This window comes from Natrix helvetica (assembly GCF_964273705.1).
Source record: "Natrix helvetica genome assembly, chromosome: 1".
Lineage (NCBI taxonomy): Eukaryota > Metazoa > Chordata > Lepidosauria > Squamata > Natricidae > Natrix > Natrix helvetica.
Window position 1 is genome coordinate 291,187,350 of NC_138548.1, and position 144,179 is coordinate 291,331,528.

At 40.8% G+C, this 144,179-nt stretch overlaps 2 protein-coding genes across 2 annotated transcripts; both read right to left on the reverse strand.

The window, feature by feature from the left end:
- Nucleotides 1-3,567: 3,567 nt before the first annotated feature.
- Nucleotides 3,568-5,684, reverse strand: LOC309384660 (ovomucoid-like; the record flags this gene model as incomplete). Its single annotated transcript, XM_081938381.1, has 4 exons — nucleotides 3,568-3,707; nucleotides 4,027-4,136; nucleotides 5,051-5,079; nucleotides 5,630-5,684. The coding sequence occupies 4 exons, from the start codon at nucleotides 5,682-5,684 to the stop codon at nucleotides 3,662-3,664; spliced, it is 240 nt and encodes a 79-aa protein (XP_081794507.1). The 3' UTR covers nucleotides 3,568-3,661.
- A 27,336-nt stretch (nucleotides 5,685-33,020) lies between these two features.
- SPINK5 (serine peptidase inhibitor Kazal type 5) lies at nucleotides 33,021-72,421 on the reverse strand. The gene is made up of 15 exons (XM_081939214.1): nucleotides 72,320-72,421; nucleotides 70,313-70,338; nucleotides 69,203-69,333; nucleotides 63,744-63,807; nucleotides 57,031-57,161; nucleotides 56,880-56,940; nucleotides 54,438-54,574; nucleotides 53,373-53,490; nucleotides 42,969-43,078; nucleotides 39,855-39,939; nucleotides 37,006-37,133; nucleotides 35,466-35,529; nucleotides 34,463-34,584; nucleotides 33,755-33,803; nucleotides 33,021-33,292 (listed from the first exon to the last, which is right to left on the reverse strand). Exons 1-15 carry the CDS (start codon nucleotides 72,369-72,371, stop codon nucleotides 33,281-33,283), a joined length of 1,290 nt encoding a protein of 429 aa, XP_081795340.1. The 5' UTR covers nucleotides 72,372-72,421; the 3' UTR covers nucleotides 33,021-33,280.
- Nucleotides 72,422-144,179: the final 71,758 nt, after the last annotated feature.

Consider the following 144,179-nt stretch of genomic DNA (forward strand, 5'->3'; position numbering starts at 1 on the left):
AGGAGCACGAACTCACTCCTTCCTCAGATATCTCAATCCTGAAGGTGCCGGGCCACTTATCTGTAATTGTTGCAGGCCCGCAGCGAGTTCCGAGCAAACCGGCTTCAGAAATTCCAGCCGCAGCCTGTAAGAAGTTCCAGGTGCTTCCACCAGGCGAAGCTGCAGAGACAACAGGTCCATCTGACCTGACTGAAGAACGACCACCAACTGAACTGTGCAGGTCTGGGCGAGCCATCAGAAAGCCCGCCTACCTGCGTGACTACGTCACAAGTTGGTTGAACCCATCTAAGAGGTGAGGGTTGTTAGATACCAGAAACATTGGTAATGGTTTACACCAAGGTCCTCTGTTCCAGCGGGAACAGAGATTCAATCAGATTGGTCGAAGGGTCTGACAGCTCCCTATAAAAGGGCTACTGTCAGACTGAATCTTTGCTGGATTGTACATAGTTGACTTGTGCTAATAAAGAGCTGTTTGTTACTCTGAAGCCCAGATGTGCCTTCATTCACCTGATCTAACAATCCTCATCTAAGGAAGGAGGTTTTTCCATAAGAAAGGCTCTGTGGCAGAAAAAGCAAGACTCCTCGTCCATTGGTGGGTTCTGGATCCCGTCATTACCGGGACGCTGCAACGGGGCCAGGCGTCCACCACGAGCATGTGTGATGTGCACACATGTGCACCCACCGCCTGCGATGCTCCAGCTCCTCAGCGGAGCATCGCACAGGTGCTATATGCTGTGCATGTGTGCGCAAATAGCCCTGTTGGCTCAAATATAGGTAAGGAACAAGGGCAGGCAGGTGGGCCCTCCAAAGCACCCTTTCAGTACAGTGGCTACTGCTTCCGGCAGGCCCATATCGGGGCATACCACCCGGAACCCACCACTCCCTGGTCCCTGTCAGCTGACATTCTTTGACTGGTGAAACCCAGGGTGCCCATCCTGCTGGACCAGATTAGATAGATAGGAACAGATTATAAAAGATGGTCCATCAGGTAACCCAGTTTCAAACCATGAAGGCTTTGCACTGTCATCATGGAAGCAGGTGCCATTTCAGGGACACCCAATTTTTGGCCTTAGTCTCAAAGATCATGCCTGCTTCCAATGTATGGCCCTGCAGTTTCTACCCTTTAAGGAGGCTGCTCTGACCCTATTTTAAATTTCTCTGGTAGAAAAGAAGGAAGGAAATGAAATGGCTGTTTTGGAAGTTCCTCAGTCTGACTTTGAAGGGAAAAAAGGAAAAGGGAAAAAATATAGTGCAGGTACTAAATAGTGAAATGGAATACTCATAGGAGTTGGTTGTTGGAGCTGTGTTACTTCTTTTCTGGAGTTCCCTTCTGGCCCTCACTTAATGATAGTAACTGTGTCTGTCAGAATTTCCACTACTACACATTCCCCCCCCAAAAAAAAAATAAGACCTGGTCTTATATGAATTTTTGTTCCAAAAGACCCATTAGAGCCCATTAGGCAGTAAACCCTACACCACTTCAGACAAATCCAACATCTTCTTAAAAACTTCCAGTTTTTGAAGAATTCACAACTTCTGGAGGCAAGCTGTTCCATTGATTAATTGTTCTAACTGTCAGGAAATTTCTCCTCAGTTCTAAGTTGCTTCTCTCCTTGAATTAGTTTCCACCCATTGCTTCTTATTCTACCCTCAGGTGCCTTGGAGAATAGTTTGACTCCCTCTTCTTTGTGGCAACCCCTGAGATATTGGAACACTGCTATCATGTTTCCCCTAGTCCTTCTTTTCATGAAGCTAGACATACCCAGTTCCTGCAACCGTTCTTCATATGTTTTAGTCTCCAGTTCCCTAATCATCTTTGTTGCTCTTCTCTGCACTCTTTCTAGAGTCTCCACATCTTTTTTCCATAATCTCCACGTGATTATGGATAAAACATGTAACAGTGATACTTATTGTCATCGGGACACTTGGTACCATGTCCAAGAATTTTATAGACCACTGGTCATTATGTAAAAAATACGAATTACCTGTATCCAAAAAGTCATGGGAACATAGAGTGGAAAAAGTTATTGAAAATGAGAAGGCGAAGAACTTGTGGGACTTTAGAATACAGATGGATTGTCATTTGGAACACAACATGCCAGATATCACAGTTGTTGAAAACCAAAAGGCACAATTGATATTGCGCTGCCAGGAGACCCAGAGTTGAAGAAAAAGAACTGGAAAAATCACAAAATATCACAACCTGGCCTAGAAACTATGTGATTATGGATGAAACATGTAACTGTGTCATTGGAGCACTTGGTACCATGTCGAAGAATTTTATAAAATACATCAAGAATTCACAGCTTCCTGCAATAACATCAGCAGAACTGCAAAAAACTGCAGTACTCGGAACATCCTACATCTTAAGAAGATACTTGGTTGATACCTAGGATGCTGGCAGCAAACCGTATCAACCATTATCATCAGTCAATGGTATTAGTGATGCGTTTTTGAATGTTCAGTTGACTGAGTTTCATGTTTAATGAATAAAGTAAATAATCATCATCATCATATAAAATGGAATTGAAGTGTTTATAGTAACATGGAAAGAGAACTGGAAAGAGAATTTGAAATATTGCCTTCCAATTTCTCCTCCCCCTCCCTTCTAGTTAGAAAGGGCATAGTGGGCACTCTGAAGCTTCACCATTACACAAGGACTTCTAGAGAGATCATGGAAGCAAACCTTCTCTCTAAAATAAATAAAATATTCTGCTTGATAGTTGTACAAAATTCATCTATGGCAGAATATGATAAATTTGTGAGTAAATATTCACAAGAACAAGAATCAATGTAAACATTATTTGTTTGTTCAAGCAGAAGGACAGGGTACCTGTAGTAAAGCTTTCTTCTCTATCTGTACAGAGTAAATCTTATGCTTATAAATACTTCTAGCAGAAAAAGAACATTGCTGTAAGATTTGTCACTGGAGGCACAATGAGATGGGAACTTGTTTTGGCAAATTCTTGTTTTAGGTATTGGAAGTTAGAGTAAAGTTAAAAAGTGAATGGCAAGTTATTCATTTTATAACTATAATCCATCCTTTTTAATGACACAGGAAACCGGATCTATTGCCATAAACTGTGACAGAATTATTGTTATCAATTTGCCAAATAGTAACTCCTTCCTCTGTAAGACAGGAGAGGACAGGACCACGTGGTCCTCATCTCTTCTGGGTATTTCTTCCTTCCCCAACTTAGCCATCTGTCATATGTGATCATTTACTCCTCTAATAGGGAAGCTATTAAGTGAACGATGGTACCTCAAGTTGGACCCCAATCTGCAATAAGAGCCAAAGAAATAATTGCTACCATTCACATAAGATCTGTGAAGGTATTTTTTTTATTAAGTTTTCTAATCCTGCCTTGATAAAGGGTGATCATTTTCTTGAATGTATTATCCCAAATACCTGGCTTTCTTCAAGTACGAACAACCACCTTATCTAAAAAGTCTAGTATGGCAGAAACAGATATCAAAGGAAGATTCGTGGAGAGATAATGCTTTGCTTTGTTTATTGATAAATCCACCAAAGACATTTAATAGAGCAACAGAGCAAAATCAGAGGGAAGAACAGCATTTTTGTGGGGATGTTAATGAGCAAGGCATGAAGATGGTGAGACATTTGTAATCAATGTTCCTTAGTCTTCTGCATTTTAAGATTTCAACATCTTCCTAAGCGTCTCAGCCAAATTCGTCTTCCACTGCGACTGAAGAGAAACAGGGAACGAAAACAGGGATAAAAACTAAATTAAAAACACACAGATATATACCCACTATAGTGGCTCACCCAGCCAAAAGACTGTAATAGTCAGCAAGATTACCTGGTATTTTCTGAAAGTGGCAAGTTCCCTATGCTTCCTCCCCCCCCCCCCTAAAACCACCATGCAACTTATCTTTGACAGAAAATGGTTTTAGCGTGAATACCTGAAAGGAAGATAATACATTCCTTTTTTGAAGCCTAGAAATCCAGGGCTTCCTATCCAAAAGCATTCTTCTCCAGTTGCACAGAGTGAAACATGTACTTACATGTAAGCATTGCAGAAAAAACACTTGTTGCTATAAGTCCTGTCATCAGAGCCACAATGGGGTTGATAAATCCGGTTGCAGATGTTTTTTGGGTACCCATCACAATAACGCTATGGGAAAAAGCAAATGAGATATTTCATAGGGTTCCCTTCCCTTCTATTTAAGGTGCAGTTCTGTGGTGGGTTCCTATCGGTTCGGCCCAGTTTGGACGAACCGATAGTGGTTTGGTGGCTTGGGTCACTGGAACCGGCAGCGGCCCAGGCCTGCCTTGTCCCCGAACCAGTTCGCCTGGCAATACCGTAAGTGCCGCCATCTTGTTTTTTGCTTCTGCGCATGCGCAGAGCAATTTTTATTCCAGTGCTCATGCGCGCACAGTACAGCCATGAATGAACTGGAAGTAGTGACTGCTGGAACCCATCTCTTGTGCAGTTCTGATGATAATTTGGATAAACTGAGATAAACTGAATACGAGGTTCTATCCTATCAGCTTTTAATTCTTTCTTCTGCAAAGTTCCTTCCTATTCCAGGTGGTGCTCCTTCTTGCAATATAGACCATTACACAACATCAATGCTGGAAAATGGATCTGGGTTTTGTTAGGAATTACAATTTACAGTTGTTATATTACTGTTATATTAGATCTGCAAAGTTTGCAATAGTCTGCCTAACTATTAAGGTTCCATATGCAAGATGCGCTAAAAGAAACAGCTCTGTAACATTGTTTATGTTTTTTTATAGTTTACATTGTGCAGTGAAAAAGTTTTCAATTGTAAGCCCTTGAAGGGTTTAGGAGGGTAAGCAGCTTGGGAGAATGGATAAAAACAGAATGGCCTGATAGGGGAAGTTGAGAGGAAACTGCCTGAAAAAATTGCTCAGAGTCATATTGTATATGAGCTTACAACATGTTGTCCACAAAGGTGGTGGTGAGGAGGAGGGACAGGCATGGGGTTATTATGCATCCACACTTCTGGGTCTTATCCAAGAACTTCATTTAATAACTAAAATTTAATAACGAAAAGTACTCACCTTTAAATCGATTCTTTGTGCAGCAATATCTGGGGGGGGGGGAGGGAAATCATGCAAAATGTGAGCATTTGAAACAATTCCATATGATCTACTATTTTTTTTATAACAGGTGAATTTCAATTTGTGCTGTCCCTTGCTCCTCCCTCCCTTCCATTAACATCATGGACCAGCTGAAATAAAAACAAAAGATTAACACAAAACTCTAACACAAAATCCGGTGAAAACCAACCATTACAGGTGATAGGGATGTCAATAGGCAGTTCAATATTCTTGATTTCCACAGGAATTCTGCTTATGTACATGGAAGAACCACTTTATTCCAAGAAATGGGAACGCTGCATCAGACCTCTTAGAAACTATGAGTCACAACTGGAAAACCCTGCTTTGAGGGTCTTCTAGTGAAATAGCCAATGCTGCACACTTTTTATTTGCATTCTGTGCGGATTCCCCGAGCAAGAATTAATTCCCACTGAACCAGCCTTGGGGGTATCCGTGGATTATCGTCTATTTTTCTCTTCAGACAAGGGTGTCCTCAAATCTCCCAGAAAAGGAAAAGTTAGAATAGAAAACAGAACTTACCGGAGTACAAGAAGAAGAGCAGGAGAGTGAGCAGCAAAAAGCTTCCTGGCTTCATGATTCCTCACTGAACTTGGTCGAAGTGGAACAGTTGATGCTGAAAGTGAGGCCTCAAAACTTTCCCCTGCCCTTCCAGGCTTTATATGCCTACCCTGACTACTCTGGTGATGAAATCTGTCCTTTCTCTATGCAATTGGATGTGAAATTGGCTGTTGCTGAAGTGGGTGGCAAGTTTGCCAGTTGTGAGCTTCCTTTTACACGATTCTCACAGGATTCAAGAAGCACCCCTCTCCTGATTAAAATATTTTCAAACTTCTCCATAAAAATGAAGAAACTAAAATGCTCTGGCACTTTCGATTGAAACAAACGAGCATTTGCCACATAACACAACAGACATAATTGTTGATAAGAAGAAGAAAAAAGCCTGGATAGTGCATATGGGAGCAGAAGAGAAGAGAAAGAACTGGAAAAGATAGTAAAATACAAAGACTTGCAAATAGAAATAGAATGTCTGTGGCAAAATAAAGCAAGGGTGCTGCTACTACTACTACTACTACTACTACTACTAGATCTCTTGAGTGAAATCCCAAGACAACCAGAGCATCACTTGAACAACATCAGCATTGATAAAATTGTCATTATTCAATTGCAAAAGGCAGCTTTACCTGGAACAGCTTACATCCCGTGACCTTTAACACCATCAGACATCAATATTTGGTTTTCACAGGTCTGTGAGGAGGACTTCATATGTGGACAAAAATGCCAAATCTAGTCTGAACATCTGGCTGATTGTATGATGAATCTTAGCAATAATAACAGCATCCAAATAAATGGGCCCCAGGACTAGATAGTTAGGACTAGAAGCTTCATGGAGTAGTCCTGAATTATCTACTTATCATAATCCTGCAGCCATGAGTGCCATTCCTAGGCATGACATTTTATATACAGAAAGCCTGAATTCTGTACTTTCATTTTGCTTAGATTCAGCTATTCCGTTCAAACTCTAACCATTCACAGGCAAGTATTTTGAGGAGTCATGCTATGAGTTAAATGATATATTGTGATGAAATAGATTCGTGTGTCATCCAATGATCAGCTCCAAATGAATTGATGGTCTCTTCCTATGTCATTATAGGTTGACACGGCCAAATAAAATGCATGAGTCAATAAATCAACCTTATCTTTCATTTCCCTCCAGCCTTTTCTTCATAATAGGGTTAAAATCTGTACATAGTGACTTGCAGATAGTGTACAGCTACTATGTATGAGTTGGAAGAAAAGTCTCCAATTCCATCTCCTTGCATTCAGGTTCCCCACAGGACTGTATCTCAAGTGCACTACTGTTCACCTTGATGACCCATGACTGATATGCCAAATCTGCCAGAAATCATTTGTGAAGCATGTGGATAACACGGTGGTCAACAGCATTCAGTTACTGGGGGTGCAGATAAGTAACAATCTGAACTAGTCTCTCCACACGTCATCCTTAGCGAAGCGTGCAAAGCAGTGTCTTCATTTCCAGCGTCGGATGAGGAGAGCACATCTTTCTCCTTTTATCATGGCCCCTTTTTACAGAGGTGCAATTGAGAGTGTTTTAACAAACAGCATCACTGTTTAGTTTGGTGGGTGCACTGCCTCAGATAGAGAGTCCATTCAGAGAGTGGTAAGCACAGCCAAGAAGATTATAGGAAGTTTGCTTCCTGTCATTCAGGATACTGGTTATATGTGCTTAGTGCTCAAAGAATTGTTTTTTTTTCCCCAGGATTTATAGACCGCCCCCTCTCCCCGAGGTGGGGAGACACCCCACACACTCACTTCACAGCCTGCTTCTCTGGGAGGAGGTTTCAAAGTATTTCTAGCAGAACTTCCAGATTCGGTAACAGCTTTGTTCCCTATGCCCGCTATCGGGAAAATCACAAGATTTGTTTCTCTTGCCATGTAGACTAGACCGTATTGTTTCTTTGTGTCATATAATAAATGTGGATACATGCATAATTATCTATCTATCTATCTATCTCTCTATCTATCTATCTATCTATCTATCTATCTATCTATCATCTATCTATCTATCTATCTATCTATCTATCTATCTATCTATCTATCTATCTATCTATCTATCTATCTACCTACCTACCTACCCATCCATCCATCCATCCATCCATCCATCAATCCATCCATCTATCTAATTAACTATCTATCTATCTATCTATCTATCTATCTATCTATCTATCTATCTATCTATCTATCTATCTATCTATCATCTATTCATGTTTATATAGTGTATATTAATGGTAGGGACCCTTTGAGAGCTGTCTACAATGAAATTTCAGTATGCCATTTAGTGTACATTCAAAGTGACAATAAAGTTATTCTAAATCCGTGATGGCAAACCTATGGCACCCGTGCCCGAATTGTCATGCGAAGCCATGTAGCCTGGTACATGCAGCATCATCCATTCCTCTTCTAGGTTTCTGGCGCATATGTGCAGACGACAATCAGCTGGCCTTTGTACATGCGGCAGTACTGTAAGCCAGGAGAGCTGGTCTTCCATTTTCTGGTATAAGCATGTGCGATGACCAGCTGATCGGTGCATGTGCATGAGTGGCAGTAACCGGAAGACTTGCTGGCCATTGCGCATGCACATCCTGGTAACCAGAAGTTCATTTTCTGGTGGATGCATGCTCTCTGGGCAGCTCCTCTTCCTTGTTGAGGCCCAGGTGAGTGTGCGCAAAGTGCTCCCTTTTCAGCACTCAGTGCTGAAAAAGTTCGCCATCACTGTTCTAAGTTGTAAGTTGCATGAACCTGCATTCTCCATCCAAATTATGAGAGAAAAAGAAAACAAGTCCAGTTCCTCCTCTCTATGACAACCATCCACCTATATTCTCTATCAGGAAGTCTCCATGTTTCTCCTAACTACAGTATTTCGATTGCCAAATACCATCCCACTCATTAGAGGCCACATCCTATTTGTGGACCATGTAAATTTAGCATTAATTTTCATATAAAGAGAACAGAAAATTTTAAATATGAATTGGAATAGGAACTAGTTTCTCATAGGAAAGAACAATATGTTTTAAAAGTAAATATTACATTAGATTTCTAGCAATGTGCAGGCTTGCCAAGTTTAGTTTCCTACAAAAAATCCAATCTATGCCTGAAGAATAAGGAGGGTAGAGGATGCTAAAATATGGTCAATGCTAGATTCTTTCTTCATCTGTGCTCCTTTAGTTCCATAGATGCTGATACTCAGAGCCTATTTTTCACACTCTATTCCTTCCCCGACTGGAGCATAGCATTGAAACACTCTTCATCAGTCTATGTGTCCACTGGGGCTCAACAGTTATGTTTTTAACTCATGTTCTTTCAATGGACTTTGTGATAAAAGTGAGACCACTACACTTGTGGAAACTAAGAAGAATCTTATTGCAGTAATGAGGCTTTGTGGTTCAAAATATAATGCAATTGTTTCTTCTTACCCCACAAGATAAATTGTTGACAAACCAAATGTTCAGTTAAACCACAATATCAGCCAGGTAAACAGGATTGGATTTCTGCAATATTCAAAATTTCTAATAACACAAAATGGAACCAAGCAAAATCTGACTTTAAAAGTCATGGGAAGTCATGATTTGCTTCATTTTCTTTCAAAACAGAAGACATGAAATGGATTGTCCCCCCCCCCCTATTTTTGCATCTGCCCGCTTCAAGCCAGTGGTTTTGGGCAGCAAAGAAATCATAAAAACAATTAGGACACATTTAAAAAAATAAATTAACTACAAATAGCTACAAAATATGGTGGGAGGGAAAACGTCCATGTTGGGAGTTGAGAAGTCAGCCTTAAAAAGAAAAAAAAAGCCATATCTGAATAGGTACAAGATAGTGAAATGTAATCTAAGGAAGTCAAAGACTCCTGCGGAGCCTTCTGGGGCTTGACTGGTTCGAAGCCCTGGAGCTAGAAGTGACTGGTATCAACGAGAGCACCGACGAACTACTCGCAGACCCTACTCCCGAGACGCCAGTTTTTCTCATTGACTGTTTAGATACTGGTTCCGTCTCGTTTAGTGACTTTGCCAGCCACTCTGCCAGAGACTCCACAATCAAACAGGTTTTCAACTGGGTGTGGAGGGGGTGGCCCAAGGGGCCTGTTGGGTCTGAGGTCGAAATGTATTATCATAAGAGAAATGATCTATCTGTTGTAAATGGCTGTTTACTGTGGGGGGACCAGGACCGGGTCGTTGTTCCACCCAAACTGTGCATTACAGTATTAGAGGCTTTACACGTAGGGCATCCTGGAATTGTCAGGATGAAGTCTTTGGCTAGGAGTTACGTGTGGTGGCCTAACATGGACAGGGAGATTGAAGAATGGGTGTTACCTGCACACCATGCCGGGAGTCCAGACCAGCCTCGTGAAAGCCATGAGCTGGTGTATGCCGCGTGGCCGAAAGGAGGAGGTGAAAGGAGGAGGTGGGCTTTTTTGTGTGTGAAATACTTTGAAATGGTTTCATTTTAAATTATTGTGTGTGGAATCTTTTTTTAAATTGTGTTAGACTATTTTAAAAAAATATTCTATCTACAATAAATTAAAATAAACCATTTAAAAATATTCTACACTCAATACATTTAAACGTATTGTGGATAGAATATTTTAAATGGTTTTATTGTAATTTATTGTGTATAGAATATTTTTAATGGTTTTTAAGGACTTTTTATTACTTTTAGAATATATTTTTAAAATTATTTTAGGGAATTTTTATTTCTTAATTGTTTATAGAATATGTTTATTACAAGAAATGTTATTCCTTTTTGCAAATGGTTTATTTGTGATGCAATATTTTGCTTTTAAATGTGCAGGTTGGTGCATGGTTTATGTGTCGCAAAGTGGCTGCTTTTCTATGGGCAGGCCAGGTTGGTGCAAGGCAGCCTTGCAAGAATTTGTGTGCTTCTCTGTGATACCTGGTTGTTTAGGTAATTGTGAGGTTGTTGCTGGTTCTGTGAGCTTCCTGGCACTGCCCTTTATAATTTCCTACAATGCTTTGATGGTTTTTATTCCAGTGGCTTTGTCTTTCCTATACTTAGGGTTAGGGAAAAAAACTGGTTTCATCTGCAGTCTTTTGGGGGGAAATTGTTATTTTTTGGTATTTTCCTGGCACTGTCATAGTTTGTGGGTGTGTAATGTCCCGCAGTTATCTACACATTAATAATGATCAAGTACTAATAATATTTCCTTATACATTTTTGTAACCTTTCCTGACATAATTGGTGTTTTGTTTCATACTTTTAGATTTCTAATTTCTGTTTCTGTTAGTCAGCAATTGGTAAAACAAATCCCACATGAAAAAGTATTCAAAACCTACTTGATTTTAATTGTCAATTTATTTATTCCTGCACATTCTATTATTTACTCATTTTCATATCTCTGTTTTTCCACTGTTGTGCAAACACAGTTCCAGCAGCTGCTAACATGTGTAAAATTAAATATGTATTGTATTCCCTTTCAAATAGCCAACAAAATATTTCTGGTTTTAAATCCATATCTTGCTTTATCATTGCTTCTAACCACTAACTCTTGGATAACTACTTGGACCAACCTAAGTTCTGAACCTAATTCATATATTTCTATTTTTTTGAACTGAGAACTAAATTTCAGAAAAAGAAATCTGTATTGCTTTGTGAATCTACCTATGACATTCATTCTTGATCTAACTTCTTTGGTGAAAGACTATATCTTTCCTGTTTGTTGTGGGACATCCTTCCTGAAAAGACTGTACGTTTTTGGGTGAAAACAGAGGTCCCTTCTGTTATCTGTAGTGTAGTCCTCAGCTTACAACCACAATTGAATCCAATATTGTTTTATTTCTTCTGCAGTTAGTATTATTTAACAGGATGAAAAGGCAACGGAGTATGATCGCTAGGACAGTCATCTTTCCTATGTAAGTAGCTCTTTTATTGCTTTGTGTGCTTCTTTCATCCTTAATAAAGTAGTGCAAGCAATTAAAGTCTTCCTTTCTTTATCTCTTTGTGCAGGCCATTTATTGGAGCAAGGTGGTCAGTGGGTGACTTCAACACACAAAAGGACAGTAACCTTCCTTTTCTATTATTTTGTGTGCTTGTTTCATCCTAATGCAATGCATGCGATTAAAGTCTTCCTTTCTGTGTCTCTTTTTTGTGCAGGTTATTGGAGCAAGGTGGTGAGGTGGCGGTGCAAAAGACAGAGAAAAGGACAGCAATCTTCCTTTTCTATTATTTTGAATTCAGTGACATCATCTTAGCCACTCCCACCCGGTCACATGAGTGGTAAGCCACTCCCACCCGGTCACATGGGTGGCAAGCCACTCCTACTTGGTCACATGGGCAGTAAGCCACTCCCACCCGGTCACATGGGTGGCAAGCCACTCCCACAAAGCAGGCCACACCTACAGAAGAAGTTCCAAAAATTTTTTGAAACCCACCACTGCCCCCTAGCCCCAGGAGCACTCTATAAGCCTCCTAAAGGCTATCTATGCTCTTTTTTTTGGACAAAAAAACGGGCTCGTTTTTGCAAAAACCGGGTGATTTTTGGGGCGTTTGCAAATTGCAAAAACTTTTTTTTAATTTGCCTCTTCAAAACCTTGGTGCATATTATACTCTGATGCATCTTATACTCAGAAAAATACAGTATTCCCAAGAACAAGAATCAAATTAAACATCAATTCGTTTTTTCAAGCAGAAGAGCTACCTGTTGTGATGTTTTCTTCTTTAGCTGTACAGAGTAAATCTTATACTTATAAATACTTCTAGCAGAAAAAAAACATTGCTGTAATATTTGTCACTGGAGACACAATAGGATGGGAAATTAAGATGGCAAATACTTGTTTTGGGTATTGGAAGGTAGAGTAAAGTTAAAAAGTGAATGGCAAGTTATTCATTTTATAACTATAATCCATCCTTCTTTTTAATGACACAGGAAACAGGATCTATTGCCATAAACTGTAACAAAATTATTGTTATTAATTTGCCAAAGAGTAACTCCTTCCTATATAAGACAGGAGATGACAGGACCAAGTGGTCCTCTTCTCTTCTGTGTAGTCCTTCCTTCTCCAACTTAGACATTCCTCATAGGTGATCATTTACTCCTCTATTAGGGAAGCTATTAAGGGGGAGGGGGCGATGGTACCCCACGTTGGATCCCATCTGCAATAACAGCCAAAGAAATAATTGTTACCATTTACATGAAATCTGTGAAGGTATTTATCTCCTAGACGCTGCTTGGAATGTCCAAGCATGGGTTAACTTCAGCTTGCTGCCCAAGGACTGAGTTCAAGATTCTTCTAGGACGCTTTTTGGGGAGATCTAGTCCTTGTGCAGCAGGCTGGACCCTCTAGATAGTATAGTGTAGCTCCCGTAAATTGAGTTTGTGTAGTTTTAGCTAGCTCCTCTGTAGTTTGGTATTTTCTTTCCTTTCTCCGTTGATTTATTTTGGTTTGAACGCGCGAGGCAGGCTGCCTGGAGCGTAGCTTGCTCTCGCCATAGCGATTGCAGCCGCACCGCGAGGGGTTCGCTTGGCGATCACTGACGAACTTTTGGGGGACAGGTAGGCAGTTAGGGTCCCCACCGCAGAGCATTCGGCTACTCAGGCTACCCCCGGTGTTGCTTTAGGCGCAAGCACGCGCGTGGCCACCATTTTGTTTTCAAAAGTGGCATGCTTTTCTCCCGGGCTTCTGCCTTTGCCGCGCAGCCTGCTCTCACCGCAAATCGCCGCGGTGGGGATCTTGAAATTCGGGCCTTGCTCCGGGCTTCCAGACAGGCTCCTTCCCCTCCGGATCTCCCAAGCGGCTGCAGGGGTTCTTTGGTCATTGTCAGATCATTCACCCTTGCCTTGACACCGCGGATCTGCAGGCGCCCGGCCTCCCTCAGCCGGCGCCATTTTCCAGCCCCACTTGCATTCAGTTCCTGCAGGCCTTGAGTGGCAATGTACCACCACCGAAGGACTTTCCTCAGCCTCCTTTCAACATACTCCTGCCAGCCATCACAGGTTCTGCTCTTCATCCAAGCATATATGGAGAAGCAAGTGGATCATCAGGCTGGTCCCACAGCCAGTAAGTGCAGAAGGCCCAACCGTGCTGCCAAAGGTGATAGGGTGGGGTGCCCAGCGAAGGGTAAACACCCTAAGGTTAGGAAGCCCTCTAAGGCTGCTGAAAAAATGGCTGAAAGACGCCAAAAGGCCCTTGAGAAGCAGTTCCAGAGGGCCCAGTCAGCGCAGCAGCAGCCTATTGCACCCACACTCAGGGAGGAAGGGGCAGGTCCTTCCCTACCCACTACCCAGCAAGAGGAATCCCCTTCTCTGCCAGTTGAGGAGGATTTTGGGTTCTCACCCAACCCATCCAGGGCTTCCCTTGGTTCCCCCAGCCATTCCCTGGCTGAGGACTCCCTTGATGAGGCAGACTCCTTTGCGGGGGAGGGATCTCTGGCCCACTCTGAGGCCGACCCAAACCTCCCTCAGATGCAGGAACCACAATTGTCTAAAGCCATGCAAGATGTGGTGGCGCGTGCTATCTCACAGGGCATTTCAGATGGCATGCAGCAGTTGGCCTCTAAATTGTCTATTGCCACTGCAAATCCCAGCAAGGGTAGACCTGTAAGATCTCAGGAGCCTCCAATTAGGGAGGCCTCCCCGACTCCCACTGGCATCAGTGAGTGTCCGATGGAGAGGAAGCGGAACAGGATGCTCCGGACCTCTCAGAGGATGAAAATCCTGCAACCGAGCCATCCGCTACCACAGACCTCTTTAAGCCCTCCATGTTCAGGGCTATACTTACCAAGGCCCATGTCGCTGCTCGCCAAATGGGCCTACCAGCTCCGGCAGATAAACCCTCCTCTGATCAGGGTGCCAAGGAGGCTTTTTGGCCTCAGAATCCAGGTGCAGGACTATTTAAGGAGGTTCCCCCCCCCCACTGGATCTGGTTCCAGCTCCACAACTGTTCCTGGATATCATTCAATGCCAATGGGCCCAACCGGGCTCCACGGCCAACCCCAGTGGGACAGACAAGAAACTCTACACCATCGAAGGTCCCCTGGAGGAACTATTGAAGCTTCCTCAAGTGGATGACCCCATTGTCTCCCTCACCTCTAACTCGGCCCTCCCAGCTGATTTACTGGAAGGCCTAAAGGCAGAGGACAAGAGGGCTGAGTCAGCTTCCCACAAAACTCACCTGACCACAGCATGGGCCATGAGGGCTTCTTCATCCTATTCATACTTCAGCAGGGCGGCACTCTTCTGGCTCCGCAAGCTGTTGTTCGGCCTCCCAGCAGGGGATACCAGGACGAGGCAGGATGTTAATAAGATAATAGCAGCCGTTGAGTACTCGGCTGATGCCTCATTCAATGCCACTAAATTCTCCTCCAGAGCCCTGGCCTCTAATGTGACTTTGCGCCACCTGCTGTGACGTTAAAGCGAAGTGGAAGCTTGCTTCCACTCCTTTCAAAGGGGGTAAGCTGTTTGGGGAGGCCTTGGACCCTTTTTGATTGAGTCTAAGGATTATTATTTATTATTATTATTTATTCACATTTCTAAACCGCCCACTCTCCCCAAAAGGGATAAACGTAAGGTCTTGCCTGCGGTCACAAAGGAATCGGACCGTAGGAATGAGACCTTTCGTAGGAACTCCTTTTGAAGCACGGAACCCTCTACCTCTTCAGGGGGTGTGCCCACAACCCACACACACAAGGGAACATGGGTGGCATATGCTTGATGTGCGTCAGGCGGTATGTATCTACATGAAACAAGCAGCTCCCTTCCGCAAGTCGGAAGCGTTCTTTGTGTCATTCCAACCCACATCTATGGGCAGGAAGGTCACCTCTTCCACCATAGGGTGCTGGATAAGGGCGTGTATCCAGCTGGCCTACGAACAACAATATAGACTGGTCCCTCCTTCCATTACAGCTCACTCAACGAGTAGCGCCGCAACTTTGGCTGCATGGGCCACACAAGCACCCATTGAAGAGATATGTTGGGCTGCTACGTGGTCGTGCCCATCTCTATTCATAAAAAATTACAGACTTGATGTTTTTGCCTCGGCTGAGGCATCATTTGGAAGAAGAGTTCTACAAAGAGTCATTGTAAACCCTGCGGCATTGGACAATTCTTCCTCCCTCCCTGGGACGGCATAGCTTTGGCATGTCCCGTGCTTGGACACTCCAAGCAGGACCTAGGAGAATGACTGTTGGCTTACCTGAATGGTCGTTCTCTAGACTCTGCGGGAGTGTCCAACCCCACCCTGAAGTTGGCCGCGGGGTCCCTTCCATCATTGGGAACATGGATCATCGCCATACGCAGGTCACTTGGACTTATCTTCACTTTTTAAAACTGAGCCTCTGAGGGGAGCAAGAGGCGGAGCTACAAGAATCTTGAACTCAGTCCTTGGGCAGCAAGCTGAAGTTAACCCGTGCTTGGACACTCCCACAGCGCCTAGAGAACGACCATTCAGGTAAGCCAACGGTCATTTTAATTAAGTTTTCTATCCTGCCTCGATAAAGAATGATTATTATAAACAAAGCAAAGCATTATCTCTCCACGAATCTTCTTTTGATGTCTATTTCTGCCATACATACTAGATTGTTTCAGATAAGGTGGTTGTTCATATTTCAAGAAAGCCAAGTATTTGGGATAATACATTCAAGAAAATAATCATTCTTTATCGAGGCAGGATAGAAAACTTAATTAAAATGACCGTTGGCTTACCTGAATGGTCGTTCTCTAGGCGCTGTGGGAGTGTCCAAGCACGGGTTAACTTCAGCTTTCTGCCCAAGGACTGAGTTCAAGATTCTTGTAGCTCCGCCTCTTGCTCCCATCAGAGGCTCAGTTTTAAAAAATGAAGACAAGTCCAAGTGACCTGCGTATGGCGATGATCCATGTCCCCAATGATGGAAGGGACCCCGCGGCCAACTTAAGGGTGGGGTTGGACACTCGCGCAGAGCCTAGAGAACGACCATTCAGGTAAGCCAACAGTCATTCTCCTAGGTCCTGCTTGGAGTGTCCAAGCACGGGACATGCCAAAGCTATGCCGTCCCAGGGAGGGAGGAAGAATTGTCCAATGCCGTAGGGTTTACAATGACTCTTTGTAGAACTCTTCTTCCAAATGATGCCTCAGCCGAGGCAAAAACATCAAGTCTGTAATTTTTTATGAATAGAGATGGGCACGACCACGTAGCAGCCCGACATATCTCTTCAATGGGTGCTTGTGTGGCCCATGCAGCCAAAGTTGCGGCGCTCCTCGTTGAGTGAGCTGTAATGGAAGGAGGGACCGGTCTATATTGTTGTTCGTAGGCCAGCTGGATACACACCCTTATCCAGCACCCTATGGTGGAAGAGGTGACCTTCCTGCCCATAGATGTGGGTTGGAATGACACAAAGAACGCTTCCGACTTGCAGAAGGGAGCTGTTTGTTTCATGTAGATACAGACCGCCCGACGCACATCAAGCTTATGCCACCCATGTTCCCTTGGGTGTGTGGGGTGTGGGCAAAAGTCCGGGAGAACCAATTCATTGTGATCTGTGGAACACGCTGTTGACCTTCGGCATAAAGGCCGGGTCCAGCCTGAGGACAACTCTGTCGGAGTGTATGATGCAAAGGTCGCCTCTGACCGAGAGGACGGCCATCTCGGAAGTTCTACGTGCTGAGGTGATGGCAATAAGAAAGGCCGTCTTTAGAGTCAGGTGACGCAACCCAACCGTTCGAAGTGGCTTGAAGGGGGCTGCGGACAGAGAGCATAACATAATAGACAAGTCCCAAGTCGAATACCTTCAAAGAAGCCTTTGCCCTCCTGTCCCTAGCCACCCTTTCTATAGCCGCTATCTCTAGCAAATGATCTATTTCCGCCCTCATGAGCTGGAACTTGTGGGCCGATCTGGGAGTGGGGCAACGGACAAAGGTCCTTGGGGGGAAGGAGAGGAAATTCAGGGTCAACCCATGACGGACTGTATACAGAATCCAAGTGTCCATCATGGTCTCCTCCCACAAGGTGGCATAGTGTTGGAGGTGGCCACCTATGGGAGGGTCCCAGGGATGGTCACTTTGGCTTCCAAAATGAGCGGTTGGAGTACCCCCCATGGAATGGTCTATAAGTAAGTAAGTAAGTAAACTTTTATTTATAAACAGCGCCCTTTCCTAAAGAGGACTCGGGGCGGTGTACAGACATATTAAAAACCATATAGATACAAAATATAAATGTGCATAAATATATAAACATATAAACATATAAACGGAGGAGGTAGAATGTGCTGTACCAAATTTAAATTAAAATGTAAATATAATTAAAATTCCCCTTAAAAATTACACAGTAAGATGTTTGCCAGGAGGTTAAAGATGGGACTATACATCAGTCAAGCCAGCTAATTGGAACAGGTGGGTCTTAAGCGTCTGTCGGAAGGAGCGGAGGTCGTTAGTACTTCTAATATCGGGGGGGAAGTCATTCCAGAGGGTTGGGCCCATCACAGAGAAGGCTCTACTCCTAGGCGCCGCCTGCTGGCACTGCTTGGCGGATGACACCTGGAGGAGTCCCTCCCTGTGAGAGCGGATTGGTCGTGAGGATGTGTGAGGTAAGATGGTCTATGGTTGACCTGTTGTCTGTTCTTGTCCCTATAGGAGGATTTATCCTGGGGACGATCTTGGGGTTGGGCATAAGGCCGGTTGGAGCCCCCTGAAGAGGTAGAGGGTTCCGTGCTTCAAAAGGAGTTCCTACGAAAGGTCTCGTTCCTACGGTCCGATTCCTTTGTGACCGCAGGCAAGACCTTACGTTTATCCCTTTTGGGGAGAGTGGGCGGTTTAGAAATGTGAATAAATAATAATAATAAATAATAATCCTTAGACTCAATCAAAAAGGGTCCAAGGCCTCCCCAAACAGCTTACCCCCTTTGAAAGGAGTGGAAGCAAGCTTCCACTTCGCTTTAACGTCACAGCAGGTGGCGCAAAGTCACATTAGAGGCCAGGGCTCTGGAGGAGAATTTAGTGGCATTGAATGAGGCATCAGCCGAGTACTCAACGGCTGCTATTATCTTATTAACATCCTGCCTCGTCCTGGTATCCCCTGCTGGGAGGCCGAACAACAGCTTGCGGAGCCAGAAGAGTGCCGCCCTGCTGAAGTATGAATAGGATGAAGAAGCCCTCATGGCCCATGCTGTGGTAAGGTGAGTTTTGTGGGAAGCTGACTCAGCCCTCTTGTCCTCTGCCTTTAGGCCTTCCAGTAAATCAGCTGGGAGGGCCGAGTTAGAGGTGAGGGAGACAATGGGGTCATCCACTTGAGGAAGCTTCAATAGTTCCTCCAGGGGACCTTCGATGGTGTAGAGTTTCTTGTCTGTCCCACTGGGGTTGGCCGTGGAGCCCGGTTGGGCCCATTGGCATTGAATGATATCCAGGAACAGTTGTGGAGCTGGAACCAGATCCAGTGGGGGGGGGGAACCTCCTTAAATAGTCCTGCACCTGGATTCTGAGGCCAAAAAGCCTCCTTGGCACCCTGATCAGAGGAAGGTTTATCTGCCGGAGCTGGTAGGCCCATTTGGGGAGCAGCGACATGGGCCTTGGTAAGTATAGCCCTGAACATGGAGGGCTTAAAGAGGTCTGTGGTAGCGGATGGCTCGGTTGCAGGATTTTCATCCTCTGAGAGGTCCAGAGCATCCTGTTCCGCTTCCTCTCCATCGGACACTCACTGATACCAGTGGGAGTCGGGGAGGCCTCCCTAATTGGAGGCTCCTGAGATCTTACAGGTCTACCCTTGCTGGGATTTGCAATAGCAATAGACAATTTAGAGGCCAACTGCTGCATGCCATCTGAAATGCCCTGTGAGATAGCACGCGCCACCACATCTTGCATGGCTTTAGACAATTGTGGTTCCTGCATCTGAGGGAGGTTTGGGTCAGCCTCAGAGTGGGCCAGAGATCCCTCCCCCGCAAAGGAGTCTGCCTCATCAAGGGAGTCCTCAGCCAGGGAATGGCTGGGGGAACCAAGGGAAGCCCTGGATGGGTTGGGTGAGAACCCAAAATCCTCCTCAACTGGCAGAGAAGGGAATTCCTCTTGCTGGGGGGTGGGTAGGGAAGGACCTGCCCCTTCCTCCCTGGGTGTGGGTGCAATAGGCTGCTGCTGCGCTGACTGGGCCCTCTGGAACTGCTTCTCAAGGGCCTTTTGGCGTCTTTCAGCCATTTTTTCAGCAGCCTTAGAGGGCTTCCTAACCTTAGGGTGTTTACCCTTCGCCGGGCACCCCACCCTATCACCTTTGGCAGCAGGGTTGGGCCTTCTGCACTTACTGGCTGTGGGACCAGCCTGATGATCCACTTGCTTCTCCATATATGCTTTGTTGAAGAGCAGAACCTGTGATGGTTGGCAGGAGTATGTGCGAAGGAGGCTGAGGAAAGTCCTTCGGTGGTGGTACATTGCCACTCAAGGCCTGCAGGAATTGAATGCAAGTGGGGCTGGAAAATGGCGCCGGCTGAGGGAGGCCGGGCGCCTGCAGATCCGCGGTGTCAAGGCAAGGGTGAATGATCTGACAATGACCAAAGAACCCCTGCAGCCGCTTGTGAGATCCAGAGGGGAAGGAGCCTGCCTGGAAGCCCGGAGCAAGGCCCGAATTTCAAGATCCCCACTGCGGCGATCTGCGGTGAGAGCAGGCTGCACGGCAAAGGCAGAAGCCCGGGAGAAAAGCATGCCACTTTTGAAAACAAAATGGTGGCCACGCACGCGCTTGCGCCTAAAGCAACACCGGGTGTAGCCTGAGTAACCGAATGCTCTGCGGTGGGGACCCTAACTGCCTACCTGTCCCCCAAAAGTTCGTCGGTGATCGCCAAGCGAACCCCCCGCGGTGCAGCTGCAGTCGCTACGGCGAGAGCAAGCTATGCTCCAGGCAGCCTGCCTCGCGTGTTCAAACCAAAATAAATCAACGGAGAAAGGAAAGAAAATACCAAACTACAGAGGAGCTAGCTAAAACTACACAAACTCAATTTACGGGAGCTACACTACACTATCTAGAGGGTCCAGCCTGCTGCACAAGGACTGGATCTCCCCAAAAAGCGTCCTGTAGGGCGACTGAGTTTTTTAAAAGTGAGCCTCTGAGGGGAGCAAGAGGCGGAGCTAGAAGAATCTTGAACTCAGTCCTTGGGCAGCAAGCTGAAGTTAACCCATGCTTGGACACTCCAAGCAGCGCCTAGGAGATAAATACCTTCACAGATTTCATGTGAATGGTAACAATTATTTCTTTGGCTGTTATTGCAGATGGGATCCAACCATCGCCCCTCTCCCTTAATAGCTTCCCTAATAGAGGAGTAAATGATCACCTATGAGTGATGTCTCAGTTGGAGAAGGAAGGACTACACAGAAGAGAAGAGGACCACTTGGTCCTGTCATCTCCTGTCTTATATAGGAAGGAGTTACTCTTTGGCAAATTAATAACAATAATTCTGTTACACTTTATGGCAATAGATCCTGTTTCCTGTGTCATTAAAAAGAAGGATGGATTATAGTTATAAAATGAATAACTTGCCATTAACTTTTTAACTTTACTCTACCTTCCAATACCCAAAACAAGTATTTGCCATCTTAATTTCCCATCCTATTGTGTCTCCAGTGACAAATATTACAGCAATGTTTTTTTTTTTGCTAGAAGTATTTATAAGTATAAGATTTACTCTGTACAGCTAAAGAAGAAAACATCACAACAGGTAGCCCTTCTGCTTGAAAAAACGAATTGATGTTTAATTTGATTCTTGTTCTTGGGAATACTGTATTTTTCGGAGTATAAGATGCATCAGAGTATTATATGCACCAAGGTTTTGAAGAGGCAAATTAAAAAAAAGTTTTTGCAATTTGCAAACGCCCCAAAAATCACCCGGTTTTTGCAAAAACGAGCCCGTTTTTTTGTCCAAAAAAAAGAGCATAGATAGCCTTTAGGAGGCTTATAGAGTGCTCCTGGGGCTAGGGGGCAGTGGTGGGTTTCAAAAATTTTTGGAACTTCTTCTGTAGGTGTGGCCTGCTTTGTGGGAGTGGCTTACTGCCCATGTGACCAAGTAGGAGTGGCTTGCCACCCATGTGACCGGGTGGGAGTGGCTTGCCACCCATGTGACCGGGTGGGAGTGGCTTGCTGTCCATGTGACCGGGTGGGAGTGGCTAAGATGATGTCACTGAATTCAAAATAATAGAAAAGGAAGATTGCTGTCCTTTTCTCTGTCTTTTGCACCGCCACCTCACCACCTTGCTCCAATAACCTGCACAAAAAAGAGACACAGAAAGGAAGACTTTAATCACATGCATTGCATTAGGATGAAACAAGCACACAAAATAATAGAAAAGGAAGGTTACTGTCCTTTTGTGTGTTGAAGTCACCCACTGACCACCTTGCTCCAATAAATGGCCTGCACAAAGAGAAAAAGAAAGGAAGACTTTAATTGCTTGCACTACTTTATTAAGGATGAAACAAGCACACAAAGCAATAAAAGAGCTACTTACATAGGAAAGATGACTGTCCTAGCAATCATACTCCGTTGCCTTTTCATCCTGTTAAATAATACTAACTGCAGAAGAAATAAAACAATATTGGACTCAATTGTGGTTGTAAGCTGAGGACTACACTACAGGTAACAGAAGGGACCTCTGTTTTCACCCAAAAACGTACAGTCTTTTCAGGAAGGATGTCCCTCAACAAACAGGAAAGATATAGTCTTTCACCAAAGAAGTTAGATCAAGAATGAATGTCATAGGTAGATTCACAAAGCAATACAGATTTCTTTTTCTGAAATTTAGTTCTCAGTTCAAAAAAACAGAAATATATGAATTAGGTTCAGTACTTAGGTTGGTCCAAGTAGTTATTCAAGAGTTAGTGGTTAGAAGCAATGATAAAGCAAGATATGGATTTAAAACCAGAAATATTTTGTTGGCTATTTGAAAGGGAATACAATACATATTTAATTTTACACATGTTAGCAGCTGCTGGAACTGTGTTTGCACAACAGTGGAAAAACAGAGATATGAAAATGAATAAATAATAGAATGTGCAGGAATAAATAAATTGACAATTAAAATCAAGTAGGTTTTGAATACTTTTTCATGTGGGATTTGTTTTACCAATTGCTGACTAACAGAAACAGAAATTTGAAATCTAAACGTATGAAACAAAACACCAATTATGTCAGGAAAGGTCACTAAAATGTATAAGGAAATATTATTAGTACTTGATCATTATTAATGTGTAGATAACTGCGGGACATTACACACCCACAAACTATGACTAGTGCAGAATGCAGCCGCGCGGGTTATCATGGGAGGATCAAGATACTCCCACATAACACCATTCCTGCGCGAGCTGCACTGGCTGCCTGTGGTTTTTCGGGTGCGTTTCAAGGTGCTGGTTATTATCTTCAAAGCGCTCCATGGCATGGGACCTAGTTACCTGCGGGACCGCATCTCACCTCATACATCCCTACGACCTATCCGCTCTCACAGGGAGGGACTCCTCCAGGTGCCATCCGCCAAGCAGTGCCAGGGGGTGACGCCTAGGAGTAGAGCCTTCTCTGTGATGGGCCCAACCCTCTGGAATGACCTCCCTCCCGATATTAGAATTGCCAATGACCTCCGCTCCTTCCGACAGAAGCTCAAGACTCACCTGTTCCGACTAGCTGACTTAGCTGATTGACAGTTCCATCTTCCACCTCCTGGCAAACATTTTATTGGGGAATTTTTAAGGGAATTTTAATATTTGTATTTTAACTAAGAATTGTACAGTATATTTTTTACCTCCTCCGTCTACGTCCACGTCTATGTCTATGTCTATGTTCATGTCTATGTATTTGTATATGGTTTTAACATGACTGTACACCATCCCGAGTCCTGCCTAGGAAAGGGTGCGGTCTAGAAATAAAAGTTATTATTATTATTATTATTATGACAGTGCCAGGAAAATACCAAAAAATAACAATTTCCCCCCAAAAGACTGCAGATGAAACCAGTTTTTTTCCCTAACCCTAAGGATAGGAAAGACAAAGCCACTGGAATAAAAACCATCAAAGCATTGTGGGAAATTATAAAGGGCAGTGCCAGGAAGCTCACAGAACCAGCAACAACCTCACAATTACCTAAACAACCAGGTATCACAGAGAAGCACACAAATTCTTGCAACGCTGCCTTGCACCAACCTGGCCTGCCCATAGAAAAGCAGCCACTTTGCGACACATAAACCATGCACCAACCTGCACATTTAAAAGCAACATATTGCATCACAAATAAACCATTTGCAAAAAGGAATAACATTTCTTGTAATAAACATATTCTATAAACAATTAAGAAATAAAAATTCCCTAAAATAATTTTAAAAATATATTCTAAAAGTAATAAAAAGTCCTTAAAAACCATTAAAAATATTCTATACACAATAAATTACAATAAAACCATTTAAAAATATTCTATCCACAATACGTTTAAATGTATTGAGTGTAGAATACTTTTAAATGGTTTATTTTAATTTATTGTAGATAGAATATTTTTTTAAAATAGTCTAACACAATTTAAAAAAAGATTCCACACACAATAATTTAAAATGAAACCATTTCAAAGTATTTCACACACAAAAAAGCCCACCTCCTCCTTTCACCTCCTCCTTTCGGCCACGCGGCATACACCAGCTCATGGCTTTCACGAGGCTGGTCTGGACTCCCGGCATGGTGTGCAGGTAACACCCATTCTTCAATCTCCCTGTCCATGTTAGGCCACCACACGTAACTCCTAGCCAAAGACTTCATCCTGACAATTCCAGGATGCCCTACGTGTAAAGCCTCTAATACTGTAATGCACAGTTTGGGTGGAACAACGACCCGGTCCTGGTCCCCCCACAGTAAACAGCCATTTACAACAGATAGATCATTTCTCTTATGATAATACATTTCGACCTCAGACCCAACAGGCCCCTTGGACCACCCCCTCCACACCCAGTTGAAAACCTGTTTGATTGTGGAGTCTCTGGCAGAGTGGCTGGCAAAGTCACTAAACGAGACGGAACCAGTATCTAAACAGTCAATGCGAAAAACTGGCGTCTCGGGAGTAGGGTCTGCGAGTAGTTCGTCGGTGCTCTCGTTGATACCAGTCACTTCTAGCTCCAGGGCTTCGAACCAGTCAAGCCCCAGAAGGCTCCGCACGAGTCTTTGACTTCCTTAGATTACATTTCACTATCTTGTACCTATTCAGACAGGGACGTGTGGTCAGGGGAGGCAGGGGAGGCAGAGCCTCACCGCTATCATGAAAAGAAAAAAAAGGGAAAAGGGAAAAGACACACGTGGTCCGATTCCTTGCCTTCCTGAGTCAACATGAAGGGGACCGTGCAGCGCGCTCCGCGGTCCCGCGGCTCGCGCTCCGTGGTCCCGCGGCTCGCGCTCCGTGGTCCCCTTCATGTTGACTCAGGAAAGCGGGGAATGGGACCACGTGTGCAGGAGGCTGATGACATCACCAGCCTCACCAGCCATAAACCTCACCGCACGTCACTGTATTCAGATATGGCTTTTTTTTTCTTTTAAAGGCTGACTTCTCAACTCCCAACATGGATGTTTTCCCTCCCACCATATTTTCTAGCTATTTGTAGTTAATTTATTTTTTTAAATGTGTCCTAATTGTTTTTATGATTTCTTTGCTGCCCAAAACCACTGGCTTGAAGCGGGCAGATGCAAAAATGGGGGGGGGGGATCCATTTCATGTCTTCTGTTTTGAAAGAAAATGAAGCAAATCATGACTTCCCATGACTTTTAAAGTCAGATTTTGCTTGGTTCCATTTTGTGTTATTGGAAATTTTGAATATTGCAGAAATCCAATCCTGTTTACCTGGCTGATATTGTGGTTTAACTGAACATTTGGTTTTTCAACAGTTTATCTAGTGGGGTAAGAAGAAACAATTGCATTATATTTTGAACTGCAAAGCCTCATTACTGCAATAAGACTCTTCTTAGTTTCCACAAGTGTAGTGGAAACTAAGAAGAACATTTGTTCCCTATGCCCGCTATCGGGAAAATCACAAGATTTGTTTCTCTCGCCATGTAAAGGTATACATCCAGACTAGACTGTATTGTTTCTTTGTGTCATATAATATATGAGGATGCATGCATAATTATCTATCTATCTATCTATCTATCTATCTATCTATCTATCTATCTATCTATCTATCTATCTATCTATCTATCTATCTATCTATCTAATCTAGCTATCTAGCTATCTAGCTATCTAGCTATCTAGCTATCTAGCTATCTAGCTATCTAGCTATCTAGCTATCTAGCTATCTAGCTATTTTGTCATGTTTATATAGTGTATATTTGTGGTGGGGACCCTTTGATAACTAAGTAAATAAATCCCAATATCTTGTTTCCTAAATCGAATAGGTTCCTGACTACTGACAACTTTGTTGACAACTTTGTTGTCCAAAAGGTAGAGGAGGGAACTAGAGAGGCAGCATACTGGACTTAATACTTACAAATAGAGTAGACGTGATAGAGGGAGTTGAAACTGCTGGAACTTTAGGTGAGAGTAACCATATCACACTGGCACACATAAACACAAGCAATAGAACACAATGATACCAGACTCCTAGATTTTAAAAGTGTTGATTTTAATAAAATCAGAGATAACTTGGGAAAGATTTCTTGGATGAAAATCCTAAAGGGGAAAACAACTCAAGAAGCTTGGGAAAATGAAAAATATGATACAATAATATAATAGCAGAGTTGGAAGGAACCTTGGAGGTCTTCTAGCCCAACCCACTGCCTAGGCAGGAAACCCTATACTGTTCCAGACAAATGGCTATCCAACATCTTCTTAAAGACTTCCAGTGTTGGGGCATTCACAACTTCTGGAGGCAAGCTGTTCCACTGATTAATTGTTCTAACTGTCAGGAAATTTCTCCTCAGTTCTAAGTTGCTTCTCTCCTTGATTAGTTTCCAGCCATTGCTTCTTGTTCTGCCCTCAGGTGCTTTGGAGAATAGCTGGACTCCCTCTTCTTTGTGGCAGCCCCTGAGATATTGGAACACTGCTATCATGTCTCCCCTAGTCCTTCTTTTCATTAAACTAGCCATACCCAGTTCTTGCAACTGTTCCTCATACTGTATGTTTTAGCCTCCAGTCCCCTAATCATCTTTGTTGCAATGTGTGTGTGTAGGCTAGTGAGATGTTTCAACCAAAAACCATGAGTTAAATGCAGTTCATCTTCATGTGATGCTCACCCATTCTTGGTGTTCCTTGCGATTTTCTCCACTATTTCTGCAGTTATTACAAGTTCTTTTATTTCAACTTGGTTTTTATTCTTCTCCACCTCTCTTATCCAAGCCGCATTCTCGTTGTGTTTCTTTGGGTTATCCCAAGGCTGCACCCAGAACTGTCATGTTTCTTCTTCGTGAGATATTGACTGGTTTGCTGCAGCCTCTCCACTGATGGATTAGTAGAAGCATTTCTGATTAAACTGAATTTGGAGATTCTGCAATTTGAGGCACTACCTGCAGATCTTCTGGGATATAGCTGTTATTTGGTGCTTTATTATTTCCAGTGCTTCCTTAATCTTCAATGCTTCTAGGTGATATTTCTTGATCCAGTATTTTTTGGTCTGCTGTTCTTCATCTTTGTTTCTTTTAAGTGTTCAAAATTAATTTTCATAAGAGGTTAGGGAGAGCTTTAAATATCAAATAAAATAGACATTTTTTTACAGTATGTTTTAAAAGTAAATAGTTTTGCCACCATTAAAATTTGAGGGGTTATCACAGAGAAGAGGGGGAGGCAACCTATTCTTCAAAACACCTGAAAGCAAAATGAAAAGCAAACTTATGGAGGAGAGATCCAACTTAGAACTAAGACCTTCCCTGACAGTGAGAATAATTGGTGACTGGAATGGCTTGCCTTCAGAAGTAGTGGGTGCTCCATCAATTGAGGTTTTTAAGAAGAGATTGGACAGCCATTTATCCAGAATAGTATAGGGTCTCCTGCTTGAGCAGGCTGTTCAACTAGAGGGCCCCCAAGGTGCCTTCCAACTCTATTGTTCTGTATTCTATTCTGTATAATAATTTTGATTTTTATAGATACGCAGGCCTGCCAGATTTAATTTCAAACAAAATATTCAATCTATCCTTAAACAATGGAGGGGAGACTGGAATGTGGTTCCATGTTGGAATCTTTCTTTAGCTGCTCTCTTTCCCTCAGAATGCTAGATGTTGACACTCAGATATTTTTCTTCCCACTCTATCCCTTCACCAACTCGAGCCATAGAAGGGGAACACTCTTCATCATTCGGTGTGTTCTGTGTGATTCAATGCCCATGTTTTAACCTATGTGTTCTTTCAGTGGACTTTGTGATGAAAGTGATCCTACAAAATTGGACAGCTACAGTTTAAGAAAAATCATATTGCAATAATGAGGCAGTGTGGTTTAAAAATAGTGCAATTGTCCTCCTTACACCACAATATGCAGTACATTATTGACAAACTTACAGTTCAGTTAAACCACAGCCTCAGCTAAGAAACTGACTGGATGTCTACATTATTCCAAATAATTTTGAGCAAGAAATGGAACGAGAACATTGAATTTAAAAGGTCATGGAAATCATGATCTGCTTCACTTTCTTTTGGTTTGGTTTGGTTTGATTTATTTGGATTTATATGCCGCCCTTCTCCAAAAGGACTCAGGGCGGCGTACAACATTAAAAAACACACATCTCAAAAGTTAAAAAAAGATTAAATCCATTTCCAAAAAAAAAATAAAATCCATTTCTAAGCATTTTAAAATGCTTAGAAGACATGAAAGGGAGCATGTTGTAAAAGCTAGAATTGAAGAATTCTACATTCCAAAATTTATTTTAAGGTGCAGAATGATTCAGTCATTGTTATAGAGAAGATGAACAGCTTACTTTAAACTTGTTACCAGACATTCCTGCATCAAGAATACCTTTGCAAAGTTTCTTGATTCAGATGAGAGGCAGCATGTCAGTAGATTTAATTAATATTTATGGCCAGATGCTACCATCCAGTGTGATTCTACTGAGCATAGGTTCTTCCACTGTTTATGTTTTTGAGAAAGTTCATATACAGTTATATAAAAAGCAACACTTCCTTAATGTCCCTTCCCTGTTCTTTCCTTTATCCTGAATCACAACATGCCAGCAATTCTCTGTCTTATTTCATGGTTTTTTTGTATAGCTATCCATCTCAAACCAGTGACTCTGGGAAACAAACAATCATAAATTACAATTAAAACACATTAAAGAAATTAAATACAAATAACAGCCAAGAGATATTATAATCTGCCAGTGTCAACATAACCAGGAAATAGAGCACACTCAAGACCCCCATCCTAGGCACATAACCCAGTGTTCAAGGCATTCCCAAAGGCCAGCAGGTTCAGATCCATCCTAATCCCTGGGAGAAGGGCTTTCCAGAAACAGAAAAGGGATTCCTCTTGATACCTGCCAACCGTATAGTGACAAGGAGCATGCCCATCCTGCTGGACCAGATTAGAAATAATTGGAAAAAGACACTCCTTCAAGTAACAGAGTTCTACAATATGAAGGGCTTTATACTTTTATTTCACTGGAAAACACACTGAAACAATAGTGTTGCATGTGCGGAATAGCCAACACCATTTACAACCAGGCAGCTGCATTCTGTACTAACTGAATGCTCTTTAGGGACAGCCCAGGGGTGGGTTCCTGCCAGTTCTAACCTCTTCTATAGAAGAAGTTCCACAAATCTACAGTGCCGTTTAGAACCGGTTCCAGCTCCCTCCCCCCACCCGTCCGCACATCATCAAGATGAAGAGCGAGAGGAGGAATTCTGGGAGTTGAAGTCCTCAAGTCTTAAAGCTGTCAAGTTTGAACACCCCTGGGGTTTTTTTCTCTAAAGGGTTAGGGGTGCAAAGGTCTTGTAACTTGACAGCTTTAAGACTTGCACACTTCAGTGCCAGAGTTCCTGAGCCAACATGACTGGAGGAGGAATTCTGGGAGTTGAAGTCCACAAGTCTTAAAGCTGTCAACACCCCTGGTTTTTTTTTTCTAAAGGGTTAGGGGTGCAAGGGTCTTGTAACTTGACAGCTTTAAGATTTGCGTGCTTCAAATGCCAGAGTTTCTGAGCCAACATTTTGGTTGCAAAGCAAGAGCGTTGTTAAGTGAGTTTCACCACATTTTACAAGTTGGCCACTCCCACCCGGTCACATGATTGTCAAGCAACTCCCACTCGGTTACATGGCTGGCAAGCCACTCCCACCCGGTCACATGGCTGGCAAGCCACTCCCACAAAGCAGGCCACACCTATAGAAGAGGTTCTAAAAAAAATTGAAACCCACCACTGGGACAGACCCATGTAGAGCACATTGAATGATCCAAACAAGAGGTCTTTCACCAAGGTCTGCTATATCAATTATATCTAATGTTTTCATTTTTCAGGCAACTACTCTGATTCTGCAATCAAATCTCGGGTGTCAAACTCGATTGCGTCATGTGACATATCTTGATGTATCACGATGTTTCTTTGCTTTTGCGGAGGCAGGATTGGTGTGGCCTGCATGTGACAGATCCAGCCCACGGGCTGCCAGTTTCACAGTCCTGGTTTAGAGATGTTTAATATTGACAGAGAAAGAACATAGCCTGTTCTTTTTCAAATGTGCTTGGTGTGAGACTTTTTGACTCCTAAATGTCAGGTGTATCTATTAAAGAACTTTGAACACTGCAAGATTGAATCTGGGTTGGTCACCAGGACCAGATGTTTACCCTTCCAAGCTTTCAGACTTGTGCTAGAGCCTATATTCTGGGAACTTCTCTCCAGTGGAATATATGCTTTAGCTATTCTATGAGTTGTATTTATATGGTGCCTTCATATTTGTTAATTGGTGCATTGGTGGCCAGCGATTGACTTTAAACATTACCCCATCCCTGAAATGTCTGTAGAGATTCTCAGTCATCAAGCTCGTGGTTATCCCAAAAGTGCTTTTTCAGCAGGCAACTGGATTTTTTTCTTTTGAGTATGTTTCGCTTCTCATCCACAAAGCTTCTTCAGCTCTAACAGGGTAGTGGGGAATGGAAGGATTTATATTGCTTGCAGACAGCTGGTCATTTGTATCCTTTTAGAGGGTCGCTGAAGTACTTGGAGATTAATCTGTGTCCTCAGAGTAGTGCTCCTGGTTCCTGTAGCCTGTTCTTTTCCAAATGTTCAATGGATAAAAACTTACCAAGGACAGATCCATTCTAGAGCTAAGACATTTCCTGACAGTGAAAACACTTGATCAATGGAATGGCTTGCCTCCAGAAGTTGTGGGTGTTCCATCACTCGAGATCTTTCTCAGCTGAGAAAGAGAAAAAACAAGGAAGTCCAGTTGCCTTCTGAAAAAGCACCTTTGGGACAACCACGACCTGGAAGACTGTAGAATCCAGACTCTACAGACTTTTAGCTATGCAATTTGGAATGAATGGTATGGGAGTAGTGAGAAGGAATGGAAAGTTTCCCTTCCCCCTCGATCGAGGTGTGAATCGTCGCCCCTCCTTGTTAGCATATCTCCAGATAAGAAATAAAAAAAGACCCGAGAACATGTTCTAATGAAAACAAACTTTAAATATGAAAATAAAAATAAACAAATCTATCTAATTGTTACATTTTGGCAAGAGCAATTGTCGTCCACCTTCTTGGCAGACGAACAGAAGAATAAAAGTCTCTGGAATGTGTGTGAGCAGGCGCAGTACATCACTTGCTGATAAGTGACCAGTGACCTGCGCAGTAACTCTTCAGCTCAGCTAGCAAACAATTAACGCAGTGACAAGTAGGAATGGATTTCCAGAGAAAAAAAGACAAGACTATAGGAACCAGGAACACTATTCAAGTAACCCTGAGGACATAGATAAATCTTGAAGTGCGTCAACAACCCTCTAAAAGGATACAAACAACCAGCTTTCTGCAAGCAATATAAATCCTTCCATTCCCCACTATCCTGTCAGAGTGGGAAAAGCGAGAAGCAAAACATCGTCAAAGAAAAAAAACAAAAACAAGAAAGTCTAGTTGCCTCCTGAAAAAGCACCTTTGGGTTCCCCATCCCTTGCATTATTTCCACAAATATATGCATGATTCCAACATGGCTGCTGCCCAGCTTTCCCCAAGTTTGGGCTATCAGAGATTTTATTACACCAGTCAGTAAAAAGGAGAAGAAAGAAATAATTATGAAGAGAGCAAATATGAATAATTTGAACATTCTTTTTGGAATTCTCTTTTTTTGAGTCTCGTAGGAATTCATAAGAATTTGCTTTTTATACAGCTTGTTCATTGCTTAATTTAGATTATAAATTAAATACTAAAATATTAGCCACACAATTTAAATTTATTATTATTAAGTTAAGACACGGCTAATAGAGGTGAGAAGGGAGGTTTTTTTTTTTAAATCCCTTCTCACTTCTATGGGTTGTAAGTATCTTCCTCAATTTTTATCAGAGGTCTGGGAGCTTAAGGATTCTGCACAGTATCTAACTGTTCTTAGCATTGCATTCTTCTGGACAGACAGCTCTCTCATATCATTCCAAGACCATCTGTTGAAGCCACTTTCCCAGCCCCAAATCACAGCCCCAAGTGCTCCTACCACCACTGGGACTGCTTTGCCCTTTTCTTTCCATATCTTTTCTCCTTCAGACTCTGGTACTTCTCCAGTTTTTCATGGCTCTCGTTTCTGGTGTTGCTGTGGCCATTATATCAATTGCCATCACTGTCTTCTGGTCCCTGTCTACTTCCAAATGTCTGTATGATTGGCTATATACCTGCCTGCCTGTCTGGATTTGGAAGTTCCACAGGATCTTGGCCCTCTCATTCTCCATGACCTTCTGTGCAATCTCAAGTTCTGAGAGCAGCTTCCTTTTCACTATGTACAAATGCTGAGTAAATGCTGTTTCTCATTTTGTGTGGATCTTATGTACATCCATTGTTTCCTCATACACTTCATATATCCCCTCTCATTAAGTCCACTGTTGTAGTAACACTGTTGTAGCAACACTGCATCAATGCTAGGTTCTCTTGTCTCACCTAGGTATGTGGTTTTGTTCCAGTAGTCCATCTATTGTCAGATTGTACTTGTGATGTGAATCATATTAATCTGAGTGACATCCGACTCAGCATAACTCTCCTAATTTTGTTACTCCCATATTTAAAGTAGGCAGGTGATAACATAATGATTAGAGCACTGCTTCTGACACAAGACTCTGTCTGTGTGTGTGTGTGTGTGTGTGTGTGTGTGTGTGTGTAAATGTTAACTTGGCCTGCCCTCTTAACACCAATATATTTGCACTAAATTAAAATTACATGAACAATTTATTAAAAACTATAATAACTGAGGAAAAAGTAATGACATTTGCCTGGAACATATGGACAAAAATAAAAACAGTAGAGAACTTCCTTGTTTATTTTATTGAATATGAATAGTGAGATTTATTTATGTGAGAAAATACTCAAGCATGTCTATGGTGACCATGATAATGAAATCAATGACTGGATGAGTAGATCTGCTAATTTAAACTAGAACTTTGCATAATGTTGTCTCATTTCCAACCAATGTTATGGTTATTGCCCATTTCCTATAAGCTTGTTATATTCTTTAAAAATAGGATGAAGACCGATTTGATACCACTTGAGATATGACTGTTTTGTTGAATGTCAATTCTTCACAGTTTCCTCTAGAGAAAACAGAAGGAATTTAGCATTAGCAAGTTGTTCACAAAATAATATGTTTCTAAGTTGTTATTTATGAAACTGGTTATGATTACTTGGATTCACAATAGATATGTGCATATAAGGATTTTTTTTTCAAAATAATATTGGGTAACTTACTATATTACTTGCTTGAATAAAAGAGACTGGCTTTCAAAGATATTTTTTTTTGGCTTAATGTACAAAACATTATCTGTTGAAACCTTCTAAAATACATTTTAACATAAATATTTTTCATAAAATGGACAAACTTCATTTTCTTAGAAAATTTTCATTTCATTTTCAATTTTCTTTTCGTTAGCTATATATCATACAATCCCTGATTCTGTTATCTCTAGCATTATGACCATAGTAACTAGAAATATGCTATGTTCTTAATTACTATAAAGTGTTCTGGAATCAATTAATATAGAATGAACAGAACAAACCTTGGGGCATGGTCCTATATTCTGTATGCCAATCTCAGATTTAGTTTTCCTGGAAAAACAAAGTAGAGATAGAAAGACCACACATAAATCCCTAATTTAAAATTGAACAATATTGTGAATATTATGGCTATTTATACAAACATGAATTTGGTTAATCCAGCTTAATTTGGTTCATTAATTAATGAACTATGATCTAAACTTTTCCGAGAAGATATTTAGTATTAAGAGAAACTTCTAATTCACCATCAAAATTTAGAAATGTTCTTTATCCTAATTTCAATTCAAATATTTTTTGCTGATGACTCTTTCTGCCCTGTAACCATGTCTTTTAAAATCATTCTTTCATCTGGAAAATCTGAGTATATTATTGTCCTTATAATTGTGTGAGGATAAAAAGGGAGGCTAGATAATATACGGTAAACATGTATGTTAACTTCTTGAAAGGAAAAGACACCATATGCAGAAATAAATCAAAGTAGCCTGAGAAATTTCAATAATTGGTATATACTTCTTAGCTGCATATGATTGGGGAGGGGATTTGATGCAGTGGTTAAAGGTGCTAGAATAAAAGTTGTGGGGGGGAAATCTTTCTTCAGTGATCATTTGTTCCAATTTGCAAAAACCTTTGTCTTTAAGCTAGACAAAACTGTCCAAGATGACTACAGATAAGGCAAACTGTGGAGAGGAGACATATAAATATATACTCACAGAATTTGATTGCAGAGCAAACATTCATTCTTATATGTCACACCATCAGTGCCACAAACCTCTGGAGGGATTGGTTTGCAAAGAACTTGTCCTCTGGTTTGGGGATATTTGCTGCAATCAACCTAAAGAGAATTATTAGTATGGGCAACTTGCAGAATCCAACTGGACTTGATTCTTCTCTGTGTCTTCCCACATTAAACATATTTTGCAAATTTGGAAAATAAAATGCAACAAGTCTTTGGCAAAACTTAGTGTTTGGGTTATTCCATTTCATTTCACCAGCAAAAAGGTATGCCACTATGGAACTGACCTCACTCTTGGGATCCCTTGAGCTGAATTCAGCACTAACCCCACCCCCATTTCTTCTTATTTAAGAATTCTCTATGATGAGAACCATAGGTAGATATTATTTGAAGTTGAAATGACCCTTGAACATCTTTCTTTTTATATCTATGGTTAAAGCATATTGCTTTAATTGAAATTAATATTTCCTTTAGTGTTCATATTTGAAAACAAGGGCTACTTGTTTCATAAATATTTTCTAATTCCAGGACAGCTGACAACAAAACATTCAAACAAGAATCCTCTCAATGAAAGTTTACAAACCTTAGTACTACCAGGTTAGATGCTATGATTTCTCTTTGCTCAGTTGCACAAGGGTGCTTAGAGAAGAATCATAGGAGTAATTAAGTTTTTCAATTATAGTTCATTCAAGTCTCTTTGAGAGGGGGGCGGTCTAGAAATTGAATAAAGTTAAGTTCTATAAATCTTCAAAGATGACTTTGATATCAGTTTCTCTATTATGGTTCCTCTCTTTATACCATCTCTGAAACTTCCAACATCTTAACACCCAATATACATATTTAACGTGACATATTTTTTGGGAAATAATATCCACTGAACTGATGAATCCAAGTATCAAGTATTTATTTTTAGATTCCAAGCAAGCATGCCAAGCATTATATTCCTAGTCCTGGCACTGTCATTAAAAATATAGTCTTACCGTTTCATGAATGACTTCGGTACATTCACCTTCATGCTTTATTGCAGGGATATATTTGGCATTCCTGTAAACAACATACAAAGTGATATTACATGAGTTTTGATTATCCCACATAATTATTGTGATGATCAATCAAAAAGCTGATGGTTAGATTAGGTTACAGAACAAATAAAACTCACAGACACACTCACATTTACAGAAGACACAAAAATGTCAGTTTAAAAGTGGAAAAATACTCCAAATCTCAGCTGAAGCATTGGGAATTGGGATAATTACACCCTGTTGAGTTAATATATGGCTTAATAACCATTGCAGACCTTGGTTGTTGTGCATAATTTAGCATGACAAACTGGATTCTTGCTTTCCAAATTGCTCCAGTTTTGTAAGTTCATCAAATTTTGGAAGATCCTATGCTAGAATGCTGACATTTCTTGAAAAAACAAGCAACATGTATCACATTTCAGCTATTTTTATATTTAAAATAATGTGAAGTTATCTGAGAGAGCAAGCATATCATGGAAGGAAGATGACCGCTCTAGTAACTGCAGGCCCCATACTGTTGCCTTCTAATTGGTATGATTGTGTTAGGGCAAGATCAAACACACAAAACCTGGTTTTGTGGCAAAAACCTTCTAACTCTAGGAGCTGCAAGGACTTCCCCCTTTTGCTTTAAGTTACTTATTTCATTAGTCTTTTAAATTATGCTTTTCAGCTGTTAACTTCCCACCAACTGATGTGAAAAACAGAATAACTAAAATTTTAATAATAAGAACAATAAAATTACAAGGAAAATCACAAACATTCTTTAGTGCCCAACTATAATATATCTTTAAGGTTTTCAGCAAATAAAGTTGTCAGTTTTGAGGATTTATTCATGAGCAATATTGTTGGAAAGCTTATGCTAAAACAAGGCATTCCCACAGTGCCTATGCAGTCTCTACACCTGAAGCACACCTTTATGCTGCAAAACCAGATAAATTTACCCAACACTTAAAGACTTGGCACACAGACCTTTTAGACTGTCTACCATCATTCAACATCCAGTGGATGATACAATTCATCAAATCAACTTTCACTAGTCACTGTACAGATGCTTGGTATTTTGCATCAAAATTTTAGAATCTGTTCCTGATCCATATACAAGATGTAGTCATGTCTTTATATTTCTACAGTCATTGTTTCTTATCAGCACTATTAAATTTAGATTTTCTTTTGGATCATCTAGTTTATTTGCAATTCTCTGCCTCAAACTAAACACCACATGTACTTCCTCATTATGAGACAAGATTTATCTTAACCAGTCATTAAACAAGCCTGAAGTCTCCAAAAGAACAATGATCAACATAATATTTGTAAGTGCATCACACTTATCCTGCATTGTTTTCATTTTAATTGAGGCTTTTCTGTGTTTGTCATAGCAAATCACCAACCAAATATTAGATAGCTTACTATGGTGTAAACACAATTAATACTCTACTGCAAAGGTGTACATGAGTCAAATTACCTTTACAGTGCAACAGGAAATAATGTTTATACTCACGCAATTGCTAAGCACAGAAAACATGTATTGCTGTATGTTTTTGCATCAGTGCCACAAACAGGAGACCACAAAGCCTGGCAGGAAGTCTTGTTTTTTTTAAGGTTGGCTAGAATTATAATGCAGTTCAGCTAAACAGGAAACAAAAATAAAATAACCTAGGATCATTCCAAGCTTTATTAGGATTTGCTCAAGTAATGAAAGCCAGCTCTAAGGACAGCTATAGCAATGTAGTTCTCGCAACTGGCCTTAGTTGGAAATGGAATTAGTACATACAAATAAGCTGATCTAAATATGTGTATTATAAATCAAGTTTGCAGTCCTATCAAGTGCAGTCTCACACTAATAGCCTTCAATTCCCTGTAGAGAGCTTGAATTCCATAGGTAGAAGCCTCAGTCTACCTACATCTGAAAAGTCCCCAGTAGTATGAAACCAATCACATAGTACCTCCTGGTGGTCAATGTAGGTGACAATACCTCACAGAATACACATTGTGTGAAAGTAGATGTTGGGTTGGGGGAGGAAGTCATGTAAAGCTCAATTCACATAGGGATGACATAGTGTAACAACTTTATTTCTGCTCTGAGTGCTTAAAGAAAAGTGGTCTTTATATAGCATTCTGAAAACATCTAAGATAAAGAGTTCTTAGCATGAACTCACTATCAAACTATTTCCCCCAAATTAGGTTTTTTTTAAAAAACCTAAAATGCTTTATGGCCAACAACTTGTGGACCACCAAATGTTGGCTAGTTTCATCTTCCAATAGTTCCACCTGGCATGGCTAATGGTAAGATATAGTGGGAGTCATTGTTCAACAACTTCTAAATAGCACATGTTACCTATTTAAGGCCATTATTTTTGTTAGAATTTTATTTTAAGTTGTAATTTGGAAGATTGGAAACAGTTAAAAGATTTGAACAGTCACCCCTTTTAAATGATAACTCTGGGCAGCTCAAAACAAAAAAAAAACTACAAAAACATAAAACTGTACTTTTTGTTGTACAGGTAAAGGTTCCCCTCGCACATATGTGCTAGTCTTTCCCAACTCTAGGGGGCAGTGCTCATCCCCATTTCAAAGCTGAAGAGCCAGCTCTGTCCAAAGACATCTCTGTGGTCATGTGGCCACCACGACTAAATGCCAAATACAAGGAACACTGTTACCTTCCCACCAAAGGTGGTTCCTATTTTTCTACTTGCATTTTTACATTCTTTTGAACTGCTAGGTTGGCAGAAGCTGGGAGAAGTAATGGGAACTCACTCCATTATGTGGTGCTAGGGATTCGAACCACCAAACTGCCAACCTTTCTGATCAACAAGCTCAGTGTTTTAGCCACTGAGCCACAGCATCCCTTTCTATTGTACTTATACATAAATATCACACCTATATATCAGGGGTGGGTTCTGGCGGGCTTTACTGCCAGTTTGCTCAATTAACATTGTTCTGCACATGCGCAGAACTCAAAAAAACAAGATGGCAATGGCGGTGACTGGGGGACTGGTTCGGGAGTGTGGCATGCCTGAGTCGCTGCCAGTTTCTGTGACCCAGGCCGCCATACCACTACCGAACCAGGCTGAATCGGTAGGAACCCACCTCTGCTGTACATCCTATCAGTTCACTGTTAGTATTTCTGATCAGTAACTTTTATGGCTTTCCTTCCCCCAGCAGTAATTCTCAGTCCAAACATTATTTGGATAATAATGCAGAATATATATATAGAAATGTTATTACTTTGCTCTGTAAATGGAATGAAGCTTGTTTATATCTTTAAAACAGCTGTTACATTAAGTGAACACAAAATTCCATCTTTTCGGGGGGAACTGTCAAAGTCTTTACTTTCTGATTCCTCAACTAGTCAGCAATATAATTGGAAGAGTTATATTCATCCACACAGTCTGTCAAATATATGTCAGCTTTGTCAATATTTATACACAAGGCTGCATTTCTATCAACTGCCAGTCTCTTAAAAATAACTGTGATTCAACTGTAAAATATATGCAAAATGTAATGTAGCTGTTTGCAAACCCAAAATGCAAATGGGGGAGAGACCATGAAACACATACAAAGTGATCAACTAAAGGGGTAACTGCTAATGTTCATAGACTTGCCTTGATTAAAATGTCTTGAATTAGCTATAAACTCAAAACTTCCACCTGTTGAGCTGACAATAGAATTGAATATTACTACCCCAGAGCATTATATATCAAGTAAGGCCACATGGATTAATAAATCAATCTACCCAACAACACATCTGCATTCTTTGTATCCATCTGATATTCTGTGAAGAGATCACCTTTGACAGAAGATCCAATAATTGAGTAGATGATAGAACTGCATTGATTCCTGCCACTAGAGGGCAACACTTCTGCCCAACAATGACAGTATCAATAAAACTGTTCTATCGTGTTTCCCCAAAAATAAGACAGGGTCTTATTTTCTTTTGACCCCTGAAATAAGCGCTTGGCCTTATTTTGGGGGACATCTTATTATTTTTGAGGTGCAGGAGGCGGCAAGCGTAGTCACCTCATGGCTGCTGCTATGTTGCAATATTTTCAGGGAGGGCTTATTTTCAGGAGAGGGCTTATTTTAGTCCATGTTCTCAAAAGCTCGATTGGGCTTATTATCCAGGAAGATCTTCTTTTCGAGGAAACAGGGTATAATGTATGGAACAGAATTGTGTGTCCATTTTTAAAGGTGTTTTGTGCTTAAGCATAAATGCTACATTTTCTGTAGCAACTCTGGAAACATGAAACACCAATCTTTGCTAATCTTATCAAAATTATATAGTCCAAACACAGGTTCTTGTCCAGTGATAAACATTTATTCCATTTTTATATTAGGAAAGACTTTTACCTTGTTGTCAATGGTAGTGCCACTTTTCTTTCTGTTTCTTAAAAGATCTTTTTGACAATTTTCACTATACGAAGAGTCTCCTGTCCTAGAAGAAATAATATATACATTTGTTTTTAAAATGACTTGGGCCTTGTGGCGAACACATTTCCAATGATGATATCACTGATGCCAAATGCTGATATGATCAAGATAGGTACAAAATTGCATCATGATCAACATAACATGTTCTCACATGACCTGAATAAATTGGCTTCAGATGCTAGAATTAGTAAGATTGCGCTGATGTAAGTAAGTTGCCCTTGCTAGACATACGAGGAAACTATTGCGTAGGCAAAAGGGGCTTTAGGATTTGTTAAAGTCCGAGATAACATTTGGTAGTGGATCAGGAAAACACCTCTCTAATGGTGAAGTATAAGAAAGAGGAGGAACTATAACACTGATGGAGAACCTTTTTTGGCTGCCATGCCAAAAGTGGGGGGAGTACAGGAGGAGGTTGTGTGCCAGTGTGCCACACCCATAATGCTATGTGTGTGACACCCCCCACACATGTATGCATGTGATCAGCAACCCTCCTGCTTTTGCCATGGTTTTTTCGCCCTCCCCAGGCTCCAGAAGGCAAAAACAGCCTCCCCTGCCTCCACCCCCCTGGACACCCTCCAGAGGCCTCAGGAGCTTCCCTAAAGTTTCCAGAGGGCGAAAAATAGACCTAGAGGGAATTCAGAAGTTCAGCAATGGTGACTTCCGGTTTGTCCGTAGGGCTGATTTTCAATCTCTGGAGCCTTCAGGAGGCTTCCCTGAAGGCTCCGGAGGGCAAAAAACAGACCTACAGACAAACCGGAAGTCACTTCCAGTTTGCTCGTAGCGGTGGTTTTTGCCCTCCGCAGCCTTCAGGGAAGCCTCCTGAAGCCTCTGGAGGTCGAAAATCGGCCCTACAGACAAACCGGAAGTCACCATTTCCAAACTTCCGGGTTCCCATTAGGTCCAGGTTTTTTTTTTTTGCTTTCTGGAGCCTTCAGGGGCCTTCAGGAAACTTCCCTGAAGGCTCCGGATAGCAAAAACCACCCCTACAAGCAAACCGGAAGTTGGTTCCTGAACTTCTGGTTTGCCCATAGGGCCAGTTTTTCGCACTCTGGAGGCTTCAGGGAAATCTCCGGAGGGCAAAAAACAGCCTCAAAAGAAGGCCGAAGTCAGCTGGCCAGTGTGCACATGTGCAGTGGCCAGCTGACAGGGCAACACCTCGCATGCCATAGGTTTGCCATCATGGAACTATAGCGTAACTAGACTTGCAAGATTATGTTTTCAGAGCCAATCCCAATAAAAATAGTAAAATAGTTTTAGCCTTCCTAAGGAATTGATTCCTTGGTCTGGTCTACCAGATGGCTTCCAAGGATTCGTAGCTTGTACTTTATAACCTGAGAAGGAAAACTGATTAATCCAAGATCACCTACAAGGGTTGGGTCTTGGAGTCCTGTACTTCATTGGTTCTACTCCTGCCCGAGAGGAGAGAACTAATCAATGGGAAAGGGTGGCACAGTATTGCAGACTAACTGCCCACAGTCTGGAATTCGATCCTGATGAGCTCAAGGTTGACTCAGCCTTCCATCCTTCCGAAGTTGTTAAAATGAGAACCCAGATTGTTGGGGTAATATGCTGACTCTGTAAACTGCTTAGAGAGGGCTGCAAAGTCTTATGGAGCTGTATATACTGTAAGTCTAAGTGCTATTGCTATCATAATCTGATCATTATCTAAAGAACATACTGCAATGTTCTTTACAAGGGGTTGAAGCCTCCCTTGGGATACAAAATGGATACAAAATGCAGTGACCTGTATGTTACCAAATTAAAGGCATGACTTTTATATAAGACCCATTTTATCATCCTTGTATTGGTGGCCAATAAATTTTCTGGTTATGATTCAAAGTGCTGGTATTGGTCCGCAGAGTGCATGGGATTGAGGTATATTCGGAACTGATTTCTCCAATAGAAATGTGGTTGTTCCATCAAGAACTTTAATGTTTAAGATGAAGAGAGACAGGTAATTGAAATGGGTGTTTTTGTTCCAGCCATCAAATTATGAACTGCCTCCTGCTGGAAATTAAGCTGTTCACCTCATTGTTGGCCTTCTGGAAGTTATATTATTTGGGGAGGGGGGGAATAACAGAAAGGAGCATTGTGCATTCAACCTTGAGCTGCATAATAAAAATGGGAAATAACAGGATTTGGCAATGGCTAAAATCAGGAAAGATGAAGAAAGAGACAGAGGGGCTAATTCTAGCTGCACAAAACCAAATATTAAGAACAAGTATATACAAAACCAGAATTAAGAAAACAGCAACAGACATCAAACACCAATTCTGCAAAGCAGCTGGAGAAACAGTAGACCACCTAGATAGATGCTACAAGAAGTTCCCATAGGCTGACTAGAAACAATGGCATGAAAAAATAGTAACAATGGTGCAATGGAGGATCTCAAGAAATATGGTTTGCCTGCAAGCAACAACTGGAAGGAACACAAAATGATAGAAAATAAGTGATAAGTGCCTTAGATGCAATCCCAAAACAAGTGGAGCACCATTTGAACACCACTGGCATTGACAAAATCGTCATTGGTCAGCTACAAAAGACAGCTTTACTTAAAACAGCTACATCTTGTGACGATGCCTTTAACACCAAGAAACATCTGTCTATCCCATTTAAAAATAAAAATGTCAAATCCAGCTTAAATACCTTGCTGATTGTGCAACCAACCATAACAGGCAAATGTTTTCTGGAGGGCCTTGAGAATAAATTGTCACCACCTGCACATACTTATATTATGATATATTTGCATTTTAACTTGAGTTTGGTTTTTTTATTGCTTCATGTTTGTATTATGTGATCTATTGCAACGATTTTGAAAACAACAATATGAGTATAAAAGCATAATAATTACATCCATAAGCAGGCTCCTAGATTGTCTTCCGAAATATTTCATTATGCCAGGCGCTTTCATGAACGATCACATAAGTCCACATTGTCAGAAGCCAGGTTGATAGGAAACTGACCATTCTTTATGTTTCCTCCTTTGCATCATAACTACTCTTACACAATTCTTTGCCTATTTAGCATACTCACCCTCCACAATTGGTAGTTGTTCTGTAATCACCATCTGCAATCTTCTCTCCTGTGCAGGAGTTATATCCCATATTCGGTTGAGTCACACCATCCCCCTGATCGCAATTTCTCTGTCAATAAAGAAGTATATTATGTGCTTGTGGACAAATGGAGGCCTTGAGAGACAAGATGTGATTATCTCTTTGAGACAGATGACCTTAGATGTATTTTGTTATTTTATTGATGGTGAAATTGCAATATTCAAAAGTTCAGAATTTTAAGCAGCAACACTTGTATCCTCCAATTATTTTATGTAAAATTCATTTCTTGGAAAGTTAGTCCTTGAAACTTTTTAAAGTTATAGAATCTATAACTTAATCTAGATTATGTGTTCTTGGCTCAGAATGTATCCATTTAATCATCCAGTCCTCAGTCTACAAGTTGCTTGAAGTCTCACATGGACTGCCAGATAGCTGGATAAGAGACCATAGGCCAGTGTTGGTGAACCTTTTTGGCACCGAGTGGTGAAACCAGAGCGTGTGAGCAGGGGGTGCACCAGAAACAAGATGAACAGCTCCCTGGCACGCATGCGCAAGAGCACCAGAAACCGGAAGACAGTTCCCCAGAGTGCATGCACAGGCCAGGAAGCTGTGCTTCCAGTTTCTGGCATGCGCATGCACGTCAATCACGGTTTCTAGTTTCTGGTGCACATGCACACATGAAGACCAGTTGGCTGGTGCATGTGCTGGAAATCAGAAGCTCAGATCCCAGTGTGCAAATGCACGTCAGGGAGTTGCTCTTTTGATTTCCAGCACTCCCACACACCTGAAGACCAGCTAGCTAGGGCGCATGTGCACGTCAGAACCTGGAAGAGCAACGGGCGACAGCTGGAGTGCCCAGAGAGGTGGCTCTGCATGCCATTTCTGGCAAGAGTGCCATAGTTTCAACATCATGGTCGTAGGCGTTTGTTCCCAGCTGGGCCATTCCCACCATAGTCATCAGCAACCATGGAAAGAGATCATGAATATGTTTGAAATGTTTTAATTTTGACCATGACTCACCAGTTTTAAATTTGTTAAAGTAATCAACTAATAGAGCAGGTAGCCAATGTATGTTGATTTTATATTTGCAAGTACCTGTTTTCCATAACCAGTATTTCTAAGTATATTCTAAATAGGGGGTAGAAACTCCTGGGTGGTACAAATATATCATATTAATGTTGCAGTTGTTACGAAATCCTTGAGAAATGTTTAGACTCTAGAGCAGGGGTGGCGAACACGCGGCTCACAAGCCGCATGCGGCTCCCGGCCAAAATAAATGAGGCTCTTTGCCTCTTATCATTATTTAGTATACTGTGGCTCGGATCGCGCACTCCCTTTCGGAAGCTGGGGAGGTCCTTTGCAGGCAGCTAGAATGGGCCGCCTGCAAAGGACTTCCCCAGACTTGCTTTGAGGAGCACAGGGCGACTGAGGCTAGTTGTGAAGCCCCAAAGCCCCCACCGCCACCGGAAGAACTGCTGCCACCTCCTCCTCATCCTCCTCTAACAGGCAGCACTGCCGGATTTGCCACTCGGCGCTGCGGCTGAGATGAAGCCGCCAAAGCTCCAGCCGGCATCTCCGCGCGTGGCAGCGGCACCTCCCCTCCGCTCGGAGCAGCTGAGCTCAGTCAGCGCTGGGTTACCCCTGCCCCCTCCTCCTCCGCCGCCGTGCTTTTGAGGAGCCATGAGGCTGTAGGAGCCAGTAGGAAGGCGGGGGGGGAGCAGGGGAAAAAAAGCCTCATGGCTCCTCAAAAGCACGGAGGAGGGGGAGGGGGCAGAGGTAACCCAGTGCTGAGCTCAGGAGCAAATCTGGTGATTCTGTTGGAGGAGGAGGAGGAGGAGGTAGCAGCAGTTATTCTGGTGGCAACTCGTAGTCATAGGCATCTTCAGCAGAAGCCCTGCCCACAATGAAGAAAGCAAAGATGGAGCAGATCCACGCAGATGACGTCGCTGCAACATGACTGGAGGAGGAATTCTGGGAGTTGAAGTCCACAAGTGTTAAAGCTGTCAGGTTTGAAGACCCCTGGGGGTTTTTTTCCCTAAAGGGTTAGGGGTGCAAGGGTCTTGTAACTTGACAGCTTTAAGAGTTGCGTGCTTCAAATGCCAGAGTTTCTGAGCCAACATTTTGGTTGCTAAGCAGGAGCGTTGTTAAGTGATACTGATATTATATAACACTTTGAATTAAGCGGGTACCTTGAAGAAACATAACTTTGAGTTTCAAATAATACTGATTTCGTTGTTGTTTTAGGTGACATCTGTGAAAAAAATTCGGGTGCTCAGGCATGAAAATGTGCCGCTCAAACACTATACTTTTCTGCTCACATCGAAAAAAAATTAGAGGGAACATTGCTTCCGGGTCTGTTTTGGCAGGTCACTGCGTGGTGTGGCTCTCTGACTCTCACAGTTTAAAATTTTGGCTCTTTTCGTCGAACTTGTTCGCCACCCCTGCTCTAGAGCAATCTACAGTCTTAGGAAAGAGCTTGGTGGAAAACAAAAACAAAGAATAAAGTCAAAAAAGGGGAAGAATAAGCAAAAAAGAAAATAAACATGGATGAGGTTCTCATCCTAATATAGTTAATGGAATGAGATGTTGAATATAAAGATCACAATCAAATCTACCAAAATTACTGAACCATATGGGTAGGAGGCCACATTCTATACTGATTGTAAATGTCGTCTGCTTTAACATTTTAATACAGGTTACCTGTCTAAATTGACAATATGATTTATATAAGGCTTATTGTGGAAGGAAAGAGCAAGGCTGCTTAAAAGACAAAGTCATCAGAAAGAAAACAATAATTTGTTGACATGCAACATTGCATCCTGAATTGAAAATTATTGCACCTATGAACTATTGAATGCCCTATGATTTAAGTATTTCAAAATACATAGGTATGACATTTGGAAAGAAGACTTATAGTACCTCTGAAAAGGCATAATAGAGTTGGAGTAGTAAAAAAAATAACAAAAATAATTTAGTAACTGATATATTAGACAAATATATCAAGTTTGGGAGTTCACTAGTTTAAAAAAAACAAGTTGAAGGAAATATAACATTCCACTATATTATGCACAATATGAAGAAATTTGTTTGTTGTTCTCTTCTGTTATGAAGGAGCTCCTGTTAGATTTGTCCACAAAAAGATCCAGCAGGAGCTCCTGCATAACAGACAAAGAAGACAAACAGAACAATGTTGTCATCCCATATCTTGCAGGAATATCTGAAAAGCTTGGGAGGATCCTCAGCCTACACAATATATGTGCACAATTTAAACCAGGAACAGATTAAGGCAGAAGCTTGTCCACCCCAAGGACCAAACACCCAAACACAAACTGAACAATGCCGTATGGCCAATGCAATGCAGTGAGACATGTGCAGACTTGTATATTGGGGAAACAAAACAACTACTTCACAAACACATGGCATGGCCCAAATAGGAGACAAACTCATCAGGACAGGATTCAGCAGTCCATCTGCATCTGAAAGACCAGAGTCACTCTTCTGAAGACAGCAAAGTTGACATTCTGGATGGGAAGCAATACACCACCACCTCTCTCCTGTTTACAGTGGAGCCCTTTCAGCATCCCAAGAAGGTTCCACACCCATTTGTACTCTGATTCAGATGATTCTGAGGATAAAGATAAACCCTCAAATGGACTCAATGACTCTCAGAGTGCTAACGACCAGGCGACTGCAAAGAATATAAACCCTTCCATTCCTCCCCAGTCAGTTAGAACTGAAGCAGCTTTTTGGAGGACAAGTGAAATGTTTTCAAAGAAAAAGCCAAGGAAATCCAGTTGCCTTTTGAAAAAAAGCACGTTTGAGATTATCTGGAGTCAAAGGAGAAAATGTGATTCAGAGTATGCCATCGCACCAACTGCTTCTTACACCAAGCACATATGTTCCTAGAACCGTTGGGTCTCTGATGGTAATCCTCCTCCACTTTTAAAGTACCTATGGTCTAATATAATTTCATCTAATGAAATTACATTATTGCAAATTCAGATCAGAGAAATAAAGCACTTTGCTACCTAGTACACATGGCATAAATCACTGAAATGACTAGCACAACAATGGTGAACATATGATGTAAGTGTTAAAGGTGATATGCCTGTCCACCAACACTGACAGTTTCTAATCTCGAAAGCACATCCTTCCTCTCATGATTTTGGGGGGACTACATGGAGTGTGCTCTTGCATGGTATTCAGAGCCTCCAAATATCTCACATAAATAGGGCAATGCTTTTGCGCAATTTTTGGAGGCTACGTAGGCGGCAGGAGAGCATTCAAGAACAAAGGGAGAATTTTTATAAAATGTTTTATAGATGGTATTTAGATCCTAAGAAATTATCATGTATGTACCCAAATGTTCAACCAAAATGCTGGAGATGCGGGTGTTTAGATGCTACTTTTTTTCATGTATGGTGGACTTGCAATAAGGCTAAAGCTTTTTGGATAAAAATATGGTGGGTTATGCAAAATGTATTTAAGAAAAGAATACAATTTACTCCGCAAATGTTTTTATTGGGTATAATTAAGGATTTTACTAAAGGGGAAACAAAATTGGTTTTGTATATGGTTACAGCAGCTAGGTTGTTGATTGCTCAACACTGGAAAAAAGATTCTTTACTGACAATCGATCAATGGATTCAGAAAGTGGCGGGGTTTGCGGAAATGGCAAAAATTTCAGCTTTCTTAAAAGGTCAGAAGCAGGAGAATTATATACAGGAATGGGTAAAATGGATTGATTATATACAGAATAAATATCAGACTAGAAAGTACTATGTAGCCTTTAGGTAAGAATGTTTAGATTGACAGATGAACAGAGTAAATAACATATGGGATGTTTGGAATTACTGGAGTGGTGCATAGCGGAAGTCAGGGGGGTGGGTTTGATTGAAAGGCGGGGGAGGGTTAGGGTGGAGGGTGGGGAAATATATATGTATAATTAATTTAGAAGATGGGATTAATGGGATATTGTTACTTTAAGAGAAATTTATGTTATGATTTATATATGTTCAATTAATTTAGAAGATGGGCTTAATGGGCTATTGTCACTATAAGAGAAATTTAAATTATGATTGTTGGGAGATGAGGGGGTACAATATTTGAATGAGAAACTTATCTTAAGACGGGGGGAGGGAAGAGGGTATAGTATTTGTATGTGATCTATATTATATGTCGGGGGGGGTAAAAAAGGGGGGGGGGAAATTTGTTGGTATAAAACTTTTTCAATAAAAATAGAAAAATAGAAAAAAAAAAGAACAAAGGCCTCAAGTCGATGTTTTTAAGAAGAGTCTAGACAGTCACTCATCTGAAATGTATAGGTTCTCCTGCTTCAGCAGGGGGCTAGATCAGAAGACCTCCAAGGTCCCTTCCAGTTCATTCTATTCTATTCTAAAGAGATCCAGAACTGCCTCAGGTAGGCCTCAGGGATCTGTCAACAGAAAGAAAACAGCTCCCTGAAGATAAGTAATGAATGGCGGATCCTGGAAAGTGGGGAGGGGTGTCACACACATGATTGGACTATACTTTAAAAAAAAAACTAAATGAATATGTAAAAAATTGTTTATCTTCATTGAGGATGAAGGGTGGGTGGGTGTTGACATGCCAGCAGAGTCAAATTAGTCATTTTCTGAAATTTTGACATGCCGACCCCAAAAGGTTCACCATTACTGAGCTACCACAACATGTAGCCGTGGGTGCCACTTTAAAGAGCTTCAAAGGGAAACGAGTCCTGTTCATGTAGTCTGTGATCAAAGTTTGTTAGTCTTCATGCCTATCTTCAGCATCAAAAGCAGCATGATTGCTAGTTGCTGAGATAGATGAGAAAGAGATTGTTGTTTAATCATTCTCTGCTCCTTGCTTTTTGTGGGTGGTTAATCCCTAAGGGAAAAATGTGCAAGAGATAAAACATGCAATTATTTTATACCACCAGAACTATCAGCAGAAACAAGAAGTGCAAGACAAAGTTAAATTTCTCTTCCTTCTTTTTAAAAGAGAGGCACAATATTTGATTGATAGTGCTGTTTGCTAGAACTCTGATCTATTAATTTTCCAATCTATAACGTTTGAAACTGAAACTGAGAATGCCGCTGATAATTCTTATATACATCTAATAAATGCACAAGAAAAATGTGTGGAGATTTAAAATACATGATGCATTTAATAATAATCATATTTCCACAACTAATCCCTTATTTGATTTTTGGCCTTCCTCTAGGAATAATGGATGAAATGCACAAATTTGCCCTTGGATATCATTTGGAAGATTTGCATTGCATTTTTACCTGAGCTTCTAATCATGATAATGTTAACTCAGTTTCCTGAGCTTGATAGGATTGTTTTATCAGCAAGTATGCATATGGATATTACCCATAAAGTTAGATTTTATCAACTGATGGATGTAACAATGGATACACATTGATCAAAGGCAGGAGAAGCATTCATTTTGCTAATTCAGGTAGTCCTTCACTTACGACCACAATTGAGCCCAAAATTTCTGTTGTTAAGTGAAACATTTATTAAGTGAATTTTGCCCCATTTTACAACCTTTCTTGCCTTGGTTGTTACGTGAGTCATTGCAATTGATAAGTTAGTAACCTGATTGCTAAGTGAATCTAGCTTCCCCATTAACTTTTTCTACAGAGGAAGTATTGAGTCTGTCCTCTGCACCTCTATAACTGTCTGGTTTGGCTCTGCAACTAAACAAGAGAGACACAGACTTCAACGGATAATTAGAACTGCAGAAAAAACAATTACTGCCAACCTGCCTTCCATCGAAGACCTGTATACAGCATGAGTCAAAAAGAGGGCTGTGAAAATAACTACAGACCCCTCATATCCTGGACATAAATTTCAACTTCTACGACACTATAGAGCACTGCACACCAGAAGAACTAGGCACAAGAACAGTTTTTCCCCCGAATGCCATCATTCTGCTAAACAACTAATTCCCACAACACTGTCTGTCATATTACTTACTAAAACTGTATTACTATTATTTTCTTCCTTCCTAGTATCTATCGCTTCCCACTTATGACTATAACCATGTTGCTTGTATCTTTAAAGCTTATATTATTTTATTTGTTTCCTAGTATAATTTGATTGTTTATTAGTAACCTATGACTATCACTAAGTGTTGTATCTTTTATTCTTGATCAATGTATTCTATTTTATTTTTCTTTATGTACACTGAGAGCTTATGCACCAAAGACAAATTCCTTGTGTGTCCAATCACACTTGACCAATAAAGAATTCTATCCTATTCTATTCTATTCTATTCTAATTTTGCTTGTCAGAAGGTTGCAAAAGAAGATCACATGACCTTGAGATACAGCAAAAGTCATAAGTATGAACCGGTGGCCAATCTTCTGAATTTTGATCATTTGATCATGGGAATGCTGCAAAGGTTGTAACTATGAAAAACAGTCATAAGTCATTTTTTTCAGTGCTGTTGTAACTTTGAACGGTCACTAAATGAACTGGTGTAAGTCTAGGACTACCTGTATAACTACCAACACTGCTCCAAAGAAAGAGTCATCGTAAATAATACATGTGTTTTAACTCTGTCATCTTCTTTCAACAATGAAGATCCTGTTCAATATACTAGCATCATCAAGTTGCTCTCAGCCTGAAGCCAAAATAGTTTGTGTCAAAACTCAGTGTAATAGGAATGACATACAAAAACAGGATGCTGGAGCTATTATTTGAGACTTCATCTCCCAACACCTCATTACACCTTGTTGCAATTTCACACCTGAGCTCTGATGAAACTTCAGGTAAATCATAGGATGCACGTGTTGCTTAGTATCAGCAACAAGGTGGTATTCAGCAGGTTCTGACCAGTTCTGGAGAACCGGTAGCAGAAATTTTGAGTAGTTCAGAGAACCGGTAGATCCCACCTCTGGCCCTGACCCCATCTATTCTCTGCCTCCTGAGTCCCAGCTGATCAGGAGGGAATGGGGATTTTGCAGTAACCTTCCCCTAGAGCGTATCCTTCCTTTGCCATGCCCACCAACCACACCCACCAAGCCACACCCACTGAACTGGTAGTAAAAAAAATTAAATCCCACCACTGATCAGCATAGCAAAAAGGAAAACTGGACAACTTCCAAGTATTAAACTTAGTAATGTAGGGATATAAATAACTAGCAACATCCAGCACAAAATTCACCAAAATCTTCTCTGGCTGCCTGCTGGTCATCTTTACATCGCAGGACCCTTTTTCTAGAAACAGAATGGAATTTGTAAACAAAATACTTCCTTTTAAAAACTACATTTACTGCAGTTATCTCAAGACGACAATGAAAGGAGTTGAAAAACCAGCTTGTAGTCTAAATACTTCAGCTCTCAGAAGCTGACTGTAAAGTTAATAGACAAAGAAACAAAAAGAAACAAAAATCTCAATTGCTGCAGCAAATCTCTAAGTCCAAAACAGACAAGAACCTTCTGCAAAAGTCTTGATCATTTGCAATAAGTCTCCAGTAAAACTATATAATTTGCATCATTACAGGATAACATCAAATGCCTTTGAAGTTACTTGCCCTCCTTTGCCTCCCCATGGGTGACCAGACTTATTTCTGTACTTTGATAAAGACATTTAAGATACTACTTTGAAGTAACAAAATTCAAATTCATTTTTAGTTTTCACACTATTGGAGCTAGGATTCCATAGAAATGGAGAGAACTTAATTCTCCCTCCCAAAGAGTTTGCTATTACCAGCTTTTCCCACTTGGTGGCTACCAGCTATGCAGCATCGTCAGAAAATTCTGGAAATTTTGATTCCAACATCTTGGGGAGCTACTCTGTTGTGGATGTTGAACATAAGAATTCATTATTTTATTCCAACATAATTAAGAACTGGAATTGAGCAACAGTCATTATGTCTGGATTTGTATGTCATTTGACTGGCTCTCTGTTCAGACAAATTATTTGGTCATAATTTTGGCACATTTACTTCTTATATTGCTGATAATTGCAAGCACTTCTGTTTAATACTAGGAAGATAAATTTGCAGTATTACTGCTACCTGTTCTCATTCAATTGGAAGAAATAGAATTTGCTATAGAATGCCTTGAAAAAGAGAATGTTGGTAAAATTCTGGTGTGAATTCTGTTCTTCTTTCACTTTTCTTTCCAATGTCTCTGATTCTCCATCTTTTAATTACATGTCAAGAGAAGCCAGACTGCCCTGCAAGACTCACACAGAAGAATAAGAAGTGTCCATTCCATAGGTGGTATTCAGCAGGTTCTGACCAATTCTGGAGAACCGGTAAATACCACCTCTGACTGGCCCCGCCCCCATCTATTCTCAGCCTCCCGAGTCCCAGCTGATTGGGAGGGAATGGTGATTTTGCAATATCCTTCCCCCAGGAGTGAGGAGGGAATGGAAATTTTACAGTATCCTTCCCCTAACATGCCCACCAAGCCATGCCCACAGAACCGGCAGTAAAAAAAATTGAATCCCACCATTGGTCCGTTCGTCCATTTCCAGATGTAACTATATATTTTTATTTTAAAATAAATAGAACTATATCTTAAGGTAAAGGTAAAGGTTCCCCTACACATGCGTGCTAGTTGTTTCTAGCTCTAGGGGGCGGTGCTGATCTCCGTTCCTCAGCCGAAGAGCCAGTGCTGTCCAGTGATGTCTCTGTGGTCATGTGCCTGGCATGACTAAACGCCGAAGGTACATGGAACGCTGTTACCTTCCCACCAAATTTTTCTACTTGCCTTTTTGTGTGCTCTTGAACTGCTAGGTTGGCAGAAGCTGGAACAAGTAACGGGAGCTCACTCCATTACATGGAGGTAGGGATTCAAACTGCTGAACTGCCAACCATCTGACGACAAGCTCAGCGCCTTAACCACTGAGCCACCATGTCCCTTACTTTATCTTACATACCATCTATTTTCTCTTGCCATATCTGAGTCTCCACCATATTATATTTATATTCCTTGAAACTGAATTCTGAATTTTCTTTGTTATGATATCTCCCAGCATATCATAATGTCACCGCCCCGAGTCTCTTTTGAGAGAGGGGCGGTCTAGAAATCCAATAAAGTTAAGTTAAGTTAAGTATATAAACTTTGGTTGGTCTTCTAAAATAATTTGAATACTACTACTTGCCCCATGATCCCAGACTACCAATCCTGCACTGCTGCAAAAGACAATTTTTGATATGATGCTTCAGTTTTCCTTTGAAAATATGGAACCTTCTTAATCAGAAAAGACTTTTGAGGCTATGATTGGTATGATGTAATATTTGAGCTGCCTCTGTCACAAATGCTATGAACAAACAAATCATTGGAAGCAAAACAAAATGAGAAAAAGAATCTGTTTTTGTGGAGGTAATGGCTAGGTAGAAGTGTGAGTAACATTTCCCCTCACCTCATTTAGGTTTCCTTGCTTATAATCCCCTTGAGTAGCTCTGTTCCCATTTGAATATGGGCTTGGTTGTGCTTTTCCACTTCCACTAAAAAGCTTGCCTTGCCTTGCTTCTTTTTTGCTAGAAGACACAGAGCATAGAAGAACAGGAATTGGTTTTCATAGTCCCAATGCTTGTTAGAACTCAAAATGTTTAGTAGAAGAGCAGGATAAAAACACACCAAAGCAATATACAAAAAATGGAAACAAAAAGAAAGACAAGACCACACCCATACCCAAAAGATGGTGTAAACAAATGCTAATGAAAACACAATTGGGACATTTGCTTGTGACTTAATTGTAGGTTATTTTTGTCAGGATTGTGGCTTGGCTTGCTGAAGCAGTTTAACAAAACAAAGAATGAGCTAAATGGAATAAATCTAGGGTTTGTTTGGTTTTTTTTAAAAAAAATCTATTGTTGAGCTCCTATCTCAGCTGAGACTGGATGACTTGAGTCAAGCCACAATATCCCAACCTATCTCAAGCATTTGTTATGTTGGATAAGAAGAGGCAGAGAAAAGTTAATGTCTTATGGAATGGGTGGAGTGCAGATTCAGTAAGGAAGGGGAAATTCACAGAGAGGATCATAGTAAGAAGTTTCTGCCAGGTTATCCAGCTTGAACAGCCCATTAAAAATCATTAATGATTTGCAAAAAATATTATTATTACTCTCCCCCAGAACACAACATATACCGATTAATAGGACTGCTTTGGAAAAGTCTTTAGGAATGTCATGGTCTGAGTTCTATTATCTGGCCAAAGTGGATCACTTCAGGCAGAGGTTTTTATAAGCAATGAATGGACATTGAAGATAATGAATTAATGACTCTTGTCACAGTCCATCCTGGGACTATATGTGCCTGGAAGGCAGCTTCTAATTATCTTTCTCTCTCTTTCTCTCTGAGTGAAAAGGCTGAAGTCTAAAGGCAATAGCATTACTAAACTGCCATTCTTCACAGACTTGATTATATCATTTTGGATGTACTCTTCTTCTATGTACAAACATCATTATTTAGTTAAAGCACTCACAATTGCTCTGCACACATGATGCACTTGTTGCTGTGAGTCTGGCCAGAAGCATCACGTACCGGATCATTCTCACGTGTGCAAGTGAGTTCTCCGCTTGGGCCGATCAGTGACCGATATTCATAGCAATTGTCAATCTTCTGGAAAGAAAGGATATAAAAACTACTATGCAAATGCATCATTGATGTGCTTTATCTTTGTATATTGTAAGGTCAACCATGTCACCAATCACTGAGAACCTTCCTTGGGGTCATTAAAAGCATCGTTTGGTATTGTCTTGATATTGCATCCAATTATCATTCTTTTGCAAGGGTATTCAAAGGGTATTCAAAGTGTGCCATTGATCCAGTTAGTAAAATTTATTTCAGCAAGCTTGAAATACAGTCCAATTTTCCCTAATCATAGCAGCAGGTAGACAATATCATGAGGATAATTCAGAGAATGTGCACCTCTGCTTCAATTGCTAATGAAAAGATAAGTGTTGCAAAATAAATGCAATAAACATGAATAAGGCCCACAATATGATCTTCATGTGCCGTGACAAATCATTATATACTTGTTGCTTTAGACAGAAGATAGAAATGAAAATATTGTGTAAATGTCATATATTTTTTCATGTTGAATTATAACAGGCATTATAAATTATCAGACAAAGATGCAGATTTTAAAAAGGGATTGGATTTATTTAACCTAAATGTCCCTGGTAAACCCACATAGTGCCTGTTATCAAGGAGAAGGGTAATTCAGTCTGCATGTAATTTAATGAATGAGATTTTTTATACCTTAAACAGGACAAGCATATTTTTTAATACAAGACATATACAGGTAGTCCTCGACTTATGAGGACTGAGCCCAAAATTTCTGTTGTTAAGTGAGTCATTTGTTAAGTGAGTTTTGCCCTATTTTATGATCTTCCTTGCCACAATTGTTAAGTGAATCAGTGCAGTTGACAAATTAGCAACCTGGTTGTTAAGTGAACCTCGCTTCCCCATTGACTTTGCTTCTCAGAAGGTTGCAAAAGGTAATCAACGCAAAAGTCATAAGTATGAACTTGTTGCCAAGCATCTGAATTTTGATCACATGATTATGGGGATGCTTCAAAGATCATAACTGGAAAAGTCATGTCACTTTTTTCAGTGCCATTGTAATTTTGAACGGTCGCTAAATGAATTGCTGTAAGTTGACAACTACCTGTACTGTATGTGTTAGTATATATGCTATATATGCCTCCTGGTTGTTAGATTAAGACAATAAAACATTGGCTTGCAAGACTAGATTAGGGATCTTTAGAGAACACATTTGGAGTAAACTGGCCTTTGATTGCACCTATTGATATTGGTCTATCGATCTATTGGTCTATTGGTCAAAATGTTCCCTGTCCCAAACTAACTGATGAGGGAATGCTAGATATAGAAGCTATCTCAGAGTAAAAAGAATTATCTTACAGACTGCCATAGAAGGTATGGAGTTCTCCTTAGAGAACTTTTAAAAAGGCTCTGGGTGAGAAATAATGAACACATGAAAATAATTGCTCCTTAAAATGGGAACAAAATATATGTTGTTTAGAAAAAGATATGGTAGTTGCAAATAATGTAATCAAAAAGAACAAGCAATTTCACATTATAATAGGCAGTGGAAATTCAGAGGCATTTTGATCAAAGGTGAAAGGAAACTTAAAGAAGGAACCTACAACACAATTAAGAATGAGAGAGATGAAATAAATTGAAGTATTTTAGAGATTGATATGGGGATGATATTGATGTCAAAGAATTTAATTAAAATGAATGCTATATATGTTAGTGTCCATGGAAAAAAATGGATGAAAAGAAGATTAGAAAAATTGTGAGAATGTTGACAAGTGGTAAAGGGTTTGCATGAAGATGATATCTCTGATTGGGAGAATGCCCTTATTTTCTCTTGTACAAAGTGAAAAGTAGCAAGAGTGAATGCAAAAAATACAGGGGAAGTTGTGTGGCAAAAGATTAATTAAAATATACAAGAGGTGACACTGGGCAAAATTTGGGAAGTGAAATGGGCCTTTGTGCAGGGCAGGAAAAGCTCAAACCAGATGTTTCCTGCACAACAACACAACGTGAACTAAGAATGGGCTGCATGGATAGAAAAGTATGGAGAAGTGTAATGATTGGTGTGGATGTAAACCAGCTTTAGTTATACTTCTTTTCATTTTCTTTTTAATGGTTTAATTTCTTTGGTTTACTATTTCTTATTTCTTTCCTGTACTCTTTTCCCCTGGAGTGGTATAGTCTAATTCATATATGGCAGTGTACTAAAAATCTTTGAATGTGTGCAGGGCACAGCAAACTCTTGATGGTGTTTAGCATGCTAGAATATGTCTGGGAGGTCTGGTGTGGTTTTTCTTCATTGTGCGCAAGAAATGCAGAATGGTAATGGTGATAGAGAAACCTGGGTAAAATGTGATCTCACCTTATTGTTTCCATATTGTGGCTGTCTCTGTTCAAGAGAATTCATCTTACCTCCATTTTTGCTGCACAAAAAAGTATAAAACATTTTTTTAACTTTTCAGCAGACAGTAATCTAATGTAGTTGAAAACCAATCACATTATCATCTACTCACAACTGCTGTAGGCACATCATGCACTGATTGTTGTGTTGTTTGCCTGAAGTATCACGAACTGGGTTAAGCTCTCTGGTGCAGAAACCCCACCCTTTAATGAAGTAAGGCCAATATTCACGGCAACTTTCATCCTACAATGGAGAAAAACAAAGCTTTCTTTTTTTCGTAGTCTCAGTTGAAGATACTGTTTATTACAAGTCACCAACTCTGTACTAAATGAGTTGCACTAAGGAACAATGCAGAATAATAATGCATGTAATTATAGTCTCTTGCAAAATGCCCCTATTGGTGGTTTTAAAATTAGGATTAAATACATACAATACTTTCCCAAACAAGTCAATAAAATTTATTGTTAAAAAAAAATCAATTTCTTTCTTTTCTCTTTCTCAAATCTGTTGTAGGTAGGTGGATAGATAGATAGATAGATAGATAGATAGATAGATAGATAGATAGATAGATAGATAGATAGATAGATGGATGGATGGATGGATGGATGGATGGATGGATGGATGGATGGATGGATAGATGATAGATAGATAGATAGATAGATAGATAGATAGATAGATAGATAGATAGATAGATAGATAGATAGATAGATGATACATATAGATATAGATCAGAGGTGGCATTCAGCTGGTTCTCTCCAGTTCGGGTGGGAGGCTCTGCCAACCTGCCCCGATGTAATGTGCGAGCATAGCACATGCGCAGAAGGCAGTGCACATGTGCAGACATGGTGCATGCGAGCAAAGCACGCATGTGCACACTCACATTTGCAAATTGGTAGGGAAGGTAAGTGAATCCCACTGCTGATATATAGATAGAGATATATAGATAGAGATAGAAATATATAGATATAGATATGCACTTTTAACACTTCATAGTCACTATTCTGATATATTTTTTTACTTTAGAAAAGCAATTTTAATGTAGAAGAAGACTAATTCCCTATCTTCCCTACTTGTGTCAGCTAGCCAGCTAGATTCATCCTTATGGCATTTTGTGTGAACAGTTGTGCCATGAAAGCTAGCTTTGTTGATCCTACAAATGAGATCAGATTAATTACAATAAATCCAAACGGTGCTGTGTAGAAACAAAGAAATTGAGAAAGAAAGGGTCATTAATGAAACAATTTGCTGTCTAAATGAGAAAAGGCAGGGCCAAGACAAACAAGAGGCAATTAGAGCTTGCTTGCACATAGTTCCACACCTTGCCCTAACTGGAGCAATCATAGCTTATTCATTACTCAATTACATATTAATGGAGTGCCAACAAACTGCTTGGAATTTTCTAAATAGACAGAGCTGCAGCTCTGCCCTGGCAAGTATACACAGTACAGTTTGTTCTCCTTCTCTCTCTCTCTCTCTCTCTCTCTCTCTCTCTCTCTCTCTCTCTCTCTCTCTCCCTCCCTCCCTCCCTCCCTCCCTCCCTCCCCCCCTGTGTGTGTGTGTGTGTATTCAGAGTCCTAAAGGCCACTGAATTCCATGAGATTGACTTCTAGTAAGTATATATCATCCAATTTCAGTTCAAGAAAAAAATCACAAGAAAAAGCAAAACAAACTCAAAGCATGCTGATTAAAGTATATAATTATAGCCTCAATGCATTTAAGCCCTAAATGACACCCCCCCCCAAAAAAAAGGATGATGGTGTATTATGATTATTTTAAAATAATTCCTTTAAGGTGAAGCTTCAGAAAGGGTAGCTCTTCCAGGAAACAAATCACTCATTAATGGACCTTTTGGCTGGGGCTGTTGAGAAGCATATCTCTTCTTTTGGTTTAATAATATATGGTAATGCCCAAAAATTCCTGATGATCTGGATCTTGTTCAGCTTTGTGTCTAACATGGATTAGGGACCAAGACAATTCTGATCAGTTATTTATGCTTGCAACTGAAAACTAGTGTTTGAACTTTTGAACATTTAATCGTACTGTTCAAAGTATACTTTCGAGAATTCTGGCAAGGATAAACTTCGGATATGCGGTTTTTAATATGTACTTTAATATGAACTGCCACAAAGGCCATGTTTCATGATGTAATACAGAGGTTTTCCATCCATCCATATGATGTTTATCTTATGCTGTGTTCCATGTCAGTACTGTCTATCTAATTCATGAAGATCTATTGTCAGTGAAGTACGAAGTATAAGGCTTATGGGCTTTTAATATTTCAACAGCTTTCGTCCTGTGCTCATGATGACTTGATGCTAAGCTAATTAAAGAAAATCTGTCTGGACCAAGGTGTTCTGGCAGTAGCCTTCAGAGGATTCAGAGGTGGTATTCAGCAGGTTCTGACCAGTTCTGGAGAAGCAGTAGCGGAAATTTTGAGTAGTTCAGAGAACTGGAAAATATAACCTCTGACTGACCCCATCCCCATCTATTCTCTGCCTCCCGAGTCCCAGCTGATCGAGAAGGAATGGGCATTTTGCAATAACCTTCCCTGGAGTGGGAAGGGAGTGGATATATTACAGTATCCTTCCCCTACCATGCCCACCAAGCCACACCCACCAAGTCATGCTACACCCACCAAGCCATGCCCACAGAACAGGTAGTAATTTTTTTTTAATCCCACCACCGCTGAGGGGATTCACTCTTTGACAGCCTTGCGATCTAGCCCAGACAAGAAGCCCAGCCAGGAGTACTAGCTCTACCTTTATTGTTAGCTTACATTAACAGAAAAGTCTGAAAGCACATCTTTCTCCCCTTGCTTTTACATCTAAGAAACTAGGGAGGGTTCCTTCTGAGATGGTTGCAAGCCTTCATTCCTTCTGCGGGACTCAGCTGCTAATTGTCCAAACTTTGTCGAGCCTGCAGCATTTCTCTCTGTTTCCCAAGGTAATTCCTACATACCCTGTTTCCCCCAAAATAAGACAGGGTCTTATTTTCTTTTGACCGCCCCCCCCCCCAATAAGCACTTGGTCTTATTTTGGGGGAGCTCTTATTATTTTTGAGGTGCAGGAAGCTGTGAGTGTGGTCACCTCATGGCTGCTTCTGTTTTGCAATATTTTAGGGGAGGGCTTATTTTTGGGGAGGGCTTATTTTAGTGCATGCACTCAAAAGTCTGATTGGACTTATTATCCAGGGAGGTCTATTTTTGGGATAACAGGTAGCATCACAGTCTGGATTGCAGGCCATTGTGTTCTCCCATTGGGGAAGTACCCTATACTATGGGAGGCACACACACTATATTACACCAAACTATACTAAGAGATATATAGATTTTACAAGCTTTTACCCAAGGCCCCAAACTACCCATAGGATACTTGAAAATTATTTGAAAGCTGAGAGTGAATATTTTTTATTACAGGAGACTGGCAAATCAGTTAAATTGAGAAATTACAGCATTTGGAAAATGATAACAATAAAGCAAATAGAAAAGGAGGAAACTCAGGGAAAAAAAACCCAGTAATATAAAAAGAAGGTGTTCCTCCCGGGTTTCATACCAGCAACATTTGGGTTACAAAGCAAAAGTTTTTAAAGATTGTATTATCAAAAGGTTAAAAGAGTGTTTAAAAGTATTAGAGTTAATGCTAAGCACTGGCTCAGTTGCAAAGGTGGTCCTTCTTCTGCCAAGTAGCTGAAGAACTGCTGAGATTAGAATGCACCAAAATAAAAGCACTCCGGCTTTTATTAGATAGGAGCCTTTAAGCTGATGTTGAGTGGACAAGCATACTTTTGAACTGGAACAGGAAAATGTGTACAGAGATTTCTTTAAGGACGGTTCTGTGCTTTCTGCTTTCCTCATAACCGGTGGGGACTGCTCACCATGCCCAGAGTGCAGAAATGTGACATCATCTTCCTCCCATTCCCAGGCTATGGCAAAAGCATCCCAAGCCCATGGTTTTCAGCTTTGATTCATAACTAATGTTCCTTGACTCAAGCCTTCTTGAGACTTTTAAAGAGGATGGTCCTCAGCACTTAATTCTGCCTTGGTTGTTCTGATCAGTTCTGATAAACTGCAGAGCCTGGCATGTCCCTGCCTCCAGAGGCTGGTTATAGGCATTAGAAAGGGCTTTGGAAGTCTAGTCCAATCCCTTGCCCAAGGAAGGAGTCCTCATACCATCTCAGACAAATGGTGTCCAATCTTTTCTTGAAAACTGTAACAATGGAACACCCACAACTCCAGGAGTCAATTGCTTAAAAGGTCTCACTGTCAGGAAATTCCTCCTTAATTCCAGATAGGATCTCCTTCTGATGACTTCTACTCATTGTTCTTGTTCTACCATCAGGTGCTATAGAGAATAAATTGACACCCTCTTCCCTGTGGTAGCCCCTCAGGTATTGGAAATATGCTATCATGTGTCCCCTCAATCTTCTCTTCATAAACATAACTAATTTCTTTAGCTTTCTTCATAGGATTTAGTCTCCAGACTGCTTATCATCTTTGTTGCTCTTCAATACACTCTTTTGTCTTTTTTTATTGTAGTGACCAGAATACCAAATGTGGCCTCACATTTGGTATATCACTTCCCTTAATCTTGATAATACTTCTCTGTTGATGCAGCCTAGGACTGCATTGGCTTTTTTGCCAGCTGCAGCACACTGCTGATTTACACAGTTAGTACTTGACTTACAACCAGTCACTTAGTCACTATTCAAAGTTATGATGGACTCTTCCCAAAACCTTTATGGCCAGTTGCAGCATTCCACAATTACGTGATCATGATTGACAACATTTTTGCCAGTTTCTGGCAAAAAATGCCCATAGGAACACAATGATTCATTTAATCACCATGGTATTTGCTTAACAACTATGGTGTTTAGTTAACAACCACCCCAAAAAATCATCAAATTGGGTCAGGTCATGTGGGTGCTTCAACCTACAACCATCATAACTTATAATGAAAATGCTAGTCTCCATTATGGCCATAGGTTGAAGACTATCTGTACTTAAGTGGTGGCCCATGAGGACACCTAATCCATCTCATAAGAACTAATCTTAAATCAGGTTCTGCCTATGCTGTACCTGTGAATCTGTTTTTTTTTTTCCCTAAGTGTAGGACCTTACTTTTCTTGCCATTGAACTGCATCTTGTTGGATAGGGTTCAATGCTCGATTCAAGATCCTTCTGAATCTTGAATTTATCTATCAAACTATTAGCAATTCCCTCTGGCTTGATATCATTTGCAAATTTGATGTGCACCCCTTCAATCCCCTCATCTAGGTCATTTATGAAGACGTTGAAGAACACTGGGTGGAATCTTGAGGTATCATGCTTCTCTTCATGTAGATGGAATTCCATTGAGGACTGCATGCTAGGTAGGGTTGGTCAATCAACTGCAAATTCATCCAGTAGTTCTATGGTCTATCCCACATTTATCTTACGAAGAAATAGCCTATGGTATATTTTAGGAAATGCTGAGCAACCATTTCATCATGGACTGTTAGGCTGCTATGTCCTCTTCTAGTTGCTGTGTTTTAAAATAATTTTGCAATTGTCAGAATACCATCTTCATGCTTGGGTCACTTTCTGTGTGGATTATTACAATGTGCACTACATCGGGCTACCCTTGAAGAACATCCAGAAGCTTCCGTTGGTCCAATCAGGCAATTATGGGCATGTCTCACTATGCCCATATGATATCGTTGTTCTACAAGCTGCATTGGCCTCACATTGGCTTCCAGGTGCAATTTAAGTACATAAAGATATACATGGCACCTATATTCCATGTTTTCTACTTGGTTCCATGGCTTCTGCTTGGCTATATCAGGCTGGAGAAACATGCTCTGGGTCTCATCTATTAAGGGTTGTCATCTAGCAGAATCTTTTTCATAGCTGTCCTCTTGACACCTTTGCTCACTCTGCTCACCTTTGGGAAAATCTTGAAAACTGGCTTTTTTTTCTCAGGCATAGAATCCAGGAGAGAGTCCATGCTAGTGGTGGATGGTATGCTCAGAAGTTGCTGTGTGTTAGTTGGTCAGGATTTTTTTTAAAAAAAAATTGCATTGTATTTATATTGTGTTTTAATTTTTGTTACCTGCCCTGAATCTCATTAATGAAAGAGAGGAAATATAATAGTAATAATATTTTAAAAGCTCTGCTTTAGTATCAAAGGAGATAATATAGGAAAGGAGCCGAAAACAGCCATGTGTGCAAATACCAGGGGAAGCAAAGAATGGCACAGAGTTGCAAAATGAATGAACAAACCCCAAGGGAGAAGGCAGGCTAGGGTAGATTAGAAATCAGCCACCAAGGCTTAACTTTGCTGCAAAAAAGTAACGGGCACCATTCCACTCTTGTGGTGTCCATGGTCCAGAATGAGCCCCAACCATGGCCAATAGCCAAAGCATTGGATCTGTATTGGAATGTCTGGAGTTGTCTTAAAAATAGCATGGGAGAAAAGCAGCTTAGGTTGCAGGATACAATTGCCCTTAGAGTGAGTTGTGCACTGCATAAATGGTCATCAGCCACTTCTGATGACTAAGTCCAGACTGATTGTAGCTGAATAAGTAAAATAATGTATATTCCGGATAAGAAGGATGCAGCATTAGTTAAGGAAATGGCCAATCTATTATTGTTTTGTACTTTTCACTATAAACAACAGAGTTTGCTATCAGGGCGGAGTATAATTCAAGTTTCTGAGGAAGTCTGAAGCTTTCATTTCAACAGCAAAACCCCCAGAGTTTATGTTAAGTTTTTGGTTCAAAGTAGCATGCTTAAGATTTAGTATATTTTGTGCGTTAGTAACAATCGGCATTTATCAAGTCCCTTCATACCACTTCAGAAGAAGAATCTTTAGACCAGCTACTTCCATTATTTCCAGCTATTCCTCTTTTTCTCCTGTAATAAAGAGATGGGGAAAAAATATGGAGAATGAAACTGCTACCTCTCTGTAAAGCAGCATGTCACAATCTAGCTACCAGCAAGGCAACAACCAACTATTGGCAGGGATGAGAATTGTAGTCAAAAATCATAAGGTCGTTATCCTTTCATTTTATAAAATAAACTTTATAAGCTCTTAAATAGCATTTAAGCCTTGTATATATTTTTTTATTTCCAAAAGAGCTTCTTCATATAGAATTCCCAATTCCTTGAATTCCATGACGACAAAAAGGAAGAATGAAAATGTACTATAATTACAGCTGTGTGAAAAAGTCGTGCACGCTTTCCGTTTTAAGCTGTATTTACATGTTTAATCAACTTTTCACTCATAGAAACCATGCAAAATTAGTACTTTGATGAAAATTTCTGTAGTCGGATTGAGAGGCATAATTTTTATTAATATAACCAAAGTCTTTTTAAGGTTTTGACTGAGTTTATGTGCTAAAACAAACGCAACTTGAATTTTCGAGAATGTTAGGATCGGATGTAGCCAATCAGCAGTGAGATTTGGCTGACCAATCAAAATGCACAGAGGCTAAATCTAGGAGCCAATCAATGTTGTCATACTCTTTGACTATAAATAGGCATGAAAAGTAACGAGAAATGTAATTTAGCTCTGGCTGCGGGCAAGGATGAAGGCCTTTACTTTCACCAGTACTGAGCAGCGTCATCACATCATTGTGCTGCATGAAGAGGGTTACTCCTGTACAGAAATAGCCAAGAAAGTGAAATGCCATTGCACCATAGTGAGCAGAGTGGTTGAAAAATACCAAATAACTGGTTCAGTTGATGACAGGCTCCGCTCTGGAAGACCAAGAAAGTCGACAAAACGGCAAGCTCGGACTCTGCAACGCATTTCAATGGCTGACAGGAAGCTCACCTCACCTCCGATTACAAGAATTTGGGGTGAAACATGTGATGTAAAAGTGTGCACAAGCACAGTGTGTTGCAGACTGCTTGCCAGAGGGCTCAAAGGCTGCAGGGTTCGAAGTAAACCTTTGCTCACAGACACTCACCGCTCTGGTCGATGTGCATGGGCCAAGAAGTATGCCAAGTAGACCAACAAACAGTGGGCCAAGGTCATCTTCAGTGATGACAGCAATTTCTACTTGACTGGGAATCAGTGCAATAAGTATGTCAGAAGATTTCCAGCTGAAGAATTTAGGCCATACTGCCTGAATCTATCTGTGAAGCATCCATTGCCCATGATGATCTGGGGCTGTATCGCTGCTTCTGTATTTGTCGGATACAAATCGTGCAGGGAATCATGAAATCCAAGCAGTATGTTGAAGTCCTGAAAAAGACCATGCTTTTTTCAGCTCAGCTACTTGTAGGAAAGGACTTTAACTTCGAGGATGACAACGCTCCTTGTCACCGAGCCAAGTCTGTGCAGCAGTGGATGAAGAAGCATGGTGTTTGACTCCTGGATTGGCCAGATCAGAGCCCATATTTGAACCCAATTGAGAACTTGTGGGCCAAGATTGGTTACGAAATAAGCAAGAAGCAGCCAAAGACCAAGAAGGAGCTGATTGAACCCATTATTGCAGCCTGACACCACATTGTCACCAAAGATCACGTGCAAAGGCTTATACAGTCTTTATACAGCCGCCTGGTGATAAGCAATAAGGGCTGGCCAATTTCATATTAGTAACCATGTTTAGTAACCATGTTTGGTTTCAGGGCCACAAACAATTAAAATGTTGTTAAAACACTAGCATTGGCCTTAATAATTGCAATATGTATGCCACTAAGTATGCATCAGTTAATCTGTTTTCATAGTCATTGTAAACATGCATTGTAAGAATGCAAGAAAATTCACAATCCGCATCCAAACAGCACCAAATTGCAAAAAGCTTATGCTTTTCACTTAAAAACCACCAGTATTTATTTAAATATAACAATATTTGCATAGCAGTTAGCATAAAATATCATAAAATCAATGGCCTATCCCAAAAAAAATGTTAACCGTAAACCTTAAAGCGTGCAGGACTTTTTCACACAGCTGTATATGCAAAAGGGAAATAAAAATGTTAACATAGATAATGATGAATGTTTTGGGTTTTGCATATATAAAGTTTCTCCCCTCACTGAAGTCTTTCTCACATAATCAAGTGTAGTCCTACCATATTAGAATACCATCAATAGCTTTCAATCTCATAATTATCTATATTATAATTTTCTATATTCCATAGAAAATTTGTTGTGGTTATGTTCCATTTCACACTAGGAAGCCTGAGATGCATTATTAGTAATGCAGTTTGATTTTTAAATCAAATTGATTTCAAAACTGTAGCAGAAATTTTAAATTATCTGTAAAGTTGAAAGTGCTGACAATTATTGAATAAACAGTTGTAATATCCAATAATTGAAACATCAATAGATGTGTCTATAAAAATGTTGCATTTTTCTCTTTTAGACCAGGGGTGTCCAAACTTGAGAACTTTAAGACTTGTGGACTTCAACTCCCAGAATTCCCCAGCCAGCATGGCTGGCTGGGGAATTCTGGGAGTTGAAGTCCACAAGTCTTAAAGTTCCCAAGTTGGACACCCCTGCTTTAGACTGACCTGGAAACTAATACACCCAAGATCTTATTTTGAGTTTGTCATACAATCCATACAAAGAATGTACGGATTGTAGACTTTCTTGCTGGGTAATGTGAGAAATGTGAGGCATATTAACTCAAGATTTGGTCATCTGGTTTTTTGGTTCCTTTTTTAGTAATATTGCAACATATATAAATAGATGTTTGGATAACCACCATGTGAAAGATATAAATGTTATTTTAAAGTGACAGCTGACCATTTTTTAGGAATTTTGGTTGAGAATTACATCAAAAGAGTCCAAAAGCATTTTACTTTGGATATTAAAGTCTGGATTCAATAAATGTGTAACCTCCGTTTTTGAAGAGGCTATTTTTTTCTTATTAATCAAGCTGAAGCAATATCCCTTTGCCATATATTTCATAATGTTTTACAAGAACAGGTGGTTTTTATATGTAATTTAATAATTGAAGTTAAATCTGTTGATATACTGAAACTACTAGCTTCTTCTCAATTATAGTTATGCTCTTATTTACCCAATCTGAATGAATATGGAAAGATAAACATGTGGCCTACCAGTATAATTAAAATCTAATTTGGAGAAAGAAAGGGATTGGCATTAAATAGAGAATGGATAAAGAAAAATACATTATAATTATATATATATATATATATATATATATATATATATATATATATATATATATATATATATATATATATACATACATACACACACACACACATACACACACACATGTATGTATGTATGTATGTATGTATGTATGTATGTATGTATTTGTGTTACAACCCCTGGTATGCCCAAGCTGATAAGGAAGAGAGCCTGTGGCTTAGTGGCAATTACATCGGCCTAATATGCAATACAGCCCTGGTTCGATTCCCAGTAAGGGTATGGCTAGCTGATGAGAGCTAAATAGCTTGAAATAGATCTATACTAGTCTCCCTTTATTTATTTATCAGCACAAATACAACACAAATATGTATGTATGTATGTATGTATGTATGTATGCATGCATACATACATACATACATACATACATACATACATACATACATACATATACACCAGAGGGTGGGTTGCTCCCGGTTCGCACTGGTATGCCAGAAGGGGTTCATCAAATTTACTGTATCTTTTAGAACCCGTTCGTCTGGTAGGACAGAAAGATCCCTCCCACCTGCCCCCCCTCGTCTGCTTCCCCCGCCCATCCAGTCGCCGCTCGCTCGCCCCACCCATCCGCACCATGCTTTCCCCGCCCACCGCTCACTGATTGGCTGGCTCACCAATCGCCCTGCCTCTGAGAAGCTGTGGGTGGGGGCTTTCTCGCACGGCTTCTTTCTTTCTCCAAAGGCATGCGAGAAAGCCCCCTGCCCACATTGCCCTAACACGTGAACTGTGAAGGAAGGAGGCTGCAGTGCAGGCTCATTTGTCTCGGCCTCGATCTCATTTCATTCTCCATCTGCCTCATTTACTCGTTCGAGCAGCAGAAAATGAAAGGAGGTTGCATAGCTGGGGGGAAATGAGCCTGCAGCCTCCTTCATTCCTTCCTTCCCTCAGTGCCCACCAAAGCGCTGCTTTGAGAACTGTCAGTGGCAGACATGAGGGAAATGGTGTGTGTGTGTATGAGAGAGAGAGACAAAGAGAGAGAGAGAGAGAGAGAGAGAGAAAGTTGGAGAAAGAGAGATAAGAAGGAAGGAAGGAAGGAAGGAAGGAAGGAAGGAAGGAAGGAAGGAAGGAAAGAAAGAAAATAAGTGGGGGAGAGAGACATAAGAAGGAGGGAGGGAGAGAGAGAGGGAGAGAGGGAAGGAAGGAAGGAAGGGGACTCACAATTGAGCCCAAAATTTTGGTTGCTAAGCAAGATTGTTGTTAAGTGAGTTTCATCACATTTTCCAACTTGGCCATGCCCACCTGGTCACACAACTGCCAAGCTGCTCCCACCCAGTCACATAACCACCGAGCCATTCCCACAAAATAAATCACACCTACAGAATAGGTTCTAAAAAATTTTGAAACGCACCACTGATACATACATACATATATTCATATACACATACACACACACACACACACACACACACACACACACATGTACATTATGTATTTTCCTTTATCCATTCTGTACTTAATATCAATCCATTTTTTTCTCCAAATTATTTTTAATTATATTGATAGGCCACATGTTATAAGTCACTCAGAACTAATCTCTCTGTTCTAAACTTATACAGGTAGTCCTTGACATACGACCACAATTGAGGTCAGAATTGCTGTTGCTAATTGAAACATTTGTTAAGTGAATTTTGCCCCATTTTACAACCTTTCAAGCCACAGTTGTTAAGTGAATCACTGCAGACGTTAAATGAGTTGTTCACTGCAATCACCGCAGTTGTTAAGTGCAAATGGTTTCTCTATTGACTCTGCTTGTCAGAGGATCACAAAAGGTGATTGCATGATCCTGGAACACAGCAAAGGTCATAAATATGAATCAGTTGCAAAACATCTGAATTTTTGTCACATGACCCTAGGGATGCTGCAAAGGTTGTAACTGTGAAATTTGGTCGTAGGTAGCTTTTTTCACTGCCATTTGTAACTTGGGATGGTCAATAAAATGAAGTGTTGTAAGTTGAGGACTACCTGTATGCTTCTTTGTCTGCCCCAGGAAAGGTTTTCTGCTAAGCAGAAGAAACTAAGAATATAGTTTTTCAGTAGGAGGAGAAGGTGCAGAGAAAATATTCAGTGTACTGCTTTCATCACTGCATCAGCATCTCTGAAGCAATCACTTATTTCAAATACTTACAAGAGTTCTCGGCACATAACACACATATTGGAATGGGTCTTGCCATCAGGACCAATAATAGGGTCAATGTCTCTGTTGCAGTATAAATTCCCATTGGTGAATAATTGTTGGAATTGCCAGCACATGCCTTCCTACAGAGATAAAAGAGTATTGAATGAAGCTTTCCTGCTTCAGGAACTTCTATGGCGAACATCCCACAGTGTATTGGTGATCCTTCTAACTTGGGGAACTCAATGGTGTTTTTTTAATCTAGACCCCACAAACCCACTTTACGATCTGTTTCTGTTGCTCCCCTCTGGGAGGAGGTTTCGAAGTATTTCCAGCAAGACTACCAGATTCTGTATCAGCTTTGTACCCTATGACATCCGTCTAGTAAATGTACAAGATTTGTTTTTCTCACCATGTACATTTATATATGTGGGTATATGGGTATATGCATAATTGTATTCATTTATGTATTTAGTTTTTTGTCATGTTTATGTAGTGTATATTGGAGGTGGTGATCCCCTGAGAGCTGTGTGCAACGAAATTTCATGTTAATGTATCCCAATTTGTTTACATATAAAGTGACAATAAAGATATTCTAAGTCTAAGTCTAGTTCATCCTGTGCAAATGCTGCTCCCCATTTATGGAATTTAATGTGAAGATCCATATACTGGATTTCCCATTTGTAAAACTCCACTTTTCATCATTCCTGTATGTTTTTGTTACCAGAACTATTAATTTAGAAGTTAATTGAGTTGAACAGGTCATTAGGAAATGCTAGGAACTACCCCTCTCAAGGCATGCTAGCTTTGCTTATAATTCTATACCAAATTACACCAATATGCCCTGGTACATAGTGTCATAGATGTTAATTTTGACCTACTTTTGACTGTTGATTAATGTTACCTGCAGTAACTGGCATGACTTTGAGGTTTTCTCAACTCTGCTTAGACGTGATAAACTGAACTTGGGATGCGAAATATGTTTTGTCCCTGAGCACCTTTGGCCTTAATATGCCATATATGTAAATAGACTATGAAAATAACCCTGAAGAAACACTGGGCAAGGACAGAAATGAGCAATGCTTGAAAGGACAAGAAAAGAACAGATAAATCAGAACTAACCTGGTATTTAACTTGACAGGTTACATCTGCAACAAAAAGAGAGACAGAACTATTTATCTTTTTTTTTTTGGTGGTGGTTTCATAGAAATGACTAAATTTTACTCAATGTTAAAAGATGATAGGCAGTTAAATCTGATATTCTCCAATCTGGTTCTTGTTAAGCTTTGTTGCATAGGAGATAAATAGAGATAGCCTTAGACATAGATCCAGGAATAGATTCAGACTTCAAAAACAGCCCTGCCTGCCTCAGACTATTCAGCAGGTTCTGACCAGAACCAGTAGTGGAAATTTTGAGTAGTTCAGAGAACCAGTAAATACCACCTCTGACTTGTCCCGCCCCCATCTATTCTCTGACTCCCGCTTCCCAGCTGATCGAGAGGGAATGGGGATTTTGCAATAACCTTCCCCTGTGGTGGGGAGGAAATGGGGATTTTACAGTATCCTTCCCCTGCCACACCCACCAAGCCACGCCCACCAAGCCATGCCTACAGAACTGGTAGTAAAAAAATTTAAATCCCACCACTAATTCCAAGTGTTTCTGGCTAATTGCATAAAACAAGAATAATAATTGCATTACCTCTACATTTTCTAGTAATACAATAGTGGCTCCAAGGTCTCCCAAGATGGATGACAACTTTAATCTAAATTTGGAAGAATTGTCCTAAACACCTGACTATATTGCCATTCTTTATTTAATCATGGTAACTCTTGGTTTAGGTAATTTATTTCACATTCTTAAACTTCTGAATAACATTTGCAAAGAGCTTGATTGAGAACTGTTTCCACTTTCCCGCTCCTTTAGTTCTCCAATCAGTTTCCTGCATGGCCCTATCTGTATTCAAGATGAGCTGTCTCCAAAATATTACTATCCATCTGTGATTGGAGTAACTGGGAAGATATTTTCAGCTGAGGACATGCTAGTTAATCAGAAGTCATAAGCAAATATAATTACTTTCTGGCTGGTTAGAGGAGAAGGCTTTAATTCCACATATTCCCATGATAGAGAGAGACTTCCACAGAAAGCCATTGACCCAAGTGAAATTCATCTAAATACGGTACTGGGAAAGACCATGAGAATAGACTACCAATTCAGAATCTAAATTGTTTGAATCTGAACCATAGTCTAGGTAAGTAATCCTCAAGAAGAGAGAGAAGACTCTTTCGTTTCAAACATAAGCAAATCCACTGGTCTAGAAAACCTAACATAAAATCCTTGGATAATAATCCAGCCATTGAACTTTCAGTGTTACACCTGACATCCTGTTTTTTTTACCCATTATTGCAAAGACAAAGACATCAGCTAATAATCATTGCAAATGAGGTGTCAATGACAGGCATTGAGAGATTTTTAAAAAAATATCCAATGGTTGAAAAATATTTCTAGATCAGTCTAATTTAATGCTGGATTTAGCAGTTTTTCTGATATTGAAAATCCACATATTTATGCAAAAAAAATCAATTTCACCTGTCTTAATTATGGTATAGCTTTTTATAATATGCTGTAAATGACTAAGTATCTGAAATTCAGCAGAATGCCCCAAATTTCTTCCTATCCTCTGTGCATTCTGTTAAAAACAATTTATGTTTCATATTCCACCTATGCACTAAGAAATTTGAAGTCTTTTATTTTTTTCCTTACCTAGCACCAACAATAAATTATCCCACAACAGTTGTGGCTGAGCTTTTACCACAACAGGTGTGCTCTAATTTAAGGGCCATTGTTTGGTGGAAATAAATAAATAATAAACTATAATAAACCATCTTTTTCTTTTGCAAAAAAAGAAATGATATTTATAAAGAATAAAAAGATCATTTATCCATATCATAAATAATCATGCCAAAAAAGTTAATATAGTGTGAATAGAGTCAAACCAGATTATTGTTTTTCCAGCCCCTTCTGCAATAATTTGATACATCTTTGTAGTACAGATGATAAAGAACCTGGTCCACATGCAAAAGCAAGATACTCAATACATCTATCACACAGATCTGTATTATGAAACTTACCTTCAAACTGGATGAAAAGTGCCAGAATAAAAAAGAGACCTATTGCCTTCATGGTTAGGATAATAGAAGCTCAAGGCACTTTGATTCTGTGTGCATTACTCCTAAGAACTCAAAGAACAACTCCTAATCATGTAAAATACATATAGGAAGCCAGTTTCTCCACCCACCTGTTGACATAAATTTCAAAACAGCCCTCATTAATTGTGCAAACCAGTCAGATGAGAGTTGATTTTAATTCTAAGTCTGTCAACAGAACATCCATCAGGATGCAACAGGGCTAGGAAAGCACACCCTGGAATTTGACAAAGCATTCGCTAATATGTTGTGACATTTTTTCATCTCTGGCAGATAATGCTAGTGTGTGATATTCACCTGAGGTACATTCAAATCAAAGATGTTTTTGTAAAATTATAATAATATAATTGAAGAGAGACAGGAAATATGTACGCGAGCAATAAATACTAGCTTCAGAAGGCTGCATTTCAATATCAAAGGATCTTGCAATTTAACTTCTAAATCTAATACAAGGGTGTCAAACTGGCGGCCCATGGACCAGTTGCCTCAGGTGCAGGTTACGTCCACCCCAGCTCTGTGAATGGGAAAAACATTGCGAAACATCATATGACAGCAATGTGACACCACGGGTTTGACACCTGTGATCTAATACAAGATCAATCGATCAGAATTTCATTGTATTTAATTAATTAAATACAATTTAATAATTAAATAAATAAATATTAATTAATACAATTTTGTTGTATTTAAGTACAATGACAATAAAGATTATACTTATACTTAATAGAACTGGAAGGGATCTTGGAGTCTAGTCCAACTCCCTGCTCAAGCAGGAGACCTTATACCATTTCAGATAGATGGTTGAACAGTCTTTTCTTTAAAAAACCTCCAGTGATGAAGCACCTACAACTTCTGAAGGCAAGCTGTTCCACTAGTTAATTGTCCTGACTGTTAGGAAGTTTCTCCTTAATTCCCGATTGCTTCTCTCTTTGATTAGTTTTCATCCATTGTTTCTTATCTTGCCTTCTGGTGCTTTGGAAAATAAGTTGACTCCCTCTTCTTTGTAGGAGTCCTTCCAAATACTGGAATTCTGCTATCGTGACAATCCTTCTTTTCTCTAGACTGGCCATATTCAATTCCTACAAGTTTTCTTCATATGTTTTTGTCTCTAGGCCTTAATGATCTTAATTGCTCTTCTTTGCACTTTTTCCAAAGTCTCAACTTCTTTTTTATAATGTGGTGCCTCTGTTTATACAACCAATAATTGTATTAGCTTTTTTGGCTGCTGCCTCATGTTTAAGTGATTATCCACTAGGACTCCAAGGTCCCTTTCAATGAAAGTTTACAGCAATTTTTAAATGGATTTCTTATAAATAACTGATAAGGAATTGACCTCTAATCTAGAAGCTTTTCAGTTTTATAAAGTTGCTAGTGAAAATCATGAAAAAACACCAAGCAACTGAACACTGCAGAAATTCCCGCCTCCCCTCTTTCCCAAAATAAACATCGAACTGACATCACTATCCAAATGTGTCCTATGTATGCAGGAGCATGTTCATTAAATAAGCAACAACATGCATTTAGATATTACTTATTGAATAAAGCACTACAGCTGGCTTCTTTTAATATGTAGGCAGAGAAAGGACACTGTGACTTAATATTGAATATAAACCCATTCAACTTCCTCTTAGACTAGCTTCTTCCCTCTTTCAGTTTAACTCTCCAGAATTCCCCACATGCTGTACAATGTTTAAAAATTAGAAAGTTCAGTTCTTTTTCCTAGACTGTCTGGTCCTTCCTTCCATTTGTAAAATCTATGGTATAGCTCCACCTATAATGAAACTGAGCTTATATTTGGATAGAAAACTGGATAGAAAAAATAATTTACTTTAGCCCCACCTTTGTCTTCCACCCCAGGAGAAAATTTATATTCTAATTTCGTAGCTGCTTGTTTTTATCTTGCTTATATTATTGCAAACTGTCAAGCCTTCTTCTTGAGAGAAAGTCTAGACAATTTTTTTTTCAAATAATTGGAGTACAGGTAGTTCTTGACTTATGACTGGTGTTTCGCAATCATTTAAAATTACAACAGATCTACATGGGGGGATACTTAGGACAAAGATTCAGTTACAATGGCTGCCCTCCCCATAAAATGTAATCACCTCACCACACTTTGGTTGGTCAGGAACCAAGTCACATTCACAGCTATTTGCACCATCCTACCATGACATAACCATGTTTTGAAACAGTTATGCCAAAAACCAGTGTTTACTTCTATCAGCCTGTAGCAATCCATGGGTTCTCTTAACAGCTGTGATGTTCACTTAATGACTGCTGCAAAAAAAGATCATAAAATTGGTCTGGTCACCTGGGTGACCCAATTTATGACCATCATGAATTATGACTCTAATGCGCAGGCTCCATTACAGTCATAACTCGAGAACTATTTGTTTGTTACATTTCAACTATCCCACATGGTGTGTTAGAAACTTGTAGTTCCAATGAATGAGAGCAGGTGCACACACACACTGACATTAAAGCCAAAAGACCCATTTAATTTGAAAAAAACATATCCAATTGTCTATACTTAATTAGGATTTCACCTATATGTCCAGGATGAAATTGATATAATACACTGTGGAGGTGGCAGGTTTTTTAAAATCACTATTATTGTCTTATTTAATAATTAGGGTAGAGGAATTGAGGTCAAGGTTACCCTGGAGAGGATTGTGCTTTGGTCTGAACAGTGGTTAACTATTTCTTGAGGGATAGGGTAGTCCTGTGGACTCTTAACTAAGTTGTAGTGTGCCCTTTCCACAAGGGGCCATTTTGTGACCCAAGTAATCCAGATTTTTCATCCATTCTCCAACCTTCTTTCTTAGAGATTATAGAGACAGTGTTTAAATGCATGGCAGCTTTAAAGGATCCTGGAGGAAGCAGGTTACCTTTCAGTTAGGATTCAGACCAATTTATGGGACCGAGACAGAATTGGTCACAGTCTTGGTTGACCTCGGGCCGGAAAGGGATGGGGGTTGTACATCCATCCTTGCTCTTCTTGACCGTCAGAAACCTTTGATACAGAGGTGAAATTCAGCAAGTTCTGACCAGTTCTGGAGAACTGGTAGCAGAAATTTTGAGTAGTTCAAGAACTGGCAAATACTACCTCTGGCTGGCTCCAGAGTGGGGTGGGAATGGAGATTTTGCAGTATCCTTCCCCTGCCATACCCACCAAGCCACGCCCACAGAACCGGTAGTAAAAAAAAATGAATTTCACCAGTGCTTTGATATCATTGATCAAAGTATCCTTGAGGGTTCTCCTCCTTCCTCGGGGGTCAGTTCCAGTTGGTGTTGATAATTGGGGAGACTGTGGTGGAAACCCCTCCAGAGTTGCAGGAGGGAAGGGCTCTTTCTTAGGGAGCAAAGAGAAAACATAGCTTGAAATCTTTGGTAGGCAGGAAAAGCTCAAAGGCAGACACCCCACCTCCCGCAACAGTTCACATGATAAATTGAATAGTTATACAAGTAAGTGTTTAGTCTGGCAAGATTTCTGTCTGTAGGCAAGCCACAGTACAGAAGCCATTCTGAAGTAACTCCTCATGTCATTTTTGATTCCTTGATCCTGCAGAGACAGTGTTCAGCATCAATGTTTAAAACACTTTTTATATACTGTAATTAAAGCTGACAGTTTAAACTTTCTAGATCTTTCCTTTATATAATGAGGAAGATTTGTAAATACCAAAACAGGTATATTTAAATCATGGTATTTGCACACACACAATAAATTGGAGCAGTTCAGCTTACAAAACTTGCAAATTGGTTGTACAAAACAACATATTAGACTTATTTGAATTTTAGAAAATCCCATGTTAATGGACTACCTTTGGAGGAAAAATGCTAATAATATATTAATATACTAGTATTATGTACTAACATTTTTGAGAATGTTAATGGCAGGTGCTTTCCAATCCTGTTATTATATGTTCTTTTTTTTAATAAATATTTTTTATTAAATGCTTTGATATTTAAAAACAATAGGGAAGACACAGCAAAGAAAAAACACAATAAGACAAAACAAAACGCAGTACATAACAATATATAGTAATTTTACAGCTTTCTCTATCAGCTTTCCTTCTTAGCTTTTATAATTCTCCCTTCTGCATTGCCTTCCTCTCACTATAACCTTGTCCTATAATTTAACAAACATAGTATTAACACTTACAATACTATTCATTATTTATATCTCCATATATTTGTATTCTCTATTTTCTGTCTTGGCTTCTGTTTTCTAGCCATTTGTACATTTTATTCCATACTTTATAGAAGTCCGATTCTTCTCTTTCTTTTAGTTCTATTATTCTGTTATATGTTTAGTTCTATAGTTCTGTTATTATATGTTCTATATAAAAAAAGTATAATTTGATTTTTAGTAAGCCATACAAGGATGCACTCACATCCAACCTCTGAATGAAAATAAGTGGAGTTTTTGAATTACTATTGTTAAGAACTGATTCACTGAAACAGTTGATAAAAAGAGAATAATACTTAAACATAAGATTGACATACACTGGATTTATACTGATTCACATATTCATACTGCTGAGTTACATCTGGTTGAAATAATGTAGGAATTGCTAAATTTCTTCTGTAAGTATAAACTTTTTTAAAAAAAATACTGTGACAAACTAATAATAGTAGCACTATGCTGTAGGGCAATTTTATTTCATCTTTCTTTTAAAAGTATGGAATGGAGACATAAATAGTTTCAGGGAGTGTCCAATTCACATTGAATGCTTGTAGTCTCCAGTTTCTTTCATTCCCACTCATTATTGGATCAGCCTTCCTTTGTTGCTCTTCAGATGTTTGCTTAGTAGATGCAAGGTATCTTTGATGGATAAGAATTGTATAAATCTTTAAAGCATGCAGTAGTCTTGCATTGCATAAGCCCTGGAAACTATTTTCCCTTTTTATGACCTGGAACCTCCCTAGGTAATCCTATCTCCACAAACCACATGTCCAGATTTTGAGGGCAACTGTATAGAGAGTCTGTTCACGGATTGCTTACTGTTGTAGGCAATTGAGCAAGCCCAGGTGGGTGGATGCACACACCTATAATACCTGCAACTCTTGTCTATCATCACCCCCAGTTGCAATGTGTCACATTTAAAAACAAATTCTTGTGTTGGGCACACAGATTCTCACACTCCCTCCTTGACAGGGAATCTCTTGTTTGTGCAAGAACTGCATTGCCAATGTCTTAGAATAAATATTGCTACTTTTATAATTCCTCACAAACACAAACTACTTACATTTTATCTTATTGAATTTTTGTGCCTTCAAGGCACAAAAATTCCTAGTAGCTGCCTGGACAAGCCCCTGCAACTTTCTTGGCAAGGTTTTCCAGATGTAATTTGCCATTCCTGTCTTTTTAGAACTGAGAGTGACTGGCCAAAAGTCACTCAGCTGGCTTTATGCCTAAGGCAGGGCTAATATCATGGTCTCCTGGTATCTAACGTAGTGCCTTAACCACTGCAAATGGTTCTTATTCAAATATTAAAAGCCTCTCTCTCTGTGTGTCTCTCTGTCTCTCTCTCTCCCTCCCCCTCTCTCTCCCCCCTCTCTCTGTGTACATGTATGTGCATGTATAACATTATAATGTTATTTTAACCCCATAATTATTTCACTTTATTTTCCAAACTTTAATTCATTATAAAAAGATGAGCCAAATATGAACAAAATCAAAATACATATCTTTTTCTAAGTCAGAATTTTGAGCCTGAATTATTTTAATAAGTGACTTAGCAATACACATTTCTCCTCCAAATAAATCAACAATTCACTTGAAAAAGAAGTACATTAATCTAAATATTTGCTTTTTAGTTAAAATTGTATATAATTACATAGGTGTAAGCTTGGGATTTATAACTAACTAAGTATGTGTAGAAGTACATTGTTACCGGTGCACTTACTTTGTGTGTGTGTGTGTATAATTTGATTAATTTTTAAATTTATTTCCAACAATAATAGTTACAAGTAAATTAAATCATTTAACTATAGCAGGAACTTATCACCTTCTCCTAAAATACAACAAAAAATCTCTTCTTCCAGTATCCCATATCTTATCCATAAACAAATTTTTAAAACCTCATCATTTCAGTGAAAGTCAATTAATTACCAGAGACAGAAACCCTGATGAAATAAATAAAATTTATGTTTCTTTCTTTTATTTTCAACAATCTTGATCTTTAACGGCTTCAAATAATATCCTAAAACTTTAGTTCTTCTCATTTTTTCTTTGTTCCTGCTCACAAAATTTTTCAAAGTTTTAAAAAAAACTCTCTTCTAAATTCCTATGGAAGATTAGCCTCTCAACTCTCTTGGTTTGTTTTTAAATGTTGATTTTTTAAATAAAAGATGATTTAATTATTAAGACATCAGTTGATTTCTTTTGTATGTCCAATGAGCATCTTTTTCATATCATTCTTGCAGCTTGTCATCTTAAAGTCCCATATCAGTTCAGTCTCAGTCTCATACTGTAAAGTTTGTCCTCTTCTTTAACATCTTTTAAAATGTTTTGCTGCATTATATATCAGTCAAATTTAAATGTTCTTTTAATTGTACTCTTCAGTTCCTTCTAGTTCCATCTAGTGTTCAAGCTTCAAAGTTCCATCTTATCACTTTTTTAAAAAGAATTCAAAACAAAAGTATTTTCCCGTGGAGTAGAGGGAGGGGTCACGCGAAGGTATTGACACAGCCTGATTGGTCCATTAGACTGAGAGAAACGTTTTAACCTTCTGTCTCTCCTATTGGCTCCCAGTTTCCTCTCAGTCTCTTGGTCCAAGCAGTGTAGTTTGGCTCTCTAGGTAGGAAAATTGCTAAAATTGACTGATTCTATTAGTTAATATTCTCTTGGATTCTTCAATTTGATCAATTGGCTAATTTAAATTCTAAATTGGTAGCTGCGCCCAAATGGACTGTTTTCCTGTCCTAAGCGGTTGGGGAGAGCCCCATGGGGCAATCTATTCATCTCCCTTTTCTGTGGGCCAGGTGCCCAGCGGGAGTGACGGGTGACAGGGCCACCGGGAGTGACGGGCGACCACTGCAGCCTCGGGAGTTCATAATGCCACCCACAACGCGTCTCAGTCACCGAGGGCAGATGATCGATCCGGCGAAAAGGTTTTTCGGCGGCGCCCAACAAAGTGCGCAAATCCCAGCCACCCGGCTTCACTGAGTTAGCCAGAAGATCCGATCCGTGCCATCCCTTCCTGAAATGGCTGTGCGACTTGGAGACTAATTTAAGGAGGTCTGCGGTCCTTGGGGGCATGTGGGCAAACCGCAGTGATTTAAAGCGCAACCTGTGGCCGCCTGAAGACTGTAAAGTGAGCAAGAGGCTCCGGCGGCCATTTTGAGAGCTGCCACGGGAGCACGCCTGGACACAGAGTGAATTGTGGCTCCAAAGCTCCCACTGCAGCCCCAATCGCCACGCGAGAGCTCATTTAACCAAGTCCAGGGCTGGCTGGCACAGCAGCTTCAAGGCTTCCTCAGGCCCAGGACCAAGCAAGTTCACCAGGGGCCTATTCGGCAGACACGTGAGTGGGGGGCGATGGTGGCGCGCTCTGAATTGGCTCAGGCTGCTTCTACCCTTGCCTCAGAGGACAGGGAGGGCCACCCTGACCAGCCCAAGGCCAGGACCTCTACATCAAAACCCCTGGCAACTCAGAGGCCCTCTAAGGTGGCTGAGAAGGACGAGTTGAGGCGTCAAAAGGTCTTGGAGAAGACCATTGCCAGGGCTGAGAGACAGGCCCAATCAATCAGGCCCAGATCCAGATCCAGGTCTCCCATTGAGCTCAATCTGGGTCATTTCCCCCCGCCACGCAGGGGTTTCAGTCCCTCTTTTCATTTGGTGTCCCCTCCCAGGTCATACAGGAGTACCATGCGGGTAGTGTCCCCTTCCCTCCCAGATTCTCCTGATCCAGTGGGGGCAGAAGCAGTGGACCTCCTGGAGGGTTCTTCCAGGTTTTTCTATACCACCAGGGGCCTGGCCCCTCAAGGCCCAGACCAGTATCAGGAAGACATGGAGGACCTAGATCACCTCCCAGAAAGCATAAAAAGGATTATTTCTGCAGCCATTTCCCGTGGCATTGCCCAAAGGGATAGGCTCCTCACTACAGCAGGCCCCATACTACCATAGGTCTCGGCCTAGAGCCTCCTCCTCCTATTCCCTGGTCAGCGAGGGCTCCACCCGGGGGGAGGACAACTGCAATGATATGGGGTTCTCGGAGGATGAGGACTCCGCTCCTCTGGATTCCCCCTCTTCCTCGAGCCTCCTTCCTCTGGCTATGTTCAAACCTCTGCTGCATAAGGCTAGGGAGACCACTAAAATTGGGACCAGGGACCCTACAGTCCCACCTCCAAGGTATGGCCATGTTCTCTAACACTGCTACCACTAAGGAGGAGATACCTGCTCCCCCCTTGTTCTTAAAGGTGGCAAAGAACCAGTGGACCCTTCCTTCCAACTTCTCCACCCTGGGCAGCAACGATCATTGCGTCTACAATGTACAGCAGACATTCGCCCAAGCTCTCCAGCTTCCCGTTATCAATACCCTGATAGCGGCCCTTGTCTCCTCCTCCCCCGTAGTATCTGGAGACGCGGTGGAAAAGATGAAACCGGAAGACAAGCAGGCAAAATTAACCCTGCATAAAAATTTCAACGCCTCCGCCTGGGCGGTCAGGGCAGCAGCTGCAGCATCTTACTTTAACCGCACGATGGTGATGTGGCTCCAACAACTCCAGGATCGCATCCCAATTCAGGACGAATGCCTCCATCAGGACATCATGAAGATTCTGGCAGCTTCCCAGTATTTGGCCAATGCAACTCTGGACATGGTTAAGTTTGCCTCCAGTGCCCTGGCTACATCTGTCACATCCCGCCTCCTCCTGTGGCTTCGCAGTTGGCAGATGAATAATAAAGCAAAGTGGAATTTAGCTGTGGCCCCCTATGCGGGCCCCAATCTTTTTTTTTTGGGGGGGGGTCTGGATCCCATCTTGGTGGAGAATAAAGATAGAAAGAAAGTGATGCCATCCACCACCAAGAAGCCCAACTCCCACACCCATCCATATTGCAGCCCCCGCTTTAGGGCCTCTGAACACGAACATCAACGAAGGTATCAGTCTTTCAGGCAGGACAGGCAATTTCCACGGTAATCCTATCAAGACCGTAGCAGATTCCAGTCCCAATCCAAATGGCCTTTTCAGGGGGGGCAGCCGCCCCTTCCACAGAGGGAAGTGACTCGAGCCCGAGCCTTCCCATTGGCAGCCGTCTGGCGCTTTATGCGGACCAGTTGGACGGGATCACCACAGACGCCTGGGTCAGGGCCACCGTTCGGTACGGCCTGTGGCTAGAGTTCCTCGCCGCCCCCACCCCGAGGTTCTTCAGAACCTTCTCTCCCTCCAGGAATACAGAACGCCGCCTGATGGATCTCACTGTAAATCACCTTCTCGAGATATGGGTGGTGGAGCTGGTTCCGAAGAGCTCGGGGGGTTGGAGGGCTATTCTGGACCTCAAACGTCTGAACCAGTTCCTGGTTTACAGACGTTTCAAAATGTCTTCCCTCAAATCCTCCAGAGCATCCATCGGGGGGATTATCTGGTCTCGGTGGACCTAACAGAGGCCTACCTCCACATTCCCATCCTTCAGTCCCATCGCAAATACCTTTGTTTCTCCCACAGGGAACATCATTATCAATACCGGGCCCTTCCCTTCAGCCTGGCCTCATCCCCCCCGCACTTTCACGAAGGTCCTGGCAGCATTGGCGGCTCACCTGCACTCGGTGCCGGTGAGACTCCAATGCTATCTGGACGACATCTTAGTTCAAGCAAGTTCCCTTTCCAAGGCAAGGTGCAATCTCCATCTCATCATCCACTGCCTCCAGTCCCTGGGGTTCTCTGTCACCTGTCCCCATTCACGCAAATTCTTCATCTAGGGACAGTCATAAACTCAGCGACAGGGATCATACAGCTCTCCCTGGACAGTCTGGTCAGCCTCCGCCAACTGGTAGCCACGGTCCGCAAAAAATGGTCAGTTTCCATCCTGACCTTATCTCAGCTACTTGGCAAGATGGTATCCTGTATAGGGATAGTTTCCTGGGCCCAGCTCCACCTGCGACCGTTCCAGTGGGCCCTGATTCTGTTCCAGAAAAAGAAAATGAGCAACTCCCTGCGATCACTCCCCCTCCCGACAGACGTACGGGCATCCCTTCGGTGGTGGCTGTCCCCGGCCCTGCAGTGGGGCGGCTCATTTTGGGAGCCAGACAGGGTGCCCATGATGATGGATTCAAGTCTCTTCAGCTGGGGGGCCTTGATGGGCTCCAACATGGCTCAAGGACGATGGACTGCCTCAGACCTCCGCCACAATATAAACTGGCTGGAGCTGAAGGCTGCAAGACTGGCCCTTCGACACTTCAGACATCACCTGCGGGGCCAGCATGTTCTCCTTCTGACGGACAATGTCACCACAAAGGCGCACGTGAACTGACAGGGGGGAACCCACTGGAAGCCCAGAAGCTCAGCTTTTGGGTGGAGAGACATTTGTCATCACTAGTGGCACTCGGGGGTAGCCAATCATCAGGCGGACTGGCTGAGCCGGGCGACTCTGGACAATGGCGAGTGGCAGCTGGTTCCCGAACTGTTTCAGAAGATCTGCCTAAAATTCAGCACCCCGCAAGTGGACTTGTTTGCCACCCCCAACAATTCACAACTGCCACGATTCTTCTCCCGGTTCCAGACTTCCACCGCGGAGGGCACAGATGCCCTCAGGAGCAGATGGCCTCTTGGCCTCCTTTATGCCTTCCCTCCCATTCCCCTCATCCCGGGGACCATCAGGAAGATAGTGACAGATGGTGCCCTCATCATCATGCTCGCCCCATACTGGCCCAGGAGACTATGGTTTGCGAACCTAGTCCAACTGTCAGTGTCCGAGCCGTGGAGAATCCCTCGGGAGGAAATCACCTTGTGCCAGGGAATCCTGCTCCACCCGGAGCCCCAGTGGCTCCACTTGACCGCCTGGCACTTGAGCGGCACCTACTGAGGAAGGTGAACCTCTCCTCTGGGGTCATAGCGACTGTTGAGGCTTCCAGATGGCCCTCCACCACCAGGATCTATAATTCTACCAGGGCAGTGTTTGTCAAATGGTGCACTCCTCTCAGCCTCAACCCCTCCAGGGCCAAAGTCCCGAACGTACTAGAGTTCCTGCAGAAGAGTTTGGAGGACAGCCTGTCCCATAACACTCTGCGTCGACAGGTGGCCACAGTTCTAGGGGGGAGGGATCCACACTCTCTCCCACTCTCCCCTCATAAAGCGTTTTCTCAAAGGGGCGGCGAATATCAGGCCTCCCCCAATCCATAGGTTTCCAACCTGGGATCTCCCCCTGGTCCTCAGGGCCCTAACAGGAGCTCTGTTTGAACCTCTCCAGACAGTCCATAAACATCTGCTCACCTTTAAGGTGGCCTTTCTGGTAGCCGTAACTTCGGCCAGACGTATCTCTGAGCTGGGCGCCCTCTTGTCCCGGGACGACCTCTGTCTGTTTCATCAGGATAGGGTGGTCCTTCGCCTAGACTCTTCCTTTCTCCCGAAGGTGAACACACCTTTCCATAGAGCACAAGAAATTATTTTATGTAATTTTTGCCCGGACCCTTCGCACAAGCGGGAACGTCTCTGGCACAGGTTGGACATCCGCCGCGCACTCCGCATCTATCTCAGGCAGACGGAAGGGGTTCCTAAGACTGAGGCCCTTTTCGTGTCCTTCCTACCGGGGTCTCTAGGAGCTAAGGTTTCCTCTGCTACCATTGGTAGGTGGCTACGACAGGCCATAGTGACGGCTTACGATGCAGCTGGTCAGGTTCCTCCAACAGGTATTACGGCCCACTCCACACGTAGCGCTGTCACAACTGCGGCTTGGGCTACCAGGGCTCCATTTGAGGACATCTGTCGGGCGGCCACTTGGGCTTTCAGTTTGTCATTTCTTTCCTGGAAATCCCCTATCACATCAGTATATACATACATACATACATACATACATACATACATACATACATACATACATACATACCTATCAAATGAATGAATTAGTGCTATACTATTAGCCAGTGGAATAACCAGAAAATTATTTGCAATCATTTAGATATCAATTATTATTAATTAGCAATTAGAATAAATACATTGCCTTTTGTCTTTGCACATGTAAATGACATTTATCATTTTATGTACATACAAATGATGCAACATTTTCATGCAAGAAATACTTGTTAAAAGGGTTTGCTCTTGTTCCCTTCCTCTGTGTGCATGTGTGTATGTGTGTGAGAGAGGGGGGAGGGAGGGGGAGGAGATCAGCAGTTTGGTATCTGCTGAAAATAAAAGTAGGGCTATTTTCCAAGCATTATTTATTAATGAGATTTCTTGAGAAGGTGAGGTCACAAGAATGTTGGCAACTGACTTACTTCCCATCTAAAATCAATGTAGCCCAAGTTACATTAGGGTGGAGCTTTCTTATCTTTTTAAAAATAGCTTTCTTGAACTAACAAAGTGGCAGTCCTTTGGATTAATAACATGAGAGTTTCCAGGTGGTTAAATAATAAATCTGTCCTGAGTCTTCATCAGTTTGAGAACTAACCTTTATAGCATATAATTGCCCAACACATTTTAACCAAATTACCTTGAAGTGCTCTTTATGATAATTCTCAATCTTCACTAGATAGGGATGTCTTAGTGCCTCTTTTAAAACTATGCAGTTTTTGGAAAAAGAACAATCCCATTAACTAATTTCCCCTGCTGTTAGTAAGAATGCAGAAAGCAAGTAGCAGAAACCCATCCAATTGCCTTGGCCATGGCACATCCTGAAATGATCCTGTAGGCTTGGATCAAACAATGTTCTAATTCTTCTCTTCCTGTATTTTTAATGGTTCTTGCTTCAGAGTGGAACGGAGTTGTTTTGCTTTCAGATCATCTTATCATCAACTCCTTTGGAAATTACAATGGAACAATCCATTGAAACAAAAGACTTCTGCTAAATAGTTCTAAGGCTTAGAAATGCATTCCTGATATACTTACTTTACATACCACCCATCTTTAATAATTCATGACAGTAATACTTAGGAGCTAGCACTTTTCAGCTTCAAGATGATTAATAAACATGAGCTAATTAATCCTCTCAACACCTCAGACAGGTAGTCACTATGACAATGCTGAGGAAACCAACAGAGAAAAGGTAAACATGTGTTGAAGGCCACAACATGATCCACAGTTTGGGTGAACAAAAAGGTTATAGAGCAGGGGAGTCAAAATTGTGGCCCGTGGGCCAGATGCGTCATGCACTGGCCATGCCAATCCCTGTTTTAGTGAAGAGAAAAAAGTCACAACTGTGAAGACTCTTCACCTAGGCCTTCAGTAAGAGAGATTGAAAACTTTTGCTTTATTTCTTATGTTTTATTGACTGTGTTGTAATGTCATTGATTGCTGTAAGCTGCCAAGATCCCTGGCAGTTTTTTGGGTAGCATGCATAATTAGTAAATTATTATAGTTAGTCACACTGTCAGATATGTCTTTGTCTGTTGGTTTATTCAATTTGTATGCCGCCCATCTCACATTTGGCTGGGGTTGGCACTTTTGTCCACCTGTTGAGTCCTACCCAAGGCCCTAGGATAGGCGGATGTTGTTGTTCAATAATATTAAAGGAATCATCACAGGATGTAGCTGTTCCAAATAAAACTGCCTTTTCAATTAACTGATTGTGATTTTGTCAATGCTTATGGTGTTACCCCAGCCAAGAAATACAAGCGTAAGGTTCATATTTTAATACAGAAGATTCTTGAAATTATATACATTTATATTTATACTGTTATAAACAATATTATAATTTATATTTATAATATTATAAATGTAAAAATCAAACAGAGTCTTCTTCTAGGTTTAACGAACAAGAAACTTGGGGAAAAACCTTGATCTTTGTTGTTCTGCACGTTGACAGCAGCTAGAATGGTGAGTATATTCCCACAATGGAAAAAATAGTAGGAAAAACTGATGGAGCTAACAGAGATGCCCAAATTAATTTCTTTAATTAAAGAAAAGAATGCATCCAATTTTGTTTCTACCTGGAAACCACTTCTAGACTCGGCGCTTGAGACAGAAAAAGAAATGAAATTCTGACTTTGCTTATTAGTTAAGATTGTTGTTGTTTTTAAAAAGGGTTAGAATATATTAAGCATGCAATAGCAAAAAGTTGAGGCTGCAGTGTTATTGCCTTTATTTTGCTGCACTGAAAATAATTGGAAGTTAATACTCTTTCCCCCCTTTACATTATACCTTTCTCTTCCCCCTTTTCCCCATCCCCACTGCCCCACTATCTTTATTTTTGCTTGTATTTTATATTTTGACAAGTTTAATTAACTTAGATTTTTTAAATGCTGATGATGTTCAAATGATGCTCCAGATGTATTGGCATTACATCCAAAGGACCCATCAGTATTGGTACTATGATTTCTTTTGCCACCTTCGTTCTATTTCTATTTACAGATCTTTGTATTTGTGATTTTCTCCAGTTCTTTCTCTCCTATTCTGCTTCTCCAGATATTGCGATGTTCACTATCTGGACATTTTTGTTTTTCTTATCAACAAGTCCTACCACCACAAGTGGTATGGCAGATGTTTGTCTGTCTGAATGTTAAAGTCCAAGACTATTTTGGCTTATTTTATTGTCTATGTTGCGGTCCCATTAGTTCTTGCTTCCAGGCAGAACAGATCATGAACAGGCCCATATTTTTGTGACTCAAAGCCTTCTTATTTTTCACAATTAACAATATATTTGTTAAAGAGGAAAATATTTCCAAATTTGTATGATTTAATGGGAATGAATGGTATTCATATTCTTTTATTCTACCTGCTAATTCACCATAGTTCTCAGAATTTAATAACTGCCCAGGTTATATATGGAATGTTGTCTCAGTTTATGTTTATTTTTCAGCAACTGTACTGTAATTAATTGGTAGAAAAAATTGCTATGTAAGTAAGTCGCAAAATATTTGCAATTGTTTTATCAAATGAGAGATGAGCATAATAGCACATTTTGATTTGGCTTTAATTGAAAGCAATATACAATAATTATAATCCTACCCGTTTAATCATAGCTTGCAGTTAGGAATGAAGGACATTTCCTGACTGTTCAAAACTACTGCTTACATATTATTATTTTTTATCAATTATTACTACAGGCTGGAGAAAACACCAATTAGGTAAGGAAAGGTCACTAAAATGTATAAGGAAATATTATTAGTACTTGATCATTATTAATGCGTAGATAACTGCGGGACACTACATACCCACAAACTATGACAGTGCCAGGAAAACACCAAAAAATAACAATTCCCCCCCCCCCTAAAAAAAGATTGCAGATGAAACCAGTTTTTTTCCCTAACCCTAAGGACAGGAAAGACAAAGCCACTGGAATAAAAACCATCAAGGCATTGTGGGAAATTATAAAGGACAGTGCCAGGAAGATCACAGAACCAGCAACCAGCAACTTCACAATTACCTAAACCACCAGGTATCACACGGAAACACACAATATCTGACAAAGCTGCCTTGCACCAACCTGGCCTGCCCATAGAAAAGCAGCCACTTTGAGACACATAAACCATGCATCAACCTGCACGCTTAAAAGCAACATATTGCATCACAAATAAACCATTTGCAAAAAGGAATAACATTTCTTGTATTAAACATATTCCATAAACAATAAATAAATAAAAATTCCCTAAAAATAATTTTAAAAAATATATTCTATAAATAATAAAAAAGTCCTTAAAAACCATTAAAAATATTCCATACACAATACATTACAATAAAACCATTAAAAATATTCTATACACAATACTTTTAAATGCCTTCCCTCGTGAAAGCCATGAGCTAGCGTAAGCTAGCCTCTCCCCCGCCACCGCCACTGCTGCAGCCCACCTCCGAAAGGCCAAGCAGCATACGCCAGCCTCTCTCCCCCCCCGCTGCCGCCGCCACCTACCTCCAAAAGGCCACACGGCACACGCCAGCTCGGAGTTTCGTGAGGGAAGGCCTGAAGGTCTTCCCTCGCGAAAGCCGGGAGCTGGCATAAGCTAGCCTCTCCCCCCACACCACCACAGCTGCCACCACTGTCACTGCCATCACCGCCGCCACCACCACCCACCTCCAAAAGGCCACGCAGCATACGCCAGCCTCTCTCCCCCTCCACTGCCGCAGACCACCTCCAAAAGCCCACGCGGCGTACCCCAGCCTCTCCCCCCACCACCACCACCCACCTCCGAAAGGCCACGTGGCATACGACAGCTTGCGGCTTTATCGGGAGAAGGCCTGAAGGCCCTCCTTTGCGAAAGCTGAGAGCTGGCATAAGTTAGCCTCTCCCCCCACACCACCACCGCTGCCACCGCCATCACCGCCACCACCACCACCCACCTCCAAAAGGCCACGCAGCGTACGCCAGCCTCTCTCCCCCTCTGCTGCCACAGACCACCTCCAAAAGCCCACGTGGCATATGCCAGCCTCTCCCCGCCACCGCCGCCACCCACCTCCGAAAGGCCATGTGGCATACGACAGCTCACGGCTTTATCGAGAGAAGGCTTGAAGGCCCTTCCTTGTGAAAGCCGTGAGCTGGCGTAAGCTAGCCTCTGCCACCGCCACTGCCCACCTCTGAAAGGCCACGCAGCATACGCCAGCTCATGGCTTCCCTTGCGAAAGCCGTGAGCTGGCGTAAGCTAGTCTCTCCCCCGCCGCCACTGCCGCCCTCGCCGCCGCCATTGCCCACCTCCGAAAGGCCATGTGGCGTACACCAGCTCGCAGCTTTCCTCGCGAAAGCCGCAAGCTGACGTAAGATAGCCTCTCCCCCCCCGACCGCCGACCACCACAGCACACCTCCAAAAGGCCATGCGGCGTACGCCAGCTCGCAGCTTTCGCGGTGGTCTCTTACCGCATTCTGTTTGCCTGATTTTATTTTCTAACACCAAATAACCTGTGGCTGACTAGGAGATCATGGAAGGTGATTTTTTCAGAATGAAGGACAGAGATGTAAAGGAATGAAGTTGCAATCCAGAAATCCTTGTTAACTGACAGTGATGAATAATGTGTAATGTTGTAAACCGTATTCCATAAAATAACTTATTTTTCTACTAATGCAAACCCACAATTTAATATATGTCATTCTCAGTTCATCATAAGACAAGAATGAAAACAACACTACTTTCCAGAGCTAATATTTACTTATTTACTTAGGCATATACAATATATTGTTCCTGCTGAGAATAATTCTGACAGTTTTGTATTCCTCGTTCTAGTAATAAGGAAGATGCTATTAAATTAACAAGATCAAACACAGTCTACAGAGCAATAATAACCACACTGATATGACATGAATTTACAAAGAAGCTGTTCTTGACATACAGTCCTGGCTAAATTATATCTAATGAAAAAAGCTGAAAACAACTGAATGAACAAATCACATTACTCAGAGAGTTCCTCTGTTAGGAATCACAAAAGTCCAATAAATAAATAAAATTAATAATGCTTTCTTGCATCACCATGTAGGGAATATGGTAATGATAGAGCTAGAAGAAGCTGTTCATACCATACAATCCCAAATTAAAACATAGTGAACAAAAGGCTGTGAAGCCTTCTCTTTGGATATGTCCAATAAATGCTCGCTCATCAGTTTAATGAATGATGGTTTCTATTTTCAAACTGCTTATACTATTAAGAATTGCTTGCAATATTCTTTTGGAATCTGCCTTCTTGCCACATAAATCTTTTACTATGTATCCTGCATTTAGGAGGACAAAAGAGGCACTGAACTTCTTCTACATGATGTCTTTTCAGATTTTTGAAAATGCTACCATATGTGTGCTTGTATGGTATTTTATTTAAAGTGGTACAGTAAAAGTGGCCTATGCTGTTTCATCAACAACTGAGGAAAAGCTGACGACGGTGTCATGGCAGAATAAAAAGCACTCACACCACAGTAAGATACAAGGTTGAAAACCCTTTTGTTGTTTTTTACGAGTAAGACTGGTAAGCTAGTTTAGTAGCCCACTAGTTCAGCAGTCTCCAACTTTCTGGCTCGGCAGACTAGCGGAGGCAGTGGTGACAGGATGGGGGTGGGAAGTGGGCATTGTACGCACATGCCGCTTTCACAAATACAGTTCACCCACCACTTCAGCGGGCCAGTTCCAAACAGGGTATGGCCCAGCACTGAGTCATGGACTGGGAGTTGGGGAGCCCTGCACTAATTGAAATATTAGACTAGTACTAGGGGAATTCAGATTCAAATCTACCCTCATTTACAGAAGCTTCCTGGGTGAGTTTGAATCAATCTATCTAATAAAAATGAAGGGAGTTTCTATACACATTGTTTATAAACTGTTCAAAGTTTTGATAACACTGAAAAAGTATCTTTACAACCAGCCCACGCAGCCATTGCAGCATCTCTGTAGTCATATGATCAAGATTTGCAACCACTGGGCATTTATAACCATAACTACATGGTGCAATCAAGAGATCACCATTTGCACATTACTATCTGTCTATCAATTTCACAACTGGCTTCTGACAAGCAGAGTAAGCGGAGAAACCAGAAGTAAAATTGCAAGTTGCAATCACATGGCCTTTCACTTAATAACTAACTTAATAAGTCACTTGCTTCACAACCATGGCTGAAGTAAGATTATAAATTGATTGTGATTACATAATGCCTTGCTTAACAACTAACTCACTTAGTGAGAGAATTGCTGCCCCCAATAGTGGTTGTTAAGCAAGAACTACTTGTAATAATTTTTTGTCTTGTCACTTATTAGAACTTTCTGCCATCTCATGGTATTATTATTGCGACTTGGATATTTTTATTAATAGCTTTACTGTAATTCAATCCACATTTTTGCATCCATAAGTAATAATTCCGGCCTGGACTAAACATATTCAACTATGAAGAGAGATGCAACGTGAGCTTGTCTTTTATAAGTATTTCCTGACTATATATAAATAAAAGATGGGTTCTTCGTTGTATCAAATCACCTTTTTCTTAACCAAAAAACAGTATATTTCCCTCTTTAGAAAGCTCAAAATTAGAATCCCAAATGGCTCATATTGGCAATGGAGGGTGTCTGAGCTCACAATCAGCAAAGACAAATAGGAACAAGGATAAAACTACAAGAAGAGCTGCCACTCATTTTGTAAACCTAGAGCCAAGGATACCAGTAAGTTCCTTACTATTTAGCAGCTAAGGTATCTGCATGTTTTTCTTCAACTACATGCCTTAGTTTTAAGATGAAATTTTAACTGAATGGTTTGCTGGCTATTTAATAGCAGGGGACTTTCTCTAACTCATTCAGTGCACTTCACCTGGAGATATTTGCAGAAGTATTTTCAGATATAAATTCAGGACTTAAGCAGGTTGTACAGAAATATTTTGATCTCAGATCAATAAAGCCTTTTAACATTAAAAAAAAGCCAGAAAATATATTGTAGCAAACTGATAGTAAAATGCAAGAATCTTATAGTCAGTTCCTTCAGTTCCCATTAAAAATAATGCAGCTTTATACTTCAGTTCCTAAAGATTCCATAATATATTGGCAATGTATTGTAAAATACATTGTAGTCATTCAAAGAAAAGTTGCCAAAACATGGGTGACTGAATAAAGACTTACCTGGGCGGATTAACTATCTGCCTCAGAATTATTATTTTCATCCTCCCCATCCTTGTTCAGAAATATGGAGCAGATTGTCTAGAAAAATATTATAAATAGCTGCTGACTCTCCACTTCCATCAGATAATACGTTTTTAAGTATCTGTAAAACTACACTTGATAATATTGCACAGGTCAAGAGGTAGCAAACCATGTTTATTGCCCTATTCAGTGCCCATGGTTTGCTGGGTTTGTTTCATGAATCTGGTTCCATTTTTGCTGTACCAATCTCTACTGCTGCTTCATCAAGCTTTATTCCTTGGTAAGCTAACAAATGAGAATTCTGGGAAGTGGGAAAGGGCACCTGTGTCAAATGCCAGAGTGGTTTTTACATTCCAGAGATCAACCAGAGTTATAATAGCACCACTACTTAGTTGAAAAGAAAATTCTCCAGACTGACCAGGATCTATATGACACTACTACCTGTGGGAGATTAGAAAGGGGCATATTAACTCCCTTCATCTGTTCAAGTGCAAGTGTTGAAAGGAAAAGACGCTAAGAATGCAATTTGCTAGCATTGACTTCTTTTAATAAAGAGATTTCAACTGTGCCAAGAAGGAATTCTGTCTATAAACTGCTTCCAAGTAAATATTAACTGCAGACAAGTTCCCTAATAAATGCTAGGGCAGTGACGGATAACCTTTTTCAGATTGCGTGCCAAAAGTGGGGGGAGCGCAGTGGGGGGTCGTGCACGTGTATACCCACACCCATAATGCTATGCATGCGACCCCCCTTCCCCCTGCTTTTGGCCCTCAATGGACCCATTTTTCACCCTCCCCAGGCTCCAGAGGCTTTATAGGAGCCTGGGGAGGGTGAAAACAGCATTCCCCCGCCCCCCAGATGCCCTCCGGAGGCTTCAGGAGGCTTTCCTGAAGGCTTTCCTGAAGGCTCTAGAGCACAAAAAAATGGCCCAACACAGAAACCGAAAATGGCCAAAAAAGAAGGCTGAAGTCAGCTGGGCAGCGCGTGCATGCTCGCTGGAGCTGACAAGGCAATGCCGCGTGTACCCTTACAAATGGCTCCTTGTGCCACCTGTAGCACATATGCCATAGGTTCGCCATCACGGTGCTAGGGTATTAGGGGAAAGAAGAGTATCCAACATGCACCCTTCATATTTCTTCCTAGGATGGGAATCCTCCCCAAAGGAAGTCTGATTTGGGGCCTAGAGTTGACAGCATTCCTTCAACTTAAAGCATTCCTTCCAGTACTTTCGCTCTGACATTTCTCTCTGTCATTTTGTTCTTTAGAGGCCAAACATTCTCTTCCATGGGTTGTGCACAGATTCTTCACCTGCCAGTAAGTAAATCACTCAGATTGCTATCCATACAAGAAGCCCTCCCAAGTAGTCTAGCGATAGCTTCCACAAAGCTGCTTTTCAATCATCTCCACTCTCCTTGCTGTAAGCCTTTTTAGAAGGAAAGCGTTTTTAAGTACTACTATATTTTTTCCTCTTTCATTTGCTGCAACTGTGTTGACAGTTCCGTTCTTCTGCTCTATCTCAGATTCTATGAGGAGGATGGTCATATATTTAAGTGTGATTCAGGTGATTAAATTCTAAAAATAAAAACATTCATTCATTTTAAGGAAAAAGTCCATACCACTATTTCTTTATATAAAGTTCTTTTTATCTTTTGTTCTCTATATACAATTATAGGTATACATTCACATAGTTATTACTCTTTTTTTTTACATTCATGGTTCTTATACATTTCTCATTCCATTTATAGAATTATAATATTCCATTTGGATTGCTTTATTTACCATCTCTCGCCTGTTTTGACACCACCTTCTTCTCCCTTTCTTTTATCCCTCCCTCCCTTCTCTACTTCCTTCCTCCTTTCCCTTTCTTCTTCCCTTACCTCTCCCCTCCTCCCCTCTTCCCCTTCCTCCCCTCTCTCCTTCTCTCTCTCCTTCTCCCTTCCATCTTCCTCTCCTCCTCTCTATCTTCCTTCCCTCCTTTTTTCTCTCATCTCCTTTCCTCTCTTCCTTTCTCTTCCTCCCTCCCTTCTCTACTTTCTTCTTTCCTCCTCTCCTTTCCCTTCCTTCTTCCCTTACCTCTCCCCTACTTCTCTCTACCCCTTCCCCTTCCTACCTTCTCCTTCTCTCCTTCTCCTTTCCATCTTCCTCTCCTCACCTCCCTCTTCCTTCCCTCCTTTTCCTCTCATTTCCTCTCCTCCTCTCTTCCTTTCTTTTTCTATTGTTGCAGGTGTCTCTTCCAGCTCTTAATTTATATTTTCTTGGGGTGGTATTTCCACAAACCCAAAAATAGTTGAATATCATTTCTTGTTCCTTTTCCTTCTCTCTCTCTCTCTCTCTCTCTCTCTCTCTCTCTCTCTCTCTCTCTCTCTCTCTTTTAAAAAAGAATATTTTTCTTTTTTGGACAGACAAAAGACAGACAACACATAACACATAGAACCTTCTTCAATCACATACAGCATGTCATTTGGTTGCACAGGTTTTGTGCATCATTTCCATAGTCCTCACTTTCAATTGTATATAAAATCACAAATTATCAATCTAGTATATATGCATACATTATTATCATTGTACATCATTTATTTGACTATAACTGAGTCAAACATTCTAAGTGGAAGCATGATTTTTATATTATGGCTCATCGCATAGACAGATGTTCGGACTGGATTTGGCATTTTTATCCATCTATTGAATCCTTCCCAAAGATCTGGGATAGGCAGATGTGGATATTTGATGGTGTTAAATGTATCATCACAGGATGTAAGCTGTTCCAAGTAAAGCTGCCTTTTACAAAGGACTGATTTGTCAATGCCAATGGTGTTCAAGAGGTGTTCCAATTGCTTTGGGATTGCACCTAAGGCTCCTAATACGATTGGTACTACCATTGCTTTCTTTTGCTGGAGATGTTCTATTTCTAATTGCAGGATATGTCTATTCTATTGTATATGTTTATTCTGTGTATGTATTGTCCATATTTGTACTTTATATGTTTTTTTATTGTACGCCGCCCCGAGTCCTTCGGGAGAGGGTGCGGCTAACAAATAAAATTTTATTATTATTATTATTATTAGGATGTTAGATACTTGTTCTAACTACAGTGGTTTCCACCAAGGTCCTCTGTTCTGGTGGGAACAGAGGTTTAATCCTATTGGTCGAAGGGTCTGACAGCTCCCTAAAAAAGGGCTCAACCTTCGCTGGATTGTTCTCACTTGTTGTACTAAATAAAGAGCTGTTATTACCGTTAAGCCTGTGTGTGCCTATCCATTGCCCAATCTAACACAGGTCTTTGTGTTTTGTTATCTTCTCCAGTTCTTTCTCTTCTATTATGCTGTCTCCAGGTACTGCCTCAACCACTATCCCATTTTTTTTTCTTATCAACGTTATTATTATTTTGATTGCCTTATTTTTAAAGATGACATATTTATGTTACTGATTGTAACATTATATTAAACTAGCATTTATGCTATTGATTGTAGAATTGTATTGAGGACTGTAAATACTTGATTGTAATTTTTTTAATGGGATTTTCACTGGGTAAATGTATAGGTAGATGTGATTTATTTGAAGTATATTTGAGGGGCTGCCACAGAGAGGAAGGGTCAAGCTATTTTCCGAGGCACCTGAAGGACAGACAAGGAATAATGGATGGAAACTGATCGTGGAGAGATTCAACCTACAAATAAGGAGAAATTTTCTGACAGTGAGAGCAATCAACCAATGGAACAGAAGTTGCCTTCTGAAGTTGTGGGAGCTTCATGACTGGAAGCTTTCAAGAAGAGATTGGACTGTCCGAAATGGTGTAGGGTCTCCTGCTTGGGCGAGAGGTTGAACTAGATGACCTACAAGGTCCCTCCCAACTCTGTTAATCTGTTAATCTGTTTAGTGCTGTAAAAGAAAAAAGAATTGGGGGGGGGATCCCCTCCCTTCTTCCATTAAAAGGCCAAATATTGGATTTGTAAAATGAGACTAATGTTATTAAATGCTTAAAGACCAAACAGGGAAATATTCATCCTGCTATAAATCAGCTAGAACTAGAAGAGGCTCTTCTAAGCAACATTTCACATTCTAGTTCTGTGATGATGAACCTATAGCACGGGTGCCACAGGTGGCATGCGGAGCCATATCTGCTGGCACACGAGCCGTCAGCTCTGAGAAGGAATGGAAAGTTCCCCTTCCCCCTCGATCGAGGTGCGGATCGCCAGTCCTCCTTGTTAGCATATCTCAGATAAGAAATAAAAACTGATAACATGTTCTAATTAAAACAAACTTTAATATAAAAATAAAAATAAAACAAATCTATCTAATTGTTACATTTTGGCAAGAGCAATTGTCGCCCACCTTCTTGGCAGATGAACAGAAGATCAGAAGTCTCTGGAATGTGTGATGTATTAAGAAACGTGTTAAGAAGCATGCACAGTAAATCATTGTCAGATAAGAAAAACTTCTCTACAGTAATACTCATAATAGAGGCTCAACAAAATAACGTAGTGACAAGCTCAAGTGCACATGCACACACCAGCTGGTTTTTGGCCCTCCGGAGGGCCTTGGGAGGGCGTTTTCGCCCTCCCCAGGCTTTAGGAAAGCCTCTGGAGCCTGGGGAAGGCAAAAAATGGGCCCAACAGGCCAACAAAACTTCTGGTTGGCCCATTGGTCCTGTTTTTCACCCTTCCCAGGCTCCAGAGGCTTTCTTGGAGTCTGGAGAGAGCAAAAATTGCCTCCCACGGCCCCCAAGATGAAATACCAAGCTCAGCTTGGAGGCGAGTAGTGTGGTGCGTGTAGGGGGAGTTGTGCAGACATGCATGTGGGGGGGTGCTTTTCATTATGGGTACCAGCCAGGGGTGGGTTCCTGCCAGTTCTAACCTCTTCTATAGAAGAGGTTCCACAAATCTACAGTGCCGTTTAGAACCGGTTCCAGCTCCCTCCCCCCACCCGTCCGCACATCATCAAGATGAAGAGCAAGAGGAGGAATTCTGGGAATTGGAGTCCACAAGCCTTAAAGTTGTCAAGTTTGAACACCCCTTGGGTTTTTTTTCTAAAGGGTTAGGGATGCAAGAGTCTTGTAACTTGACATCTTTAAGACTTGCGTACTTCAAATGCCAGAGTTTCTGAGCCAACATTTTGGTTGCTACACAAGAGCGTTGTTAAGTGAGTTTCACCACATTTTACAAGTTGGCCATGCCCACCCAGTCACATGGCTGGCACCACTCCCACCCAGTTACATGGCCAGCAAGCCATTCCCACAAAGCAGGCCACACCTACAGAAAATGTTCTAAAAAATTTTGAAACCCACAACTGGTCCCAGCCCACACGCATGCTACCATGAGCGGGCCCTCGCATTTTTGGCACCCAACAAACAGGTTAGCCATCACTGTTGTAGTTAGTTATTTTTGTTACTTCATGCAATGCAAAAATTGATGGAAATACCAATGAGGGTCAAACTGCCTTGATTGTTTAAGTGCAGTATTTCCTCCTTTAATGAAATTCTATGCTGCTAACATTACCTAAAGAAATGTACAAGATAATCTACCATGTTCTGGATTGAATTGTAAGCATACTAGCCATTGCTGCCACCTAGAAAAACATGTGCCTTGGAATCACCACACCCATGTGCTCTATGTTTTTCCATTTATAAAGCAAGCATGGACTATAATGCTTATTAACTATTAAGCAGGTAAGAGTCAGCCAGCCACAATACTATCAAATTGCCCATTTGAGAATGAATAATACAAAGAACTGTGATTAAGGAACCTGACGCTAATGATGTCACATGGAAAGCCTGAGACTGACTAGACTTTGTAACTCAGCTAAATAATAAAACACCGGTGCTTTCAATCCTCCTTTCTGAGATTTTCCATTTTTCACTCACAGTTAAAGAGCAGAACACCTGCAATATAAAAATGCTGCTCAATATAGAATTGTACACCTTTTATTTCACAGCTAGAGTCTATTTGATTCATTTTGCCGTAAAATTTTTGATCCAGTCTGTGGCACTGACCAATGCACCTGTCTCAGTGAGCATTTGCTGTATGTCAGTAATTGATAAATATTTGTTTTCCTTTCTGTCTTTCGGCTAAGATAGTGTTTTGGAATCTGTCAACAAATTCTCAAATTCTGTTTTATTTGGTAATTGTTTCAGACGATTGCAAAATACGAAGGTGGAACTGAGAAATCTTTAGAAGATCTATATCTGAATCAGAAACCAGGAAAAGGACTCTAGCTCAGAGGTAAAACCTAGCATTTGTATGCAGGAGATTCCAGGCTCAATCACAGGCAAGTACAATTAAAAACATCAACAGCAAATAATTGGAAAACTTCCGCCTCAGACTGTGGAAGGTCACCCCAGCCAATTCAGTTAATTCTGATAGAAGGACAAATAGTCTGATCTGATGAAAGGCAGATTTCGGAGTTTCCATGAACAAGAGAAACCTTGAAAACAAGAAAAACCTTGCAAAGGTTGTTTTGGAAACATTGGAAACACTACTCTAAAGATAATGTTCAGGTAGATTTAAATGCATTAGAAGTTCTTCTGTGGTATGTTCTGCAGTATTATCTGGCATCTGCGTCATAAAACACTCAGCACCTGCCGAATAAATCAAATATTGATATCTTTATGTATTTAAAAAATACCTTTCCTGAGACTTTTCAAGCGTATTAGCTAAATAACATAATTAAATATTAGCCCAAATTGTATGCGTCCTCTTATCTGCATGCAAATTAATGTAGAAATCAATGCTATAGAGCTGTGATGAGAACCTATGGCACGTGTGTCGCAGGTGGCATGCGGAGCCGTTTGTCAGGGCACGTGAGGTGGTGCTCTGTTACCTGACCAGCATGCATGCGCGCGCTGGCAAGCTGACTTTGGCCTTCTTTTGCTTTGGCCTTCTTTTGCTTCCTTGAAGCCTCTGGAGCGCAAAAGACCAGCCCTACAGGGAAACCGGAAGTTCGGGAATGTACTTCCGGTTTGCTTGTAGAGCTGTTTTTAGCCCTACGGAGCCTTCAGGAGGCATCCCTGAAGGCTCCAGAGGGCAAAAAATGATCCTAGGTTTGCTCATAGGGTCATTTTTTGCCTTCCGAAGCCCTCAAGGAAGCCTCCTGAAAGCCTCCTGAAAAATGGCCCTACAGACAAACCAGAAGTCACATATGGTTTGCTCATAGGGTCGTTTTTTGCCCTCCGGAGCCTTCAGGGAAACCTCCTGCAGGCCCTGAAGCCTCCGGAGGGCTAAAATCGGCGCTACGAGCAAACCAGAAGTCTGTTCCCGAACTTCCAGTTTGCCCATAGGTCTGGTTTTTCATGCTCCGTAGGCTTCAGGAAAGCTCCTGAAGCCTCCGGAGGGCCTCCGGAGGAGCGGGGGAGCTGTTTTCACCCTCCCCAGGTTCCTATAAAGCCTCTGGAGCCTGGGGAGGGTGAAAAAAGCACACCAAAAACATGGGGGGGGGGGTTTCGTGCGCATAGTATTATGGGTGTGGCATGCCCGTGCACGACCCCCCTGCACTCCCCCTGCTTTTGGCACGTGAGCCAAAAAAGGTTCGCCATCACCGCAATTATTTTGTGGTGGAATGCATGCTCTTCTCTGATTGAAAGTTTACAGGTAATCCTCAACTTACAATAGTTCATTTAGGGACCGTTCGAAATTACAATATCAATGAAAAATGTGACTTATGGCCATTCTATCGTACTTATGACCATTGCAGCATCCCCATGGCCATGTGATCACAATTCAGGTGCTGGCTCATGTTTATGACTGTGGCTGTGTCTCAGGGCCATGTGATCCCCTTTTGAGACCTTCTGACAAGCAAAGCCAGATTCACTTAACAACCATGCTAGTAGTTTAACAGCTGCAGGGATCCACTTAACAGTGGCAAGAAAGGTCATAAAGCAGGGCAAATATCACTTAACAAATGGTTCACTTAGCAACATAAATTTTGGTCTCAATTGTGGTCATAAGTCGAGGACTACCTATACTAGATTCCCTATTATTATTATTTTAGGTTAGTGCCAGTGGTGGGTTGTAGGCTGTACGGGCATACCGGTGCCTGCCCGGAGCACCGGGTATTGTTCCGGTATGGTGTTCTGGAGGGCCCACCCGCCCACCCGAGCTCCTTACCTGTATTTGAGCTCTTCAGCTGAGCACACACATGGACTGCATGGCGCCTGCGCAATGCTCCACTGAGCAGCTGGAGCGTCACAGAGGCATCGCAAGAGGTAAGGATGCATGCGTGTGTATGCATGCTCTGCGCATTCATGTGATGGACGCCGGGCCCCGGTTCGGTTGCAACGAGATCCAGAACCCACCACTGGTTAGCGCAATAGAAAGCAAGTAAGATATTGTGTTGGTATATTTGAGATAATACATTTGAATGTACAGAGAACAAATGGAATATTCAGAAAGGATGAATAATTGATGATGCTTCCCCAGTAACAATTTAATAGCACCTTCTAGCATCATCTAAGCACTGTGTGCCAAAGGAACAGTTAAGAGGATAGGTTTTGTAGTATTTGAAACATAATTACATGATGCTAGCAAGACAATATAAGTCAACTGGGATGGAATGGCTTAAGGAGATCCAGCTCTGCAGCTATGCATTAAATATTATAGTAAGGTGAGATATTTATAACAGTTCTAGGAAAATCAATAGCAAATAAATGCATTGGTCAATAGAACCAATTCTAATTTTCAATCTGTTCTTACGGTAGGTATTATTTTACTGATAGAGAGCAGGTATTTTGGCCTGCATCAGTGAACAAAATTTTATTGACATGTTAAAAAAAAAAAGCAAGAATTCAAGGTCAGTCACATATGCAGATGCTTATATTCTCACAAGATATAATCTGCAAAATAGAAACTGTTCAGTGTATTTTATATCGTTTCTTTTGGGTTTTAAAATGCATGGGTCAACATAAGACATACAGAGCTTGTTGATGGTAGTAATATGTCCTGATAGATGTGATATGCATACTTGCTTCAGATATCAGAACACAAATACACAAAGTTGAAAGTATATCATGAGGTCACTGTTAAGGTACCACCATCTTGCTGTACTTTTCATTTGATGAAGAAACCTGTCCTTACAACAACATTTGAACATTGGTAGAGCAGGAAAGTGAAGAGAATTATCTGAATGGTAAATAATAATAATGTTTGGCCACATGGTGGCAACATGGTATTGTAAACTATCAGAGAGTTAAGAAATTCACCCTTTTCAGAGATATTCCATTAAAAAATAATGCTAAAAGTGTGATGAATTTATATAAGTCAGGGGTGTCCAAACTTGGGAACTTTAAGATTTGTGGACTTCAACTCCCAGAATTCCCCAGCCAGCCATGCTGGCTGGGGAATTCTGGGAGTTGAAGTCCACAAGTCTTAAAGTTCCCAAGTTTGGACACCCCTGATATAGGTTATATAAATATCAATTTGAAGTAACAGGAAAATTCCCATCTTAATTTTCTGCCAAATTTTATTAGAGAAAATTAAAACAAGCAAATTTGTTTCTAATAAAATGTCTATAAAATATATTTTTCATGCTTTTTAAAAAAGCATTGTTAAATACTTTTCAAAAACAAACATACAAGCAAACATTTAATTTGTTTTTAAAATATATTTTGTCCCTCATTTTGTTCCACTGCATAAATACAACTATCTTTTCATTTCACTAACTTCTAAATTTTGTGACAAAATTGACCAATTTTCAAAATTAAACCTAGAGAAAGCTGCGCACAAAAAATATTCAGTAGAAAAATATGGAATCAAATTCGTATAATAATATTTCTTTATTGTCAGTGCACCAACATAATGTACAATGAGATTGGTTGAGTTTGAATTGAGAGACTGAAAGCAGAAGGCACTAAAACGTTTGTAATGGGCATCACTAATAAAAATAACATGTCCAATGGAAGCAGGACAGAACACTGCTGATTTTCAAAAAAAATTTGTACACAGAGAAGCCAACAAATGCAAATGCTGGCGCCAACCGGATAAAAAACATTAAATGAAATTAAAAGTAATAATAACAACAAGGAAGTGAAAATAGCCAAATTACACCAAGAGCATTCATGTCTCATTAGAATAGCCGTAGCTATTAGTACATGGGGATCAAGAATATAAAAAGCTTGGGAAAACAAAAAATCAATTTTGAATTGACAAAAAGATACATAATATTAGTTCCAGGACAACCTCCACTCCTCTTCCGCAGTATGCTCCGTCCCATATTTGAGTAGACCAGGTTGCCCTGATAAAAAATATTTAGTCTCTCTCCTGGTATAGCTGACAAAGCCAGGAGAGCCTGTTGCTTAGAGATTGATACATCGACCTAATATGTAAATAGCCCAGGTTCAAATCCCAGAAGGGTATGGCTAGCTGATGAGAGATTAAATAGCTTGAAATAGATCTATACTAGTCTCCCTTTATTTGTTTGCTGGTTAATATAAATTTAACCCAAACAATAGTTTGACATGAAAGTGACTGCCTGCAAAGACTCCTGGATTGGGGCTGGAAGGCGAAAGCGGAATCAGTATGCTCCATTCCGTATTTGGTAGACCAGGTGGCCCTGATATAAAAAAAAGACTTAATCTAGACTGATATTTCATCTAGATTGCTATTTCCCTGAATTTTTAAAAATATAATATTGTGATGGATCCAATGATGTTTCATTAAATTAATGAACAGTCCTACAACTCTATCCATTGAACTCTTACATGTCTCAGTAGGCACCTTTTGGGATTCTACTCAAACTGCATGAAATATGCCTCCTTGCTTTCCCAGCTACTGCCCACAATACTCCAAAGCTTCCCTTCTATTTCCTTTTTAAAAAGGAGGAGAAGATAATCCTTAAATTGCAAGACAAGGGTATTGGTGGTTTGTTTCTGTGGACTTGAGCTATCAGTTCTTCCTTGATGTTAAAGTATCCAGGACATAGAACAACCTGTTTGTACTTGTTGCTTTGATGATTGTAACAGTCACTTCTACAACCAAAAGCAGCCAATGAGAGCTGAACACATCACACCCTCTGGCCACATTTGCCACTGAAGGGGGTGGCTGAAGTAGACAGATTATAGCCAAAGCAAAAACTGTGTTACAAAGAGAAGAGAGGAAGTATTTATAAAGTGCTTCACTGGTGTATTTTAAGTACTTTTAGCTCAGTACAGTACAGTACAGCTCAGGATAAGACAGTCTCCATCATAAGGAAATGATGGGAGGGGACCCCAAAACTGAGATATGCCTCTGCCATTGTTAGGAGGAAATGAAGAAGAGCTCAAACTCACACTGCAGCCTGTAGAAATTGGTATGATGACCAATTTCTACAGGCTGCAATGTGAGTTTGAGCTCTTCTTCATAAATAAAAATGGCAACACTTCTGCAATTACACATAAGGGGAAATATTGTCTCCAGGAAATTGGCTACACCTCAGTCATTTCCAAGAGCATTAATTTTCTAATGTATAATAAATGGCTCCAGGGAGACAGATTTAGCATTGTTTTAAGTACTTGGGTAAGCTTGTATTGATTCGTAGAAAATTGTGGAAATGAACCTGTTTAAAGCCTATTTATCATTTCTATGTCCCACCCAATTATGATACATTACATTAGAGATTTGAATAATTTCTAAACAAGAAAAGAAATCTAGTGAAGGCAGAAGAAGAAAAAAGGAAAAGAGTGCCACATCAAGAAGGGTATCTCACAGCATAAAAGCATAATTCTTCTTCCTTACCATTCAGATATAAGCATAAGAATGACTGGTTTGGTTAGAATTTGAAATGTGAGCACTCATTATGCCCCAGACAATGTATATTAGGGCTGGTGGGGGAAGATAAAAACATTTTTTTTAAAAGTTAAATATGATTATCTTAGTTGACTTTAATAAACATTTTCCTTTGTTGTACAACCAACTCAAAGTGCAACTGCATGTGCTCAAAAGGCTCAGGTTATTCAATGTACCTAATAAGCATGTTTACAGAGTGCAAATTCAGCACTGTAATCTAGTTAGTTACTTAGTTACAATAGTTAGTTGTTGTTGTGGCCCAGCAGCACCCGGCTGAGCTGTTGGTGGATTCTGACAGCAATGACCATTATGGGACTGCTCTGGAAGATGAGGGGATCTCTGAAGAGTGTTTGGAGCCAGAGCAGGAACTAGAGAGGTCTGTTGGCCACCGGATGGCATCTGAGTCAGGGAACAGTGAGGAGGAACAGAGGGAGGTTGTCCCTGATGTGCGTGTACGTAGAGCTGAGAAGAGAAAGGAACAGCTGTGGAGAAGACATCATAGAAGGAAATAGGGACAGCTGGCTAAGGTTGTGGCCCCTCCCAAAGAGTTTATAGGTGGAGCGACGGGAGGGGAATCTTTGCAGGAAACAACAGTCCATTTTACTAGCCGTTGAGAAAGCATTCCGTAAGTCTAATCTTGGTTTCTTGAAGATAGCGTTCTAGGCTCCTAGCCAAGGGGTGGTTTTATCTCTGTAATTAGTCGTGGCAGAGAGCCAAGCCTGTGTCTGCATATTTATTAGAATCACAGTTGTTAGTAAGTTCCTTTTATTAATTTTTATGCCACCTGTCTTCCCTACAGCATTACAGGTTATAAAAAGACAAAGAAAAAAATGAGTAAGGTATTAAAACTATGCAAATTAAAATTTTAAAACTATACCACAAAAAAAACCTTACAGGGTTGACATTTTCGGGTCTCCAAGCCTCCCTCCTGCCGTAATTACCAAACATTGCAGGCATGATTTGCCCCCCTCCCCCCCTCCTTTGAGATAGGAAATATCCATAAAACATAGTAACTATCCTAATTGTGTTGGGGGGGACGACAGAAAACCTATTTCAGTTTGGTGGACCACTGACCCACTAGTGCTTCAACCAAGGTGACTTTGGGTTCCTTAAAATGAGTTAAGTGTGCATATCCATCTACTACTTTCTCCTTTTCACTGTAATATTGTTCAGAATGCCATTCAGCTGCTACCCTAAGGGAGGGGAGCAAAGAGAAGAGAAATACATTAGAAATAAGCAGGAAAAATTTCCTGTTGTTTTGTATGACTCACTCCCATCTTTTGTCCTATGTTCCAAGGGTAGCATTTCTAAAAATTGTCTGGGATAATTCTGAATGGACTTCAAATGAGGCAATTAGACGGGAGGGCCTCACTGCCTACTGGCAAATTTCATTTTCTAACTTTACCGTTTGTTCAGCATCTAGCCCTGAAAAGAATGCCAGCGGAAGCACCTGGATAGTATAATCAGAGAGTTGTAATTCTTTGGGCCTTCCCAGTCCCCAAAAGATTTATCTGAGTTTTGCTCACAACTTTTGTTTGTGTGTGTGTGTGTGTGTGTGCGCGCACACACATATATGTATATTACGCAATACACATAGACACTTGTGTATCATTAAAAAAACAAATGATCACTTTCTTTATAGAATAAATGAGGAAAAAATATTGACCAATCACATATAAGATCACAGGATTTAGGAACTGTTAGGGATTTAACCCTAGGCTTGGCTTGGCAATGTATATAAACCATGATTGTAACAAATGTATCTGTTACTTTAAATGCTAGAGAGATGTAATTGGCTTGTTACTTCAAGCAGCCATAAGAGGGAGCTAGAATGACTGTTAGCTCTCTGTTAGATGCTGATTGGTGTATTGTGAGGTACTGTGGTTAGCTGTTTTGTGTGCTAGACTGACTAGTTGATAACTGAATGACTGAACCCTGTATGACTTGGACTGTTAACTGGACTCTGAATACCTCTATATTTCCACATAGTAAACTTCTATATTTTATACTATTCAGTGTACCTGTATGCTGAGTTTTGAATGTTCTTCCATACCACTCTTATTACGCTTCTCTGCACACTCGCTCTCCTAACGGGGAGCTTACTTACTTAACAGGAACCTAAATCCTGATAATTATATTTATTTGGCTTATGACATTTTTGATAGTTAGGTGTTGGTTTGTTCACTTTTCCCTTCAATATTCCCTGAAATATCTTTGGTGACCTTGATATAAAACATCTGAAGCTAAGTGGTACTGTGAGCAAAAGGTTAAGACCCATCAAGTTTAACAAGCATGCTGGCACCAATATCAAAACATCAGCTTAAAGGAAAACTACTGAACTGTCATGCTGGGGGAAAAAAGCAAATATCTGCCAGTGTTGGATCTAAAATAGAAGGCGAACTCACCTTCATGTCTCTTTCATGAAATCTGTTTCAGAGAAAGCCTCTGTGATCTGCAGACTGGCAGGATATTCAAGCTAGCCTGTATGTTGTTGTTGTTTTAATTATTTATTATAGTGTTACTCTACCCAATATTCAAAATTTGGTGTGGCCAATTTAAATTAAGCCCATAATTTAAAACTATAAAAAGAATAGTAAAATAACGTAAGAATAATTTAAAAACCAATAGGGAGTATAACAAGCAGCAGGAATTACGTTATAAAATCACAATAGAGTAGCAGGACACATGAAAGATCTAAAAGTTTAAAATAGTCCATAAAATGTCTAGGAAGGTAATGATGCCATTGTAATCTAAGATCATTGCTAGGCAAATCCAGCCCCTTAACTGAGCCAAGAAATACACCTGCATTTGTTAGAGGTGTCTAAACACCAGCATAATATGTCCACATTGACTAGTTAGCATCTGCTTGCCTTGTGTACCAAAGTAAGGCTTCAGATTATTTTCAAAGACATATTTCTTATTCTCAGTCTAGACAGTTAATTGAGAGACAGAGCAATATTTTTCTTTGTTAATGTTTTTTTATCTGTCTTTAATGTTTCAAAATGTGGGCTCTGACCTCCCTGTCTCTATTACCCAGGCAAATTGATGTAGGATTCCATTGAATGTCAATTTACTAATTAATCCTGCAAATATCAAGGGGGGCATTTTTTAATCTCTCTATGAAATTTAATCCTGGTTCCTAATTTGTGAGTTCTTTCTACTTTAAATTTTGCTAATTGCTTCCATTCACTCCTTTCTGAGGTCTGCATATTTTGCAGACTGGTTCTACATTCCAAGCATTCTTTTAGCAACTTTTAATGCAGACCTATGCAAATGAAACCTTGCCTGTTCCTACTGTATAAACATTTAGCTGCAATATACTTTCAAGGACATTGGTGGGTTCACTTCCAAGAACTGAAATATCCTTGGGAAAATCCTTGGGACCTAACCGACCTCTCTAGTGCCAAGGAAAACAAACAAAAGGGGCAGCTACCAGTTTTCCCATTTATTTTCTGTCCACTGATGCATTTAGCAGGCAAGCCCAAACAAGCATTTGTACATCTGCCATAACATTAAGCACAAAATGTTACTGGGAAACCAAGTTTGATGCTCAGTGTGTATTTTCAGAAGCACAGAACCTTTGGAAGAACTACTGCATAGAGTTATGAAGAAGACAGCTATGTCTTCTTGAGAAAGATGCAGCTTTTGTTGCCTTCTAAAGTTGCTAAGAGTTGCTACATTTGTTTTCCTCTCCCCCCCCCCCACCAGGCCCTTTTTGGAGATCAAAGTCTACACATGGGTATATGGGTGGATGTGGGTGGGTGTTCTACATTTTAGTATTGGGGAAAAGCTGGTAAAGAAAAAGCTGGTATAGAAATAGCTATTCTATTTGTGTGGGGTTTTTTTAACTTAAGAGTATTAGACAAATCTATAAAAGATATAGATTTTATCTTGATGCAAATAATTTTTCTTTGACAGTGAATAAATATATGCCAAAATGTAACAATCAATCCACAAGGAAGTAAGCACAAGGTCATGAGAACTCCAGGTTTTCTGAAGTCCAACTGGAATTTTGGACTGATGTGCCATCAATATATGATGACACCTAATTTTAGTGGATTTTGCTCTTTAATCCCAAGGAAGAAATTTATGCCCATGGATGTTGCCTGTGTTTGACAATGGAATGAATGGTGAAGAACAAGCACTGAGGTGTGGTTGATCAGCAGAAAACCAGCTTCAGAGGTTGGAATTCAGACTGTTCAGGAGGATATTTTTAGACGCCTTAAAAGGCAAGTTGCGCCTTGATGCTCACGTTTCATTGAATTCTCAGCTAGTAACAATGCTGAGAAATACTGCATGTTCATGAAATTTCACCTACTGAGACAGTAGCAATTCTTCTGTAACAATTATCTATGCCTACATTTCAACCTGATAGAATTGTTGCAACATGCATTGCATATTGAGTTTGGTATTGTGATTGAGTCACCAGATTCAAAACCAGGACCCATAAATTCTAATCCCGTTTCAGGCACAAGACCAGGTCGCTGATCTTGGGCCAGTGTTTCTCTTTCAGCCCTAGTAAGTAGGCAATGGCAAACCACTTCCAAAATCCTGTCAAGAAAACTGCAGGGATTTGTCCAAGCAGTCATCAGGAGCCAAAACTGATTTGAAGGGATACGTGCATAAAAATCCATGCACGATAGAGGCTACTTGTGAATAGAATCCACTTTAGCTAAGCTTGAAATTTGTATATGAGCAATTAATGATCTGTTCCCTAGTCATTTTGCTGTTCTAGTGGAGCACTTCCAACCTTAGCATCATATAGTCAACTTGAGTTCTGTGTACCTCATCTGGTGCCTGTACAGTATATAGGCATCATTCTGGTTATTGGAAAATTGTGTTGGCAATGAATGAAGAATGAAAAAATCACTGGATTGACAGCAATTGATAAATCATTCCCCTGCTTTATTTTTGTTTCCTTACCAATGCAATCAAACTACACTTTTCTTCTTAATATTTCTTACTTTGGCATTCCAGTCTCCATTGTGATGTGGCACAGTTGGCTTGTATATTCTGTCAATTTCCAATTGAATGTCTGCGTAAAATTCATCAACATCCTTTTCTGCCTCAGTGGTTGGAGGATACACTTGGATAATCATCTCCACAAAGTCTAATTGATATTATTCAGTCATTGAATAATATCATTATTACTCAATGATGCATTGTAGTCAAATACTGTTCTCACTAGATTCTTCCTATCTATATAAGCAGTGCTGTCCCTCTTTGTTTTGGGGGTTGCAAATAATTAATAGGACAATCCTCTAGCTGAAAATATCGAGTTTCTAGTCCATTTCAACCCATTGATGCCCATTGATGAATAGTCCTTTCATTTCATATTTCAGTGTGTTGAGCTTTTTTGAGTCCATGCTTAATCTAGAGTCCATGTTCTCACTGTAATTCTATCTTTGCTGCTTCAGATTTTTCTTCTACTGGAAATATCAGCAACCAGTTGTCCTGAATGCTGTAACCATATTATTAGCATTAATCCCCAAAAGTTTCTCAGCTCTTTCTCAGTAATATATTGAAAGCATTCAAATGAGGTGCCCATCATCTAGCACTATGTTATCAGTTGTTTTATATTGTCTGTCCATGTGGCTTTTGTGGTAAAATATAAGAGCAATTTACCATTAAAGGAGAATATTTGTAGCTCAGGGTTGAAATGGAGGGTCCTTGCTAAACATCTGCAAGGAATCAACCAAGCTCAGAGAGCATTAAGGACCCCTCAACTGTCCATTACCTACTCCCATGGAGGATGAAATTGTACCTTTGCTGCTGTCACTATCTGATTATATACCTCTATTGTTTTTATTTGTTGTTTGTTTGTTCAATTTACAAAGCTGCCCATCTCACATCGTCTTTTATTGCTGCTGATTTATTTTGGTGCTTGCTTGCATCAGCTGAGCAGCTGTGATAAATTTCACATCTTGGGTGACCCTACTAAGAGTACAAATTCTTGTCTTACATTCCTAGCACTCATTCCTCCCAAGAACACACACCACAACAACCAACAAGGCATCAAGACTTAGTGGATGAGCAGTTGCCTGAATCCAGAGGACCATTACATTGCAGCCAATACGTACAAATATGTCAACTGTTGTGCCATCACCTAGTGAACGTTAGGTTCAGTGGTTGACCCATAGCTTCAAAGAATAAAAAATAATTAACTTCAGTTGGTTGATGGAACAAGAGAAAAGAATAAATGTAATCTACAGCTCTCAATCTAAATAGATATAGCCTTGGAGGAGGAATGAGGGTATTAGGAATGAGATGCAAGCCTTGAAGGAACAAAACGGGAATTAACTTGGGGAAGGAAGGAAGCTCTAGAAAGAAACTCACGTTGGCTTTGCCTTGATTCTTTTGGGGATATAAGGGAAGGGAAGAAAATACTGTCAGATTTTTAACATTCTGATGCTGTATTCTATATTAATAGAGTTTCAGTATTTGGGAGGTTAGAGTTTCCAAACTTGGCCTACCTCAATCTCCTGACAGTATGGAATCACCTGTTGTGGCCCTCCAGTGGCCAGCGGAGCTGTCAACAAAGTCAGACAGTGAGGAGGTTGGGGGACAGCATGGGCCAGTCCTGAAGGCTGGGGAAGCCTCGAATAAGGGCTCTGTGTTGGAGGCAGAGATGGGGCCAAGGCCGTCTGGCAGTGATCAGGTGCATATGAAGCTGGACAGCAGTGAGGCAGAAGAATAGCTAGAGCCTGTTCCCAGTGTGCACATGCGCAGAGCTGCCAGAAGAAAAGAACAACTCAGAAATCAGGGAGTAAAGTTATAGGTGGAAGGTGATTGACCCCTCCCATAGGAAATAAAAGAGGAGTGAAAGGGTAGTGGGATTTTGCAGGAAACAGTTTGTTCATTCGGTCATTAGATTCATTTCAGGAATGTGAATATCTGTCCATGAATCTCAGAGACTCTTTCCTTACACAGCACCTCATTTAGCAAATATTATCATTAAGATAGATAAGGTCTGTAGTCATAAATATTCCTTTGAAAGACTGTTTGTCAGGTCTTGCTGAATGTGAATGAGAGGAATTAACATTCGTTTAAGGGATTTTGTCAGGAACAGGACTTTGCCTCGTCTTTTTTGGGGCAACTTAGGTCAGAGATTCCCACAGCATTGTTTCTGCCAACTGAGAGAGGCTTTCCATATGGTGAATGGTGTTGGGAGAGGATGGAAATCCAGCCAAAGACACACCAATCACAGGTCTTAGAATGCTGAGTATTGTATGGACAATAGCACAACTCAGAGTCAGAACCCATCCCAGGTGTGTAGTGAGGGTATGTTGGACGGGGCAATCAGTGTGATTTCCTGCCAGCCCCGTGATCATTCCCAGATGCTGGAATGGGTTCTCATAGGAAATGCATTTATTCCCTCCCCTTTCAAACTTCTTTCATGCCAGATCTGTCTCTTAGCCAGAGCTTAAATCATATTCTTTATTATTATTTATGATTTGTTGTTATTTTCAATATGTTTTTTATCATGTGAGCTGTTTGAGTAATCAATCAGTTTGGCAGAAAAATGGGCTAGAAATAACCCAGGGTGGTTGTAGTGGGAAAAAATTGTACAAACCAGGGTCAAGCAGCAGCGGGGAAGTTGAAATAGATTGTATGTAAAGACACATAGTTGGCTGGTTAGCTGAAGTTGTGAATACATTTCACTTTATTAGAGTTATTAGCTACATCATTGAAAAGATTTTTGGTCCACAGTCTGAGTAAACCAATGTGAGGTTGGGGTATTTTATGCCATGATTATGAATATAATTACAGTCATGAGTATTTCATTCCCTGATTATGGGCTACACTCAGGGTTTGCTGTTGTGAGGGTGGGCTCTTGGCTGGATTTTGTAATAAGTTTCTTTCTTCATTCTTTTGCAGAATTTTCCTTTGTAACAGCAGGGGTAAGCAGCGGTTTTATGCCTGCAACAACTACCAGCCACCAAATTCAAGTGCAAAATAGCTGCCCGGGTTGTGGTTGATTATATACTGAGCGTGAGTCATGGAATAGTAGCTGATTACAAACTGAATATGAATCAATAGTATAATTTAGCTGCAGAAAGAGCTAACGCCATACCAGACTTCAATAACAGAAGTATAGTTTCCAGAACACACACAAATAAATAGTCCTGTTTTGGTTTTCAATAATCAGTCCCTCCCTCTGATTTGTTCTTGTTTTTGGGCACTCTTTCAGAAGAATTCTGACAAAATAGAACAGGTCCAGAAAAGGACAAAACAGATGATCCAGAAGTTAGATGTTGTATCCTACGAAAAGAAGCTGAAAGAGCTGGCAATGTTAGCTGAGAAGAGAAAATCCCAAAAGTAAATAAAACAGAACTGTTCAAATACCTAAAAGAGTATTGCAATGAAGCCAAGCCAGACCTATTTACCATCATCTCAAATGGATTTACAGGAAGACAGGTTGTAGTGGGATGCTAAATGGAGCTTCTTAACCGAAAAGTGATTTTGCCAATGGAATTAATAGAGATAGTTGGTTTTTTTTTCACTGGGATGTTCAGGCAGATGCTGAACAGCTAGCTGTCTGTCAATCAATTAAAGGAAGTACTGCATTGATCTGTATGTTTGTCTCTGGCTTATTGGCCCCTATTCCAGTGATATGTTCTATGATTCAGTGTAAATCTACTCTAGGAATTAGTATGAAGGTGATTCTGGTGTAGCAGCCCAATTTCATAAATCTTTTGTCTTATGATATAACGAGTTCTTTTTTAGCAAATTAATGAAAAGTATAATTGTCCCTTTTGAGGGGTTCTTGGTGCTCCCTGAGCATGGTTGTTTTCTTGCAAATGTTTCATTACTCAAACTAAGTAACAGCAGTGATGATGTTAACTAATTTGTGTAATGAAATGTCTGCAAGAAAACAACTAAGCTCAAAGAGCACCAAGGACCCTTCATTTCAACCCTGAACTACAAATATTTTCCTTTATTGTTCCTTTTGTTGGGCTGTTGGGAATTAAAGTCTTTGTCAATGCCTTCCAAAGAAATCCCAACATATTTTATAGTATAAGCAGTTAATAGTAGAAGACTACTCAAATGAAAAGGGAGATGCTGTTTTTTTATATGATGTTGTAAAGGTAGAAGCAGAAGTTATTACATCAGTTGTATTGTCTCAGAGGACAATTCTCTTTTTCTCTCTTCCAAGAATTTTAAACTATATCCTGGTGCCAGAGAATGTAGAAAGCTGTTAAAAGCAGTTTGGTTTACTGTCAGAAGAGAGGAATTTCAAAATATAATTTCCTAATTAAGTTTCCTAATTGGCTATATTCCTCATGCTTATTTCTCAGGTAATGTCTATCCAAGCTATATATGGTGTTCATAGATATCTGTATGGTGTTCATAAATGTACTGTTCTGAGCTGAAAAGGGAAATATAGTCCTAGCAAACACTTTTACAATGCTAACTTTGTACCACTGAGAGAGTAGAAACTTCATTTTTAAAAAAAAAAAATTATTAAAGGTTTTTTTTTAAAGTAAAAACAGTTCAAATTTCAAGAAAAAAGAAAGGGAAAATGAAATTAAAGTGATTAGAAAATAAGAAAATTGTAAGCAAAAATCAAATAAAAGGAATATAAAGAAATGTATTTCAATTTTTTAAAAAAACCAATTATAAATGCATTTAGGTTTTGTCCTCTCTCCCTAAAGTTACATCATGATTTCCTTCTTTCCATTTTCTTTTCTAGTCATCAAAACTGAAGGTTCATTCTTTTGTTGTGTTGTGTTGTGTTTTCAGCAAAAAGTGCCTAAAGCGTTTTCAGTCATTGGACAATGATTAAAAATACTTTTGCAGAATTATATCATAGAATTAAAACTAATTGAGAAAAGCTGGCCTCTGGAAAGAGTCCAGATAATCATAATGACAGCTGATGCTTTCTACTAATTTGTTGGCAAGGATGACCCTCAATTCAGTTTTATAGATGGTTTCTTATCCAAATGCCTAACCTCCAAAAGGGAAGAAAAAACATAATGTTGCTGGAAATGGCATATCACATCTAATACTTTTTCCAAAGCAATTAAAAAAAACTGTATCAGAGTATGCCAAAGTAGAAAAGGTTTAGCTGTGATTAAGGGAGCTTAATTTATACTTGGCCAAAACTGCTTAGCAAAGGGCATAATCAAAGATGCATAAAAGATGTATCAGCTTTTCAGAGTTATTCCATTTTGATTTTAGGGTATGGGAGCACCTAGAGGGGCGTAAGTGCATGAATACAAGTGCATTGGTCAACCAATTTAATAAAATAAGTGAGTCTGCAAATTACTGAGAGCTTTTCAATTGCCACAGTGCTAGAAAAGATCTTAAGTGTATGGCAACGCTGTATATGTTTTATTATCTTCTCCATTCTGTAGCTCTATCAGTACATAATGTGCCTTATCAATTCAGATGTTTAGTCTGTGCTAGCGGTTCTCAATCCCTTCAGCAGAAGGTTTCCCTGACCTTGGTACCCCGTGTTTTAGTAGACCAGATCTTATATTAATTTTTGTTCCAAAAGACGTATTAGGGCTTATTTTCTGGTTAGATCTTATTTTTGGGGAAATGCAGTACTAAATGCGTCTGTCTGGCTGTTGATCTTAATTGGGGCTTATTTTGGGATAAGGCTTCAGAGGTGGGTTTCTCATGGTTCTGCCCGGATCGGCAGCAGCAGGAGGTTCTGCCCACCTACCCAGACACTTCTGCGCATGCACAGAAGCATCACACATGCGAGCACGAGCAAACCGGTAGCGCTGGGTTTTGCAAACCCCATCTGTAGGGCTTATATTATGAGCATCCTGAAAAATCATTGTAGGGCTTATTTTCCAGTTGGGTCTTATTTTGGGGAAAACATGGTACATGAAAATTCAGGGCCAGAGATCTAACCTAAGGGTCCTTGGCTCTCTTCAAATGTTCCTTCTAAGCTGTGCAGCTGTGCGGCCGCACATGTAACAAGAAAACACTGCACAGCAGTTTCCAACTGCCGTGCAGTGTTTTTTAATGTCTTAAAATATGACTTAAAATATTCCCCCTCCCTTCCTCCTCTCTCTGCAACAAACTCTCTCCTCCAGCAGGTGAAGTCAAGGAAGACTGCCCGGAGACCGATGATGCTGCAGAAGGGAGAATTCCCATTGTTCCTCTGGGGCTTCGTCGGTTCCTGGGAAAACGTGATTTGCTGGTTGTAACCTGCATTTCTCTGCACATCCCGCATTTCTCAGGCATTGCGTCATCTGAAGCCCCATACTGGGCTCAGCAGCCTTTCTGCGATCCCTTCGCTTTGCGAAGAGAGGGAAGCAGCATGGAGTTGGACTGCCTGAGCCAAAAGGGTCCACGGGATCTTGAGACTTGATTTTTGAACAGTACCAATCCATTCCACTCTTTCTTTTTCCTTTTCCTTTTCCTTTTCGTTTTCTTTTTTCTTTCCTTTCTCTTTTCCTTTCCTTTCCTTATTTCCTTTCCCCTTCTTTTTTTCTTTTCCCTTCCTTTTCCCTCCCTTCTTCATCGTTTCCTTTCTTCTTTTCCATTTCCTTTCCTTTTTCTTTTCCTTCTTTTCCATTTCCTTTCCTTTTTCCTTTCCTCTCTCTTTTCCTTTCCTTTCTCTTACTTATGTGTTTGATTGTTTATATGTTTTAAATTTATGCCTGTACACCGCCCCGAGTCCCTCCGGGAAGAGGGGGCGGTCTAGAAATTTAATAAATTATTATTAATTATTATTTTCCTTTTTCCTTCTTTTTTCTTTTCCCTTCCCTTTCCCTCCCTTCTTCATCCTTTCCTTTTCTTCTTTCCCATTTCCTTTCCTTTCCCTCCCTCTCCCTTCCCTTCCTTCCTTCCTGGGAGTCTGAGGGAGAGGGAGGGGACCCTTTTCCTCCTTGCCCCCCTACCCAACATCTGCTCTGATGGCAGTTATGGCTAAAAAAATTCAGGTGCTCAGGCATGAAAATGTGCCGCTCAGACACTGTACTTTTCCGCACACACTGAAAAAAATTAGAGGGAACATTGCTCTCTTCTTGAACTTACTAATCAAAATTCCATCAAATGCTGTAATGTTATTCTGCTAGTGCTTTATTTGATAGTGGATCAAATACATACAAGTGACCTTTCTATCTATTTTTGTTCAGTACTGTGGAAGGAACAAGTCTAGGATAGATTGTCTAAATGTCCTCTCTTCTGTTTTGTTTGTTTAGTCTCTTTTGAAAATGCCAGAGTGATTAATGAATGAAGCAAAGATGGAAGCTCAGGCTTACTGTTTTGTGGGATTGGTACCTTGGAATCCTCTAAAGACCTTGAGGGTGGTGCTGCCTTCCCTCATTGGGATGTTGAGTGTAAGTGAAGCACCACTATGAACTAACCTAGGTGACAAATAAGACACATGACAAAAAGATGCGGAATGAATCAGAAAAAAAACCTCTCCCAATGCTCCTGTTTCACATAGTGCCTTTTACACATCTGCAGTCTGATGGCTGGGCTACCTTTGAATATGGATTTAGTGCACGTTGAGAAGAGCCTAGATGACAGATAATAAGATGGAACATCGTTTGCCTGCAATCTGTTAGCTGTACAGTTTTGCAGATACCTAAGCCCACCATTCTAATCACCTGCCTCCCCCATTCCATATGAGAGGTTACCGAAGATGTTTTCTGTTAAACTTTTCCTAACAAAGTTTCCACTAGGAAGACTCTTCTCGCTCTTCTTGAGGAAGGATCTTCCATTTGAATATCTTGGAGCTATGGTGGTGCAGTGGTTAGAATGCAGTACTGCAGGGCTAACTCACTGCTTACTCCAGGAGTTCGATTCCGAGTTCATCAAATGTGGACCCAGATTGTTGGGGGCAATATGCTGACTGTGTAAATCACTTAGAGAGGGCTGTAAAGCACTGTGAAGCTGTATATAAGTCTAAGTGCTATTGCTATTAGAACTAGTTTGCACTTAATTTATTCGCTCAGAAAAGCTTTTTCCTAACTGTAAACATGGTATCTGGAAAGCCTAATTTGTACAAAAGCTGGTCAGTGACCTTAAAAAGATTAACATTTAACACATGCTCTGCTAAGAGCTTTATGGACAAATAAGCTTGGAATCTGCAAAGCCATCATAAATTACAAGAACCTGGCCAGATGTTGCTAATTTATTTCCTTATTTATGTTTCTATTCCTGGATCTTGTCCCAAATTCAGAGCCACTTTGAAATATAAATAAACACAGAACATGCTGTTGGGGTCTATTTTTCACCTGCCTGCTGGTAGAAGGACAGGGAGGAAATACAGTGACCTTCCCTTGGCTTCCTTTGGCTAATATCCCAGAACCGACCATGTGGTCACAGATGATACTGAACTGCTGTGGAAGAAATGGAAGTTAGAAGAAGCTGGGAAAATCAGCCAAAAAGCAATGTACTTGAAAGAGTACATCTCGCCTACTTCCTACTATTGGTCTTCTCCATTAACTTTCCATCCATTAATTTAATTGCAATGGGTATCATAACAATATGTGAACTGTTATTTAACAGTGATTTTATCTCTGAGTTCTTTGCCATTTTTGCCTTGTGTTTAGCAATATAACAACAAAGGAGAAAAACATGATTTCTGCTTCTTTTTAGATATGTTTTCTCAATCATAAATTATTATGAAGATGTTGAGGTATTAGGCCACAATCATTTTAACGACAATAGGTCTGGAAAATACCTGGGGTGAGCTATTACAACTCCAACAAGGTCTGGTTGGCCATAAACCTATTTATTGCCTCACTGCAAGATCCAGCATAAGGTTTCTACTAACTCCTTGTGTTTTGTTGCTCTAAGTTTAGGGCTGTGTATCAAAACTGCATCAGATCCATATAATAGAAGCCTTGCATTTTAGTGCAATTATGTCAAGTATTAGAGTGACCTATTGATCTTTCAGAGCAACTAATGGTTTGATAAGAGCGGCAGCTCTGATACAATCTCTTAGAGCTCACTAAATCCATTCTTTTAATAGGTGCTACTTCCTTGGGGAAAAAAAGACTGTTAGAAGCTCAAACTGAATACAAGGTGTAAATGCTTAGAATCTGTGCATAACACAGGAAATCTAAAGAGGGACAGAAAATGAATTTAAACAATTGCAAAAATGATCAACATTAGAGCATTGAATGGGAAACCAAATGCTGATTCGGGCATTCAGGGGCTGCATCTGATTCATATACACACAACACAACAAATATATGAGGGGGAAGGTTCATTCTCCGAACTTGTGGGTTGGCTTCCGAATGTTTCATTACCAGGCTAGGTAACATCTTCAGCGGATTTTAGGGGAGCAAACAAATATATTTCCCACATTCAAACATATCCTATATTGTCTCTTGGGAATGTACAACTTTCAGTCTTTTTCACTAGGAGGAAGAAAAATACGTAAGTCTTATCTCACAAGAAAGCAACATAATGTATTTATAGTTACATGTTGCCCAACTCTCAAACGTCCAGACTGTTTATACTAATAGAGTTTAAATATACAGTCAATTTATCAAAATATAATAAAAATATATCCAAGCAGGAGCCCCCAGAATACACTAAGTGCTGGCCCTGTCACCATAAAATCTCATAAAACATTCAGAGTCAAATATCTATGCAGCTCCAAAATAACTAAAGTTGCCAGGGGATTATTATGTGGGTGGATTATTATGTGGGTGGATTCTAGCAGTGGTGAATTCATCTTTGAGTGAAGAAGGTTGCCTTAAGAAGATGCTGGTTGACCCCTGGTAAAAAAAACAACACTATGGGATCCCACAATACTGGACAACTTTAGTTCAGTTCCTAGCCACCCCTTTGGTGAGAAGATGATTGAGAGAGATCATGCAGCACCTTCAGAGGACTCTGAGAGAAATGGTTTATCTGGACCCCTTTCATTTAGATTCAGGCCTGGATATGGGACTGAAATGGTATTTGATGGGAGCAGGATGGGGTTATGCATCCATCTTTGCTCTGCTTGACCTCTCAGTGGTTTTTGTTACCAATGATTATGGTATTCTTAGGTATTGGCTCCAGGGATTTGACTGGTGATTCTCCTTTCTCTGGGGCTGATTCCAGTTGGTGGTGATAGAAAAGGAGAGATCCCACTCTCAGCCCAAGTCTTTGGGTCCCATAAGGTTTGATGCTCTCCTCTCTACTATTCAACATCTACATGAAGCTACTGAGTGTCATCATTCATTGCCATGCCATCACATATCAAAACTGGCAAGACTGAGAATCCCTGTCTTTGAGGGTTTGAGGCTTAGCTTCTATCTGGATGGGGTGGCACTGCCACAAACTTGTTCACAGACACTCATGTCCTGGTCATCTCCTGAATGGACTACTGTAATGCGATCTACATCGAGGTACCTTTGAAGAGTACTGAGAAGCTTCAGCTGCTGCAAACTGCAGTGGCATTGGTAGTTACATGTGTCCCAAAATTAAGTTGGTTTTGACCTTCAAAGTCCTTTATGGCATGGGGCTGAATTATTTGAGGGATTGCCTCCATCTGATTACATCATCTCATCACATCAGGTCTGGCAAAAGAGGTATGTTGCAGGGTCTTATCTGTGAAAGATTTTCATCTGGCAAGACCCAGGAGATGGGCCTTTTCTACCATGGCACTGATCCTGTGTAACATTGTTTGTCCCTCCTCTCCCCAGATGAGATGTGTCACATTTTTGATGTTCTCCCAGAAGTCCTTTCAGCCATGCTGTTTAAACATGTCAAAAGGTCTGGAGATGTCAGGGAAATGGTTATTTGGTGAAATTCCTGCATTGTTTTTAACATCAGTTCTCTCTGCTACCTTCTTATTAGCCATATTGTTGCTATCTTTAAATTGTAGTTTTTAACATTTAATCTTTATGATGTTTTTTTATTGAAAGCCGTCTAAAGTCACTTTACTGTGAGATGTGTGGTGTTATACATGTGATAAATAAATAAATCTGTTGAAACAGTGGCTTTTCTGAAGTTTTGTCAAAAACTGAAGGTAAGCTGCCATGTGCTTTGTGATAGGCTATACAAGTGGCTCTGGGGATTTGCTCAGCCCTGGATTATGGCATACTGCTCCCTAATGCTTACAACTGGGAGTACTAAGTAGCAAAAAAGGCACAAATTGGAGAATCTGGCTTCCCCAAATCTCCCCTCTAAATCTCAAGAGTGCTAAAATCTATGGAGTGAAAGTAGCATAACATACATAAAAAGTAGGCTGCTGTTATTATGCAAATAAAGTAGGGTTCTCATTTGACAATCTGACCTTAAATTGTCCTTGTAGATTCATTATATAGTGAAATGACACTCTTCCAATTGCTAAGCAACAGATCAACAAGTTTTGGAATTGCCTCTGTATGTCAGAGAGAGGTAATTATGACTGAAGGACTTCACCCTCACTCCCCTACAAGTATGATCCCATGAGTCATCTGATTAACCTGGTATTATCAACCATTCCAAATTAAAAACCCTTAGGAATCGGCAATCTAAATCTTTCTTTTTTTTTCATAGTGTTTATGGCATCTATTAATTAAGTACAGATTGAAAAAATAGCTATGCCTAAAAAAGGGTTTGCAGTCAAATTTAAGAGAACTCTCTGAAATAGCAAATTAAGAAAGAATTTGTTCTTTAGTTATCAACATTTAATGAAAGGAACCTAATAGTCACTATAGAAGTTTCTATGAATTTTATCCAGTTAATTCTGATTAGCTTCACTATCTTCATAAGCAATATGGAGAATAAGTACTTATCTTATGGGGATGCTGTAAGAATTAAAACTAGATAATGCATATTTGAATACTAAAAAACCCATATACAATTAAAATTGTAATCATTATTTGTTATAATTAAACAGCACCAGTGAGACTACTGCAGGGTTAAGAGGATGGTAAATGAATTTCTGGCCTCCTATCTCCACTCATAATATTTACTTTCTGCAATACTATAGAAGAAGAAAAAATGTGAGGCAGTGCGTACTCTGCCTCCTACAGGATATTTTGACCTTCAGAGTTGCTCCCCAGGATTCAGCTATTTGATTGAGTAATCGGACGAAATTTGAAGTCTCTCATTTGTATAGGTTTTGTTTTCCTTCCACACCAGGCCTCTTTAGGGATCAATGATTTACACAAACATCTCTCCCAGCTGCTGCAGAAATATCATAGGCAACACACTCCTGCTGTGGGCGCTGTAGGTATTTTGTAATTGTGATTGCCACTAAAACATCTGCACTAATTGCCCTCCTGCCCAAGTTCCAGAGGCTTAATTGAGCCCGAGTAAGTATTTCTCCCCACTGATTGCCCTTTAGCTAAGACATAGATGGGTAGGGACTAATGATGTTTCCAAAGGAGGTTTTGTTTAGCCTGAAGGCAATTAGCCTTCTATTCTCACTCCCCTCTGAGAAGTTACTGACAAAAAAAACAAACAAGCCATACCTCTCTGCCTAAATCACTGCAAAAAGAATTATTTTAGGGCTGACTGTCAAAGTTGATTCTTAACGCAATTAGAGTTCTGGAGCAGTAGCAATCAGAGAAGAGTACAGAGTCCCATCAAATTGAAATTATAACTGAAAGGATCTTTCTCATGTTTCCCTAACTGCTACACAAACATGACCAAGGGCCTGGTTTGTTTTTGCCACAATATTGCTTTTGTATCATCACCAGCCTACAGCTAAGACAGCTGAAATTATCCTTAGTTGGTTCAGTTGGGTTGCTCACATGGTTAGGGTTGGGATCTTTCTTGCTCCTTTTGTTTGTTTATTTGTTTGTTTGTTTGTTTGGATTTATATGACGCCCTTCTCCAAAAGGACTCAGGGCGGCGTACAACATTAAAAAAAAAAACACATCCCAAAAGTTTTTTAAAAAATAAAATACATATCCAAAAAACCAAACCAAATTTAAAAGACAATACATTTAAAATACCGTATATACTTGAGTATAAGCCGAATTTTTCAGCCCACTTTTTGGGCTGAAAAATCCACTTCGGCTTATACTCCAGTGAACAAAAAACAAAAAAGAACTTACTTGCGCGCGGCCGAGGCTTCGGTGCTTCCGGGATCGCCATTCACAGAAGATGCAGCTCCCAGCGTGACACGTCATCCGGATGGGCTGCGAATGAAGAAAGTCCTACCGCGCAGGCGCAGTACAGCTTAAACGCGATAGAGGTAAGGAGCCTGCGCATGCTCTGTTTCATAGCATGAAAGACTAGCATGAACCCCGGACGCAAACGAGTAATATATATATATATATTACCGTGAGCTGCTGCATTTCCCAGCCTCGGCTTATACTCGAGTCAATAACTTTTTCCAGTTTTTTGGGGTAAAATTAGGGGTCTCGGCTTATACTCGAGTCGGCTTATACTCAAGTATATACGGTAAGTTAAAATTAACAGGCCAGGCCGGCTTGCTGGAAAAGCCAACTTTTTAGGGCGCGTCGGAAGGACCAGAGGTCAGGGATTATGCTAAGCTCCGGGGGCAGCTCATTCCAGAGGGAAGGCGCTCCCACACAGAAGGTTCTCCCCCTGGGGGTCACCAGCTGACACTGTCTGGCCGACGGCACCCTGAGGAAGCCAACTCTGTGGGATCGTACTGGAAGGTGGGAGGCTGGTGGCAGTAAGTGGTCTCGCAGGTACCCTGGGCCTAAGCCATGGAACGCTTTAAAGGTCATAATTAATACCTTGAATCGCACCCAGAAAACAACCGGCAACCAGTGCAGGCCGCCTAAAAGGGGTGTAACATGGGAGCACCTAGGTACCCCCATGACAACCCGGGCGGCCGCATTCTGGACCAGCTGAAGCCTCCGGGTGCTCTTCAAGGGCAGCCCCATGTAGAGAGCATTGCAGTAGTCCAGGCAAGAAAGGACGAGGTCATGAGTGACTGTGCACAGAGCATCCCGATCCAGGTAGGGGTGCAACTGACATACCAGGCGAACCTGGTAAAAGGCCCCCCTGGTCACGGCTGTCAGGTGTTCTTCTAAACTAAGCCGCGTATCCAGGAGGACTCCCAGATTGCGAGCCTTCTCTGAGGGGGCTAAAATTTCTCCCCCTATCGTCAAAGATGGAACAAGATGTACAAATTGGGATGACGGAAACCACAGCCACTCAGTCTTGGAGGGATTGAGCTTGAGCCTGTTCCTCCCCATCCAGATCCGCACAGCCTCCAGGCATCGGGACATCACATCGAGGGCATCGTTTGGGTGGTTTGAGGTAGAGATGAGAAGTTGGGTATCATCAGCATATTGATGATACCGTACTCCAAAACCACGGATGATCTCGCCCAGCGGTTTCATGTATATGTTGAACAGGAGGGGTGAGAGAACCGACCCCTGGGGCACCCCACAAGTGACGCGCCTGGGGGTCGATCTCTGCCCTCCAGTCAACACAAACTGCAACCGATCCGACAGGTAGGAGGAGAACCACCGTAAAACGGTGCCCCCCCACTCCCAACCCCCTGAGTCGTCACAGTAGGATACCATGGTCGATGGTATCAAAAGCTGCGGACAGGTCTAATAGGACCAGGACAAAGGAGCAGCCCCTGTCCCGGGCCCACCAGAGATCATTGACCAATGTGACCAATGCCATCTCCGTGCTGTACCCGGGCCTGAAACCCGACTGGAACGGATCCAGGTAGACAGCTACATCCAGGTACTGGGGAAGCTGCTGTGCTACCACACTCTCGACAACCTTTGCTACAAAGCGAAGGTTGGAGACCAGACGATAGTTGGCTAAAGAAGCTGGGTCCAGGGAAGGCTTCTTAAGGAGGTGCCTCACCACCGCCTCCTCCAAGGTGGTGGGAAAGAACCCCTCTCTCAATGAAGCGTTGGTAATCGCCTGGAGCCAGCCTCGTGTCACCTCCCGGGAAGCCGAAGCTAACCAAGAGGGACACGGGTCCAGCACACAAGTGGCAGCACTGAGTCTCCCCATAATCCTGTCCATGCCTTCGGGGGTCACAGGGTCAAACCCAGCCCAGATTGTCTCCTCAAGATTCATCCCCGTCAGCTCGCCCAAATCTACCCAGTCAGAGTCCAAGCCTGTCTGGATCTGAGCGATTTTATCCTGCAGATACTGAACAAATTCTTCAGCCCTACCCTGCAAGGGGTCTTCCCCAGTTCCTTGGTTAAGTAAGGAGTGGGCCACCCTAAACAGGGCGGCTGGGCGGTTATCTGCGGATGCGATAAGAGTGGGAAAATATTGCCGCTTCTATTGGCACTAAGTAGGATTTAATATGAATTCTTACTAGTGTTCGATCAGATTCGGACCGGCTGGCCCTCCAGCCACTCTCTAGGCATCTTTTCCGGCGTTTCATCTCTTGGAGCTCCTTGGTAAACCAGGGAGCCATCCGGGATCGACACCGAGTCAGAGGCCGCAAAGGCACAATGCGATCCAAGGCCCCAGCGGCAGCCCTATCCCAGGCTTCCACTAGGGCTTCAGTTGAGTTGTGAGCAAGGGATTCAGGAAAAGTCCCAAGCTCCATCAGGAACCTTTCGGGGTCCATCAGGTGCCTGGGGCGGAACCAGTCGGTTCTGCCTCCCTGCGGCGAGGGGTAGTAGTATGGAAGTCAAGCCTGATGAGGAAATGATCAGACCATGACAAGGGTTGAATAGAAATATCCCCTAAATCTAGATCATTCATCCACTGCCCAGAGACAAAAATCAGGTCGAGTGTGCGTCCCCCATTATGGGTGGGGTCTTGAATTAACTGAGTTAGGTCCATAGCTGTCATTGAAGCCATGAACTCCCGAGCTGACTCGGATGTCTCGCCAATGGAAGGCAGATTGAAATCCCCCAGGGCCATGAGCCTGGGGAAATCAACCACCAATCCAGCTAATATATTCAGCAGCTCCGGCAGGGCTGATGAAACATAGCAGGGAGACAGGTACGTAACAAAAAGGCCCACCTGAGCTCCAAGGCCCCACTTCACACAGAGGGACTCACACCTGCCTATCTGAGGCACAGTGACCTCCTGAGGTCTGAGACTTTCCCTAATAACCACCACCGCCACCTCACCCCTGCCCTGGGCTCTCAGCTGGTGAAATGCCCGGAAGCCTGGTGGGCATAGTTTGCTAAGGGGCAGACCCCCCTCATGGCCCAACCAGGTCTCCGTAATGCACGCCAGGTCCGCTCTACCCTCTTGTATGAGGTCGTAAATGAGGGGAGCCTTATGTACCACGGACCTGGCGTTAAGCGACACCAGCCGGAGACCAGGGTCCTGTAATCCCGAGCACCCGGGGGTGCGAGAAGGGCAATGAGGGTCGGAACGCGCGATCGCTCTTAAACAGCAAACCCGCATCCTCCAAACATAATTTGGCCCTCGGTCCCCACCATATCTGCCTCTCCCACAAACAGTAGAGATAGTGAACCCCCCAATGAAATGGCTTAGCATCTCCCCCGGAATCCCAACCCTTCCCAGCCCTCCCAACCTGCGCCCATTAGTTAGCTCTGGCCTGTGCCCTGGCAGACTTCCCCCAAGCCTGTCTGAACCATCTGAATCAAATCCCCCTCCCCCCCTTAAAATTTGGTTTAAAAGCCCCTGTAAAAAAAACCTAAGAAATCTCTTCTTCGCATGCCACCTCTCGGGATCCCAAGATTCATCATTAAGGAAGCGTCTTGATAGGTCAGAAGGCCATCCCCGGGAAAGGGGGAGTTCCCGGAGGGAATAAAGTTCTGTCGCAGTATAGCATAGAGGAGAGTGTGGCATCAACCAAACGGGATGACATCATGGGGAGATGGAACGAGGAGATGACATGTCCACGGGGGGGGACAGTTCAAGGGGTAGCAGGAAGTTATGTCCATCATAAAAATAGTTGGTGTTGGGGACAATATGTAAGGGTAATGGACAGCTGTCCAAAATCGCAGCAGATGCTAGCTTGCGAGGTGGTGAAGTGGCCAGTGATGGCGGCAACGAGGACAGCAGTGGCAGCGGCGGCTGTTCCAACTCCAACAGCTAAGCTCCGCCCATGCCAGCCGCACTCACATCCATCGCCAGGGTCGCACTCCATTGACCCAGTCCATAATATCACAGGAGGGGGGGCCAAATGGCCAAATGGCACAGTACGGTGGCCCAGGCAACGGTGGCAACACCGGGGGGGCACAACAAAGGACACCCCCCACTCCAACCGCGCCCACACCAACTCCCGAAGCCATCTTCCACTGGCATTAGTATCCATGCCAGCTGCCTCAGCCCCTCCCCGCTGATCTAATTTATCATGTTCATAAGCAAGGAGGAGGGGGGGAGCAACCGGGATAACACCACGGCATGGTGGGGTGGCAGCTGTAGAGACCCCAGACCGGGCGTCCCACCGCCACCACCAACCACACCCACGCCGGCTGCAGAGACCCCAGGCCGGGCGTCCCACTGCAGCTGCTGACCACACCCACGCCGGCAGCCGCTGACGCTCTCCATTCTCCTTTCACCGCTAACTGCCCCATTTCACTCACGATGTTCTGGCTATAAGGCAGGACATCGCAGCTCAAGGGTATCCCCCGAGGTCCCAGGAAGTTCTCATAGCTGGACCTGGAACCAACGATGGAATAGGGTACCCCTGCAAGCCCCAAGACGGACAAACATCTCCCCGAAGCTCTCCTCAAACGCGACAGGACACCATCTTGGGCATGCGTAGTAGGAAGCTTTTGACCACTGATCTGCACAATTATTTTGTCTTGTGGTGCAGAAGACACCAACCATCTGGTACTTTTTTCAGCAGTGGTTTGCTGATGCTTTTGCCAACTGTGGTTTCCATCTGGATGCATCAGTGAAGTTATTCCAGGAGGGTGTAGAGGGAGGAGCTTAGTCCTCCACCCACCCACTCCCCAGGAACTTACTCTGTTATGGCATTGGCAGTACTAAGTGGCACCAGCCTTGTGTCAGCCCTCTGTCAGATCTGGGCTCCTTGGTCATTAATGTCCAGCACTGCCATCCCCTTGAAGCTCTACTCAAAGATGAAGCTTCTGGAGGTTATCTCCCCCTTCATCCTACAACCTTCCTCTGAGCCTATTACTTATCCAATAGATTTTTAACACACATTTAATACAGAGAAGTACTGAACTTATATTCAGAAAGTCAGGCTGACAGGTGACAAGTGTGAGGAAAGGTTGTACTGAGCAGGAACATCAGAAGTGCTCCCTCTCAGTTCATCCACCTTGTCTATGACTTGTAAGATGAACACCTTGATAGGTAGATAAAACTGCTCTCCTACACTTATCCAACCTCGTCCCTGTGTTAGGAAGAACAATTGATAGTTGTTTTGCTGCTGGCAGGTATCAGGGGAAACTAAATTGAGGGAACTCAACAATAGTTTTCCTTTACTTTGCCAACAACAGGTGGAAATGGAGAGCACATCTTCCCAGCCACACTTGCATATTAGGAACTGGCCAACAGGGCATTGCAAGTCAAAGTCTTCAGAGTTATTTACAGGGTTGGGGTTTTGTTTTTTTTTTTGTTTTTTTTTGTAGTTCTAGGCATATTTCCATTGAATGAATCCCAAATGCATATAATTTCTTGCTGGTGGAAATGTAGTCTTATAACCAATATTTTGTAACAAGCATGGGTTAGATCCTGTTTTTTTTTTAAAAAAAACACATTTAGGCCATCAAATCCAAGCACTTAGTGCAAGGATTTGAATTAGGCCCCTCCCCACACAGTGTATTAGGTTTCCATGTCCCAATTTTTGAACTAAAACAGAAAACATGTACAAGCATTCCCAGGTATGGTACTTTTCTTTCTTTTTGCATGCATTATTTTCATTTGCATGGTTTGTTCATTTCTCCTCAACTAAGGGAATTCATTAAATAGCTCCACTCTTACTGTTTAAGTCTCTGTCTATCAGACAAATTCTCATGCCATCTTAGGCTTTTCACGAGAATGGTTCTTGCAATATTTTCTCAATCCTTTCTCATCAAAGAAATCGCAGTATCTCCCACGATATTATCAATATCCCACCATAGTGAATATATATGTTCAGGAATGTTTGGGCTGTTTTGTTTTTTTTCAACCCTACATCCATAAAAATTCTTTTCTGCTTCCCATGAAAAATAGCAGTTGTGACAAGGAACTAGGCGCTAGGCCAGTACTACTAATAATAAACAATGACTAATTTTATCCTGGTCATTTTAGAGATTGGAGACTGGATGTTTTGTTAAATTAGAAGCCTTTTGTTTGGAAAAAAAGGGGTGCCCATTTTGCTTTTTATTGCTTTATTTCTCCTTTGTTACTAGTTGTCTATTGATTGCCAGCAATTTTGCAATATCCATGACTTATCATGTATTTGACCTGTTTCCTTTTGCTGCCAGGAAATTTACACACTCTATCTTGCCAGAGAGACAAAAATGCTGGCTGGAGACTTAACATCTTGGGCCAGGTTCTTCTTTATTATCTTTGGAAGATAGTGGGTCAAATAGGTCTTGCCAAACAGACCTAAGGTTGTGAATAACAAAGCAGAAGAAAACTAAAGATGTGACATAGAATACAAGGTAAGCCATTAGCTGTGACCTTGGCTTTCTTGATCAACTAGGAACCAGTGGATTCACAAATATTGTAACTGAGAGTAATCTCTACACTAAGCGATCCCATATACTTCACAAAGTGTATATTCACAAAATCTCATATACTTCACAAAATCTACTAAGACTGTATTACTATCATTCTTTTCTTCCTTCCTAGTACCTATTTCTTTCCACTTATGACTATAACCATGTTGCTTGTAACTTTAAAATTTATATTGTTTTATTTGTTTCCTAGTATAATTTGATTGCTTATTAGTAAACTTTGACTGTTACTAAGTGTTGTATCTTATGATTCTTGCTTAATGTATTCTATTTTATTTTTCTTTATGTACACGGAGAACATATGCACAAAAGACAAATTCCTTGTGTGTCCAATCACACTTGGCCACTAAAGAATTCTATTCCATTCTATTTCAAAATATAGACTATGTAAAAATATTACTATAGCACAGCAATGAAGGAATACTAAAACTGTCTCCAAATGGAAGAATGGATTGTAAGGATGGCAGAATGGGCTGAAATACCAAAAATGACCTGTTTAATTAAAGGCAAAACAACTAGTACTTTTACTAAAGCCTTGACATTTTTATGGTGTTTTTGCTGAAATTTGCTGAAAATTGAAAAAAGTGATGATTTATGGATTTGATGGTTGAAAAAGAATTCAATAACTCTGAAAAGAACTTTGTAATACTAAGATGGAGGAAGGATAATGGATTTGTTTATAACTGTTGAAAAGATTGGAAGTATTTTTTATTATTCTTGTTTCTTTAACTATATTACTTTTTCTATTTTGCTTTTTTGTTTTCTTTCTGTTTTACTTATTTATTTTTATTTTTTCTTCATATTTTTTCCTACTGCAAAATTCTTCATAAAATTTATATATATATGTATATATGTATATATATATGCATATGTCTGTATGCATATACAGTATTAGGTATATGTTACTATGTATGAATATTATGGTAAAGTATTTTTATACTAGCCACTCCCCCGTTTTAAAATATCAATATGTTGTATAATGATGATGATATCATACATAAGTAATCTTGGTTAGAATTGAATTTGAATGGGATATCACCAAGAAATCCTGGGCTGTACACTTGACTGTGAAATACAGAACACATCCTGGAAGAAGGAGTGGCAACTCATTTCTGAATTGATGGAAGAAAAAAAGATCACTGAAATATATTTCTATATAGTCATCAGATATTGAAAGGGAGAATAGTAATGGAAAGGATAATCCAAAAAGAATGCATCTGCCAAAATAGCCATATTTCTGTAGGCCTCAAATATAGGAAATCATGGAATTTTTTCTTTAGAATACATTGACCAAGTATAAAATCCACACTTACTAAAATATATAATCACCAAAAATTTCAACAAAAATATTTGCTTCTTTAGCAGATGTTGATGGTAAGGTAATATACCATCAACTAAGTCATATGCCATTAGTCATACAGCATTATATACCACTATTGCAAACATTAGATTATTGGTAATGAAGTGCAATAACATTAGTAAAGACAGATTTCCACTGAGTTAACAGTATAATATAAATGAAGCATCACAGATGTTTTGTTTGATATATAAACATAGCTATGGGAGTAGCAAAAACAAAATGCGGCACGCTTCCTCTATTTCTATCCTGTTAACTTTGCTCCAGGAATTAGATGACAAATATTTTAACAATGGCATGATATAAATATGCTCGTAAAGTTATGAGGGACACTAAGTTGCTCAGTGTTAAAATAACAAAGTTCCATGAATGAGGGCCAATATCCCTATTACACAAATGGACGGGCAGTCCGTTTTGTTCTGTTTTAAAATAGCACTTGGGACAAAGATAATTCAAGTGTTGTTGCACTAGGCAGTGAATTAATCCACACACACCCAAACACAAACATACATGCACACAGTGTCACGTACCTGGAAAAAAACCATCGTCCCTCATATTAACAGCTGCTTCTCTTTCAGAGGAAATAGCAGAGAGAAGGGAAACATTTTTTTTTTGTTGAGACAGTGATATGAGAAAAAAATAATTACACTTCCATTTCTGCATTGTGAGCTTTCATAGCAAGGGCATTTCTGTTTTCAACCCACCAGGATTTTCAACTGCACCATATCTGCTCTACAAATTTGGAATTAGCAGGCCATGTTGCTTCTGTATGCTCTGTCTGTGGAGATTCCCGAGTATCCAGATCACAGTGGTTCCAAGGGTGCTTTTCTTTTCTTTCTTTGAAAACATTTTGCTTTTCATTCAAGAAACTTCTTTGGTTCTTGGATGAGAAGTGAAATGTTTCCAAAGGGGGGGAAAAAGTCCAGTTGCCTTTGGGAAAAGCACCTTTAGGACAGGTTTATATATACTGCTACTCCTTCAGGCATCCAGTCACTTTTTAGGAGTGGGAAAGGGGAAAAAACAGGGGGCCATAGACAAATACAGTGGAAAAAAAATTGTTCAGAGTTTGGATTTAGATCATGAGTGAAAATAGCTACCAATTTTTAGCCATTTCCTTTAAATCCCAGTGTGAAATGTCTATACCTCCTTAACCATAGAAGGCTACAACCTGGAAATGCTGGAACAAAATATTATAAAATGCTGACATAAGTCTGAATGAAAACTAATTGGAGGGATGAAACTGACTATTCTGATTTAAGAAAAGTCTTTGGCTCACTTTGAGTCTACTTGGAAACTGCTGTTGGACTTCTTGCTAGAATCTGAAAGAAACGAAATTTTAGTTTTGGGATTTGAAAATTAGAGCTGTATATGATTGTAGAAATATTGTGCCTTATTTTGACTTTGGAGTAGGAGGTTATTGTACTTTATATCTGTATCTGTACTGAAGATAGTTGGAAGTTGTTCCTCTTTTTTTGCCCTTTTTGTTCATTTTGTTCTTTACTTATTTTATTTATTCATCACAGTTCTACCCTGTTCATGTTACTAAGTGATTCTGGGTGGCTTACAATAAAACATGTCATAATATGAGCGTGTAAATAAGAACAAACTTAAAAACAGAATTAAATTGTAGGGTTACAATATTAAAAATTAAAGAGGTGAAAAGAACACCTGCAGGATACCAATCTTCCCACAGGTTGCATAGTACTCATCAACCCCCATCCCAACTGGCAGAGCCAAGTCTTAACCCTCTGAAGGCCATAAGAGTAGGGAACCACTTCACCTCTGGGGTCAGGTGTTCCAAAGGGCGGAGGCAATGGCAGAGAAGGTTCTCTTCCAGGCAGAATTCTTGGGGATCTGCAACATATCTGTCCTGCTGACTAGATAGGACTGGACAATATAAGTGGGACAAGGCACTTCCTCAGGTGAGCTGGTCCTTTGGCATAAAGGCATTTCTTTCTCTTTGCAATTCTGATTTTACATTTTCTTTAATCTCCCCTTTCCCCAGCCCCTCTTTTTCATATCCTTGTGTTTTGTCTTCTGCTGAAATTTAATAAAAATTGAATTAAAAAACCTCCTGAAGGGTTCATCGTTCACACAGCTAATGTGAATTTGTATTTAATGTAGTGTGTAGTTTGAATTGAAGAGAGTTTCTCCCAGTTTCCTAAAAACTCTGTATTATTCTCAGTGTTTTGAGAAACCAAAACAAAACCCTTATATCAGATTGCAAACAAGGCTTAGGCTGCAATCCTAGTCATTTTAACTGGCAAGAATTCCACAGAACAAAACAGGGTTACACCATTTGCACTGTATGTGACTTTGGACATTTGTTCATGTTACCAGGTTGATCGTATTGATAATAAGCAGAATAGCCCTACTGTCTTAATGTATGCCATCTCTCAAAGACCCACAACCAGTTTTATTAGGAACAAAAGAGTACATTTTTTTGACAAATATGGGTCAATACTGCCTGCTTTTTGGACATGCACATTACATTATTGCTAAAAGAGATCCAGATTAGTTTAGATCTGTGGTTAGGGCCTTCATTGAAGCTGAGTGAAGCTTTGAACAAATGTTTCGTTCTCATAAAAGTTCTTTGAGCTATCTGCAAAATAGCAGTGGTTCCTTACTTCTAAAACTGAAGCAAACTGTGTTGTTTCAGTCAGCTTTGGAGGCCCTCTCAGCATTTTCCCATATTGCTTGTCCTGATTTTTCTGAAGGTGTGACTGAAGATTCTCTTATCTTTTGGTTTGAGTGGCTTCGGTGTGCCACATGGGATTGCCAATAGAAACTTCCGTTAGTTGGAAGTCAACTACGAAAAACACCAGAGGAGGCTTCCAGCTATTAAAAAGTGACACAAAGTACTTTATCAAAAGGGACTGCATTGTGTCTTCATCCCCTAGAGGATCATTTGCCACTCAGATGCCAAGTACCTCAAACCTTAACTTGTAGCTTCAAGCCACATCCCACAGGCCTACTACAAAGCAGGTGCTAACTGGATTTCAGAGCTCAATTAAAACAAGAAAAAGATGGATCTGTAGGTTGTATTCCCTCGTGGGACTCCTATTCCATTGCTAGAGAACATGGCAAAAATACTGATTAGCAGTTCATCCAATTAACTAAATTTAAAGGTATTTCCTTTTTACAATTTAGTGTTGCTGCATGCTTTAGTAGATTATTTATATTAGGGGTGGGTTTCTGCCGGCATTACTGCTGGTTCACAACCCACGCACAACATGTACGGATGCACTATTCAATGTAAATTGTTCTGCACGCATGCAGAGTTAACTGCATATGCGCAATCACTAAAATTCAAAATAGCGGGGCCCAAGCGGCAATGAGGGAACTGGTTCGGGGGCGTGTCAGGCCTGGGGCGCTGCCGGTTCTGCAACCCAGGCCTGAATTCCACTACCGGTTCGGCCGAACCAGCAGCAACCCACCTCTGATTTATATCCTATCTTTCTAGAAGAGAATTGGACTCAGGAAAAGGCTTAAATCAATGAATCAATTACACTGATTATATCTGAGAAGCTTAACTTCTTTATTGGACAATAAGAAACCCTAACAATCTCAATAGGATATATTTCTGAATAATCAGACATACGTGTATACTGTACTTTTTGCAGCTTTGCAATTTTAAATATGGTAACAAATTTAAGCTTGTCATGGCAACATTTTTTAAAAATTCAGTTTGACTACGAAATATTGTAAAATTAGAGTTTTCTGTATCTTTATGTTGCCATTTATTGCTTATCTGGATATTGTCAACCCTTCAAAGTAGAACAGGTCAGGAAACAGAATCAGTCAATTATGGTGACCCTATTCTTAAATCTAAAGAGGAGTTGGAATTAGAAGGGTGTGTTTGCCATTGGTTTTCATATTCACAATTAAAAGAAAGATTTAATTTAGATTTTAAAAGTTACGGATTTGATTTTGTAAAAATTTAATTGGAAACTCTATTGTGTGGTAGTGATGAACATATTAATGATAAAGTTTAAAAATTGCTATTGAAATTGAACTTGGAGAATGAGTATATAAATCATTGTATGATTCAATGTGCAAAGAATTTTGGATATAATATAATGCTTAAACTATTAGATTACGTGTTAATGAAAGGGTTAAAATTTACATTAAATCATAATTTAAAAGAAAATTTGGATAAGATGATGTAGCATGGGTATCAACGGAAAATTGTCAAGAATGTATTTAAGGTACTTCTAATGAACATTGGAAATATAAATGTAACTTTTTACCATTTATGATGTTCATGTGACAAGGCAAAGACAATATTGAATTAGGATTCACATCTTAATAGAAAAGATTTTTAAAGTTAATTTAAAGATGAAACCATCTTTTAGGGATGGATAAAGAACTTGAAATAAATGGAACTTTGATGTTATATATGCTGTCAGCAGCATATACTTCACATACTTAATGCACAAAACTGAAAGGATATTTTGATTCCTACAATAGGAATCTGAAGCTATAGCAGCAAGAGCCCTTTCCAATAGGCAAAGTCTGGTTTGTGTTCATGTTCCCTATAATTGTGAAAAATTAATGTGTCTGGATGAGCAGATTGCCTTCACTTTATTGAATATATCTGTTAGTTGACCATCTTCATTCCTGAGTTTACTTCTAACATATGCTGTATATTCTCAATGATTTTTCCTTAAAACAATGTCATTTGACCGATACCATCTCTTTTGTGATTTCTGGAATGGTATTCTCCCAGAGGTTAAGGGGTGTTCCTTGACCCCCTAAGTGACCCTTGAGACCTGGCTGTTCCCCCAGGATTTAGCTGATATGACAGATGCTTTGATCACATGATATTTGATATGATGGATGCTTTGAGCCCAAGAATAACATCAACTTATCTTATTCTTTTTTTATTTCTATTCTTTTTATTCTGTTCTGGCTATCATATTTTTTTAAATGGTTGTAATTTATTCTGTTACTTCGAATCAATTGAGTTGGGTGGCTCTATAAATGTAATTATTTATAAAAGTTATAATTCTAATATCATTGTTTTCTGCCCAGAGAACAATTTATATGAAAAACAGTATAAAAAGAAACACACACCCAACCAACCAAACATAATATATAATAATCCAATACAAAAGAGAACCAGGGCACCATATAACAAACTCACAAAGCAACGTATGTATTGTAGGTTCCTCTAACATCCTGGCTATAACACCTGGAGAAAAAGTCAGGTCTTAATAGTCTACTGTAGGGTGAGCCCTGTAACAGAAAAGGGATGTCTCCTCAGACCCATAAGATGACACTGTTTAGCAGAGAGGATTTACCCAATTGCATCCGGTGAAACAAGTAGGAACACTTGGACATTAGGCAGTCCTACAAGTAACCTGGCCCTATGCCATGCATGGCTTTAAAGCTGATAACCTGTCATTTTAATTTGTCCTTGGAAGCCAATGTAGTTTGCACAGCACTGCTGTCACACAGGCAAACTTTAGAACACTCCAAACTATGCATGCCACTACCTTCTAAACCAGTTGAAGCTTCCAAGTGTTCTTCAAGGGCAGCCCCATGTGGAGCACATTGTGGTAAACCAGTCATGAAGTGACCGAGGCACGAGTGACAGTGAGCTGAGGCCCCCAGGCCAAGAATGGGTGCAACTAGCACACATGACAAATCTAAGCAAAGCTTCCCCTCATCATATATAACAACCTTCATTCACAAAATTCAAATTTCCTTCAAATCAAAACTCCAAACCAAGCTTTGCACATCATAGGAAATAGGATCAATGAATCACTTAACTGAACCCAACTAGTGCTCTTTTTCTGTTCACATGGAAAAGGTTTGTATTGTTTTGCAGCATGGTCAACTGATTCTTATGTAATAATGTTTAAGCAACACAATTGCCTAAATGGTTGATAAAATGCTTACAGTCACACACATGCATATACCCATAAATAAACACCTTGCAACCTTTGAAAGCAAGTTTCAGAAATGAGACAAGAGTGGGGCTGAAGAACTAGGCAGCCTAATCTTATCTATATTTACTGTAGCTCTTAATGGAACATAACCATTTATAGACAAGGTCGTAGGAATGCCAAATGTTGGATGTCAGCACATACTCCCAGGTTCAGTGACTACTCAACTCAGACATTGATTTCCACTCACTTTTTTTGGAACATGGATATTCAAGTTTCATTACCCTGCTCTGTTTCTACATAGTCTAAAGTTAAATCCTGCAGAAAGTACTTATTCAAAAACAAAAACATTAGTATAGCAGGAATCTTTTTTTCTTAGCTTGTTGCGAAATCAATTGCAGAGAAGAACTGGAGAAGCACTGGGATGCAAAAAGCAAATGACCAGTTTGCTTCATTGACCCCACCACTGATTATTTCACAATGTGGGATAGAAAATATTTAGAGAAATCGGGATGAATGTGCCTTTTGTTTCTTTGCAATTTCCTCTGACTTCCCACTGCAGCTAATTCCAAGATAGCCCTTCTAACTCGTAGAAGTGTGAATGTAAATCTATCAATTACATCCTCTCTGTTCATAATGCTTTCTCCTTTTTGTCTTTCTTTGCTTGCTGTTTTGTTCTGTGCTCTTATTCTGGTCATTTCACTCTTATTTGTTTTCCTCTCTCTGCCATATCAATCATTGTCCACAAGAAGAGATTGCCCATCTCTCTCTCCCTCCCTCCCCCCCCTCTCTGTGTTCTCTCTCTTGAGAACACACAGAATTCAGTCTGCTGGTCAACTTTCAAAATAAAGGGGAAACAATGTAAGTTCCATAAAGTTCTATTCTCTGTTGCGCTCTTAGGATGGGAGCAAGAGCATCTTACCTGCAGTAAAAGAAAACGTGTCTAATGTCAAAATATGTTAAAATAATATCCATGAAATATCACAGCAAAAATAAAAATCCAAACCTGGAAATTCCAGAGGGAATTTAAATCTCATCAGGGCTGAATCTCAGGAGCAAAGTCAGATTCTTGTAGGGATGGGTGCTTAAATAACACCCTGATGCATTTAGGTGGCAATGGAGGTATCAGTAAACAGGCCTAATAGCAATACCTGAGTCATCATTGGCAGACTAGGATATACCATGATTGATGCTATTTGCTGCAGGGTCTGTTCTCACAGTTGTTGTTGGTTTTTCAAAGTATTAGGTTTCTAAACATTTACATTATTTTTGAAAATGTCTTTTTTTTTTGCTGGCACTTTCCTTTGGATTGCAAAAGACAGTGTGGTTAAGGTGTTGGACCAGGACTGGGGAGACCAGGTACAAGAGCCCTCTCAATCATGGAGCTTTGGGCCAGTTCTTTCACAGGATAACCTATTTCATACTGATTTAATTGAAGGAGGGTCTACTACATAATTTGCCTTGAGTTCCCAATGAAAGGAAAGAAAATCTAACAAATGCCTAAATATTCTAAATAATGGCATGTATGTGTATCCCACTTCATATAAAGACTTGTGATTTGGGTAGGTGAGGATAAGAATATGTACCAAACATATTCTTCCCCCATCCTATAAAAAGTGGCTAAGTTTTGTGCCTTAGGAGTTATAGAAAGCATAAGCTTAAAATATACTATAGCTTACAGGAAAAGATGTCCTAACTGCTCAAGGTGCATTGCAAGGTGTATTGCAATTTCTAATAACTGAAAAAGCCTCATTATTCCAAAGCCTGCAAACCAGTGTTTCTCAGCCTTGGCAATTTAAAGATGCATGGACCTCAACTTCCAGAATTCCCCAGATCATATATCTTCAAGCTGCTAAGGTCGAGAAACACTGCATAGTTTGCACCGAATGCTGATAATCTATTCTCAGTACTTATTTGTCACTTCTTACAGAAGGACCAACCAGTGGTGGGATTCAATTTTTTTTACTACCAGTTCTGTGGGCATGGCGTGGTGGGCGTGGCAGGGGAAGGATACTGCAAAATCCCCATTCCCATCCCACTCCAGGAGAAGGTTACCGCAAAATCCCCATTCCCTCCCAGTCAGCTGGGACTCGGGAGGCAGAGAATAAATGGGGGCAGGGCCAGTCAGAGGTGGTATTTCTCCAAACTACTCAAAATTTCCGCTACCGGTTCTCCAGAACTGGTCAGCACCTGCTGAATACCACCTCTGGGATCAACTTAACACAGTGTCACTAAGGGGGGGGGGTAGAGGCGGTGCAGAAGGGAAACAAAGAACTTGATACCCAACAAATGAAAACAGAATTTGAGAGAATGTCCTTTTATCTTAGATTTCAAAACATGATGGAAGCAGATGATGAAAACATAAGGGACATCATGATAAACATTTTGGCTGAATATATCCACAAAGAAAAACAACAGATGGAATGGACATACCATGATAGGGAAATAACTATCTTGAAGCAGATCCCCCCAAAAATTAGGGAAAAAAGAAAAAATTATTCGCAATTAGCAAATAAATTATACCAGAAGGGGGTGTGGTTTAGATGGTTGATGCCTGAAGGTATGTTGATATTCTGGGAGGAGACAAGAATTAGAATTAACACACCCATAGAGGCACAGGCCTTTATGGAAAAAAACAAAATACACCTAGAAAAAACAGAAGATCCTACAACAGATATGCAGGACACGGGAGGGGCCGGAGCTCTGCCGGCGGGGGGAGAAGGGGCAATACCAAGAAAGCTCAGATCACAAAAATGAATAAGCAAATCTCGTTGATATAAACTGACTGAAAGTAATAATGGAATTAACATGTGGATTATATATTACTATGTATTAAATTGATTGAAAGTACCAATAGAATTAATATGCTGATTATATATGACTATGTATTAATGATCTATATTCAGATGTATACTATGAGTTTGGAGGGAGGGGGCGCCTACCACACTTTGCAACTGCCAAAATTTGTATACCTTTCCACTACCCTTTTCCTTGTAAATTTTAAAAAAACCAATAAAACTTTGTTTAAAAAAAAACACAGTGTCACTCCACAGCAACAGCAACAGACTACTCATCCAATTTTTAATATCTTTTCCTGGGGAGAAACACATAGTTGTCAAAAGGACTCCGCTGTTTGTGGGCCTTTGTCTCTCTGCTTCTCAATCTCTCTCTAGTTGTTTGTGGGCCATGAAGGAGAGCATAAATTAGACTTATCCATTCCAAATACATTGGAATTGCATTTTGCAGGGATATTTGTGACTATTACACAGAAGCATTTCTCTAAGTGTGGTACAAGCACACAAAATGATTTGCCAGCCTGCATTGAAAAATAATAAAATATTAAACAGTCATGAAAAATAGTAGTGGCAGCGAATGCATCAATTTTAATTGATTTCAATTTTACACAGAAGCATTTCTCTAAGTGTGGTACAAGCACACAAAATGATTTGCCAGCCTGCATTGAAAAATAATAAAATATTAAACAGTCATGAAAAATGGTAGTGGCAGCGAATGCATCAATTTTAATTTTTTATATGGGAAATATCAAGAAAGATAACCCATACAAACAAAAACTCTTTTTGGGTCCTCAATATTTTTTTTAAGTGAGAAGGGATCCTGAGAGGAAAAAAAGTTTAAGGAACAGTGCTATACAGTATCAGAAGCTAAATAACTTGGAGAAGAAACAGGAAATTGTCATATAATAATAATAATAATAATAATAATAATAATAATAATAATAATAATAATAATAATAATAATAATAATAATAATAATAATAATAATCTTTTATTTCTAGACCGCACCCTTTCCTAAGCAGGACTCGGGGCGGTGTACAGTCATTATTAAAACCATATACATATACATAAACATAAACATAGACGTAGACGGAGGAGGTAGAAAATATACTGTACAATATTTAGTTAAAATACAAATAAAATTAAAATTCCCTTAAAAAATTCCACAATAAAATGTTGCCAGGAGGTGGAAGATGGAGCTATAAATCGGCTAAGCCAGCTAATTGGAACAGGTGGGTCTTAAGCTTCTGTCGGAAGGAGCGGAGGTCGTTAGTAGTTCTAATATTGGGGGGAGGTCATTCCAGAGGGTTGGGCCCATCACAGAGAAGGCTCTACTCCTAGGCGTCACCCGCTGGCACTGCTTGGCGGATGGCACCTGGAGGAGTCCCTCCCTGTGAGAGCGGATAGGTCGTAGAGATGTGTGAGGTGAGATGCGGTCCCGCAGGTAACTAGGTCCCATGCCATGGAGCGCTTTTAAGATAGTAACCAACACCTTGAAACGCACCCGAAAAACCACAGGCAGCCAATGCAGCTCACGCAGGAATTGTGTTATATGGGAGTATCTTGTTCCTCCCATGATAACCCGCACGGCCGCATTCTGAACTAGCTGTAGTCTTCGGGTGCATCTCAAGGGGAGTTCCATGTAGAGAGCATTGCAGTAGTCCAGGCGAGATGTCACCAGCGCATGAGTGACTGTGCGTAGGGCATCCCGATCCAATAGGGGGCGCAATTGGTGCACCAGGCGAACCTGGTGGAACGCCCCCCTCGCCACGGCTGTCAGATGGTCATCCATCGACAGCCGGGCATCAAGGAGGATGCCCAAATTGCGCGCCCGTTCCACGGGGGGCAGTAATTCGCCCCCTATGGCCAGCGATGGCGTCCACTGGTTGAATCGGGGCGCCGGTAGCCACAGCCACTCAGTCTTGGAGGGGTTGAGTTTAAGTCTGTTGTCCCCCATCCAGACCTGGACGGCTTCCAAACACCGGGACAACATTTCAACGGCCTCGTTGGGGTGGTTTGGGGTGGAAATGTACAGCTGCGTATCATCAGCGTACAGATGGTATCTAACCCCAAAACCACGGATGATCTCACCCAGCGGCTTCATGTATGTGTTGAACAGGAGGGGCGAGAGGACCGAACCCTGCGGCACCCCACAAGTGAGTGGCCTCAGGGTCGACCTCTGCTCCCCTGCCAACACACACTGCGTCCGGTCGGAGAGGTAGGAGCGGAACCACCGCAAAACGGTGCCCCCTACGCCCACCTCTTCCAGCCGGCGCAATATGATACCATGGTCGATGGTATCGAAAGCTGCTGATAGATCTAATAGGACCAGGATAGAGGAACAACCCCTATCTCTGGCCCTCCATAGATCATCTAGCTATGGAAACTAAATAAAATAAATAATGTAGGCATTAATAATTTATTAAATTATTTAAAATATTTACATTCTGGTACTCATCATCATCAATGTCTAAGAGGTTTATAATAAATGTAAAACAACTAAATACAAACCATTATGAAGCAGATATTGCAGGAGTAGTGACTGACAAAGGTCAGCGTAAAATGATTGGATTTTAAACCCACTTAAAATGCATCAGAGATTAGGCCTAGCATATCTCAGAGGGAAGGTCATTTCACAGGTTACATATCACTGCATCTCTGTCTCCCCCTTTCCCACAAATATGGGCATGTTCCTCCTTAACAAAGTTTCTCCAGCTGCCAAGGAATGAGAGAATACATTTTATAACAAATGGCTTAATACCATTAAATCATTAATCAGATGCTTATTTTGGATGACACATAGCCATTTTGGGAATTTGATGAGCATAGCTACAGTTTGAAAGACTGCTAAATCTAGGGCATATTGTATGGGAGAATGATTTATCCAGAAACAATTAGTCTTCCAATTGCCTATTGTCTCATCTCATATTATCTTTAGCTCCAACCCGCTGGATTCAATCAGGTCAAACCTTGGAAATTGGCAGCTGTCTAATGCAATCTCCATCCCCTGAGCTAAAATTTGAATTGTGGTTCTTTTCATTGCCTATCATTTAAGAAGTGGAAGCATTTATCACAATTGTAGAGTCTATAGATGCAATTCTATACAGATTTAGTTGGGCAGGGTGGAGGGGGAAGATTTTCATTGTTGTTCCATGACTTTTGGTACAGCTGTTCTTCCTTGATTACAAAATGATAAGGCAGAAAGAAGATGCATGTTTAGTAATGAGAAGCAACAAATTTAATCTGATTTCCTGGTCAAAATTGAGATATTACATATACATTACTTTTTAAAATAGGTGTTTATGAAATACAGCACCACCCTAACGCTCATCCTGAATCCATAAATAAAACCTGATAATTCCTGAGGTGATCAATATGCAACACAATGAAACACTTATCCTTTAAAGCTGAAGGTGCTTAGAGAGAAGCAATTTTTTTTCAATGTGAGCAGAAAAGTATAGTGTTTGAGCGGCACATTTTCATGCCCGAGCACCTGAATTTTTTTCACAGATGTCACCTAAGACAACAACGAAATCAGTATTATTTGAAACTCAAAGTTATGTTTCTTCAAGGTACCTGCTTAATTAAAAGTGTTATATAATATCAGTATCACTTAACAACGCTCCTGCTTAGCAACCAAAATGTTGGCTCAGAAACTCTGGCATTTGAAACACGCAAGTCTTAAAGCTGTCAAGTTACAAGACCCTTGCACCCCCAACCCTTTAGAAAAAAACCCAGGGGTCTTCAAATCTGACAGCTTTAAGACTTGTGGACTTCAACTCCCAGAATTCCTCCTCCAGTCATGTTGGCTCAGGAACTCTGGCATTGAAACACGCAAGTCTTAAGCTGTCAAGTTACAAGATCCTTGCATCCTTAACCCTTTAGGAAAAAAAATGCAGGGGTCTTCAAACCTGACAGCTTTAAGACTTGGGGACTTCAATTCCCAGAATTCGTCCACCAGTTATGTTGCAGCGACGTCATCTGCATGGATCTGCTCCATCTTCGGTTTCTTCATCGTGGGCAGGGCTGCCGCTGAAGATGCCAACGAGCCCCCGCCGCCACCAGAATGACTGCTGCCACCTCCTCCTCCTCCTCCTCCAACAGCACCACCACATTTGCTGCCCAGCGCTGCAGCTGAGGTGAAGCTGGCAAAGCTCCCTCTGGTGCCCCCACCCATGGCAGCGGCACCTCCCCCTCCTCCTCCGCTGTGCTTTTGAGAAGCCATGAGGCCTTTTTTCCCCCTGCTCCCACCCCCTCCGTAGCCTTCCTACTGGCTCCTGCAGCCTCATGGCTCCTCAAAAGCACAGCGGAGGAGGAGTGGACAGGGTGACGCGGGGCTCACCTCAGGTGCTCCGATCGGAGGGGGAGGCGCCGCTGCCACGTGCGGGGATGCCAGCTGGAGCTTTGGTGGCTTCACCTCAGCCACAGCACCGGGCGGCAAATCCGGCAGTGCTGTTAGAGGAGGAGAAGGTGGCAGCAGTTATTCCGGTAGCAGCGGGGGCTTTGGGGCTTCACAACTACCATCAGTCACCTCGCGCTCATCAAAACAAGTCCAGGGAGGTCCTTTGCGGCGGCCAGTTCCAACCGCCTGCAAAGGACCTCCCCAGCTTCTGGAGCCTGTGGCGATAGAAATCACTACGTGGCAATTGAAAACTGCTGCACGGTGTTTTCTTGCCACATGCGTGGCCGCGCAGCCGCGCACCTTAGAGGGAACATTGGAGAGAAGGAAGTGGCAGTAGGAGATTGGTGCTGCTGCTGGATGGCAGAAAAATTGGAAAGGACTCTATCCTTGTTGAAGAGACAGAAGTCCACAAGGCAAGAGTGGAGACAAGTGGAGGCAATGTCCCTGGCACCCATAGCTGTTAACAGTGACAGTAAGAAGCAGTCTCATGAGAACATAGCTTTGGGATTAATCCATGCAGTTGAGACTGCCACTGAGATCTTGTGGCTGATCTTTATTGGGTCCCAAAAGTGGTGGGATTCAAATAATTTAACAACCAGTTCTCTGCCTTGATGACCAGCTGGGTAGGAATGGCTCAGTGGGCATGTGACTGGGTGGGCGTGGCTAACTCAATGTCACTCAGGTCGATGGGCGCTTTGCCTTAGCTGTTACAATGTAATAAGGGTTAGCCGGAGATGCAGTTTCTGTAAGCAGGGCAATAAAGATTAGGCTAGCAACAACACCAGAATGTTTCCTTCCTGCCTTCCTTACAGGATTAGCCCTGTAAAGTGGAAAAAAACAAAAGGAGATTTTCTTCCAACAACCCGTTCTCTGAACTGCTTAAAAAGTTAACAACCAGTTCTCCCAAATATGTGCGAACTGGCTGAATCCCTCCACTGGTTCCAAATAAGAAAAGAAGACTTTGGCCCAGGAGCTAAATGGTAACTTTGCAGATGAAGCATCATAGATTCATGCCCCTTCTTACAGTCAAAAAAACATACATACAATCCCCATCACATTGTTCCTCTTTGGGGCAAATAACTTTATGCAAAAGGCAGGGAAATAGTAAAATGTTGTACACCAATAACATTGGAGGAACATCCACATTTTTATTTATTATTACATTTATAAACCGCTCCCTCTCCCCGAAGGGACTCGGGGCGGTGTACAAAAAGTTACTGTAAAAACCACATACAAAATACAATATCGAATACCCATAAAAACAAGACAATATAAAACCGTTCTAAAACAATAAAAGCAATCTAAAAAATCTATCCCCAGAGATTAAAATACCGGCCAGAAGTGTTAGAAATTGAAACTACGGTTAGGCCAGGCCAGCTAATTGGAACAGGTGGGTCTTTAATTTCTTGCGGAAGGAGCGGAGATCGGT

Bases quoted from the DNA above. Each gene is read 5' to 3' on its own strand.
- SPINK5 (XM_081939214.1), bottom strand. From the start codon at position 72,371: ATGAAGGCAATAGGTCTCTTTTTTATTCTGGCACTTTTCATCCAGTTT. The intron at 57,162-63,743 runs GTATGAAGGGAC...TCTCCATTGTAG, and splicing joins AAGATTCTTCTTCTGAAGTG to GATGAAAGTTGCCGTGAATA. The intron at 54,575-56,879 runs GTGAGATCACAT...CTTTCTTTCCAG, and splicing joins CACAATATGGAAACAATAAG to AAGATTGACAATTGCTATGA.